Genomic DNA, 116,653 nt, shown 5'->3' on the forward strand with positions numbered 1-116,653 from the left:
TCAGTTACCTCCTCTGTAAAAAGGGGCTAATAACAGAACATGCCTCAGAGGATCATATTCAAGAATGAATAATATGTGGAAAGTGGAACAGCATCTGGAACACTGGAAGTATTCCATGAGTGGCACCCAGCGCCCTTCTCACCGCAGACGAGGAAACCAAGGCACGAGTGGAGGGAGTAGGGTATGAGGTAATTGTTGTTTTTGCTTTGCATCCCTTGCTGTGGTTAATTATTCTTTCTACCCCTTCCAAGGGATTCTGGTGGGGCTAAAACTCACAGGGTCCAATACCCCTGGAGCATGCAGCCTATAACAAAACCCTGTCTTCCTGGATAGAGTGATGCTCTAAGATGTGCAAACAGTAATCCAGGCCCATCAGGAACCCTTTCTGGGATTGATCTAAATTGAATATACTGAGGCAAGGAAGGGGAGGTCTTTTTCCTCTAGGCTTTCCAAACTGGCTAATGTAAGCCTAGAGTGATCTGTGACATGCCCTTACTGCCTCCCTCATAGGAAAGATTTTTGACAATGGGACAGAATGGGATTGAGAGAAGCAAATGGAGAAAGGGAGAATCCTAAGGCTAGCCTTTGAACCCCCGGATCTATCCATACCTGAAGCCGAACCTTTCCTTTCCTTGATGACTTACGAACCAGTCAATTCCCCTTGGGACATAAGACAGTTTGACCTATGTTTCTACTTGAAGGAGTCTTAGAGGGCAGAGAGGTGAAGTGAGTTGGCAGTAAAATATTGGAGCTGGGAATCCAAAACCAGGTCTCACTGCTACCCAAGCTCAAACTTGATTGCCACTTCCTACCTGTGGGACCAGGGCAGATGCCTGCGATTCAGGATGGAGGGACCGAGCCAATGGGAAACGCTATGGGCTTGTACCACACAGGGGAACAACAGGGGCCTGAGCTCCCAAAAGCCTGACATGAGACTGAGCTTTGAGGGAAACCACTCAGCTCAACCCATGTAGGGACGATGACTCACCTCAGGCTTCTAACCCCTTGAAGAGATTCAAGAGACAGGACAACAGGTCAATGGCATATTTATTTACAATCGGACCAAAAAAAGGCATACAGGCATCTTTTAATTAAAAATAATAATGATGATGATTAAAAAAGTCAGAAAAATTGATGATGTTTGAACCTTTTATGAGGAGTCCATTTCCTAATTCCCCCCACCCCCAAAAAAGAGAATCTCTTAGGGAAAAAATCCGAGATTTGAATGAACAAAAGCCTCCATTATCATTCTCTACTGCTTGGGTTCCCTTTTCTCCAACCTGATTCTTGGTGGACACCGTTTGGCGCTACGGAGTCACTGTGAGCAAGGTTGAGAAGTCCACTGGTTTGACTGGTGGAGCTGGTAGGGGCTGCTGGGAGAACCTGGAGTCGGGGTGCAGGGTGTCATGGGGGTGGGGTGTGTTCCGAGCTTAGCCAGCATCCTGAGCTTTGTCTTGTGGTGGGAGTCCCAAAGGGGCTGATGCAAGGGTGAGCGGCTGTTACTTAAACACTAACCCCAGGGTGGGTTTGGCCTCTTGCAACTTAAGAACAAATGTTTGGTTTGGGACATGCACAGGGTGCACAGGGGGTTGGGTGCTGACAGAGGAGCCAGGCTTGCAAAGCTAGCTCCCTCTTTCTAACTTGGCTCTTTGCCTATTCCTGGGAATCGGGGAAAGACTGACAGAACTGACCTTCCGTCTTCCTTCCCACAAGCAGGTGTCACCCAAGGAGGCAAGAATCAGACAGACAGGAGATGGAGGTGGAGGCGGAGGGGATGGGTCTGGCTGAAAGAGCTGAGCATGAGCACTGAGGCTGGGGGATGTCAGGGATAGAACGCCTCTCTCCCCAGCCACCTAAAGGAGGGCATCTGAGGTCTCCCGGCCTTATTCTGTGCTGGTAGGGGGAGTGGAGAGGGCCCGCCACCAGCACACTTCGCAAAGAGCAGCAACCCCCCGGGGAAAGAACTGGGGAGCAATCCTGAGGGGTGAGGACCCTTGTCCCAGACAGACACGTGGATGCTTGGCTTGACTCTGTAAATACTTGGCCCTGGATCCAGGGTTTCTTGGCACACACAGTTCACTGCAAGTCTCTTCTCTGGTCCAGCAAACTCCCGCTGCTCCGAGCAGGGGTGAGTCCTGCTGTCCTGGGGCACTTGGCCCCAAGTACTTCCCGGGGTTTTTCTTGTAGCAATAAGACTTGGTCACCCTGGAGGCCTGGCTGGAAGCCCTGCTTTGGGCAGCCCTGGGAGGAGGTTGGGGGGAGAGAAGAGTGAGGGAGAGGGCTGGTAGAGGCTGGTCGGCACTGAGGATGCACGTCCGGGCTAGAGCTGGGCTTTGTCGCGGCATCAGAGGTGAGGATGGGCCGTGAGAGGCTCGGAAACCTCACCGAAGCCCCAGAAGGCCAGGCGTTTCCTCTTCCAGTTAGTTGTGGGGTGGCCAACAGCCTGAGGAACTGAGGTGGAGACAGTGACCAAACCCAGTGTCTTGGTGATTTATCCATCCTGGATCCTTACGTTAAAAAAACTAAGGAAAAAACCCCCAACCAAAAATAAACCTGAATAAACAGGTCTGAGAGTTCCTGCTGGAGGGAACTTTCGTAGCACTGAAGAAAAAACAACCCACAAAAACCTCATCCCCCACAGAACTGGAATAAATTGATGAAGAAAAGTCCAAGATTTATCTACAGGCCCTCCCGCCCCCCACGCAGCCCCGGGATCCAGGAACACTGTGCCAGGAGTTACATTCCAAACGAGCAGGAGTTATTTTATTTGCGTGCCTGCAGTTCCCCACGCAGAGTGGCTTCCTGTCCGTGGACAGAGTGGGCCTGGCCATGGTCCACCCCCATCAGTCTATCTTCACAGCAGCGTAGATCTTGCGGACAAACATGTAGGCTGCATAGAAGCCAATGGTGCCCGTGAGAAGCCAGAAGGACAGGACCATGAGGGCCGTGTAGCCAAAGTACAGGAGAGAGGGGATGAACTCGACGATGTCCAGCTGGGGCGAGTGGAGAGAGAAGAGAGGGGTGGACACTTAGTGTCAGCCTGCCATGGCCAACCTGGACACCGCCCCCCACCCGACCTTCTCACTGATCTTGTGGTGAAGCGGAAGCCTGGTAGGGGAAGGGGCTTGCTCCGAGTCGGCAGGGAGGGGCAGGCGGAGCTCACAGCCATGGCGAGCCTTCATCGGCAGCAGGGCCCGGGTACCGCCTTGAGTGCTCATGACCACCATGGCAGGTTTTTAACCAGCCACAGATGGGGGACAGAGGGGTCCAACAGCACCCATGGTTCCACAGCTAGGAAGCAGAAGGAGGTAGAATGTAAGCCTTGGGCTGGAGGGCTGGGGGTGTCCAAGGCCCAATTCCACTATCCTAGGCCATTTCTTGTGCGGGGGGTCGGGGGGTGGGGGGGTGGGGGGTGGGGCGGGTGGGTAGGGGTAGGAATCTTCCTGGAGAAGGGCCTGAGAGCTCATTAGGAGAGAGAGAGGAGCCAGGGCCAGCATGCCTTAGGAATGGCCACAGCTGTGTCACTTCTTCACCCTCCACAGTCCCCAGAACAGCATGGCAACAATCCTGGATGGCTGGAGCAGCAGCCGGGAGGTGGTGGGAGACAGGATTAAAGAGCGGGGAGCCACCATAAGCCAGCCTACAATCCTCTCCTCCTAAGAATGCTTCTGTCACTTTTGTTAACATCTCACAGGGAATTCATCTTGGAGCACGCTGGACTCTCCTGCAGAGTTTAGGGGCCCGGCAGGGATGCCAGAGACCTGTTTGTGGTGGTGTTTGCTGGGGTGGGCAGAGCTAATCTGGAACCTTGGTATCAAGACCTACTCGGCACACCAGGGCCTGAGTGGGGCCTGTGCTGGGGCTCATGGGCAGACACATGGTCACAAAATGCCAGGAGCTCGGAAGAAATCAGTATATCCTCTAACTGGGGGGTGAAGGCCATGTTTTCAGGCTTAACCCTCCCCAGGTTCCTACTTTCTCGTGTCTGGAGATGGGGTGAGGGAGGTAGGGGACAGGACAGTGGTAGGTAAACCCAGTGGCAAAACCAGGAAAGGTACAAGGCAAATAGGCAAAGCTGGAAAGGCCCCTAGAATTCAGGCCGGCCAAGGCTGTCATTTTACAGACAGGATCTGGGGCTGGGGTGGAGGTTTTTAGAGCAGAGAAGAAAGACTGGGGCACAGGGAAGAAGACAAGGAGATCATGATATGACCCCGGGGCAGTCTAGGAGGCCCTGTAGCTAGGTTTCATTTGCCCAACACTGTCTCCCATCTTCCATCTTCCCAGTGTTTTGGGGTACCCACTCCTTTACTCTGTGGCCCTGCTGGGGCTGTCAGTTTTAACACAGAACCTAAGCAGGTCGATCAGAGGACGCCATCCCATGGGACCTGAGGAGCAGTGAGGGATGGCATGTAACCCAGGCCAATGAGCATCTCCCCTGGGACTGGTAACTTGACGGTAGAGGAAAGATGTTCTTTTAGCTCTAGGGCTGCCACTGGCATCTTTCCACTTTGAGGCAAGATCCTGCATGCAGATTAAAGCCAAGAATACACACAGAGCTGAGGAATGGATGTGGAGCACCATTTGAAATGCTGGATCTAACCATGCCTGAAGCTAGAACTCCAGCTTCTCAAACTTCCCAAGTTATACCAGTCAATACATTCTCTTTTTGCTTAAGCCAGTTGGAAATGAGTTTTGGTCACTTTCCGCTCAAAAGTTCTGATGAATACGGGCTATAGAGGAGGGAAATTAGATTTCTTCTGGATGATTCCAGGAATAAGAGGATGGCCTGAAGATGGAAGTTACAGGGTGATGGATTCCAGTGTGAATCAAGGAAGACTTTGATAATGACAGGAGGTGCTAACCAAAGAGACTGAGAATGCCAGGAGGGAATGTCTTCTGTCACTGGAGGTGCTAGAGCAGGGGTCAGCAAGCTTTTTCTTCAAAAGCCAGATAATACATAGTTTAGGTTTCGCAGGCCATGTGGCCTCTGTCACAACTACTCAACACTGCCACTATAGTGTGAAAGCAGCCATAGACAATACGTAAGTGAACGAGCATGGCTGTGTTCCAATAAAACTTTATTTACAGAAACAGGCTCACTGGCGCACGCACTAGTTTGCTGACCCCTGAACTACATGGTTACTTGCTGGGATCTCTGGAAAAGAGGGGCACAGTCGGCAAACCGGAAGCGGGGGTGGAGTACCATAGGATGATCCACACAGTTCTTTCCAACCTGACGATTTGGCCAAAGGGCGTTCTAAGCCTCCACCAACTGACCTGTGACTCTGGTTTGGGAGGACACCCTGGTTGCAAGCAGAGAGGACTCTGCCTGTTTTTGGATTTTGGAGACCTGAGAGGCACAGCGGGTGAGACCGTCTTCGGTGGTAGCCTTGGAAGGGAGGGGTCCACCACAGTGAGCCCAAACTCCTTTCAGTGGCCCATCCATCTGGCTCATGTGTCATGCACAGACCTACCAAAACCACTGTGGCAAGTGGGGATCTGCTTGTGTCCTTCCATGCCACTACTGGGTGAACCCGAGTTCCTAAATTTGGGCGCCAAAGCCTATTTCGGAATTTTCTGCTTTTATCCTCATTAACTCTTCTCATCTACCTTCTTTGTTCTTTCATGTTCTTGCTATTTCTTTCTTAGTTTGAGCTGAGTACCTCATTATCAGTGTCTCCAATTTCCTGTGAACAGTGCTGTAAGGTGAGAGATTTCCTTTAAGTTCTGCTTTGGCTGTATCTCACAGGTTTCGCATGCAATACTGTGCCACTTATCCTGAAGGCTTTTGTCTCCCAAACACACAGAACACAGATTCTCTCTGTCCTAAAAGGCAGCATGTTCTAGAACACAATGACTTTGGTTCTTCCCACTGTTGGTGGGAAAGACTCAGACACTTGGGTGTTCCCCCAGCACCCTCGTCTCCACCAACCTGCCCTGAAAGGGCTGGGGGCTCCCTCACACAGGGCAGTACCTTGTTAACAAAATAAAAGATGGCATAGACAAGGACGTAGAACGCAGATCCCCCGGAGACTAGGAAATTCCTCCACCACCAGCGGTAATCCTGAGGAGGAAACAGAGCAGAATTATTGTCTCTAGGCACAATCTCTCTTCCCCAAGTTTCATGGTTGCCTGAGGGGCTAAAGACCCTAGATAAGAACAGTGATATTTGGGGTCATGGGAATGTTTTCTGTCTTGACTGTGATCATGGTTACACAACCATATGCATTTCTAAAAATTCACTGAACTGTAGACTAAAACTGGTGAACTTTATTCTGCATACGTGATACCTCAATTAAAAAAAAAAATCAACAAGGACCACAGCAAAAGAGCAGTAGTAACAACAACTAACATTTCTTGAGCAAATGCTCGCTGCAGGCCAGACACCATTCTAAGTGTTATACATGAATCAGCTCATCTACTCCTTGTAGTAGCTGAGTCAGGCCCTCTTGCTATCCTGTCACATGATGAGGAACAGAAGACACAGAGAGGTTAACCAACTGTCCAACCAGGGCTTCTAATGCAGGAGCCAGGAATTCAGCTCAGGCTGTTTGTCCCAGAGCCCTTCCCAAGGGGCTCCACCAAGACCTAGTCTGCAGAGGGAGGGAAGGTCGTCCCATCTGCCTCAGCTACTGGAGAAACCACTACCGGAGTGGACTCTGTACTGACAAATCTAAGTGTCCTTCTGCAAGTCGCAGTAACTACTCCATGTGACTATGCTGTGAGGTAGGGATTCTTAAATCCAGTCTACAGCTAAATAAATGGGGGTTCAGCTAAGTGAAGTGATGTACTTGCCTAAGACCTCATAGCCAGAGGAGGGGGGCCCACATGGGAAACCCAGACAGCTTCATGACCCATCCAGTCCAGACCCAGCTTTCCTCACCCCCAACTCTTGGCCCCATTCCCCTCACCTCTGCACAGAGCTGGAAGTACACCATGACGATGCTGATTTGTGAACACGACACCACCAGGATGATGAAGACAAGGAACAGGAAGCCAAAAAGGTAATAGAACTGATTCTCCCAGATTGCCTGTGGACACATCACAGCTGGCCTTCAGCTAGCCTGCCTCCACCCAGCGACCCCTTCCCTTGGCACATGCTGCCTGTTCTCGAAAAGCCACCCCTCAGTTCCAACCGGCACACCACCTGCCATCAGGACAGGAATGGAGACACCATCATGATACCATTGGGGCCTGTAGGCCTCGCATGTGGGGTCTGACTGGCCCTTCCTCTCTGGAGCACAGGGGGAGCCAGGCTGTTCTCAGGGAGGAGCTGCGGCATGGCTGATCCTGCAATGGGTGGGCCCCAGCCTGAACTTGACAACTTGTGGAAAATAATGAATCCCACCCAAATCAAAATTACACAGCAGCCACCACCACTTACGGGCAGCCTACTGTGTGCCAGACAAGGTGCTACATGCTTTATGTGCATCTCCAGATATAAGCCTATGAAAGTGTGGCCATTCATGGATGAGGAAGCCAAGGCTCAGAGAGGCTGGCAATTGGCCCAGGGTCACACAAAAAGAGTAAGGTACCCCCTCTGGGGGGCAGCCAACCCATCCTCTGACCCTTTTCCTAGGCAGGGCTAGGTGGGCAAGGGGGTCTCAGCAGGGAGGGGCTGGACCATTCCAGAGCAGCAGATGCTGGGCCAGTATATCAGCAGGGAGGGGCTGGACCACTCCAGGGCAGCGGATGCTGGCCCAGTATAGATTTGGTGCAAGGCACTCTAGGTGCAGAGTGCCGAGCTGGCTCAGCCAGGTGCAGATGGCTCTAAAGAGCCCTTCTGCCAACTTCCATCTTGGCAAGCCTGGGCAGGAGTCACATCATTCCAACAGCTACTACTTAACAAGCTCTGCTTGAGTGCCAAGCCCTGTGCCTTTTATAGACATTGTCACATTCTAGCCTCACAACAATCCTGAGAATTAGGAATCACTCCCCCCGCTTTCCTGAGAGTTCAGAGTATAACAGGTAAAAAGATGTATAGGGACCTGGAAATCAAATCAGATGCCATGATGTTAGTCATGGTGGAGACTGGCTGCCATATTACTGACACAGCTTCTATTTACTGAGCACTTCCCACACACCAGACCCCATATACAATGGCCTATCTCATTTATCCTTCCAAGCCATCTGAGGGGCAGGAGTGGACACCCTGAGAGCATAAATGGGCCTGTCTGAAATCTCTCAGGTGGTAAGAGGCAGAGCACATAAGTGGAGGGACAGGGACGAGGCTAGTAGGGGTGAAGGTTGTGTGTGGAGGGGCGGGGGAGCACCCTACCAACCTCTTGGGGCTGACCTAGCCCCGGGGAGAAGCAGTACTCACACTGAAAATGAAGAAGAGCTCGATGAACATGGCGCCGAAGGGCAGGATCCCAGCCATGAGAATGCTACGGTAGAAGGGGAGGGTTAACACCGCTAGGAGAGCCGGGCCACTGGGCATCCAGGCTCCTCCCAGGTAGCATGAGGGATGGTGCTCACACAGGTGTGGTGGTTCTAATTCTCTGGCATACTTTTTGGACCATGACAGCCTCCTGAGAGAGGCAAGCTGGGCATCAATCTCCTCATTTTATAGATGGGGAAAGTGAGGTACAGAGAGGTGGCATAACTTGCCTAGATCTAAGTGATGGTCTTCCCCTGTCTCATCTGCACTTTTCCATCCCTCCCTTCCCTATCCTGGGGGTTCTTAGGCCAACACCAAGTCTGGTTACAACTTGGTCTCCTTAATGTGGCATCGAGTTAAGCTTTCACGAAGTCTACGAGAGCCTGTTGGAGCTGCAAAATACCAGGCACAACATCCCAGGGGAGGGTACCCTGTTCCACGTTCTAAGGAAATGGCTCAGGGCAGTGTCCGCCTTGCCCACTCTAGAATTCCCTGGGCTCACCCCTGCCAGAGACTCACCCAACAAATCGGTTCATGTACCACCGCTGTTCGGGGATCTGCCGGGGAATCTGGTTGGTGCGCACAGGGTTGTCATATGGCTGCTTGCGGAAGCCGAAGTAGTAGCCCAGGTAGACAAGGGGCAGGGAGATCCCGAACCACATGCACAGCAGGGCCACCATGGTGGGGAAGGGTACCTGCGGGCACAGCACCGTGAGGCCCCACAAGGCCCTAAAGCTCAGGCCAGGGGCTATGCAGGGAGGAGGGGGACCTAATGGGTCCCACGGAAGGAAGGCCACTACGACCGAGAAGATCCTGCAGACACATCCCCCACAAGGCTCCTGGCCAGAACCTCCTGGGGCTGATCCAGCCCTGAGGAAACATGGAGGGCAGCTTGAGGACCTTAAAGAAGGAGCCCCGGCATCCCAGAGGGGCTTGTCATCCAGGGAGGAGGCAGGAAGCAAGAACATAATGGGGTGGTGAAGAGGCCAGGATGAAGAATTACATGGTATGTTAACCGAAGACAAAAGGGAAAAAACAAAAGTGCACAAATTGTGTGTTCCCAATTTTGTTAAAATGAAACACCATAATACACTATGAAGCCAAAAAAGCAGGTTATAAAACTGTATGTATAGGACTCCATTTTAATAGAAACATCCCAGTATTTATATGTATATGTGCCTACAGAGGCCTATGCTGAAAAGTTGACAGTACTTCCTCAGATGGGATGTAGGGATTATAAGTGATTTTTCATTTTTTTCTTTATCCTGTTCTACACAGTATTATGTTGTTACAAGAGTCATGCAAACTGGAAGAAGTGAATTAATATATACAAAGTGTTGAGAACAGTACTTATTCCAATGTAAGCACAATATAAATGCCTGCTGTTACATTGCAATTTTAAAGTTATATCATTCTATTTTAAATATAGCTGAAAAGACTGCAAAAATATACTACAACTTCTCTGTACTTTCCAAAATTTCTACAATGAGTATTTATAATGAGCAGTTGGTAACTAACTGGGAGGAAAATGTTGAAAGAGAGAAGGAACACAGGTATAAAAGAGGAAGTGAGAGGATGAACATGACTCCGTCTTTCCTGAGGGCGGCTTCCCCAACCGCTGCAGAGAAGCCAGTCCACCGGCACCCCGGACTCCCAGCCTCACCCAAGGACCTCTGATCAATGGGCACCTGCAGGTGGAGGGGAGGCGGCTCTCGCCACTGAGGCCAGGATGGCAAATGCCTGCCCTCCCCCTCCACTGCAATCCTGCCACAGGATCAAAACCCACCCCCAGCTGAGTCTGCAATCCTACTCCATGAGTCCCGCACAAGTTACTACCAATGGCCGGGGCTGGCAGGGTCCCCGCTCTGAGGGCAGGACAATCCGCGGGAGCTGGTGTTGCGGGACAGGGACAGGCGGAGAGCCTTGTTTGGGATACTGACCTAATAAACCCACAGCAGGCAACGTTCCCTTGGCCGAGGCAACGGGAGATTCCCCAGCTGGCCCCTGGACTGTGGAAATCTCCCTTTAGAGAAGTGAGCTCTGGCCAGCTGTCTGCAAGAGCCCACAAGAAGGCCAGGGCTGGAGTATGGGCAGCCGGACGGGCAGGGCTGGGGAAACCCCAGCTCGTCCACAGCCCCTGAGACTGGGAACAGAATGCTGGGGACTCAGAAAAGGGAAGGGAACAGCAGGAAGTGACCTGTGGGAGTGGGACCGAGCATAGCCGGCCCTCCCTTACTTACTGCTCCTGATGAGTGCTTTCCCCAGATGAAGCAATTCAAAACGAAGCAGATGCCAAAAACCACACCAGGGTACAGCGTTGCCGTCTGGAAGCAAGGGAGACCAAGTTGGGGGTTGCAACTAGGGAGCTGCCACCCGTTCCAGTGGGGTCCCCAGACTAGAGGCCCTCAACCCTCCTTGTCCCTCAGGACTCAGCTCAAGGACCATTCCTTCCAGAAAACATTCCCTCAACTGCCCTTCCCCTGCCCTCATCCCAGTCTGTGAATATGTATTGTTACCTGGTCAATGTCTGCCTATCCCCGAGACTGGAAGCTCCTCAGGAGCTCCCCCTGCCCACTGAGCTGCTCCCAATCCTTAGAACACAGTAGCTGCTCAATACACATTTGCTGAACAGGAATGGCAGCTCCCTAGTTGCAATGAATGCAACTCCCTAGGAATTAATGAATAAAACTTTTATAAAACACCTATGTCTGGGCCTCACCCAAACAGCCTAGAGTGGTGGATAAGCTTTGAATCTTAGGGGCAGTGGGTGCTGGCCTCACAACACATCCTCTCACCTACTCCTCACTACATGCCTGCCTCGATGGATAATTAGCATTACCCTTTTTAAAGAAGAGGGCACTGAGGCCCAGCAATGTTAAATACACACCCTGACTCCACACAGCTAAGGGTGGATCAGAGGCTCAAACACAAGCAGTGTAACCTGAGTCCCAGCTCCTGACCCACTGCATTGTAGACCATCCATTCAGATCTCTTAGACTGGGGTCCAGGCAAACGGAACCAAAGCCCTGGGCCTACAGGAGCCTTCTTTACTGCTGTGGCCACCCAAGCACCCAGGAGGGCCACTGACCACATTGCCTGAGGGCCCCTGCAATCCGGCACTCAACCTCCAATGCCAATTTCATCTTAGGCCCATAGCCCCACTTCCCCGCCCTCCACAACAGGTCACTGCCCTTGTGCTGTTATGCAAGCAGAGTTATCTCAGGGTATCTGCCTCCTGAGTGCTAATGCTGTACCAAGGGCCTTCCATGCAGTTTCTCTATCCACACAACAACTCTGAGGGGTAGGTGTAACCATCCCCCACCGGAGATGGGGAAAGAGAAAGGACAGAACCAGGACTGGGAACTAGGAGATTCCAGAACCCCAGACCACCCTGCTGGCTGCTTCCGCCCACCTGAAACCTTCCTCAAGGCCCACTTCAAATGCCATTTCCTCCCTTGTTGCGTGTTCCTGCTTCATACCACTGTGCAGCAGGGCATTCATCTGCCCTCCTGGCCGAAATTTACAGAATGGGCACTGTGCTAGGTACTAGGGGTGAGAACAGGAAGGTTCCAGCGAGGCAGACAGACCCGTAAATGGAGAACTAGCTCCATGGCACTATTTGTAGGCATGAGGCTCTGCCCAGGTTCCTCTGGGGTGTCAAGGAGGACACAGAGGTCAGAATGGAGGAGGAGGCTTCTAGAGGGTGACACTGGAGCTAGACCTTATGGATGAGGTGGGAGGAGAGAGGGGGTGGTGTGGCCGGGCACAGGGGAAGACAGGCTGGAGAAGGGCAGATGAGTATCTGTACCGCTGTGGGCCGCAGCACATGCTCACCTGTGGGCAGAGGCAGAGCCCCAGGGAAGGGTCATCTCTTGCAGGGACACCAGGGGCGCCTAAGATAGTCAAGGGTCCGGGCGAGAGGCAAAGATATCCTAAACCTGGGCAAGAGTTCTAGAGCCAGAGCTGGAGCTGGGAGGGAATTCACAGACTGTCTGGCAGGAAAACTCTCAACACTTGTTGCCCGAGAGGAGGTGGGCAGGAGGGAGCAGGAGGCTGGGAAGCAACGCAACAGTCTGGCCTGGGGGTCCAGGTGAATGATGGTGCCTTCAGACGCAAGGCCCAGGTGCGGAGCAGAGAGGCTGGGTTTGGTGTGGGGCTGGCTGAGGGAGGTCCTGGGGGTGCTGTGGGAGGAAGAGCCGCACCAGGGGAGGTGGGGCTGGGTTCCATGCCTCCATAGGTCCTCAGTTCTTGGCACACCGTGGCCTGAGAAAAATACTCAATGCATCAAGAATTTAGGACCTTTCTTTGATCCTTCTAGAACAGTCCCCTTCACAGCTCTTCTACAGGGATGGCTTAATTTGTGCCAGGGGTGTCGCAGCTAGAGCTCCCCTGGGGCTTGAGAGAGAGAGAGAGAGAGAGAGAGAGAGAGAGAGAGAGAAAGAGAGAGAGAGAGAGGGAGAGAGAGAGAGAGAGAGAGAGAGAGAGAGAGAGAGAGAGAGGGAGGGAGGGAGGGAGGGAGGGAGGGAGGGAGGGAAGGGTTTCAGAAAGCTGGGACCACAAGCTTCTCTGAGTTTGGCACCAGGGGGTTCCTGGGTCCTGGAGGGCCTCACTTGTCTGGGAGAGGGGGCTTAGGGCTCCCTGAGAGGTAGGGTCAAGTCCCAGGCATCCTCCTGGGTTTCTATGGTCTTTTCTGTTGCCAAGAACTGTCCTCACCACCAGGAGGACAGAGAAGGGCAGGACCTGTTCTCCCCGAAGAGGAAATGGAGACAACAAAGTCCAGAAGATAGGCTGGAAGCACCATGGCCAGGCCTCTTTTACCCCTGGCGGGTACTTGTCTTTGCTCCATGGCACAGGATGTTCTCTCAGCAGCCCTGGTGGTCAGTTTCTGGCCTTAAACTTTAACACCTAGCCTTGGTGCCCAAATTCTGTTATTCTGAATTTTCTATTTCTTCTCTTGTTTGAGCCATCAGACAGTGTAAGCTAAAAATCACCTCAATTCAATCCTCTCTTTTTACAGATGCAGCAAAAGGCCCTTGGAGGTCTCAAGGTGCCTGTGGCAACAGCCCAGTGTTCCTGACCCTCAGGTGAGTACCCCCCCCCCCCGCCCCAACTCTATCACTCTGCTGCTCTGCCTCTGGTCCTAACCCCCACCACAGACTGCCTACACTGCTGAGGAGCCTAGGAAGCTTCTTGGCTCCACACCAACACTGGCAGGAGGTTAGGACACTTACACAGAAGGCTCCTTTCTTCCACCGATGGCCTTTTAGAGTGCGGTACAGACGGCCAGCAGAAAATCCACCAAACACCCTGCAGGGAAATGGGAGGGATCCACACCAATGGGATTTGCTGGCTGAAGGGCAGGCAGCCTATGCCAGCCCCAGAGCCTGCTCAGACACACCTACCCCATGAACATGAAGAGGAAGCAGGCCGTGGTCATGAGAGCTCCCCGGCTGGAGGGCGACAGCATCCCGAGCATGGCCACGACTGTGGAGGGAGTGGGGGAAGAGAGAGAGTCAGGGTGGCTGATGGCCATGGTCCCAGGCCCCAGCCCCCATCCCAGGATAGCACACAGGGCCCAGGGCAGATGAGGCTAAATGAGGCTCCCTTCTCCTTTGGCCTTCCTGACAGCATACTCCCTTCCTCTCTGCAGGGGAAGACCGGTCTCAGCTGCGATGCAGAGGGGCACAGTGGCACTGGGCCTTGGCTGGACACATCTTAACTGTGGCTTCCAGCCCACAGAGCACTTGCAACCAGCCAGGCACTGAGCTGACAGACAGCATTATGAACGCCAGCTCACTGAATCTGCCCTATCAGCCCTCCAAGGTAGAGGCTGGTTGTCCATTTCTCAAATGAGAAAACACGTTCGCAGAGGTTAAGTGACTTATCCAAAGTTACAAAGCTCAAAGGCATGAGGCTGAGATACAAATTTAGGCAGATCAGTTGCTGAGAGATTAGATCTTAAAAGTTCTCATCAAAGAAAAAAAATTATGTACCTACGTGGGGTGATGAACATTAACAAAATGTACTGTTGTGATCATTTCACAATCTATACACATATCAAGTTGTTGTGTTGTCTACCTTAAACTTACACTAGTGTCATATGTCAAAAAATAGTTAAAATGGAAAAAAAAAATTTAGGCAGACTGACTTAAGAACCGTCTATAATTACCATATATTAGGGTTTTTTGGGCTGTTCTCTGAGAAAAGACCTGATTTCGTTCCCAATGCCATTGCTGACTTGTGTTAGTCACTAAGGCCTGACTGTAGAGACAGGCCAATGTCACAGCACTAATGTGCGGCTTCACTGATGGAGTGGGCGTGGTAGGCTATCAATAGTGCTGGAAAACTCTGAGGGGCATCAAACCACCAGAGCCTGGTGCTGAGAGGACCCAGCCTTCCCTCTGGGATGGCTGACTCTGTCTGGCCCTGTGTTGCCGACATGCCCCCCTTCTCCAGGAGGGAAGCCACTCCTCTCTCAGACTCAGGCCTGTGCTCCTCTGATGACAGGACCCCACACCCAGCCCCACCAGGCCCACTCACAGATGACTATGAGGATCATACAGAAGAGCTGAATGCCTGAGCCCAGGAGGGAGCTGAGGATCATGGGGTACTGGGGGGGCCTGAAGACATCACCATGAACCAGCTTCCACCCAGACTCTTCCATGGTGTCTTCCTGCAGGAAAGGGTAAGAGAATGAGGCTGCTTCCTGGGCTTCAGAGGAGGCAGCTCCTGCAGGGACCATCCCCAAAGACCCATGCCACCTGACTAGGGCTGAGGGTCCCTCAGGTATCAACCAGCCTCCACTCTGACAGGGGTGTAAGCAAATGAAACAGCGCTTCCCAGAGAACTGTCACATGGAAAAGGAGGGCACAAATATGAGGCTGACAGCTACATAAAAGGCAAAACTCCTCTCCAAATTCCACATGCCTGGGGCATGAAAAAATAATTTAAACATCAACACAATGAAATGTTAACTCTGAGCGGTTTTGGGTTGTGAGATTTAGAAGCAATTTTTTTTTAGCTTTTTTTTAATGTTTATTTTTGAGAGAGAGAGAGTGTGAGCGGGTGGTGGGGGTTTCAGGGAGAGAGAGGGAGACACAGAATCCGAAGCAGGCTTTAGGCTCCGAGCTGTCAACACAGAGCCTGATGCGGGGCTTGAACCCATGAACCGTGAGATCATAACTGGAGCCGAAGTCGGATGCTTAACCGACTGAGACACCCAGGTGCCCCACCCCCCCACCGCCAGCTTTTTTTACCTGATTATAAAAGTAGTATGTGTGGGGCACCTGAATGGCTCAGTTGGTTAAGTATTCAACTCTTGATTTCGGCTCAGGTCATGATCTCACAGTTCATTGAGTTGAGCCCCACATCGGGCTCTGCGCTAATAATGTAGAGAGCCTGCTTGGGATTCTCATTCTCTCTCTCTCTCATTCTCTCTCTCATTTTTTCTCTCTCTCTCTCTCTCTCTCTCTCCCCCTCTCTCCCTCCCTCCCTCCTCAGCTCGCATATGCGCATGCTGCCTCTCACTCACAAAATACACTTAAAAAAATTATGTGTTCTTGTGTAATAAAAAAGTGAAAAAATATTTTTTTGGCATATGGCATGATATTCAAATGGACAGAAAGTAGAAAATTTTTTAAAAATCCAGAAAGACTACACAAAAGATATAAAACTCATAAGTAAACAGTCAAAAGTTTTTAAAAACCCAGAAAGACATAAAACAATGCCATTGTTTTGATACATTTCCTTTAGCCCTTTATATATGTATATGTGCATATGTATATATAATTTTTAAACAATGGAATTGGAATCATACTGTATTTACTGCGTACTTTGTTATTTTCAGTTGATGTTTGATCATGAGCATTTCATCATTTCCAATAAATATTCCGTGCATTACTATTTTAATGTCTGCACAATTTTTCATTGTATAATTGTACCATAACATAACCAATCCATTATTATGGAATATCAGGCTACATCCAGTTTATTCAAGTTATAAATATAGCTATAATAAATATTTCTAGCCCAAGCCTTTGTGTTTTTGTTTTCCTTAGGAAAATTCTAGAAGAATTACTGGGTCAAAGCAAGCAAATCATTTTATAGCTCATGGTATATAGACTGATTAGTTACTTTTCAGAAAACTACCAATTTATACTTGCTTGGGTGGTGTGCAAAGGTGTTTAGCTCAGGTCAACCATGCCAATGGTAAGTATTATACTAAAAAACACTTGAGCTGATTTGAAGGTCCAAACTTTTTTTTTTTAATGTTTATTTATTCTTTAAAGAGAGCAACCGAGCACAAGTAGGGGGAGGGGAAGACAGAGACAGGGAGACAAAGAATTTGAAACAGACTCCAGGCTCTGAGCTGTCAGCACAGAGCCCGATGAGAGGCTTAAACTCACAAACTGTGAGATAATGACCCAAGCCGAAGTTGGATGCTTAACCACCCGAGCCACCCAAGTGTCCCACTGTCTTCTCATTATTGTTGGACTCTGTGTTTGGGGGTGGGGGAGGGCGGTTATCCCTGAGGTAAAAATGGGTATTCGCAAGTTTACTAGCCATGTATAGTCTATACATTTTTTGTTCCTTCTCACATTAGAAATTCTGGGGCTTTTTAATTCTTTTAACTGTATCATCTTTTTTCAAGTTTGTTGCAAATACTGTCTCCCACTTTTCTGTTTTGTGTGTGTATGTATTCTGACATGCAGAACAGTTTTTAGATTTTTTGTTTTAAGTAGGCTCCACAGCAAATGCGAGGCTTGAATTCACGGCCCTGAGATTAAGAGTTGCATGCTCTACCAACTGAGCCAGGCAGGTGCCCCCAGTTTTTAGATTTTTAATGTCATATCCATTAAGTTTTCTTTCTGTGATTTCTCCCAATCCTTTTGTGCTTGGAAATCAGAAAGCCTATCCCCATCATTTTGGGATTAAACATTTATTTTCCCTTTGAAACTACTCTCTCTCTCTCTCTCTCTCTCTCTCTCTCTCTCACACACACACACACACACACACACACACACACACACACACACACACACACACACACACAGTCTGATAGGCCCAGAGCCCTACTGTTAGTCTGCCCTCCCTCTCCAAGTCCATCCCTCCCCAGCCAAGACACACACACACACACACACACACACACACACACACACACACACACACACACACACACAGTCTGATAGGCCCAGAGCCCTACTGTTAGTCTGCCCTCCCTCTCCAAGTCCATCCCTCCCCAGCCAAGACCTCGTACAATGTCATCCTCCTTGTTATAGTTGGCGATGTCCTTCCGGAGGGTCCGAATGATGATCATGCTCAGGATGCCTGAAACAAACGGGTGGGGAGAAGAGTTTTGAGTACTGCCAATACGGTCTCCTGGGCTGCATGCCCTCCTAGGCTTGGTGTTTTGCTGAGTGATGGCTGGGAACTTCCTCCAGTGGGAACTGGCTATGCAGCTGCCTCTCCTGAGCAGAGCTCTACCCCAGCTATCCAGACAAGGGCACAGGGAGGATCGCTCCCCTGGTAGGGGCAGAAAAGAGGGCAGGGGACAGGTGTGGGCAGCCAAAGCACAGTGCCTTTTTTTTTTTTTTTTTAGCACAGTGCTTTTTGTTCCAGGGAGAACAGCACCCAGCTGCTCTGTGGCTTGGTCTTACTGACTTCTGTAGCCTCACTTCCTCCCAGACTCACCTCTTACTCTGCCCTGCTTGCCTGCTCCTTTTGTCATCCGTTCACAGCCTCCTCTACTCTCACCTCCACGCCTCTACCGGGGCTACTCCTTGCTCCCTTTGCCTGCAATGCCCCACTCTGCCCCGACTCCCACCCCCGCTGCAAGACTCACTCTAGGCATCTTTGCCTTTCAACACACCAAATGGTTTGGAGGTCCCCTCACTTGTACCTCCACAGTAGCTCGTTTGCCTCTCTGGGCAGCACACGGCAGTGGTTAAGAGAACGTGTTGTATGACCTCAAGCTAACTTAACATTTTAGGCTTAGCTCATGGAATCTGAAGGAATGAGAGGTTTGTAAAGTGCTTATTAACACAGCAGCTGGCCCTCAGTAAGTGTGAAATACAGAGCAGCAGGCATTATCTTTACTTCTCATATGATACTGAAATGACCAGTTTTACTCTACCTCTGCCCACTACCCTCCCCCTGCTCGCCAGCCTCTCACCAAGCCTGTCCTACTGCAGGGCCGTGGCCTTGCTGGACCAGTCCTTCCCCGGGTCTCTGAATGGTGGCTCCTCATTCAGAGAGGGTTTCTCTAAAGCAGCCTTCCACAGCTGGGCGTCTGGTCACCCTGTATCTGCTCCACAGCACTTATCACCCTCAGGTCTCAACCATGTTTTTGCTTTTTTGTCTCTCCTACCACCAGAACAGATTCTGTGGGGGCAGAGACTGGGCTGGACCCGCTCAATGCCACATCCCCGGCCTGTGGCACAGTGCCTGCACAGCATGGGCAACAACAAAATCTTGTCCAATGAATCAAGGAAGGTGTGCATGAAGAGATGTATCTGTCTCTCCCTAGGGAGCTCTCCAAGGTAGAGACTGAATCTTCTTCACCTCTGCACACCTGATGCCTACCACAGAGCCCTGATGTCTGTTTTGACCTACACTTGGCCCCCTGGAACACCCTAGAAGTCCCCCTTAAAGTAATGTGATGCCTCAGACCTTCCTCCCTCACCCTCTTGTCCTCTCTACCTTCCATCCCACAGATCTCTCACCTGATAGGAAGAAGACCACCACGACGGAGTTAATGATAGAAAACCAGTGGATTTGCACATCACTCATGGTCAGGTAAGTGTCCCAGCGAGAGGCCCATTTGATGTCACTTTCCTGGAGGGTGGCAGGGGGAGGGGGAAGATAGGGTGGAAAAGAAGCACTTAAGAGTCAGGTCTCTTGTTAGACAATTCCTGCCCAGACCAGAACCCGCCTCCCCTGTCATGAGCTCCAGCCCCTTCTCACCTCCCAGTGTACAGAGTAGGTGAAGTACAGCTGATTCTCCTTGGTGGGGTCAATTTCCTGGGGCGAGGAGCTGGTGCCCTCAGGCAGGGTGCAAGAACTCTTCTCGTCTGCTTTGATGTCTGTGAGAGATAGAGACTCAGTCTGTTCCCGTGGGGGCCAGTGACACTACCCATGGGCTGTTCTTTGGGGGCGGGGGGGGGGCCCTCAGAGGCCTGCTGCTGGGACCCAGGGTCTGAGCAGAAGCAAGACAGTTGTAAAACTGTGCATCCCAGAGCCCTGACCTTCCTAAGGGCCGTTGGGGATGCAGAGAGGCATGTGCTGAGTGTGCAAGAGGGAGTCTGAGACCCTCATTTAATGTCTTCCTTCACTCAATTCAAACATTCACGTATTCACTCAGTCACCCTCACCAAACAGGAAAAATACCACCCATTCATGCTATCATGTTTTCTCATTCACTGTCTCCAAAGGCCCAACACTTCAGTAATGCAATCACTCAGATGCTTCGTTCTTCATTTACTCATCTGTTCATCCTGTTATCTGTCCACCAATTTAACACATAGTAAGAACCTACTACGTGCCCAGTACTGTGCTGGAAACAAAATGGGGAGAAAAGGAGACAGAGTCTCTAAACTCAAGGAAACAGTTGAGGGGAGAGATGATGTCAAAAAATCCCACGGCAAACGTAAAGCTGTGCTCACGACACTCAGCACAGGATCTATGTCTTACATGAGATTTCTGGGTATGACTGAAAATGAGGTTCCATAGCTTAAAAAGAAAAAAAAACAAAGAAAAAAAAAAGCCAGAAACCCACTACCACCTGGACCAAGGCCAGGCCTGCTAAATCCAAGTATGTCCCATGGTAAGCAAAGGCTGACAGGTGAGAAGCTGGACCAGGTCCTATCAGGCCTATAGGGCTAGAGTTGGGCTCTCAGATTCCTGCAAAACTGTTGACCTGGGCCAATTCTAGTCTACGCCAATCACTCACACAGAGGAAGAGAAGCACAGAAACCAGCTGCCCGACCGCTCTGCCTGCCCCTTTGTTCTTCAACTGAGGGTAAGCTGGCTGGTTCTTATGAGAGGCCTAGCCAAGTCCCAGTGGCTGTGTGTTCTTGGCCAGGTCACCAATCTCTCTGAGTCTCTGGTTCCTCATCTATGATCACCACATACCTCCAGGGGTTGCCGGGAGGTGGTAAACTGGGAAGGTGCCAGGCCAGGACACAACAGATGGCAGCTCTCCCCTTGCTCGTCACCTTTTCTGATGGGAATGCAGTGACCCTACCTTGGCCGGGCCCATATAACACAGTGGCCTATCAGCCGTCTCAGAAACGAGTGTGAGAAGACCCTGGGTGTGGAAGCCCAGGCCCATCCAGCCCTGCCCCTCTGGTCACACCTCCCCACTCACCCTCCAGCCTGATGCTCTGGGGAATCACCTCGAAGCGGACGACGCGGTATGTGTGCTCCTGGTCCTCTTCCAGGTCCTCCCGGTGGTAGTAAAGGATGAACGAGAGGTGATTGTGCAGGTAGATCTAAAACAGCGATGGAGAGAACAAAATACCAGCAGTCAAGAAATAGCCAGAGAATCACCCCAGGTAAGCAGGTCCCTCCCCTCGTCCAGCATGCCGAGCTATTTCAACCTGCCAGAAACACTGCTCTCACAGCACTCCCCACTCAGAAACCCTCTAGGGGTCCCTGGGGCTTAGGCCCACCATTCAAGGCCTTCTATCATCTTCTCAGACATCTAGCTCCCCCGCAGTCTCCCCTGACATCTCCCTGCCCCGTGCACAGTCCCCACTCCGCAGCTGTGTTCTCACATCTGCTGCAGCTAGGACACCACCCGACTCCACTCAGCTCTAGCCTACCTAGTTTTCAAGGCCCACCTCCTCCATGACAACCTGAACGCACAACAAGCTCTTCTGAACTCCGCTGGCATCAGTCGTCATGGCGCCAACACCATCAGTGAGCAGCAACTAGGACTTAAGATGCAGGGTCTACATGGTCAGTCCTCTTCCTAACTGGGATCAGAAGCCCTTTGAGGACAGGGATTATGCCTCAAAAGAAATGGTTTTGCCTTTTATTCCCCACGCGGTAGGAGTTCCGTTTAGAAAATTAGAAAGATAGGAGAATCACTATTACAACCATTGCCATTATCAGCATATTTCTCAGAGGCTGTGCTATGAAGCAGACACACAAATTATCTGATTTACACTGCATAACAACCCCAAAGGGCGGGTATGGCCATTACATACATTTTACCGACGAGGAATCGAGGGCACAGTGAGGAAATAGGTAGGCTCAAGGTCACTCAACAACTAGTAGGTGGTGGAAGTGAGATCCAAAACCCAGGAAGCCAGCATGCTCTAGACCACTACAAAGCTCTCTTCCCTACATACTGACGGAATTCTGTGTTTTTTCTTTTGTTTTAGTCTTATAAATGTGGAATCTAACTTTTTAGGGACTGTGCCTTCCACTTCCTGTGTAGCATCTGCCAGAGCCTTGCCCAAAGCACTCGGACTCTGACAGGCCATGCCTAGGGGCACTAAGAGAAAGCTGCCCTGGCCATCCTACCTTTGTGATAAACCTCTAGCTAAATATATCCTTCCCTGGGGCCCCAAGAGCTCGTGCCTTAAAGGGTGAAACTCCCACAGCCCTTCAGCCCGCCGAGACACCCTACCTTGTTGACATCCGTGAAGCCAAGCCGGTAGCCATGCTCAAACTGCACATCCTTTTCCTTCTTCTTGTCATCGCCTTCGCGGTTGGAGTAGAGCTCCAGCCGGGTGGCCACAGGCAGGTTATCGGCAATGCTGGAAACAGAAGGCCCGCTCAGTCCCTCTGGGCCGCCTCTCCCGTCAGTGCCCTCCCATCCACCAAGGCGAGGCTTGCAGGGAGCAAAGGACAACTTACAGGTGGACATAGTAGTCTTCCGTGATCCGCTCGGCCACAAGCCGGCTCTGTTCCACGGTCAGGGTCACTGGCTTGTTGGACTGGCTACACAGAACTTCACACTTCTTTTCGCTGTTCATTAGCACCTGGAAAGGGGTGTTGACAATCCGGTCCCCTCTCAGCACCTCTCCTGCCGTAAGAGAGACAGATGGATCTCAGAGTTTCAGCCCTGAGGTTGCTGAGGCCAGCAGAGCCACGGGGACACCGGGATGACTTGCAGGGCCTCTGGCAGTTCTGCACCTGGCAGTCAATGCTCTGCCCTGTCTGTAGATAGCTTGCCCATCCTACTCCCACCTGTACGCTCCACCCCCGTTCTGCTCTACCACCCCCAGACTCTCCAGGGCACATCAAATATGCCATGTCACTCCATGCCTCTGGGCCTCATGTCATTTCCTTTGCCCAGAGTGCTACTTCTTGCCTCATGTTCCTGGGAAATTCCTCCTCACTCTTCAAGCTGTTTCTATTTCACCCTCTGGGAAGTGCTTTCTGAGTTCTTCAGGGCTGAGCCCGTCACCCTCTTCCCTGATTTGCCTCTGTGTACAGGCAGTCTTGTACAGTGGCAAAGACAGGACTGGCCACTGAACCTTGGCTCTGCCACTCACTATCTTAGCAGTCTTGGTTAAATTACTTAATCTCAACAAACTTCAATTTCCTTACCTGTAAAATGGGGATTATAATAGTAACCATCTCACAGGGTTACAATGAAAAATAAAGTACCAAGCACAGAGCAGGCAGACAACAAATACTATTTTTATCATCAGCATCACCTTTGCACCTTTCCATGTCAATGATGCGACTTTGCACAATGTGTTAATATATTACATTTCTGCGACCTCTGAGTTCTTTTAAGGGCCGACAATGTGTCCTATTCATTTCTGTGTCTTCAGATCCTAGCTCAGGCAGGGAGAGGAAGTGGACTGAAATCCAGCACCTGAGATTTTTTAGCCAAAACATGTTTTTACTTAACGAACTGGCACACCCTTTGCATGCCTGTTGCTTCAGAGGGGCCTCCGGATGTCATGCTAGCAGGCACTGAGCAGTTAGGGACTGTCAACTAAAACCGATGGCACTTTCATTCTGAACTCTACTAACAGTTCTTCTGGGACACTGTGAAACTGGGGCAAGCTGAAGACCCACCGAAGCCAACAGGCAGGACTAGCTCCTGCACGAACAACTGGTCTAACACGTGCTTCCCAGCATGGACCTGCTTGGATATGGCACTCTCTGCCTAGTCAGTCAGTCATTCCTTCAGTTGTTTGTTCATTCATTTGTTCATTCATTCATTCGTTTGTTCATTTGTTCCTAACGTGAACCTAGTACTGGTTACGTGCTGGGCCCTGAAGATGCAATGTTGAACAGACATACTCATGGATCTTACAGTGTAGTGGGAAGACAGACTTTGGTTAAATCATCAGGATAACGAGACTACATTGTATAACAAGAGGAACTTGCTCTAGACATGAGGGAGCAGGTCTAGGAAAGTTTCTCTGAGGAAGTGATGTTTGAAGTGAGCTCTAAAAGAAGAGAGGCGTTAACTATGTAACGAGACAGAGGAAGAACATTCTAGACAGAAGGAACAGTACATGCAAAAGCTCCTGAGGGTGGGAGAAGTGTGGTGAGTCTGAGACACCTGTGTGGTTGCGGTGCAGAGGGCAGGTGGGAAAGTGACTTAAGGTGAGCTCAAGAGATGGGCCAGAGCTGGACCTGGGGGCCTGGGGGCTGTGCTGGAAGTCCGATCTTTATCCAGGGAGCAAGAAACGCCAGTGAAGGGTTGCTAACAGCTGAAGGAAGACAGTATCTGATTCTGATGACAGAAAGATCACTCTGGCTGTTTTGTCAAGGAAACACAGAAGAGGCAAGGGACTGGTTGGGGCGATGCCAGTCAGTCATGCACGTAAGCGATGACGGTGGCTGGTCAGGGCTATGCTGAGGCTGGAAGCACGTACACAGATTCAGGAGCTACCGAGCAGGCAAAACTAGGGGACCTGATGCTGACTGATAAAAGGGATGAGTGAGGAGTGGTGCACATCAGGTAGACTGAGGTTTCCACAGCCGAGTGCTAGGGGGAAAACAGGAAGAAGAGCAAATTTAGACCGAAGGCGTTTTTTCAGTTTGGAGACGTCAGGTGGGTATGTCAAGCAGGAGGTGAGATATCCAAATTTAGGGCTCAAAGGCCAGGTCAGGGCTGTGGATAGAAGCTGTGAGTTGCTGGCCTGTGAACTGTGCGGCAGGGCACGAGCTGCGCCACCTCAGGGAGTACGACACAGCCATGCAAAGTAGCAGCTGTGACGAGTGTGGACGAGGCCACTCAGGAGAGGGTCTCCCCTTCTCCCCCTTCTAGAAGCCTAGTAACAGCAGCTGAGTCCATTAAACCCAGGGAGCGACTGGCCAGTGGAGAACAAGGATGCCAGTAAGACACGTGCACGGTCCACTGTCGAAATGATTCAGGTCATCCTCTTCATTTCACAGACGGCCATGCTAGAACCAGACAGGGACAGTGACTAACTAGCCCATGATCATTCAAGGGGACTGTGGTAGTGCTAAGCTCTTGGGCCCCTTCCTTTACACCATGCCCTAATGCCCACTTCTTTTTAGTTTACAAGGAGCTCACTTGAGAAAAGGAAGGACATACACAGAGAGAAACCAATCTGCAGACCAAGCCAGCAGGTATCATTTCTTGATATTTAGAAATTAAATTTAAACCAAGAAAGAGGACATGCTGGTTTGGAATGGCTCATTTCTAATACAGAAGTATTCCTTTCAACCTTTTATAGCTGGAGCAGAGAGCCAGCCAGGCTGAATGAGCAACAAGCTATGAACGTGGACCCTCTAAGAGAGCCTGACATTGTACTCCAGTGCATCTGCCACAGACACTCCCTCGCACGCCATGATATGAACCTCCATCAGTGCGATCACCACGAGCACAGCCCTCAGACAGTCCAAATGAACCTTTCTGGGGAAGGCAGCCAAGACAACAGAAAGAATTGTCTTTAGAGTTAAAAAACAAAACCAAAAAAAACCTGGTCTAGTATCTCAGTTTCTCCACCTATTGGCAAGTCTTAAACCCCTGAAGCTGCTGTTCCCTCTACTATGAAATGGGGGTAACCATATTGGTGAATGACTGGGGCACATGACTTTACCTCCTTTTGTCTCACTTCTCTTACCTATGTTAAGGGGATAGTAAGGGTAGCTACCTTCATAGGGCTCTTGTGAGAATTAACTAAGTTAAAGCAGAGAAGGGCCTAGAACAATGCCCAGCTCCTAGAAGAGCCCTGTAAATACTAACGGTGGTGATGATGATAATGCTAAGTACAAGGCTTGCCATCCAACAGGTATATAATCAAGGAGGTTTCTGCTCCATTCAGGTAGGACACTTAACATTGACTGAATCCTCCTGTGGATTCTGACACTGGGTCAGAAGTGGGAGAGATAGGAATGGAAGGCATGATCCCTCCACTCTAAGAGCCCCTAGGCCATGAAGGGAGCCACTCCTTCAAGACAGAATGATACAATACAGCAGGATAACTTTTGTACACAGAGGTTTCTATTTCTTTCTTTTTAAAAAAAAATTTTTTTAATGTTTATCCATTATTTCACACACACACACACACACACACACACACACACACACACAGAGTGCAAGTGGGGAAGGGGCAGAGAGAGAGAGAGAGAGAGAGAGACACAGAATCTGAAGCAGGCTCCAGGCTCTAAGCTGTCAGCACAGAGCCCGACACGGGGCTTGAACCCACAGACCATGAGATCATGACCTGAGCTGAAGTTGGAAGCTCAGCTGACTGAGCCACCCAGGTGCCCCAAGAGGTTTCCATTTCTATGAGGCAGGAACATCCCCCAGCTTCATAGAAGATATGGCAGAGGCTCAGAGAGGTTAAGATCACCCAGTGTCACACCGAGGTGCTGAGCCACGGGCTGCCAACGAGTCCACACCAGCTCATGGGAAGGGAGGAGCTGCTCTCAAGGGTCCGGGTAGCAAGGGGCCTGGAAGACAAAGCAGGTCACGTTTCTCAGACAGAGACAGGTGTTTGGGCACGGCATGGTGTGGAAAGAGAAAAGAAGCATAAGTGACAGGCAGGAGGGGCAGCCCAGACAGTCAGTGGAAATCAGCCCTGAGGCAACAGTACGAGGCAAGACTGAGGGCTGGGAGGTGCTGCCTGGTTCTGGTTAAGCTGACTAAAACATCTGAGCCATGGGTAGCCCTGACAGAGAAGGCAGCCCTTTCAGAGGCCTGCTCAAGAAAGTTCTCTCCTTTCTCCCTCCTCAGCTAAAAGAGGAAAGTCTCCTAAGTTCCTTGAGGTCAGGGACAGCATCCTTCCAAAACCAAGATGGGCACAGCATAAGTACTAATAATTATGTCAGGAACAGAGGCTTCTGAATGAGTGTCTTTTGCTTTAAGTCTAAAATTCTACCAAATGAAGAATTATTTGAATTAGAATAAAATGGCTACTATTTATGGAACACATATGTCAGACACTGTGCTGGGTGCTTCACACATTATTTGAGGCAAGTCTTGCACAACCACTTAGCAAGAACTATGGTGATGTTTCTGCTTCCTTTAGGGCCAGAGGTAGTCACTCATTCTTTTAATTAAAAGCAGAGTAGGTTACAGAAGCCAACAGCGACAGAAGGGAGTATCTAGAAATCAAGGGAGAGCCAGTCTGAGCAGTAGCCTGCAACTCTGAAGTCCAAACACATGGACTCCAAGCCCAGCTTAGCCATTAACAACATAACCAGAGGCAAGTCACTTAACCTGTAAAATAGGCATAAAAACAGCAACTACCTCCCCGGGGATGTTACGAGGATTGAATGAGCTGATATGTACGCAAACCACATAGAATGGTGTCCAGCACACGGTAAAGTCAGGGTTCACGGCTATCACCATTACGCAAAGATCTGGCTTCCCATCTGCGACAGGCTGACAGTGAGAGAAAAAACTTACCGAGATTCTCTGCCTTGTAGGTTATTTTGCTGGGCTGGCAGAAGGGCAGCGAGTAGTATTCATAAGGTAGCTGGGTTCGAGAGCTGGTGAGCTTCACAGCCTGGTGGGAGAAGAGAGGCTGTTTGTTGTTCCTCAATCCAGAAACCAAGACAGCTGTTTCAATAGTTCTGCCTGTACCCACACATCGTTGGTATAGTCGGCAATATTATCAAATAAGCAAACTAAGTGCAGCAGATGCAACTGTAGTATACTACACACGATAAAGTCTACAATTCTGATTTCGTGTGTCATTAGTTTTAAACTACATCACAGATTTTGTTTAAACTCATAACCAAATTCAAATACACTGAGAGTCTGATGTCCTTTGACCCTATAATTTCACTTCCGGGCATCTTTCCTAAGGAATAACTCCAAACGAGGATAAACTTTAGGAACAAAGAGGTCCACTCCTTGCTCATGACCACAGCGTGGTTACAGTGCCTACAGTTCCTCGAGCCCATCAGGCTCTGCGCCCGCTGCTCCTCTTGGTCCGACCCCGTGCCTGTCTGGCTCCTTCTCACATTTAGGTCCCAGCTTACGGCCCCTCGTCTGGAAGTCTCTCCCCAACTATTTCATCTAAGGGAATTCCTTCATTTGCTGTACTCCAACATGTGTAGTTTCCCAGGTAACAGGTCTGATACAACATAGTTATTTTGTTTACCTGTTTTAAAAAATCAGTTTCCCCCACTAGAATTTAACATTTAAGCTTCATGAGGGCAAGGACCTACAGAGCCAGGCACACTTGTAATGTTCATTAAATGTTTGCTGCATGACAGAAGAGAGGAAAAATGGGAAAACAAGTATAAGCCCCCACACCGGTCAGTAAGCCATAATATACTCATCCAATTAAATATCATGCAACCATTAAAAATGAGGTTTAAGAAGACCATGAAGGAGAATGTTTAGGAACTGATACATGCACACAGACTATTGCTCTGAAAACAGTGACAGTCATAGACAACACCAAACCGTAGGTAAACAGAACAAAATGTCGCAAAAAAAAAAAAAAAAAAATTCTAGTCTACGGGTACATAAAATTATCTTTGCTATTTAGAAACTATCAACCATTCCTCATGCATCAGCTATAAAAGGACAAATAATTTTTAGAATCCAGGTCCACAATCCTTTTTTAAAATTCATGCTTTGATATGGAGGTTCCTTAAAAAATGAAAAAATAGAACTACCCAACGACCCAGCAATTGCACTACTAGATGTTTATCCAAAGGACACAGGTGTGCTGTTTCGAAGGGGCACATGCATCCTTATATTTACAGCAGCACTATCAATAATAGCCAAAGTATGGAAAGAGCCCAAATGTCCAGTGACAGATGAATTGATAAAGATGTGGTGTATATATGTGTATATATACATATACACAATGGAATATTTCTTTTAAAAATTTTTTTTTAATGTTTATTTACTTTTGAGAGAGAGACAGAGAGAGCACAAGTGGGGGAGGGGCAGAGACAGGAGGGAGGGAGAGGGAGGGAGACACAGAATCCAAAGCAAGCTTTAGGCTCTGAGCTGTTAGCACAGAGCCTGATGGGGCTTGAACCCACACACAAACTATGAGATTGTGACCTGAGCCAAAGTCAGACGTTTAACTGACTGTGCCACCCAGGTGCCCCTATATACAATGGAATATTATTCGGCAATCAAAAAGAATGAAATCTTGCCATTTGCAACAACATGGATGGAAGTAGAGTGTACGATGCTAAGCAAAATAAGTCAGTCAGGGAAAGAGAAATATAATTTCACTAACATGTGGAATTTAAGATATAAAACAGATGAACATAAGGAAGGGAAGCAAAAATAATATAGAAACAGAGAGGGAGACAAATCATAAGAGACTCTAAAATACAGGGAAAAAACTGAGGGTTGTTGGAGGGGTGTTGGGCTAAATGGGCAAGGGGCATTAAGGAGGACACTTGTTGGGATGAGCTTCGTGTGTTGCAAGTAAGTGATGAATCACTAAATCCTATTTCTGAAATCATTATTATACCATATGTTAACAAACTTGGATTTAAATTAAAAAAAAAAAACCTCATGCTTTGAAATTAGGAATTTATTTAAAAAAATTTTTAACGTTTATTTTTGACAGAGAGAGAGAGAGAGAGACAGAGCATGAGTGGGGAGGGGCAGACAGAGAAGGAGGCACAGAATCAGAAGCAGGCTCTCTCTGAGCTGTCAGCACAGAGCTCGATGCAGGGCTCAAACCCATGAACCACGAGATCATGACCTGAGCCGCTACCTGACTGAGCTACCCAGGAGCCACAAAAATTTTTATTTTAAAAGGGCAGGGTGGACAATGCCCTCCAGCTGAGTCTGGAGCAGTACCCCATATTTAATGACTATCTGTGTAAAGAAATGCAAAAATGTTCTTACTAAGTGGGATAAATAAAGTCAAACACTTCAGGCCAAGTCTTGTCTATAAGGAACTTACAAAAACTGGGTTTCAGAGCTTTTTAGATGTCGGACTAAGAGACAGAGGACATCTATTAAGCGTTTCATGAATTGCTTGAGACAAAATGGCCAAAAAGTTACTGTCTTTTAGAACAGCCTGCTATTTTGTGTTTCTTCCATTCTCTCTTTCTGGATAATCAAAAAAGAATCCACATTGCAAAGAAACTGAGCCCCACCTTTATGTTCCCTCCCACCCTCCCTCCCCCAACCCAAAGTGTGCCCTCTTCCATCCCCAGCCTGGCAGGACTGGAAGCCAGAGCCACCCTCTCCTCCCTGTGCCACAAGCTTTGCTCTGGAGGCAGCTTTTGACAAAAGCATTGAGAGGAAGGGCACTGTAGTAGTTAAGAGATGGAGCAGTTAAGAACTAATCCTACTTCTCTGTCTCCATATGACCTTGGGCAAGTTGGTTTACTTCCCTGGGCCTTGGTTTCCTGATCTATAAAATATACAGTAAATCTGTAAAATATACAGTATCTGCCTCAGAGCGTTCCTGGGCTGGGGGGGGGGGGTGCGGAGAGGGAGGAATTGTGAGTTAAATCAGGCATAATGCCTGGCATGTACATAACCCTCAATAAACGTTACTTTAATTACTGTTCCTGAAAGTAACAGTCTGACCTCCAAGGAATAGAGATGCTCACAATAATGCAACACACCTAATGTTGCATCTACTCATTAATTACTGCTTAGTTCTAAATGCAGATGCTTTTTAACATATTTATATGCTCTCAGACATACTTATACACCCTGCCAGGCTATGTATTAGGAGCTGGTAACACAGCAGTGATTGAGACAGATAAGATCCCAGCTCTTTTACAACTTGATTCATAGCAGTTTTCGTTTTTTTTAAAAAAACAAATGTATTATTTATATATTTATCCTCTTCACTGATTAACAACTCCTGGACAATCACAAACTGCTTGTATGTGATGCCCCAAATAAGCATGACACATAGCAATCTGTCATTTTGCTAATACCTAAAATGTGGTGTCAAACAAAGGGGCCCATACATGGTGGCACATCAGGTAGACGGCCCTTTGTGACCTTCTTGTCTTCTGTTTCTCCTTTTGGACACTGTGACGCTCAGGAAAGGATACAAACTTGATTTTCATGCAATCTTACTGAGTTGCTTCTGCACAGACCAGTGAAGATGTGGTTCACATCAACACGATAACGAGGCAGGAAATGTACGTTTATTTTAGGAGCAGGATTTATTTTTGGAACTAAGTTTTGTTAGCCCTTTTTACAAAATCACTAAGGATGTGAAGGACTACTCAAAACTTTCAACTACTCGTTACTTTGCCAAGGAAGGAACAGTGTAGTAGTCAAGTAACTGGGGATTTACAGAGGCGAGGGGATGCCAAGTGCCCTACACGGTCAACACTGTACAGGAAAAAAAAGACCCAGAAAAACACCAAAGTATTAAGAGTGGTTATATTTGGGTGATGACAGAGGAGAGACCCTTTGGCTGGGAGCCCGTGCACAAGATTACGCCCCTTCCCTGCCCTCCCTGGTGGCAGTCCATATCCAATGACTGGTTCACTGGGATACAAAGAACCAGTCCTCTTGCCTCAACTTGGAACAACTCTGAAGGGTCGGCCATTCCAGTTCCAGAGCTTCCCGCAGGCCTCAGTGAATCCCTCTGCCCAGTCCTGCTTCCCTCGCTCCCTCCCGAGCGCTGACCCTGAGAGCCTATCCAATAAATCTGTACCATATCTCTACCTTGGAGTTTGTACGGATCGAAAAAGATCCACCACCAACCCCTAGCCCTACTTGGGGCTCTGAGAATGCCACCACCAGTACACTGTTAAAGAGCCACTAATCAAAGTGCCAGCCTGCCCACTGCCCCTGACCAACCATATTTTAAGAGACTCGTTCCCCACCCTGGCTAGTTGACCGACCGACAGGTGGACATCTAGCTTGAAAAGCAAAGGTGTCTGGTGGGATGGCTTCTCTTTACACTTGAATTGTTCATGCACCAATTTGCCTTATCTATTTACCATTGATTCCACTATTTATTTGGATCTGATTCATTTTTTAAGGAAATACATTTATTTAAGAAGCTAATACTATTATCACTATTAAAAATGGAAAACCAAGAACAGCCATAAAATCATGAGTTGAAGTAGTAGCTATATTTCTTAATACACATTAAAAGAAAATAGCTATTAAAATAAATCGTATTTGTCAACTACTTGAAATCACCTCATATACCCCCACTCAGATAGGTAGTACACAGTTTAGAAAAACTGAACTGGGGAGTCCAGCTGTGGCAAAATCTGCAAGCAAAAACACAGAGCCATATACGATAGGCTGTGTATGTGTGGACAATGTGGGTTATGCAAGAGAAACTGGTGACTGAGAAGAGAAGGGGAACTGATGAAAGAGGGAGGTAGAGGTGCCACAGAGGAGGCAGCCGGTTGAGAGAGACAGACAGACAGATACACACACACACACACACACACACACACACACTCACACACTCACAACTAGGAACAGGGACACACGTGAGGATGAAAGTGAGAGAGAAACACAGGCCTGGCCAGAGCCAGAACCAAAGAGAAAGCCGGAAAGGGACACAGAGAGAACACACTCCCACAAGCAGACAGGGAAAGGGAGAGAGATGAAGAGGCAGAGTGCCCGGAACGGTGGACTCCGGATAGCACTCCCCTTCCAGCCAAGCAGCACGCAGCGGACTCGCTTTTTCCCAGGGCGACTGGCACGGGCTTTTGTTCTCTGCAAGCTTGGGCCTATCTCACCAGGGCCCTCCAGCCAGGCTGCCAGCACAGAGGCTCCAACAGCCCAGAAACGCACCTACCTTGATTTCTACAGGGTCGTTCTGGTGGAAGTTGATTGGTGCAACCCCAGGGACGTAGAAGGCGTGAGAATCACACGCGAGCGAGAGAAGCAACAGGGACCACGGCAACCAATCCTGCTTGGAAGAAGAGAGGCTGTAGTCAGAATGGGGGAAAGAAGCGAACATCTCCCTGGGGCAGGTCAAGTCATAGCACCTTCACGTCTGCTTTACCTGACCCAGTGTCATCCCTACTCTGTAAGTGCTGCCTTCCACATGCCCCCAAGAGTCCCACACGGCACCGATCTTGCACTTCTGCACTTCTGGAAACGAGTCACAAAATGAGTGAAGTAATTAACATGGGGACAAAAGGGAAGACTGCCATACAGGAGCCACACTTCCCCACTTCCGGATCAATGTTCTTTCCACCATGTCATGTTGTATCACTCTTCAGTATAGCTAGCAGGAAGCTAAGCTCCACAATGTTCCACAAATTCCCTTTTTTCTATGTAGCAATGGGCTTACTTTGTCAGGAAGGTCCCATATCACCAATACAGCTTCATACACGCCTTCTCCAAACTGTATGGGCCTCATCCCCTGCCACTCTCCTCCTCACTCAGTTCCAGCTATGTTGGCTTTCTTGTTGTCTCTTGATAGCAGGCCCTTCTCTACCCCTCAGGGCCATCCCCTTTACTGCTCAGAATGTCCTTCCCACAGATACATGCATGGCTAATCTCATTCCTTATTTCATTCAGGTCTCTCTCAGACGTCACGTCCTCAGAGAAGCCTTCACTGACAATCCTATCTAAAATAAGCACCCCCACGGTTCCCATTACCCATTCTCCACCCCCCTTGCTTCATGTCTCTTCATGGATAATTATGTACTTGATATGTACAATATGCATGTGTTTATTTGTGCAGTCTGTCCCCTTCCACTTGAATGTGATCTCCGTGTGTCCCCAGTGCCTGGCACAGAGCAGGCACTCAGTAAATGACCTACCTGCAGGATAGTCACCTGAGAAAAGACAAGAGTGACCAATTACCGGCCTCAAGAAATGCACTCCATCGAAACATCTCTTTCCCTTAACAACATGCTTCACCCCCTCAAAGAACTAGAAGAGTTTCCTGATTCTCTCTCTCCATTTGGTCTAGACAAGGGACTCTTGTCCAGACACCCGGATCACAGATTCACTAGTGTTCCTGCATCTGCCCTGTCTCTCTGCCCCCTGTACTGTCACAGCATTTCAGACCCTTGTTTCCTCTCACTGGACACAGCCTTCTGATCACCTTGCCTCCACAGCCCCTCCATCCTTCAAGTTACCAGCACATGCACGCACACACACACACACACACACACACACACACACACACACACTCAGATGGTTATATGGAGTCAGAATTGCTCAGGGGGCTTGCCAAAAATGTGGCCTCATCTGCATTCTTACCAGGAGCACAAGCTGAGAAAAAGTGGCTTTAATAGTTTAAGGTTCTGAGCTTGGTGCACTTTTTGTAGATGCATAGCTTGGTTAAAGCCTTAAAAAGAATATATTCAGAGTGTTCCCCCCCCCCTCCCAATTTGCTGTAAATGTTTGTAAGTATCTGCCAGCTTGTTCATTATGAAATTACGAAGGAACAGTGCGACCCCAATAAAAACAGTGAAAGATGACTATGACAGCTGTACTGTACTTAGTAATCAATGGGGTCAGGGGTTAACAGCAGGATATTTAAAAGAAATGACCAGACTAGAAGGTAGAAAATTATCAATGGGGTAGGATTCTGTATAGAAAAAACAATACTTTCCCCTTTCTGTCCCTTAAAAATTTTTTTAATTTTATTTTTTTAAGTTTATTTATTTTGAGAGAGAGTGTGTGTGTAAGAGAAGGAGGGACAGAGAGAGAGAGGGGGAGAGAGACAGAATCTCAAGCAGGCTCTGCACTGTTAGCACAGAGCCCGATATGGGGCTTGGACTCAAGAACCGTGAGATCATGACCTGAGCTGAAACCAAGAGCAGGATGCTTAACCAACTGAGCCACCTAGGCACCCCAGGAACTTTCAATTTTAAAGTAAATTTAGATTTATAAAAGAGTTGTAAAAATACTATGAGAGTTCCATGTACTGCCCAGTTTCCTCTAATGTTAACATTTTACATAACCACAAGCAGGCAAGGCTTTTAAAAATAACTAGCTTAAAAATGTTTTGAAAAAGTAGCACATACACAGTAAATAATTCACACAGTACAAATGGATATACCGTGAAAAAGAAATCTTCCTCCCACTTGGGCTCCCTATAGACAACTGCTATCACCAGTTCCTTGAAAATCTCTCTTAGAGACATTTTACGCACTCACAAAGGGAAGGGTGTAGTAGTATGAGTTTGTCTTGAGTACAACAACAACAAATAGGATTTATTCTCTCTTTTTGTGATGGAAAGCCTACGGACCCAGGCTGGCTACAGCATCTGATTTCCTCTCCATCAGACAATTTCCTCTAATTGACCTGTTGTGAGAAGATTATGGCCCTTCCTCTTTGGAGCCCTGTGCTAGGCCTCATTGGTCAGTCTGTAGGAATGTGAGTGCTTTGAGTCAAAGAAACAAATCAGGTCCTCTTTCCCCTAATTCCTCTTTCTACTTGAATTCCAGTTCACTAAATGCAAGGAGAACAAATCCTGCAGTTCTGGCACAAACCGCCCCACAAATGTTGTTTAAAAAACAAAAACAACAAAAACCACCTGTGAATTTTTGAAAAACGAGGCAGAAGACAGACCATCCTCACGCAAAGATACTATCAACATACCACACATCAATGGATCTTAGAGGAAGGATCAACCGATGAAAAATGGCAAAGGCTATTTATTTCCTTAATGTGCCATCGTCTTTGAATAATACAAGCTGGCAACCAAAAGCAATTCAGAAGTTCAGTTGAGAATTAAGGGCTGCATCAAAATGACACTGTCAGTTTTAGATATTAAAATGTCACTGTTTTGATATTCTCGTATGGCTGGAGGGATAATTAACTAGAACCCTTCTGGATCGGGGGGCAATCTGGCACTCCATCAAAAGCCTTCCCCCTCCCCCCCAAGCACATACTCTTTGACCCTGCAATTCTACTTTGAGACATGTTAAAAAAAATATGGCAGGGGCACCTGGGTGGCTCAGTTGGTTAAGTGTCCAACTCTTGATTTCGGCTCAGGTCATGATCTCATGGTTCGTGGGATAGAGCCCCATGTTGGGCTCTGTACTGACAGCTCAGAGCCAGGAGCCTGCTTTGGATTCTGTGCCTCCCTCTGTCTGCTCCTCCCCACTTGTTTTCTCTCTCTCTCTCACTCTCTCTTTCTCAAAATAAAAAGGAAAAATTATTTAACAAAAGAAAAATATGGCAAATATGCCAAAATGTACACAAAAGGATGTTCAATATGGTGTTATTTAAACTGTGAAATTTTCACTAAAATAGCCAATATTAGTGGAATAGGTTAAATTATAATGTATCCACTTACCTATTTATATACTCACTAAAAAGGAAATATTTCTTGAGTGGGAACATTTAAGCTTTAGATCTAAGTAGAACAAGCAGGGGATAGAACACTGCATAGCAGGATTCTCCCCTTTTTAAAAAAGTTACCTTTGAGAAAATGTGTAGCAGGCAAAACGGGCTCTGGGTGTAATGGACTTTCTTCCTTTTTTTATATCTCTATTTCTAACTTTTCTTAGGGGATTATAAAGCATTTATATCAATTAAGAAAAATAATAAATTACGCAGAAAGACAAAATCACCCTTCTGAACACCTAGGGTAGAGTAATTCTAGGTCGGTATGGAAGGACTTGCACCTGCTGGCCCAAGATACCTTTCCATCAGCACCTTCCACCTTTCGTTTCTAAGCCTTCAGGAAAATCCCAAGATTGTCTTGGCCCTTAGTGAGCAGACTTGGTCAGGTGAGGCTGCCTTTAAGCCTCTGCTCAAGCTGTTTTTCACACCTGCTCTCACCTTATTCAAGTCTACCTACACTTGAAGGTCCAGTTGAAATGTTCTCCAAGACCCTCAGATCTCCACAAATATGTCAAAATGTACATAAAAGGATACTCACCATGGCATTATTTAAAATCGTGAAATTCTGGAATATACACAATTTCCTTTTTAATTACCTAGTTATATACTACTTTAATAAGTATATAACTGGGTAAGTGGATACATTATAATTTAACCTATTCCACTAATACTGGCTATTTAAAATTTTTTTTTTTAACGTTTATTTATTTTTGAGACAGGGAGAGACAGAGCATGAATGGGGGAGGGTCAGAGAGAGAGGGAGACACAGAATCTGAAACAGGCTCCAGGCTCTGAGCTGTCAGCACAGAGCCCGACGCGGGGCTCGAACTCACCGACTGTGAGATCATGACCTGAGCCGAAGTCGGACGCTTAACCGACTGAGCCACCCAGGCGCCCCAATACTGGCTATTTTAGTGAACAACTTCACGATTTCAAATAATGCTGTGAACATCCTTTTATGTACATATTTTGTGGAATTATTCTTTCCCTTTCTTTTCAAGGTACCTTGTAAGTATCTCTATGATGTCACTAGAGGCAAGAGAATGGAAACTACCCAGTACCCAACTTTCACATCTATACATGTTCAAGGATTAGTGCTTATGTTATTTGGCCAATACTTAAATCTGCGCTTGTCTAAGGCACTACTATAGTACATTTCATGCTGAATTGTGGTCATTTAAGCTTCTGACATCTGTCCACCTGCACTAATTACTTGTCTAGCCATGTTATGGGAGTACTCAAACTAATAATAAGCGTCAACCAACCTCTGATCTATAAAAATATAAAACCATCCACTCACATAAGATTGAATGCTATGGGTTTTGTTTTGTTTTTTAGTAAGCTTTATGCCTAACATTGGTCTCGAACTCACAACCCTGAGAACAAGAGTCGCATGCTCCATGGACTGAGCCAGCCAGGCACCCTGGAATATTATGGTTCTTAATCTCTGCTGTATCCTTAAGAATCTGATTTTTTTTTTTTAATTCTTAAATTTAAGGAGTTCTTGATACCTCCTACCTTTCCGCCTGTCCAAGGATCTAGTTTGAGACTCCTGGAGAATATCTATTACCCCTATACCCTATCTGTACATCTAGGATAGTGGTTCTCAACCCTGATGCATATCAGAGTAAGCTGGGAGTAAATGGATTAAATTCCCAATCAAAAGGCACAGGTTGGCTGCATGGATAAAAAAAAAAAAATAAGATCCAGCAATATGCTGTCTACAAGAGACTCGCTTCAGATCTAAAGACTCACGAGGGCTGAAAATGAAGGGATAGAAAAACATATTCCACATAACAAAAAGAAAGCAGGGGTAGATATACTTCTATCAGACACTACAGACTTACAGTTTAAAATTGTGTCTAGAAACAGAGAAGGTCACTGTATGAGAAAAGGGTCTATTCAACCAGAAGATATAACAGTTATATCTAAGTTAGAAACATATACACATCCAATATCAGAGCACCTAAATGTATAAAGCAAATACTGACAGATCTGATGGAAGAAACTGACAGCAATACAGTAATAGTAGGGACTTCATGGCCAGAACATCCGGACAGAAAATCAATAAACAGCTGACTCAAAAAACACTACAGACCAAATGGACTTAACAGACACATATGGAACCTTCCACCCAACAGAAGAAAACACGTTCTTCTCAGCTGTACACAGAACACTCTCCAGGACAGTTCACATGTTAGGTTCACACAACAAGTCTTAACAAATTTAAGAAGACTGAAATCATTCCACATATCTTTTCTGATCATAATGGAATGAAACTAGAAATCATTAACAAAAAAATGGGAAATAAGCAAATATGTGAAAACTAAACAACACACTCTTGAACAACCATGGAGTCAAAGAGGAAATCCAGTGAGAATTTAAAAGTACCTCAGACAAAAGAAAATAAAAAGACAACCTACCAAAACTTATGGAATGCAACAAAACTAGTACTAGGAGGAAGTTTACAGGGGTAAACAACTACATTATACATTTATATATCTCAAAAAGCCTAACTTTACATTTCAAGGAACCAGAAAAAGAACAAATGAAGCCCAAAGTTAGCAGAAGAAAGGAAATAATAAAGATTAGAACAGAAATAAATAAAAACGAGGATTTTTAAAAATAGTAAAAAACAAAACAAAACAAAAATAACCCCACCCACAACAGAAATGTGTTGGCTTTTTGAAAAGCTAAAAATTGACAAATGAAACTAAACAAAATTTAGCAGCACCAATGAGAGAAAAAGAGGCAATGCTCAAATACAATCAGAAATGAAAGAGGAGACATTATAAAAGGTGACTCAGAAATAAAAAGGATCATAAGGGACTATTATAAACAATTATACACCAACAAATTGGGTAACTTAGGAGAAATAGAGAAATAGGTAAATTCCTAGAAACACATAACCTCCCAAAACTGAATCAAGAAAAAACAGAAAACTAAAACAGACCAATAAAAAAAGGGGGGGCGGGGGGTTCAATCAGTAATCAAAGAGCTCCCTTCACAGGTGAATTCTCCCAGACATTCAATAAATAATACATACTAATCCTTCTTAAACTCTTCAAAAATAAAAGAGGGCATAATTCTGAACTCATTTTATGAGGACACCATCACCCTGATACCGAAACCAGACAAAGATACCACAAGAAAACTACAGGCCGATAGCCTTGATTAACATAGATGCAAAAATTCTCAGTAAAATACTAGCAAGCTGAAGCTAATGGCACATTAAAAGGAGCATACACCAGGGGCACCCGGGTGCCTCAGTCGGCTAAATGTCCGATCTCAGTCTAAGTGTCTCTCGGCTCAGGTCATGATCTCACAGTTTGTGGGTTTGAGCCCCGCGTCGGGCTCTGTGCTGACAGCTCAGAGCCTGGAGCCTGCTTCGGATTCTGTGTCTCCCTCGCTCTCTGCCCCTCCCCCACTTCTGCACGCACGCTCGTGCTCTCTCTCTCTCAAAAATAAATAAACATTAAAAAAAAAAAAAAAAAAGGAGCATACACCAAAATCAAGTGGGATTTATCCCTGGGATGCAAAGATGGTTCAACTTAAGCAAATCAATGTGATACACCACATTAATAAAATGAAAGGAAAAAAACCCCACATGATCATCTCAATAGACACAACAAAAGAATACGACCAAATTCAACATCCATTCACAATTTAAATTCTCAACATAAAAGATATAAAAGGAACTTACCTCAACACAATAAAGGCCATATATGAAAAGCCCACAGTTAACATCATTATTTCTTGCTAATCAAAAATATATATATGTGTTCTGAATTTCCCCTCTCAGAAAGCCAGATACCCGACCTTTTTGCCTTACCTAATACGTGATTTGAAGCCAAGGCAGAGGATTACAACCTTCTGTAGTCATGAAGCCAATTAAACCTAAGAAGTTACTCCAGTTCTACCTTCTTGTGAAACAGAGATACTGCCCTGGACAACTAAGGGGCTCCCTGAGAGCTTAAGGCTGCAGACAAATGAAAAGCAAATCCTGAAAGGCTTCAATACGCTTCTGTTCCAAAGTCTCGAACCCATAGCACAAGTACATACACCAAAACCAAAACCAAACAAAAAGACACAACAACAACGACAATACTCACCCTGGTGGAAAACTCAACACGAAAAAGCAACAAGCCACAGAGCCACTGGGCACCTACCAAGTAAGTACAAGGCACTGTGACACACAGTCCTTCCCACTTTACAAATACTGACTGGTGCCATTCTCACAACGACAACTGCCTGGGGATTTCTGTCACCATCTCACAGACGACGACTGCCAGTTAACCCGAGACTCCGAGATTAAATAACTTGACCCAGCTGAGAAGGCAGAGGAACAGGGATGGTCTTTTCAGGCAGGTGAGCTGCATTAAGAGATGACGAGCATGTAAGGACGATACTGATCACAAGGGCAGCCAACACTGACTGAATGCTGGTTACGTTCTACGAAATACTAAAATACAGAGCTCTCCAAACTGGTACTGGAGAAGGCAAAAAAGACTTAAACAGACAAAATGAAATGGAAGTGTTAGAAGCAAATATAGATATACTTTTAAACAATCTTGACATGGAAAGTTTTCTAAGAATGAAACAAAATCCAGAAGCTAGAAAGAAAAAGGATATATATAGGAAAAAGGAAGAAAAATGTACAATTATATACATTATAGACAAAGAAAAAGACAATTTGGGTAAAAATATTTACCATACACCCAACAGAGGATGAATTCCTTCAGTATACCAAGCGCTCTTACAAACCACTGAAGGACAAATAACTGAAAAGAATATGCATGGGCAGTTAAAAAAAAAATTCAAAAGGCCAAACAAAAATTTAAAAATAATTTTAAAAATGCAAGTCAAAATAACAACATCTGACTTTTTTTTTTTAATTTTTTTTTTAATGTTTATTTATTTTTGAGACAGAGAGAGACAGAGCATGAATGGGGGAGGGTCAGAGAGAGGGAGACACAGAATCTGAAACGGGCTCCAGGCTCTGAGCTGTCAGCACAGAGCCCGACGCGGGGCATGAGCTCAAGAACCGTGAGATCATGACCTGAGCTGAAGTCGGCCGCTCAACCGACTGAGCCACCCAGGCACCCCACAACATCTGACTTTTTACCTATCAGAGTCACAAAGCTTTAAAAAATCTGAATACACTAGATATAGGTAAACTGGTGCAGTCTTTAGGGAAGGCAATTTAGTAATATATACTTAAATGGAAGGTAGAACTATTTTTGAAGGACTGCCCACATAAGTTATGAAGTGTAAAAAAATATAATGCACAGCAGTGTGTGTATAGCATAATCTCATTTATCTAAAAAAAAATTTTTTTAAGCATGCCAAAGACATCATAAGAAAACTACAAATCGTCCTCATGAACACAGATGGAAAAAATTCTTAACAAAACATTAGCAAATCATATCCAGCATATATAAAAAGGTCTACATGGGGCACCTGGGTGGCTCAGTTGGTTGAGTGTCCAACTCTTGATTTCAGCTCAGGTCATGATCCCAGGGTTGTGGGATCAAGCCCCATACTGGGCTCCACACTGAACGTGGAATCTGTTTAAGATTCTCTCCTTTCCTCTGCCCCTCTCCCCTGCTCCTGCATGCTCCCTCTCTCTCTCTAAAAAAAATAAATAAATAAATAAATTATACATCTTAACCAAGTGGGGTTTATCCTAGGAATACAGGAGGGTTGGCTTAATATCAGAAACTCCATGTAATACCCCATATAAATAAAGGACAAAAACCACACAATCTTCACAAAAAGCACTTGACAAAATCCAACACTCATGATAAAACCTCTCAACAAACTAGGAATAGAAAGGAACTTCCTATTCCTATTCTAAGAGCAGCTATGAAAAACCCACAGCCAACATCATTCTTAATGGTGAAAGACCGAATGATTCCTCCCAAAATGATTGATAAGGCAAGAATGTCCACTTTTGCCATTTCTATTCAACACTGTGCCATAAATGCAGACAGTGTGCACTGAAGCAAATAATTAAAGACACCCATACTGAAAAGTAAAGGAGCTTTCATTTGTAGATCACATATTATATATCTAGAAAATCCTAAGGAACCCACAAAACAACTATTAGAACTAATAAAGTGAGCAAGGTCAGAGACTACAAGGTAAACATAAAAATTAATTGTATTTCCACATACTAGCAATAACCCCAAAATTAAATTAAGAAAATAGTTCCATCTGTAATACCTTCAAAAAGAATAAAATATTTAGGAATACATTTTAAAAAAGACTTGTATACTGAAAATTACAAAACATTCTAAGTAATTGGAGAGATGTTCCATATTCATGGATTGGAAGACTCAATATTGTTAGGGTAGCAATTCTTCCCAAACTGATCTATATATTCAATGCAATCCCTATCAAATTCCCAGCAGCCTTTTTTTTTTTTTTTAATGTTTACTTATTTTTAAGAGACAGAGAGAGACAGAGTATGAGCGGGGGAGGGGCAGAGACAGAGAGAAAGACACAGAATCTGAAGAGGCTCCAGGCTCTGAGCTGGGAGCACAGAGCCCAACATGGGGCTTGAACTCACAAGCCATGAGATCATGACCTGAGCCGAAGTCGGACGCTTAACCGACTGAGCCACCCAGGCGCCCCCCAGCAGCCTTTTTTGTAGAAATTGAAAAGTCGATCCTAAAATTTATATGGAAACACAAAGGACTCAGAACATCCAAAACAACTTATAAAAAGAACAAATTCTAAGCTTATTATAAAGCTATAATAATCAAGACAGTGTGGTAAGGATATACATAAAGACCAAAGGAACAGAACTCAAAGTCCAGAAATAAAGCTATATGTTTAAATTGATTTTCAACAAGGTTGAGAAGGCAATTCAATAGGGAAAGGATAGTCTTTTCAACAAATGGTTCTTGGACAACTGGGTAGCTATCTGCAAAAGGAGCCTCACACCATACACAAAAATTAACTCAAAATGTATCTTAGACCTGAATACAAAAACTGAAACTTCTAGAAGAACAGTAAGGAGATAATCTTTGTGACCTTGAGTTAGGCAAAGCTGTCTTAGATACAACACCAAAAGCACAATCTATATTTAAAAATTTGATAAAATGGATTTCATAAAAATTTAAAACGTTTACACTTCAAAAGATATCATTAAGGAAATGAAAGATATGGGCCAAGAGGGTACTAAGCTAAGTGAAATAAATCAGACAATGACAAATACCGTAGGATTTAACTTGTATGTGGAATCTAAAAAACAAAACAAATGAACAAAACAGAACCAGACTCATAAACACAGAGAACAAATCAGTGGTTGCCACAGGATATGGGATGAGGGGGATGGGCAAAATAGGCAAAGAAGATTAAGAACTATAAACTTCCAGCTATAAAACAAATAAGTCATGGGGATGTAAAGCACAGCATAGGGAATACAGTCAATAGTACTGTAATAACTTTGTATGGTGACAAACGTAACTACACTTATAGTGGTGAGCATTTCATTATGTATATAAAATATCACCATTCTGTACAATTGAAATGAATACACTGTAGGTCAACTATACTTCAAATTTGAAAAATTTGAAAAAAAAAAAGAAAACGAAAGGTCACAGACAAGAAGAAAAATCTTTCTAAATCACATATCTGATAGAAGACTTGTATCTAGAATATATAAGGAATTCTTATAACTTAATGATAAGACAAACAACCCAATTTAAAAATAGGCACTAGGGGGCGCCTGGGTGGCTCAGTTGGTTATGATCTCGCGGTCCATGAGTTCGAGCCCGGGGTCGGGCTCTGTGCTGACAGCTCAGAGCCTGGAGCCAGCTTCGGATTCTGTGTCTCCCTCTCTCTGACCCTCTCCTGTTCATGCTCTGTCTCTCCCTGTCTCAAAAATAAAAATGTTAAAAAAAATTTTTTTAAATAAATAAATAAATAAATAAATAAATAAAAATAGGCAATAGATCTGTATATACATTTCACCAAAGATGTAGGAAAGGCTAATAAGTACATGAGAAGATGTTCAATATCATTTGTCTTTAGGGAAATGCAAACCAAAACCACAATGAGGTAGACCACACATCCCTAAGAATGGCTAACCTCAAAAACAGACAATAACAAGTGTGGACGAAGATGGGGAGAAACTGGAACTCTCATATACTGATGAGCGTGTAACATGGTACAGCCATGGGAAAGTTTGGCAGTGTCTTTAAAAAGCTAAACATAAACCTAGTATACTATTCAGCAGCTCCAATCCTAGGCATTTACCCAAGAGAAGAGGAAACAGTAGTCCATACAAAGACTAGTACATGGGGGCACCCGGGTGGCTCAGTCAGTTAAGCCTCCAACTCTTGATTTCGGCTCAAGTCACTATCTCATGATTTGTGAGATGGAGCCCTCTGCCACTGGCAGGGCAAAGCCTGCTTGGGATTCTCTCTCTCTGCTCCTCCCCCACTCGTGCTCTTTCTCTTTCAAAATGAGTAAATAAACATTAAAAAAAAAGAAAAAAAAAAGACTTGTACATGAATGTTCTAACAGCTTCAATCACAAAGTCCAAAGTTGACAATCCAAACACCATCAATTGGTGAATGGAGAAATAAAATGTAGTAGTCACTCAATGGAATACCATTCAGTAACAGAAATGAGGGAACTACCAATTCATGTTGCAACACCGATGAACTCCATAAACATTACGCTAGGTTAATGAAGCCAAATGCAAGTCTATATGGTATATGATTCCCTTATGCGAAATGCCCAAGAAAGGCAAATCTAGAGACAGAAAGATCAGTGGCGGGCTGGTGTTCGAGCAGGGGTGGTCTCCAAGTGTCATCCCCTTGGCTGGAAGGGAGCCTGCTGGGGTGACAGAAATGTTCCAAAACTTTGTGTCATTGTGATGACGATTGCACAAGTCTATACATTCGCTAAAACTTACTGAATTCTACACTTAACATCAGTCATTTTATGGTGTTAAATGACACCCTTATAAACCTGAAGAAAAAAATAACCAGCTCAAGGGAGGCACAGAGGGAACAAGTCTGGCAATAGAATGGCAGTTGTTGAAGCTGAGTGATGGGATATGGGGGCTCCTTACGCCGTGTCTTCTTCTTTTGTACATGTTGAACACTTGTTATAATAAAAAGTTTTCTTAGAGATTTTTATGTGTACAAAAATGTTCTAAAGGAACTTTTCTTTTTTCATCAAAGACTATGTACCCCTGACGAATGGACTAGGAGGGTAGCTGTGTGACTTTTTCATTGATAACTTATTTACCCTGTTTTCCAGGTCCATGGATCACCCATATTCAAAATAAATATTTACATTTTAAGAAGGGGAAGGAAATGGGTTGCCTCTGAAAACACCTGGGCAAATTCCTCTGAAGATGTACAGAAAACGGGGGCTAGAAGGCAAGGACGGTGCAGAGGGGATTCTGGCAACAGATGCAGGAGTAACCAGTGCTGGCTTCAGCAGCGCATGTACTAATTAGAACTGGAACGATAACGGCGATTAGCATGGCTCCTGCACAAAGATGTGTGAGTAACCAAACAAGATCAGTAATCCTTAATCTTGCGGAGAGTACTGCAGACCCCTCTGAAACTCTTCTAAGTCACTGGGATGAAAGGTACAGCATAGAGAAGCAGTCAATGATACTGGAACAGTGTGGTATGGTGACAGATGGCAAGCAGAGCATAACGACTAGAGTTAACAACCAATGTTGTGTGCCTGAAACGAATACAACACGTGCGTCAACTATATTTCAATTAAAAAAAGAAAAAGAAAGAAGGATCTAGAACCTGTTCCCAGAAAACACACTCCAAAACACAATCTGATATATGACTCCAGGCCTAGAAGTTCACCGGTCCCAGAGATAAGACCCTTGTACTTGTTACCATTCCGACTTTTTCTGACTCTTTGACTTCGTTGTTGCTGCAGCCCAGACAACCTGATAGAGGATGTTTGATCCACAGTTCATTTCTGTAAGGAAATTAGGAAGTAGCAAAATACCTGCTTTTTAGGAAATTCCTTTGTACCTTCCTGTAACTTTTAACTATCGTCATAGCAACTTCCGTGTGTGGTTCACTATGAAAAGCCAATTAAGTAGTTAGCAAATGTCTGTTCAGAGCCAAGAAAGGAGTGGGAGGGAGTCCTAACATGTGAACCAGCCCATTCAACATTATTTTGCTTTACTCGGTTTCCAAGTCACGAGGCAGCAAAGGTAGCGCGTCAAGAAACAAGGCGATAGCAATCTAGAAGCCCTTCATGGTGTAATCTAACACGCCATCACTGGCAAAGATATGGGTGACCTGGAAAGTTATAAAGCTCAAGAGACCCAAGAATCAAGGTCTTGCCCTCCCTACCTATTTTATTCTTGGGGGGTTGGGCAGGCAGAAAAATCTCTCCCAAGAGCCCAATGAAGAACTGGTAGGACTAAAAAGTACCCCTTTCCTCCTAAAATTTGCTCCACCCAGTTTGAAAGGTGTGAACAATTAACTTCTTCCAAGGAAAATAGTTTCTTCCCCCTACGAACTAAAAATTAGGGGGCGCCTGGGTGGCTCAGTTAGGCGGCCGACTTCAGCTCGGGTCATGATCTCGCGGTCCGTGAGTTCGAGCCCCGCGTCGGGCTCTGTGCTGACAGCTCACAGCCTGGAGCCTGTTTCAGATTCTGTGTCTCCCTCTCTCTGACCCTCCCCCGTTCATGCTCTGTCTCTCTCTGTCTCAAAAATAAATAAACGTTAAAAAAAAAAAATTTAAAAATTAGTTCATTCACTCATACTTCTCTGTAGCCATAAGTTAACATTCTCACTTCTGGAGCCCCCTGCCTTGCAGTCTTCTTTCCCATAAATAGCATCACCCCAGTGATCGAGTCTGGCCTGTCTGAACAGCTTTTCTGGTTCTTATTCCACACCTCTCCTGCTGCAAAAGCAGCACCTTCCTGAACTGTAAGCTAGACTCTTTCATTTCCTTCTCAAAGATACAGTCACCATTTTAAGATCATGTAGTAACTGCTCCCCAGATTAAGAAAAAAATAAAGAAAAAGAAAACGGCTTTGGGGCACAATTTGCCAACAATGAACTGAAATCAATTACCCAATCAGTTAAAGCTCCCTAAGAATTCAACCACACATGCAAGATGGCTAATGACAGCTTAGGACCACTTACCAAGCAGCCCCCATGGAGCTAAAGAACTAATAGAGGAAAAAGAAAAAGGGAGGAGGGAGAACCAAATTAGCCACAGGAGGCTCTGAAAATGTAGCCTTTATTTCAGAGCTCATAGATACAGAGTTGCTGTTGAGCAGATACATAAAAGACTCAAAGCTGTTCTTTGGGAGTTGGGAAAACCCACAGCCAGCTGTGCAAGAGTCCAAGTGAAAATAATAACTACCCTCACCAAGCAACAGACAACCAGGCCTAAACCTTCAGGCCATAAAGTGCAGAAATAAAACACAAGAAATGCACTCACCTTCCCTCTCCCCTTTGGGCATTTATAAAAGAACGCTCAGTTAGTTGAACCAACAGGCTTAAATGGTTCCCCTCTGGAAGACTTCAAACCTTGGAACTGAAAAATTACAGAGAGCTCTTTTTGTGCTAGGCACTCTCATCTCATATTCTATTTAATCATTACATCAATCCTTTGAGGACAGTATCATTCTCGTTTTAAAAATCAGGAAACTGGGGGCACCGGGGTGGCTCAGTCGGTTAAGCATCCGACTTTGGCTCAGGTCATGATCTCACAGTTCGTGGGTTTGAGCCCCACACCGGGCTCAGCGCTGACAGCTCAGAGCCTGGAGCCTGCTTTGGATTCTGTGTTTCCCTCTCTCTCTACCCCTACCCCTGCTCGTGCTCGCTCTCTCTCTCTCTCTCAAAAATAAACGTTAAAAAAAAATTTTTTTTTTAAATCAGGAAACTGATTCAGTATGGGATGATATCAAGTTCTGAAGATGGATGGTGATGAGTGTTGCACAACAATGTGAATGTAATTGATGCCACTGAACTGTGTACTTTAAAAAAATTACAATGATAGGATCTCCTGAGCCCCTCATCCCCTCACATCCCCTCATCGGGTTCTCTGCTGTCAGTGCAAAGCCTGCTTCAGATCCTCTGTCCCCTTCTTTCTCTGCCCCTCTCCTGCTCGTTCTCTCTCAAAAAATAAACATTAAAAAATTTTTTTTAAAGTTACAATGATAAATGTGTACATACATGTGTATATATATGTATTTTTTTTAAACACACACACAAAGATTTTAAAAATGGCAATTGAAGTTTAAAAAACAGCTTGCCCAAAGTTATGAAATCAATCACAGTGTCAGATTCTAGCCCAGGTCCTTAGACCAAGGCTTAGTTTCTTCACCTGTAAAATGGACTTTTGTAAGGATTATATGGAATAGTGGATGGGCATATGGTTTATCAACTGAAATATCATGTGAGTAGAAATTTTTCTCTTAAAGTCAGGTCACATAGGTGGTTACTACAAACCTTTGATAGCTTTTGAATCAGAATGTCAGAGTAGGACACACCTTATAAAGAGACCAACTTATTCAGGGGTTGCAAATTTAAACACTTAGTGGGACTATGCACGTGACCTAAACGGTGAGGCTGCTCAAGAGTAACACAGGAGGGCACCGAGGATTGGTGAGCTGGGCCCCATATGGGGAACGCCCTTGACAGGGAATCTGGGCCCAAATTCTCAAGAGAAAATGAAAACCTAGAAGCTTTTAAATGTGAAATCTCCCAATTATGAAATGTTTTGGCAACCAACTCAAAAAATTTTAAGCCTGTGCCAGTCAAAACAAAACAAAACAAATTAAAAAAAAAAACCCACCCCAAATCAAGTCCACATGAAGATGTGGCCCATGGACTGCGAAATTTATAGCATCTAACGTACCACGAGTAGAAAGTAAGGCCCGAAGATGTTAAGTGACTTGCCAGGGCACCCACACTCCCTTCTAAACCGGCTTAAGAATTCAGTTCCAACTTATGATTTGATTTTGTTTTTTAGTAGCACTAAGCATATCCTCTGAATACAAAACCTCAGGATTTCAAACCGTGGGAGGCCTGTCAGTTTAATGCTCAGGCATAGGTGAGAAATCATGTTAGGAAGGCAGAGAAGGAAGCAATGAGGAGGACGGAGATGGAACTGAGAAGTCCTGGGTGTCCCCAACAGTGCCCCATTTGGGAAACACTAGTGTCAGCAAATGGTTCAGGGATCAAAGCAGGTTGGGGGGTGGTAGGTGGCTATCATTCGTCCGTGGCCAGATGGCCCTGCTCATCCTGGGTCCTTCCCACCTTCCTGCCAGTGCCCAGAGATCAAAACTCAACCTTCTCCAGCATTCTGTGACCTGTTTCTTTAATGCCAAGATCAAAGGAGAACTTTTGTCCAAGTTGTAAAAAAGAAACCAAGAGGCAACTTAATGTTGTCTCAGTCTCCTCTGTACTTCCTGAGAGGATTAAGGTGCTCCTTTAAAGGGACTCCTCAGAGAAACACATCGGAACCAGGGCCTGGGGTCGGCACCTTAACTCCAAGGACACAGCGGCTCCTGTGGAATCCAATCCATACCAGGTAGGGCAACTGGAGAGATCAAAGAGGCAGCACACCCAGTAGACAGCAGCTGGGAAAGACTACAGACACTATGATCAAGGGGGGAAAAAAACACTTAAATTTGAGTATTCTGAAGTACAGAATTTTCAACCTGAAATTTTGAAACCATTAAGTCCAAACTTTAATCTCACGTATGACATTTGTGGAAACAAACCAAAAAAAACGCCAAAGTGACTTGCCTCAGGCCACAGAGTGGATCCGTGTCAGTGCTGGGACTAAGCCCAGACTGCTGACTCGGGCTCCAGGGCTCTGTTCTCAATGAGCAGATACCAAGCCACACGCGAGGCCCGGACAAAACAGCAACTTTCCCACACATGGGACTGTTGGCAGAGTCCAGGCCTCCTGCAGTCCAGCCCTCTACCATCCAGATTTAGCCATTAAAAACAGTTCGTGTGCTTCTGACTGGAACTGCTGGGATGGGGGTAGTTGGCTACACTGCCTCCATCTGTCCAAATGAAGCTTGTGGTCATTCGGCCCATTCCCCTGTTTCTGGACTGGATCAAACCCAAATAACTTCAAAACACTGTGAACTGACCTAGCAATTCCACTCCTAGGTGTACACCCAAAAAACTGAAAATATGTGTTTGCACAAAAACATATATATGCACATAAATGTTCACTGCCACGTTCTTCACAACAGCCAAAAGTCCCAGCGTCCATCAACAGATGAAAGGATAAACAAAATGTGGTCTATCCACACAGTGGAACATTATTCAGCCACAAAAAGGAATCAGATACTGATACATGCTACAACATGGATGATCTTTGAAAACATTATACTATGTTAAAAAAAAAAAAAGCGCCACATATTCTATGACTCCAGTTACAGGAATTGTCCAGAGTAGGCAAATCTTATACAGATAAAAAGCAGATTAGTGGTTGACAGGGACAGAGGAGTGGGAAGTGACTACAAAAGCATTTCTTTTTGGGGTGATGAAATGTTCTAGAAATCAATGGTAGTGAGGATTGCACAAGTTTGTGAATATATGGAAAACCACTAAACTGCCACTTCAAAAGGGTGAATTTAATGGTATATGAATTATATCCAATAAAGAAAGGAAAACGATAAAATCCAGATCGTATGAACCATGATACACGTGAGAGAAGTACAGTTTTATTCTCCAACTGGAGGTCTCCACACTCCTGAGGTGCCTACAAATGTACTCAGTGGACATTTTCCAAATGCTACCAAAATATTTCCCAAAACATATTTCATATGCTCAGTAATTCCAGCAAGAATGAGATATGGGCCTGCCTCTCACCCAAGACCCAGGTAGAACAACTCAGTATCTACTTTATAAAGTCCTCTAAATCCAGGGTACTAGGAAAGCAGGAAACTGACAGAACTTCCATTTACATCAGCCATCCACTGCTATGGTGGGAGAAGTCTTGCCCTGCAGCTTTAGGAAACACCCACTGTGCAAACACAGACCTGAGAGGTGGCAGCCCAACCCCTGAGGAAGAAGAGCCATTCACCAAGAAAAGGGAGGGAGGGAAAATTCCATAAAACGTCTCTAGCAACTTGCACCCATAACCCTAACTTTCAAAACAAAAGGACAAACCCAAAACCCAGCCTGTTCCCATGGTCAATGAATCCACTAGCTTGGTTCCTCTTTAGTTGTATGACTTACCACAGAAACCCATACACCCCCAGAGCACATCCACACACCTCCATCCCCACTGGTTGTGAAACATTAATTATACAAGGGTGTGGGGACTGTTCTGACTTCCGTGTAATAAACGCTTGACACAGACCAAACTCAAGTCTATCTGTGACCCCACTCTGCCCTGTTATGCACGTCCCTCTGTAATACACTTGCTTCCACTCATTTTCACTATTGCGTCAAACATGAAGTTTCTCATGTGCACCCTTTAAACTGGCCTCTGTGAGTCACTGTATACATTACAACTTCAGCTTAAAATCAGTTACTCTATACACCATGAAAGCACAGGACGATACTCCCAAGTGATGTGACAAACACCAAATCACTGACCGTGCTTTTCACCGAACTTAGAATAAAATCCCAACTCCTTTTCATGGTTTCCCTGCAGGCTGAAAACAAGCCGGCTCCCCAAATGGAATGTTCTGGAGGGGTGGGAAAGGGAAGCACCCTAATAGAACAGTCTATTTCAAAATGCAGCCCACAGACTACAAACTGTAGACTACAATCCACTGCAATGATAGGCGTGCTTCTAGAAACACAGCTGCTCTTGCCTCTCCAGTTTCATTTTGCATCATTCTCTCCCACCCCCACCCCTCACCATGCTTCAGCCCCTCCAGCCTTCTGTGTTCCTCAAATATACCAAGCTCTTTCCCACGCTGGTCCTTTATGCTTGCCATTTTCTTTGCCTGGAACATTCTTTGCATTATGCTGGTTCCCTCTTGTCAGTCAGGTCTCAACTCACATCACCTCTGAAAAGACTTCTCTGACCATTTACTCCAAAGTGGTTGCATCACCCCATCGCCCCTAAACACTATCACTTTACCTTGCTGTCTCCACAGCATTTATCACAATCTGACCTTATGTCATTCATCTACCTGTTCACTGGTTCACTGCCTGTCTCCTCTCCTCGGACTAGAAAAGCTCCGCAAGGGTGGGGGATCTTGACCCTCGAATTCACAACTACATCCCTAGTTCCTGCCACAGAGCAGGCACTCATATATTTATTAAGTCAATGTGTGCCAGAAATACGTATTGCTAACTTATTACCTCTTTAAAAACCTCTGAACAGGGCAGGAACTTCCCCAGTGCAATGTGATAAATGCCACTTTATTGAACTTTTCCCCTCGGGCAAAGGAGGGTGTGACTTTTTCTGTTACATTCTTACACCATTCTTGTTTTGAACATAGTCCAGAGAAAAATCAGTTTCAACACACCACTTGTGGTTTAAACTGAAGTCTGAAACCACAGAAATCAAGCAAGGCTATGAAATCTTTTACCTGACCTCTGAGGTTCTAAATAAGGAATCCCTCATTAAACAAAAAGGATGTTACCAATTGGTTAACAGGAGGGAAACTCATTGTCAGCCATTAACATACCATTGTTTGGAGAAAACCAACACCAAAGAATTTACACAAGAATCTTGTCTGTCTGTCTGTCTTTCTTTCTTTTTTTTCTTTTTTCTTTTTTTCTTTTTTTTTTTTTTTTTTTTTTTTGCTGAAGTTAAATGTCAGCTCCTTTTTTTCTGTCTTCCTTTGCATTTACTCTCAGGATGAAATTATCTGCTGAGGAAGCAACATACAGGAAGACCTAGAAAATCGCTCTGGATGAAGTGACTTCAATTCTGGTTCTGGTCTCTTGACAAGGAGAATGTGAGCTGAGCTTCTGGAAGGAAGGTCAGTCTTTCATAGATCTACTTCCCGGGTTCTGTACTAGGAGCCAATAATGTTCTGACCCACATTCCAGGCACAGCTCTTTTACCTGCACTCTTATCCACACACAGGCTTCATCCTAACAAGCTCCATTCTAATGAACCCTCCACCTAAAGAGCTGTGTGGCCCTGCAGGGGCACCCAAGAGGGAGGCAGCAGACAAGGCTGGTAAGGTGTTTTTCACAACGCAGTTCACAGATCACCTGCATCATAATCACTGGAGTGCTTCTAAAAGTGCAGATTCCTGGGCGTCACCTAGACCTACTGAATTACAACTTTGGGAGTGGGGCTCAGGAAACTACATTTTTAACATGCCTCCCCCACGCACACCCCGAGTCTTATGCACAGTGAAGTTTGAGAACCAATGGGATAAAAGCTCCCCAGAAGAGAGGCAGACAGGTGATTTAGAGACCAGACGAAGGTTTAGGGAAGGGTCTGGAGACAGAAGATGGGGAGGGGGGGCGGGGGGCAGTGTAAGGGCATGCTCCGGGGTAGCGACAGTCAAGACCTGTGCGCGGTGGGAACAGTTGAAGGTGGAGGTGAGGACAGGGCTCCGGAAAGGATCTGAGACGGGGTTTGGGCTGGGAGGCTGGTCAGAGGTGAGGTCGCATCCGCGAACCGGTCAGGACAGAGGGGAGGCGGAAGGCGGAGGGACCAAAGTCTGGACGTGAGGCGGAGGAGGAGCAAGAGTGGAAATAATAGGGGGCTCTTCAGAGGGGTCGGAGCTGGGAAGTGAAAATTAGAAAAAAAGGGGGTCACAGGAGGTGGAGACCAAAGCAGGAATAGGAACCCGGCCGAGACGGTAACCGAGACCTTCCCTCCTACCGAGTGCCTCCCCCAAAACTCTGGGCCCTGACAAGCCTGAGTGTGGGGCCAGGGTCGGGGAGAGGGAGTTTGGGAGAGACAAGCCCAGTCAGGGACGTCCCTCAGGACTGAGCTAGGGGTCCCGGAGGTGGCTCGGGCCAGGCATGGGGCGCTGGAAGGTCCTGGGAGCCCCCGGAGGACCCCGCTCCAGCTCTGGCTCCCGGAGTCTCCTTCACTCACCATCGCCGCCGCCATCTTGGATCCACGTGTCGCCGTAATGACGTCAGCGGAAGTGGTGTTTCCCTGGTTACGGAGTTTAACTCCGTGGGGTGCTGCCTGGCTTCAATCTCTCCCGTAGTCGTGTTCAGCAGAGGGGCGAGAAGACTTAACTCCTGATCGGCAGCCTGGTCTGGGCAGGGAGGTCGCTGATTAGGTGACGAAAGGATGGTGTAACTATGGGGGCCATATTAACTCCTGGCAGAGACTGCGCCTCCTCTTCTTCCCCACTGTATTGTGGGTAATGGGGGTGTGCGTAAACGCGCTTGTTCTCTGGACGCCATCTTTACTATTGGCAGGAAGACCCGTTGCCAGGGTTACCTGAGGCCCTGATTTAATGAGTGGGATGGGTACCAGGGCTCCAATAGCAGTCCAACTACGAGAATAATTTGTAATTAAGTATATGATTATTTGCTTGACTATTTTATATCCTCTCTAATAGATTGTGATTCCTATGAGGGTTGGATCCGCTTTTATTTAACCTTGTACTACCTTATTCTCATTGGCAAGATAGGTAGGGATTATAATAATAGGCTTATGATGAGGATCTAATGATATAATGTTATATGGTAGGTATTCAATAAACAATTGTCTTTTTACATTTATTTTATAATCCTTCAGGTAGATGGTAGGTGCCCAATACAATACACTACTTATTAAATGATGAAAAGCAGCATATTTCATGGAGGAAGACATCTTTGAATATGGACTTCACCATGGCTTGGTTAGCTAAGAGTGTGACTGGAGGTAAGTTACTCAACCTTGCTAAGCCTCAATTTCCAATATCTGGAAAGGGGACTCAAAAGAGTCATGGTGTTAACATTGGGAAAGATCTGCAAGTTCATTTATTCCATGTATTGCTGTAAAGTGGATACAGTACCAGTGTTACCAGAGACTTTTTCAAAAAGTTGTTTAAAAAAAAGAACCATGAGATCATGGACCTGAGCCAAAATCAAGAGTCCAATGCTCAACTGATCGAGCCACCCAAGTACCCCCTTAGAATGGGGCATCTTATCTACGCTCTCCTTTGCCACCTTGCAGGGGAGGAGTGCATGAAGTCTTCCCAAAGCATTGGTGGCAAAAAATTTATTTCCATGTGTTTTTTTTCTTTCGCTTTTTTATTTAACAGACTTTTTAAAGAATGTTTATTTTGAGAGAGAGAGAGAGCGAGAGAGAGAAAGGGAGGGAGGGGGAGAAGCAGAGAAAGAGGGAGAAAGAGAATCCCAAGCAGGCTCTGTGCTGTCAGCATAGAGCCCCAGTTCGGGGTTTGATCTCACAAACCATGAAAAATCGTGACCTGAGCTGAAATCAATAGTTGGACACTTAACCCACTGAGTCACCCAGGCACCCCAGCAGACTTTATTTTTTAACGTTTATTTACTTATTATTTATTTATTTATTTATTTATTTATTTAGAGAAAACATGAAAGGGAGAGGATCAGAGAGAGAGAGAGGGAAAGAGAGAATTCCCAAGCAGGCTCTGTGCTGTCACTGTGGAGCCTGACATGGGGCTCGAACCCATGAACTGTGAGATCATGATCTGAGCCGAAATCAAGAGTCGGACTCTTAACCGACTGAGCCACCCAGGTGCTCCCAGACTTTATTTTTTAGAGCAGTTGTAAGTTTACAGAAAAATGAGTAGAAAACACAAAATTCTCATATACTCCCTCACCTGGTCTCCAGTTTCCTCTATGATTAACATGTTGCCTTAGTATGCTACATGTTACAATTGATGAGCCTATTATTATTTTTATTTTCATTAACTTAATTCTGTAATTTGCATTATAATACACTCTTTGTGCTATGCATTGAGTTTTAACAGATAATGATATGTATCCACCATTAAAAGTATCATACAGAATGGTTTCACTACCCTAAAAATCCCCTATGTTCCTCTTTATTCATCCCTCCTTCTCTGCCAAACCCCCGGCAACCACTGATCTTTTTATTATCTCTGAAGTTTTGCATTTTCCAGAATGGCACAGTTGGACTGCATGGTGTGTAGCCTTTTCAGGTTGGCTTCTTTCACTTGGCTCTGTGCGTGTAGGGTTCTTCCGTGTCTTGATGGCTCGTTCCTTTGGATCACCGAACAATATTCCAATATATGGATATACCACAGTTTGTTCATCTCTTCACCTGTAGAAAGGCATCTTAGTCACTTCCAAATTTTGACAATTGTAAATAAAGCTACTGCAAACATTAGCGTGTAGCTTCCTACATGGACAAAAGTTTTCAACATGCTTGAGTAAATGTCAAGGGATGCAATTACTGGATTGTATGGCAAGAACATGTGTGGTTTTGTAAGAGGCGACCAAATTTTTTCCGAAGTGACTGCACCATCTTGCATCCCCACCAGCAATGAATGAGAGTTCTTGCTGCTCCAAGTTCTTGCCAGCCTTTGGTATTGTCAGTGGTTGGATTTGGGCCATTCTAAGTAACGTGTGGTGATATCTCATTGTTTCAATTTGTACTTCTCTGACATATGATGTTGAACACCTTCTCGTCTTCTCAGGTGAACATCTTCTCAGGTGGCTTGTTTGCCACCTGCATATCTGTTATTTCTTTTTTAATGTTCATTTATTTTATTTTTGAGAGAGAGCGAGAGCACAAGCCAGGGAGGGGCAGAGAGAGAGAGGGAGACCCAGAATCTAAAACAGGCTGCAGGCTCTGAGCTGTCAGCACGGAGCTGGATGCGGGACTCGAACTCACAAACTGTGAGATCATGACTTGAGCTGAAGTCGGACACTTAACAGACTGAGCATATCTTCTTTTGTGAGGTGTCTGTTCAGGTCTTTGACCGTTTCTTAATTGGGTTGTTTGTTTTCTTATTGTTGGCCTTTAAGGATGCTTTGTATATTTTGGATACCGGTCTTTTATCAGACATGTGTTTTGCAAATATTTTCTCCCAGATTGGAGCTTGTCTTTTCATTTTCTTTTTTTTTTTAATTTTTCTTTTAACGTTTTATTTATTTTTGAGACAGAGAGAGACAGAGCATGAACGGGGAGGGGCAGAGAGAGAGGGAGACACAGAATCGGAAGCAGGCTCCAGGCTCTGAGCCATCAGCCCAGAGCCCGACGCGGGGCTCGAACTCACGGACCACGAGATCATGACCTGAGCTGAAGTCGGATGCTTAACCGACTGAGCCACCCAGGCGCCCCGTCTTTTCATTTTCTTAACAGTGTCTTTCTCAGAGCAGAGTTTTTAAATTTAATGGAGTCCAGTGTATCAATATTTTCTTTCATGGGCTGTGCTTTGGTGTTGTATATGTCCCCATATTTTAATCTGTTTTTCCTGTGACCAGATGGATAAATCACAGTATAGGGCAGTTAAACTGAAGGAGCAGGAGGGTAGGAATTGACCCCTGGTCTTGTCCATGTAGCAATAGGCTCCCTCCTATGGATCTCTGAACAGCAATCCAATGCACCACAAATCATGAGTGCAAATTCCTACTGCAGGAGATGAGCTCCGCTTTTGAATACCCAAAAACATATCCCAAACAAGAAAGCAGGAGAGAAATTCAGTTACCGACTAGGTAAGTTGAAACACTGCTAGATAGGAACTTATACCCAGTTCCTCTGTGCTACTCAGGGGTACAGAAGCAATTCAGGATAGGGCTCCAGGGGACCCTGGCAGGTGCTGTGAAGTAAATCTTTCAGGGGATGCAATGATATAGAAAGGTGTCATTGGCTCCCCATCTCGCTGTCCACCTCTTCCCGTTGTTCCCCTTCCAACGAAAGCTAACGTCAGGCACTTTCAACTGAGACAACATGCAGGAAGGGCCCATTGATCCTTGTCCTCTCTACTTCCTTCCCACATCTCCCTCCCCTCTACTGAGAACTTCCCACACAGGGAACCAGATAGCTCTCAGCAACTACATCTCCAGACTCTGGTATTCCTACGATGGTGGATACTATCTTAACAACCACGATGGCTGCTTGGCCATGGGAAATGCCCCGGCTTCGGACAGCCCTGCAGCCCTAGGGGAGACCCAGACTAACCAGCTCAAGTATCACTGTGGCTTGGCAGGAAAGTCCGGGCTCCAGTCATGAAAAATCATTCCTATCATCTTGGCAAACTCAGCTCTTTGGAGACACAACCCATCCAGCATCCCAGTGCCAATGTGATTAGCAGAATAATGCCCCTCCTCCCTGCCCAAGATGTCCCTGTCTTAATCCCTGGATCCTGTGAAGATGTTGCCTTACATGGCAAAAGGGGCTTTGCTTTGCAGATGTGATTAAGGATCTTGAAAGGGAAAAGTTAGTCTGGATTCTCCAGGTGGGCCCAATGTACTAACAGGTATCCCTACATGTGAAAGAGGGAGGCAGGAGCCGGTCAGGGAAGGAGATGTGACGACAAGCAGTTTGGAGTGACGAGTGGAAGAAAAGCACGAGTCAGGGAATGTGTCAGCTTCTAGAAGTCAGAAAAGACGAGGAAATGAATTCTCCCCTAGAGGCTCCAAAAGGCACGTAGCCCTGCCAAACCCATTTCAGACTCTGACCTCTGGAGCTGTGAGATAATGAATTTGTGTTTTAAGCCACCAAGTTTGTGGTCATTTGTTGCAGAAGCCGTAGGAAACTAACATAGCCAGCGACTACTTGGGGGGCCAGTTAGAAAAGCTGGAGCATCGGACCCCATTTCTCTTCAGACTGCTGGTCTTTGGAAGGGTCCCTGCCCCTTTCTGTCTTGTCATCTAGCAAAAAGGCAAATAGATATTCAGGAACTGGCAGAACAAGACAAGCTGTCAGGAAAGCCTTTAGCATTTGTATCGTTTATTTAAATATTTATTTCATGATTTTTAAAAGTTTCCCGTCCAAACCACAGCTGTAACCGGAATCCAGCTGTCCCAGGCACTAGAAGAAATATCAACTTGGGGTCTCCTGAGGATGGCAGACTGGAGATTGCTAGAGTCAAAAAGAGATTGTCCAGTTCAGCCCACCCACCTGACAGGTGAGGCGCTGTGGCTGGGACGAGGGTGGGTGTCCGGGAGTGGGAAGGACAAGCAGGCACCAGGCAGATGGCGCTGGAACCACCTCTTGGGCGTCAGCTGGGTACTCGGCCCTGCCCGGGCTCCACCCATCATGGCTGTTGGTACTGGCTCTCCGTGGCTGTGTAGAAGTCATCCAGCACACTCTGGATATATTCAAAGGTGGGCCGCTCCTCAGGGCGGTTCTTCCAGCAGCGTGTCATCATGTTGTAGAGTCCCTCGGGGCAGTTCTCGGGTCGAGGCATCCGGTATCCATGCTCCAGTGCCCGGATCACCTCAGGGTTTGACATCCCTGAGAAGGGGCCATGGAGTGAAAAAGGGAGGGACTGGGACAGGGAATCCTGGGGTGGCAGACACTGTTGCGTCCGCAGGAGCCATCACTTCTTACCTCTCCTGGGAGCTGAGCCCCTCCCACTGGGAAAGCCAGGTACCCCTTCCCCAGCCTCCCCTGCAGGCAGGGCAGGGACGTGGCACCCAGTTTTGGCCAATGGGAGCTGAGGGGCATTCTCCCAGGAGACTGAAGGAAAGGCGTTCCTCCCTGATGAGAGAAGAGGCCTTGGAAGATACACCCCTCCGCTTTCCTTCAACACAGACACATGATCCTGCCAGGCTCCTCATCCTGGGGACTAAGAACTCGCCTACTGTTTCCACACTCTTAGTTATTTTGTTACTTCCAGCCTAATGCATCCTAATGGATTTAGGTCCCATAACCGATTGCCTGGTTTTTACTGGTGTACTCTCAAGAAAAAAACAGGCAGCCTGTCTCTATGTCACTCTGTGAGTGGGACCATTTCCTTGTTCAACTGATGTTTATGTGGGGTATCCTTAAATTTTTTTTTTAATGTTTTATTTATTTTTGACAGAGACAGGGCATGAGAGGGGGAGGGGCAGAGAGAGAGGGAGACACAGAATCCGAAGCAGATTCTAGGCTCTGAGCTGTCAGCACAGAGCCTGATGCGAGGCTCAAACTCATAGACCGCGAGATCATGACCTGAGCCAAAGTCGGACGCTCAACCGACTGAGCCACCCAGGCGCCCCAATGTGGGGTATCCCTAAGAACAATTTTCCACATGTCTATGATCCCCGATTTTATACTACCAGTCTGGAGCACCAAACTCATACATCCAAGTGCTTCTCTGAACATCTTTACTTGGATATTACAAGTCACGTCAAATTTAACAGGGCTAAACCAGAACTCTTGAAGTTCTATCTCTAGACCATCCACCAACATCTACCCAGCTGCTCCACAAAAACCAAGAGGGTCGACCTTGGTTCTCCTCCCTCTCTCTCTCTGTCTCACCTTCCACATCAGCAAGTCACATTTTTCCTTCTTCTGAAATGTAGTATCAACCCATCAACTTGAGTCTGTCTCTACCACCTCTCCCTGTCCCCACTGCTGTGGCTGTTACCTTCTCCCCAGCCCCCAACCCACTCTCCATGCTGAACCAAAGCATCACTTAAAGATGGAAATCAGATGATGCTACTTCCCTGCTCCAGACTCTCCAATGGCTCCCGTACACTTAGACTAACATCCACAATCCACACCCTTCGCCATGACCATGGGCCCTACCTGATCTGGTCCCTGCCAACCTCATTGTTCACCATCTGCTCTCATTCCTTGTCTCCAGCTACCAGGCTTCCTTGCTTTTCTTCAGGCACATCTCTGGGCCTAAGAGCTAGCAAAGCAATGCCTTCTCCCTGGAATCTTTTCTCTAGATCCTCACTGAGCTGTCTTTCAAGTCACTTATGACCTGCTCTGACAGGTGCTGGGGAGCCCCACGTCACCCTCTCTCACAGGTGCCCCATGTCACTCCCTCACACACGTCCTGCTTCATATTCTCCTCAGCAGTGATCTCCAGCTGAGATGGAGAGCCTAGGATGACACGCTAGCCTGGATGTGCTCCATGGCTAGGATGTGCTCCTTACGAGCAGAGACCTCATCTCTCACTGTATCCTCAGTGCCCAACACATAGTAGGTATTTGATCAATAGTGATGAATGAACCAAGTATCTACATCTTTTATTTCTAATCTTTTCAAAAATGTCTTTTTAATTTATTTTCGAGAGAGTGCAAACGGGGGAGGGGCAGAGAGAGAGGGCCAGAGGATCTGAAGCGGGCTCTGTGCTGACAGCAACAAGCCTGATGTGGAGTTTGAACTCACGAACCGTGAGATCATGACCTGAGCCGAAGTCAGAAGCTCAACCAACTGAGCCACCCAGGTGCCCCCTTTAAATTTTTTTTAAAGACATTTAATTTTTTTTTAATTTTAAAATTAAATTTTTTTTTTTTTAAGAATCCCAAGCAGACTGCGCTCTCAGCACAGAGCCCAGTGCGGGGCTCTAACTCACACACCGTGGACCATGACCTAAACCAAAATCAAGAGTTGGATGCTTAACTGACTGAGTCACCCAGCTGCCCCTATTTCTAATCTTCATAACCACTTCTGCAAGGTTGATGTCATTGCCTATATTTTTAAAAAGTGAGAACACTGGGGTAGAAGAAGCGAAGTGAATTTCTCAAAGTGTAATCGAGGATGGGGCAAGAACATAAACTCAGGGACCCTTTATATCTACCTTTCCCCTTCTCCCCAGTGTTCTGGCTACAGATCCATAAGGACACACCCTGACCAAAAAGGAACAGAAAATGAGATTATTTACTGAGTCTTGGGCAATCTACATGTTGGGTATACCTGTACCTACGTGGTCTGTTCAGCATAGGGTGCTGCCCATAGACATTGGGGATACAGTCATCCATTCAACAAATAGTTATTAAGTATCGACTGTGTGCCAAGCACAGAGGTGAGCAGTGCAGATATATTAATGAGGAATATAGACATGTTTTCTGGCTTCATAGAGCTCAGTGTCTGGTGGGGAAAATTAAAAAAAAATTTTAATATTTATTTTTGAGAGAGAGACAGAGCATGAGCGGGGGAGGGACAGAGGGAGGGATACACAGAATCTGAAACAGGCTCCAGGCTCTGAGCTGTCAGCACAGAGCCTGACACCGGTCTTGAACCCACGAACTGTGAGATCATGATGCTCAAAAATAAACATTAAAAAAAAAGTGGATGTGTATTTTTTTAAGTGTATTTATTTTGAGAGAGAGAGAGAGAGTGAGCATGAGCAGGAGAGGGGCAAAGAGAGAGAATCCCAAGCAGGCTCTGCACTGCAGGGCTCGAACTCAAGAACCGTGGATCATAACCTGAGCCAAAACCAAGAGTCGGTTGTTTAACCAACTGAGCCACTCAGGTGCCCCTGGGTGTGTATTTTGGAGTCAAATGGCCAGAATCTTGTGACTGCTTGGATGTAGCAAGGCGTGAGAGAAAAGGAAGGACCAAGGAAGCCCCCAGATTTTCAGCCTAAGAAATTGGGTGGATGGTGGTACATTGAACTGAGATGGGGCAGGTGAGGGGAGGTTGGGGGCAAGGATCAAGATCTCTGCCTGAATGGACACACTGACAAGTGAAGGGAGCCAGGCTGGGCCATGGAAGCAGTCGCAGCTGATGCCCCCTTCCCTACCTGGGTAAGGGATCCGGCCATAGGTGACGATCTCCATCAGCAGAATACCAAAGGACCAGACGTCTGATTTGATGGTAAAAGAGCCAAAGTTGATGGCCTCAGGAGCCGTCCACTTGATGGGGAACTTGGCCCCTGTGGGGTTGGACAGAGCAGAGTCAGCGAGAGTCTGGGAGCAGTCAGGGCTGGGTGTGTGCTGGGGAACGGGACAGGGGAACACCCTTCAGTCCCGCCTCCGCGGAAGCAAGGGGTATCTATCCTCAGGACAGATATCTAGAGTGGAGAGGAACAGGCACAGGGGTGTGGGGTGTGGCGGGGAGCTGACACTCTGGGACCCCTCGTTGATTCAGCTGATACTCCAGTGAACCACAGCCCCTGAAGAGTAGGGTCCTCAAGGCCTCGTATAAATGGAATCATACAATGTGCCATCCTGGTGTCTGGCTTCTTTCACTTAACATGATGTTTTGAAAGTGTATCCACGGTTAGCATGTATCAGTACTTCATTCCTTTTTTGTGGCTGAACAATATTCTGTTGTTGCTTCCACTTTCTGGCTGTTGTGAATAATGTTGCTATTCATACCCGAGTTTGCCTGTTTCTGAATTTTATATAAATGGAGCCATCCTGCAACGACTTTTGCATGTAGCACTGGTTTGGAATTTTCCATTGCTGCATAACATTATATTACATGAATGTACCACAACTTATATATCCATTCTACTACTTATGGACATTTGGATTTTTCCCAGTTTTCATCTATTACCCACACAGTTGCCCTCCCCTTAAATCCAACATGCACTTGGCTAGCGCAACCTAAAATTGATCAGAGCCACTGGGTGAGACTACAGGCCTGGAGACTCTATCCAGAAGGACTCCATCAAGCTTAATGACAAGAGCTGGTGCCAGGACAGACACATGTCTCAACTCTCAGCACTCACTCACAGCCCACCCAAGTGGCCCCACGGTCGCTGGGCGGCGCTCCCTACCTTCCCGGGCCGTGTATTCATTGTCCTCAATGAGACGCGCCAGGCCAAAGTCGGCAATCTTGCACACCAGGGACGCAGAGACCAGGATGTTGGCGGCTCGGAGATCTCGGTGAATGTAGTTCCTCTTCTCGATGAAGGCCATGCCTTCTGCAATCTCCACCCAAAACAGACAACTTCATCCTCACAAGTGGCCCAGCCCAAGGTGGGTCCCACCCCAAAACACAAGAGGAGCGTCCAAGTTTGAGAAAACGGGGAAGTGTGTGCACGCAGCTCCCCCTTTCTTATGGAAGGGTCCTGAGCTCAGGTTGGCATTTCTCTACCTTCATGTCCAGGCTGGGGGGAATCTCAGGGCCTGGTTCTCTTTGGGGGGTTTTCTCTAGGGTTCCCAAACTCCCAGAGACTACTTAGAGGAGAAAGCAATGGCATTATTTTCCCAGGAGCCTCCCCCGCTCACACACACACCAGGATACTGTGAGGTACTTTCATCCCCAGCCCTCTTTCTGGGGACAACCTAGGCTAATGTCATATTCTGCTGTATATCTCTTGTACCTTCTTCATTCTCAAGCTTGGGTGGGGAAAATTCATTTATTCGTTCAAGAAAAATCTACTGAGTGTCTCCCGGGTGCCAGACCTATTACTTGAGCAGGTGCTGAGGCAGGCAATGCCCCCGCAGGTGGCGGTAAGTGCCATAAAGCATAAAGCAGAGTAGCAGGACAGGAAGTGTAGAGGGCTGTTTTGGATTGGGTGGTCAGGGAAGGCTGCTTTGAGGAGGTGAAGTTTTGGCAAAGATCCAAGTGGTGGTACTAAGTGTGTGAAATAAGAGTATTCCTGGCAGCAAGAACATCATATGCAAAGGCCCAGAGGCAGGAATGAGTTTGGGTGTTCATGGAACAGGGGGCTGAGCAGAAGTTGCCACATGGAGTTGAAGTTGAAAGGGAGGCGGCTGATTGTGAAGAACCTTCTAGGTTTGAAGAGGGGTTGGACTGTATTCTGAGTGCAGTGGGAGGATGGTAGAAGGACTGGAGCAGGAGTATGACATGGCCTGATACATATTTTAATGCCATTATGGCTGCTGAATGAATAATAGATATATGGAAGATTCTTTTTTAAGTTAAAAAAATCTTTTTTAAGTAATCTCTACATGGGGCTCGAACTCATGACACCGAGATCGAGAGTTGCATGCGTTTCCAACTGAGCCAGCCAGGTGCCCCTGTATGGAGGGTTCTTATTCACAGTGAATGGGTCCCTGGAAGCCTCTGACAGAAAGATGTGGGATTTTTTTCCTCAGAGACATTTTCCACTTACAAGGGTTTGTGCGTTTAACTCTCATAAAGAGGTTTATAATGAGCTCCCAGACACCCAGAAAACAGTACTTACAGTTTACAAATTGGGCTTTGAGCTCCTTGGGCCAGGTCTCATTATAATACGTTTATATGTTTTATAGAGGGGGGACACTTTCCAGATCATACAACCAGGAAAATTTTGAATGCCGGATTCAAACCAGTCTGTGGATTTCCAATACCTATGCCCCACGTTGCCTCCAATTACTGCAGAACTGGAGGACTGTTTTGGAGGATTGCAGCTGGGTGCAATCTGGTGAGATTTTGGGGGTGGGATAGGGGAGCATGGCAAGACAGACCAAACCAAAACAAGCCTACTCAAGGTCAGAGGCAAGTGGGGGGCACACTTTTGGGAAGTGGCCAGCAGGGGGCACCCATGGCTACTGGAACTGAGGTGTGAGGCTTCAAGCTTTCCAGCCAAAACTTGAGACTGTGCTTTTGTTGGGAATCGCAGGCTAGGGGTGAGCTGAGACAAGGTCTTGCCGGGGCGGGGGAGGGGGACATTTATCAGGAGTCCTTAGACGACAGAAGAGTTAACAAGGGTTATTATGTTAATGGAAAACATTGTCGTTTATACATTTATCGGAAGATGATACTTGAGCTGAGATCGCATTTACTCTGTGCTCTGGGGGGAGGCACGATTGCTATCAGCCATATTTCCCAGGCAAGAAAGGTTAATCCTAGAGAAATAAGTAACTGGTCCAAGTGGAGACCAGGATTGGAACCCCAAAAGCCCAGCTCAGCATCTGTGCACTAATCCATTACCCTACCTGGATTTGTGGCCTTAGATTTGAAAGAACAGGCACTCATGCTACCAGTTACCATTTTTTTAGTGCCCACAGGCAGACGTGCACGTTATTGATTTTCACATATGCTCAGTGGGGCAGGTGGGATTAACCCAATTTGGGAGATAGTAGAGGTTGATGCCTCGGTGACTCCGGAGTTGGACCAGCTCAGCCTGAGCCCCACAGCTCTGTGATCTCAAGCAAGCTACTTCACTCCTCTGTGCCTTCCTTTTCTTCTCTGTAAAAGGAGGACGACAATAGAACCTGCTTCTGAGGGGTCATGTGAGGATTAATCCTCCATGCCTGCATCAAGGGTTTACAGCAGTGTCTGGCGCGTAAGTATCCACTTTAACAGTGGCTATTCATGCTCCCTGTTGAGGAAAGTGGCATTCAGAGAGGTTAAGCAACTTTCTCCAAGCTACACAGGCAGAACTGGGATCAATACCAAAACTCTGTGTGACTCCTCCGCCCATGTACCTACACAGCGTGGCTTCTCAAGGGTTTGTCACCTGAATGAGTAACGAAGAGGTTCCCTGGGCTCAGGGGTGGTCTAAGAACTAGGAGTTGCTGAGGGGGTGAGATTTCATAAGCACCAAGCAGGCTGCCTTGATGTTGAGCATTAAAACTTGGGTTTACTTCTGAGAGTTATCAGGGAACCCACAGAATTAGGGCTGGAAGGGTCTGTAGGGCTGTTCCAGCTCTGGGCTCTTCAAACCGAATCCTACTGATACCTCAAGGTCGTCTTGTGGGTGACGGGACAAAGCAAAGGGCACCCTCTTCAATCAGAGCCGGTCTGTTTTAAAATATTTGGCTCCTGGGACACCTGGGTGGCTCAGTCGGTTGAGCATCTGACTTTGCCTCAGGTCATGAGTTTGAGCCTCACGTCAGGCTCTGTGCTGACAGCTCAGAGCCTGGAGCCTGCTTCAGATTCTGTGTCTCCCTCTCTCTCTGCCCCACCCCCATTCATGCTCTGTCTCTCTCTCTCTCTCTCAAAAATAAAAACATTTTTAAAAAATTAGACAAAATATTCAGCTGCTATATAAGATTTCCTTTCATCAACAGAATTATGGCTTAAAAAAGGGCTTTTGAACTTGAAAAGTACAGATGTGGTCTAATTCCCTCATTTGACAAATGAAGACACTCAGGTTCATGGTAGATCTGAGGCCCAGACGGCCAGTTGGTGACAGGGCTGGGGCATCTTCTACTGCACAATCTGCCTCTCTAGGACTGGAGGTGAAGACCAGGTCCCCAGGTTGCCTCCTTCCTATCCCCAGACCCTCTGCCCTGGACATACAAGGGCCAGGAACCTCTTTCGCTCCCTTGGTTTCTGTTTTCCCATCTGTGAAACAGGGAGAGTGGCTTCTGCCCAGCCTGACTCTCCCCCAGCAAGATTACTTGCCAGTCTGATGGTTATAATTTAGTTACAGGCCAGACTATTGTTTGCCTAGGGACAGGGACCATTACAGTGAAAATAAACATCAGGCCTTGATTTCCATGTGCCTCTGGCATTCCAGGCTCCAAAACTTAAAGCCTTTTTTTGGGGTGCCTGGGTAGCTCAGTCGGTTAAGTGTCTGACTTCGGCTCAGGTCACAGTCTCGATGTTCGTGAGTTTAAGCCCTGCATCGAGCTCTGTGCTGACAGCTCAGAGCCTGAATCCTGCCTCAGATTCTGTGTCTCCCTCTCTCTCTGCCCCTCCCCAACTCATGCTCTGTCTGTCTGACTCTCTCGCTCTCAAAAATAAACAACATTAGAAAAAAATTTAAGGCCTCTTTTTTTTATACCTCTGGACATCCCCTCCCCCACCGTTGGGATTTTCATACTCAAATGAGTTCTGCCTTAAAGATCTCCAGAAGACACAGCCCTAGGCCCTAGGCACGTCTCACTTAACACCCTCCAGGCTGCAAACCACACCCCCTTTATCTTTGCCAGTCCCAGGTTCCAACTGACCAGGCCCAGCTCTTTTGTTTTTCCCCCATGGGCTTTGGCACAGGCTGTTTCTTCTATCTAGAATACCCTTCTCTCTCCATTTCAGCTGCCTAATTTCCACTCACCCTTAAGGATTCAGCCTAGAAGCCTCTTCCTCTGGGAAGACCTCTTGGGTTGCTCCTGGACCATGATAAATGCTCTAGCCATGTACTCCCACAGCATCCCTTTCCTCCCGGTTTCCCACAGAGAGGAGAGGATGACAGAGGACAGAAGTGAAAAGCACTCAGGCCGCAGATAAGAAGAGCTGCAAAGAGTAAAGGGAAGATGAGAAAGAAATTGGGATTTTAAGAGTGCTTCTGTGGTTTGTGTACATTATTTGTTTTGCTGGATACTTCTTTCTTTTGACGCTGAGCCAGGATCACTTGGGTAATGGCTCTTTCAGAGAGTCAGTTGTTTAATGTCTCTAAACTCTGGGAGGAGAGAAATACTCTCCATTTCATTCACTGCCATATCCCCCCAAATCAGCACAGTGATTTAGGCAAACTACTTAACCTCACTGGGCCTCAGTTTCCTCTCTATGCCTTAATTTCCTATTCTGTAAAATGGGATAACAATTACCTATCTGTGGCCAGACTGCTACACTGGTGGCCCCCAATGGACTGTGTGTCTTGGGACTCATGCCCTTGTGCAGTCCCCTCCCACACTGAGTCTGGACTGGGCTGTGGGCCATACTTTGGCCAATGAAACAGTGGCAAGCATGATAGGAGGAGAGGATTCATAAGGCCTTGCACATAGAGCTAGACCTGTTGGAATACTCCTTCTTGGAACCGAGCCACCATGCTGTAAAGAAGCTCTGACTGGCTATCAAGTGACGAAGGTCCACAGGAGAGAGACCCCGGAGGATGAGCCGCCATGTTGGCCATTCTAGCCCCAGGCAAGTTCTCAGCAGAAATGAGTGACCTCAGTTTCACCATGTGGAACAGAAGAACCACCCAGCCAACCCCAGTCAACCCACAGAATCACAAGAAATAATACATTACTGTTAATTCAAGCTACTAAGCTTTGGAGTAGTCTGTTCCATAAGAACAGGTCATAAAAATCCCACTCTCTAAGGTTCATGTGAGGACTGGATGAACCAGTACCTACAAGACACATAAAAAGTATACAGTTGGGGTGCCTGGGTGGCTCAGTCGGTCGAACGTCTGACTTCGGCTCAGGTCATGATCTCACGGTTGACGAGTTTGGGCCCCGTGTCAGGCTGTGTGCTAACAGCTCGGAGCCTGGAGCCTGCTTCAGATTCTGCGTCTCCTTCTCTCTCGGCCCCTCCCCGGCTCACACTTTGTCTCACTCTGTTTCTCAAAAATAAATAAATGTAAAAAAACCCTTTTTTTTAAGTATACAGTTGACCCTTGAACAACACAGGGTCAGGGGCACCAACCCCCACACAGTCAGAAATCCACATATAACTTCTGAGTCCCCCCAAAACCTAACTACTAATAGCCTACTATTGACAGGAAGCCTTACCGATAACATAAACAATTGGTTAATATGTGTTTTGTATGTTATGCGTATTATATCCTGTGTTCTTACAATAAAACAAGCCTGAGAAGAGAAGTGGTATTAAGGAAATCATAAGAAAGAGAACATACATTTACGGTACTGTACTCTATAAAAAAGAATCCCAGCCTGGGTGGCTCAGTCGGTTAAGCATCCGGCTCTTAGTTTCGGCTCAGGTCATGATCTCGGGGTTGGTGAGCTCGAGCCCCGTGTCAGGCTCTGGGCTGACAGCTCGGAGCCTGGAGGCTGCTTGCGGATTGTGTCTCCTTCTCTCTCTACCCCTCCCCCACTCGTGCTCTGTCTCTCTATATCAAAAATAAATAAATGTAAAGAAAAAGTTAAAAAAAAAAAAAAGAACCCACTTATAAGTGGACCTGCCACAGTTCACTCGCGTTGTTGGAGGCTCAGCTGGACTGTTGTTCTGAGCGCTCAGTACATGTTAGCTATGATTGCGTGCTATTATTACAGCACGTGTCCAATGAGAACGTGTTACATAAATCATTGAATTCCTGTCCCCTCCCCCCACTTCCCCATCAGACTCTCACCTGCGCTGAGAAGTCGATGAGCTTTGGCAATGGCTGCTTGCTGCCCTCTACGCTTTTCAGGAAGTCCAGCAGGCTTCCTGTGGGGGGGCGGGGGGGAAGCCACAGGACTGCGGTCACTGTTTTGGTGTATGGTTAAAGTTGTTCGTTGTGATGGGCTTCAATAAAAACACTTACTTGCCACTCCTTGTGTTTGAGACATACAATTTGAGTGTTTTTAAAGATGACTTTGTGATTCCTAGACCGGGGGGCAATCACTATTTCTTTTGACGGAGAGAGAGCTTTCTGAGCCTGGTGGACCGGGGCCATGGCTTTAGGGCGCCGGCATAACTGTGTATTTAGAAAATGAAAAGCGTTTTCAGGTTTCAAGGTTGCCCTAAATGAGGTTGCGTGACGTGCTGCTGTTTATCGAAAAATGGGCAGGGATTGAAAATGGTTGTGGAGTGGTGGCCTAAAAAAACTCCCTGAGAAACACGGGTCAGCCGGGTGCGGGCAGCTCGGAACGAGTGCTTGGCCAACTCTTTTCCAGAGCATGGTCCACACAGGAGGGATGGCTGGTGAGGCAGGGAGCTGCCCCCAGCCTCGAAGGCTTAAGCCTCTTCTAGCATTACCCAGCGGGGCTCTGGCCATGCTGCCCTCTCCTGTAGCTCCGTGAGCTCCCCGTCCTCTGGCATCCCCTTACCATGATTTTACCCCATGAACCAGGAGGGCTGGGCCACTCACTGCCAATGGAGGCCCAAGTACTCAAGTTCAAGAAGAGCTCCTGGCCAGACCAGGGGCATCTTGAGGGCAAGAGCCATGTCAGAGTCACCTCTGAGTCCGTAATCGACTAGTATGAGCCACGGCCTGCATCCCCAGCCCCCAGAGGGCAGCACCTTTGGCCATGAACTCTGTGATGATGTAGATGGGCTCCTTGGTGACCACTGCATACAGTTTCACCAGCTTATCATGCCGCAGAGTCTTCATCAGGTTGGCCTCTGCCAGGAAGGCATCCACGGACATGCTCCCTGGCTTCATCATCTTCACGGCCACCTTGGTGTGCTTGTTGTAGGTGGCTGGAGCAGGAGAGGGAACAGGAAAGGTGGTCAGAACCCACTGCTCTTTCCCCACAGCTCTGGGAGGCCCTGCTGCAGGCCTGCCTCCTCCAGAAAGCCTTCCCTGCTTATCTCAGTCCTCAGAAAGGGAAAGGCTTTGGCCTCAGAAAGATGCAGCTTGAAGGCTAGTTCACCACTTCCTGGCTGTGTGCCCTTGGGTAAGTCACTTGACCTCTCTGAGCTGTGGTTTCCTCATCTGCCAAGTGGAAAGGATCAGTACTGCCTTTGAAGGGCTGTTGTCAGGATTCAAGAATCACCTCAAAACAACGCTCAGTTATTACTTGCACACGCATGTGCACACACACACACATCACTTTTGCTTTCACACATAATCATACATACACACTATCTTTGCTTAAAATATTTTAATCTGAACACTGCTCTCAAAATAAACACCAGCCATATCACAGTCCACAAGGCCCTGCATAATTTGGCCTTGCCCGCTTTGCCCACCTCCTCATCCACCAAACTCCCCCTTCCTTTTTGTGCACCAATCAGCCTGCCTATCTATCAATCAGTCTCTCAAGCACCCAACCCCCCCCCCCCCGCCCACCACAGGGACCCAACCCACCACACCCCTGCTTCATCTTGTTGATCTTGTAAATCTCATAATTACTTGTGTTTCCATTTTTGCCTTGGCTGCCAGGAAGCTCGAATCCAGATCTGAGGTCTTCCTGTGGTGAGGGTCTAAGGCCTTACATAATATTTTTGGTTTTCTAACCTTATCACCCAGATCCATTTTACATTCTTCTCTATACTTTCTCTGCCACATTCTCTTATTCAATACCTGGCACACAACAGGGTCTTAGTAAATGTATTTGAAATACATGAAATTTAAACTTATTTTTTCTGGCTGAATTGCTTGCATCTCTGTAAGTCACCTTCGCTCCCATTTGGAACATGGTGGAGTGCACCGGGCACTGGCCAGGCCTCTACCCCACATCCTGCAGAGAAGACACTGCTGTTCTCAAGTTATTAGGGGCAGGACAGCCTGCCTTTTGGGTGTCCCATGATGCCTTCGCATGGCGCTGGGCACATGACGAGCGCTCAGGGCAGCTTGTTCATCAGTTGGCAACATTGAACTTACCTGAAAATCTCCAAACTACATTTCCCCACTTTTTGATCATCCTAGGAGGCCTCTGGTTATCTCCACCCCAGACTGGTGGACTGTTCCAGCTCCACACAAGGAAGCAGATTCCTCATCCAGGACTCCTCCTTCCCAGAAGGAAGACCTGGACCCCAACAAGCCTGGCCTCCAAGGCAAATCGGTGTTTGCATAGCAGGACAATGTGGTTGCTATCAAAGGAATTGCTCCTTTATGGTTATTATTCAAATCTCCCCTTACACCCGGTGGCATCCCCACTTTGCCTCAATCCGTTCCTGGAAGCAAAGACCTCCTTGTCTTTCTGCCCTCCCTCCACCCTCTGGCCCTGGATCCTTACCCATCCAGACTTCCCCAAACTGCCCGGCTCCAAGTTTCTTCTCTAGCTTGAGTAATTCCCGTGGGATCTCCCAGGCATCTTTCTCCCATGGCTTCTGGGGCTTGGAAGACACGCAGGGCACTATCAGCTTCTGGCAGAGTCCATCACTCCCCTCTGGAACAGAGCCCTTGGTTAGTGGAGGGCAGCCAGCTAGAGGGTTCCCCTTGGAGGCCTCCCTGCCTTGTCCTCTGCCTGTGGCTGCTACCATCGGGGACATTCCCAAGACGCCACCTTGACCCTCCTGCTCAACAAGCCTGAGACTTCAGGAGAATCAAAGCAACTATTTGTCAGGGCGCCTGGGTGGCTCTGTCGGTTAGGCGTCCGACTTCGGCTCAGGTCATCATCTCGTGGTTTATAAATTGGAGCCGCGGGTCGGGCTCTGTGCTGACAGCTCGGAGCCTGGAGCCTGCTTCGGATTCGGTGTCTTCCTATCTCTCTCTGCCCCTTCCCCACTCACGCTCTGTCTCTCTCTCTCTCTCTCTCTCTCTCTCTGTCTCTCTCTCTCAAAACTAAACATTAAAAAAAACCCTCACAGCAACTATTTGTCTGGGGAGGGTCAGGAAGAGCTCAGCAGGCCTTAGAGGCTACCGGGCACCCTTCACTAGGATTCTTGAGAGACGAGTCCACGCTGGTTGGGACGCAGCCCTGGGGAGGACTCACTCTTGTAGTGAGCCACCAGCTCCTGCAGGGTGTTGAAGGTGCTCCGTGGGGAGATGTAGAAGCCCCCGCTGTCCAGGGTCCGGATCTTGTAATGTTTCACCGTGTCCCCGTGCTGGGGGTCGTAGTCTCGCACTGACAGAGAGTAGCTTCCTGCATTGGCCAGAGAGAAATCCTTCAGGAGTGGGGTCTCAGCCTTGCCACCTCGTGTTAGCACTCTGACACCCCCTCCCGACACCCCTGTAAGGCCACTGCTGACACTGTGTGGGCACCTGGGCAGTGGAGTCGAGTTAAGAGTGGGCTGTGGAGTCAGGCCGTCTGGGTTCTTGTCCAGCCTCCTCCATGTCCAGCGGACAGACTCTGAACAAGTGCTATGTCACCGCTGTGTGCCTCGGCTTCCTCATCTGTGAGATGGGATTGGTCACCATCACTCCCCCTACTTTATCACATTGCCTGAGAATTAAAAGATGTAATGCTGGGGTGCCTGGGTGGCTCAGTCGGTTAAGCGTCCGACTTCAGCTCAGGTCATGATCTCACGGTTCGTGGGTTCAGGCCCCGTGTCGGGCGTTGTGCTGACAGCTCAGGGCCTGGAGCCTGCTTTGGAGTCTGTGTCTCCCTCTCTCTCTGCCCCTCCCCTGCTTGTTCTCTCTCTCTCATAATTAATTAATTAATCAATTAATTAAAATAAAAGAAGTAATGCAATATAGCACTCAAGATGTGAACACTCAGTAAATGTTGGCTCTCATTTATCTATCTATCTATCATCTATATCTATCTATCAAATATCACAAAAGCCAAAACACCACATCGGATTGGTAAATACGTTACTCAGAAACAAACAAAAAATTAGCAACAACAAAATGCAGTCTGATTATTGAAATGTAAACATGAAATATTGTGGTAGGTGAACAGCAGCCCCCCAAGATGTCCATGTCCTAATGGCTGGAACCTATGACTTTCTTAGCTTATGTAGTAAAGGGGCTTGGAGGATGTGGTTCCATTAGGATCTGGAGATGGGACATTATTTTGGATTGTCCAGGTGGGCCCGATGGAAGCACGAGGGTCCTTATAAGAGGAGGTGGGAAGGTTGAAGTCAATGGTATGACATGCGAAGATGGATACACAAAGTTGGAGAGAAGTGAGAAAGGGGCCATGAGCCAAGGAATGCCAGTGGCCTCTAGAAGCTGACGACGGCAAGGAATCAGATTATTTCCTGAGGTCTCTAGAAGGAACCAGCCCTGCGGACACCGGGACTTGAGGCCAGCAAGACTGATTTCAGACTTCTGAGCTCTAGAACTGTAAGATAATAAATTTATCTTGTTTTGAGCCACAGAGTTCGTGGTAATTTGTGACCGCAAGAATAGAACCTAATGTGCATGACATCGCATAGACCAGAAACACCCAAGTCTTTCAGTCCATGACCATACTTCTGCCATTTGCAAGCTGTGTGTCCTTGGGCACGCTATTAGCCTCTCTGTCTCTCAGTTTGCTCCACCACAATGGAGCTCCACTGCTCCACTGTGTCTCAGGATCTTGCAGGGGTTTAAATTGTTGCATGAATAACAAGTGACCATATATGCCAGCCACTGGCCTAAGAACTTCGTCCAAATAAACTATGAATAAATATGAATAATAGCCTCTACAACGAATTGTAATTATATGAATATAATGAATTACATAATTTATTATAATGAATGAATAACCCCACATGGTACAGGTTTTATAGCACCATCATTTTACAGGCAAGGAGACTGAGGTCCAGGCAGGTGCGCTAACTCACTTGCAGCCACGCAGCTGGTAAGCCGCAGAGCCAGGATTCAAACCCAGGCCGCTGGCTCCCCACCCCACTCATTGCCACTCTGCCCAGCCAAGGTGAGGCTGGCTTGGCTGATGCTAGATGGGGTGGGGCAGAATCCAAGAAACAGCAGGACGGGATTCAGGGCACTCGTGCTGCCACTTTTATTAAATTGGCTAAATGGGTCCCTACGGCCCTACCTCTGGAGAGCTGTGAGAGGGAACCAGGCTCACCCTTCTGGCCTGCAGTTCTGGGTTGTTTCTTTGGCTTCTCAGCCTCTATCTGCAGAATGGACCAGCTCAACCAATCCCCCAGCTACCCTGGGAGCAGTTGGAGAGGAGAAGCTGGGGGTTTGGTATACAGCTTTGCCTTTTTGTCCTATTTCTCTTGTCCCTGGGCTTGAAGGGGGCTTGTTGGGTGAGAGAAAATTAAGCCTAAATATTCACTGGTCTGAAACACTGATTATGAGTGGCGTTATCCTGCCATGTTCAGGCTTGGCCAATTCAGACATCCAGCCGTAGAGTTGAGGACCACACAGACGCCTTTGTTGGATGTCCCCAAAACTGCTTAGGGTACTGTGGGGTCACACTTTGTACAATTTACTTGACTAATCTGAACCAAGCAGCTTCGAGTCTAAACATATTAGTAAACACGCTTCCATGTATGAAATCTGACATCACGAGACTCCTTATTTCTATTCCTTCCTTTGGGAAAGTTAGCCTCAACTGATGCCAGTTTGAGTGATGTGATGTTTTTGGGTACTGTTCTAGCTTCCCGTGCAACGGCCCTGCAGAAAACCAACCTCACCGCCCAGGAACTTCAGGAAGCAGGTCGCCAACATCAAAACTTCCAAAAAACATCAAAAGAGACAGTTTAAGCAGTCTCAGAGGAGCCTGGCCTGGGGCTCTTCCTGCAGGCTGGTCTACCCCTTCCTTATGGAAGGAGGGGCAATCAGCTTTGTGGACAAGATATACTGCGATGGGTATTTTAAATAATACAAGCTGGTAAAGATCAAGCTTCACTAGAATATTTTTGTTAAGGGTCCACAAGCACTGGGGCTTACTTCTAGGGACCCAACCAGGAACTACAGAAGCTAAGAAGACCCAAACCAGGCTCGAGCAAAGGGCAGGAGAAAATTTGGCAGTCTGGTGGGCTGGGTGAGTTACTCAGCAGAATTGCATTTGCAGAGGGAGCGTGGCGGCCAGTCATGCCTGGGGTACCCCTGCAGGGCGGGCAGGGTGGAGAGGGCTGTGTTACCTTTGGTGGTCTCGCTGTCCCGGATCATGAAGGAGCCCAGCATGTTGCCCGGGGCCAGAAGTTGGCGCTCCGCATCCTTCCGGCTGATGCCCTTGAAGAACCACCTGGTGGAAAGGGGTGGGGGGCCTTGTGTGAACCTCAGAGTAGGCCAGTCCTGTCCCACCTCCACGGGGCGCCAGGAGACGGAGTGCCTGGCTTCCTGCAGCATTCATTTTCCTACAAGATTCTTTTGGGAAAAATCACCATTCCCAAATGGTGATTTGAAATCAAAACAGAGACATCTTTACTAGGAGTGAATCCAGTTTGTTGAGATAGAAACTTATGCAATTTGGGGAGATTTCTTTAAGAAAAATGATACCAAAAGAAAGAGCCCCCCTCCCCAAAAGACTATTAAAAAAAAACAAGAAAAGAAAAAGAAAACTGTTTTTAAAGAAAAAGAATACAGCATTACAAATACAAAATGCCCATGGGTCATTCCAATGCCACCCAGTGTTAGGGATATGGTGATGAATAGAAAGACGGGAATGGTAAGGTAACAGCAGTCTTAACCAACTGTGGTCAAAATCTGGCTTTTGCAAATTTCGCAAGGCCACATGACCATCCTCTCAGGGTCTCAGAGGTCCATGTGAGTGGAGGCCTGAGATTCGTAAACTTCACAGTGTATCCTCTCCTGTGGGTAAAGTTGAACACAAAGTCAGCAAGAGGGGCGCCTGGGTGGCTCAGTTGGTTAAACAGCCAAGGCTTGATTTCAGCTCAGGGCATGGTCGTGCAGTTCGTGAGTTCAAGCCCCACATCAGGCTCTGTGCTGATGGCGTGGAACCTGCTTGGTATTCTTTCTCTCCCTCTCTCTCTGTCCCTCCCCAGCTCATGTGTGCGCGCTCTCTCTCTCAAAAATAAATAAACATTAAAAAATAAATTCAGCATGAATTTTCAAGCTAAAATGTGAGATTTCAAATAATTTTATACTTGGACCCATATTCTTGGATCTTTTCATTTTTCCCCCGGGATGTTTGGGATATTGAGTGGGAAAGTCCAAGCAGCAGCTGTCAAATCCTACCGTCAGCAGGGTGAGGAGTGGTTTGTGTGCTCTTAAGGAAAGAGTCCCAGACCCAAGGTCAGCTGGCCTTAGACCTGCCACCAACCTGCTGTGTGACTTTGAGCAAGTCGCTTTCCCTCTCTGGGCCTCTGTTTCCTCTGCATCAACGGGGGGAGAAACACAGCTAACATTCATCAAGTTCTTGTCATCCACCTAACAACTGCATGGAACTGTGGCCCTTATCATCCCCATTTTATGGATGAGGAAACTGAGGGAACAGAGAGAGCAAGCTACTTGCCTGGCGTCACCCAGCTGGGAAGTGGTGGAGGCAGGATTCAAATCCAGGCAGGCTAACTCTTAATCACCATGAGACACTGCCCACCCGCTTTCTTTGCTTTCATTTTGTGGAGTGAGTCTTGCCATGGTAAAATTTTCAAGCAACGGAAGAGGGTACACGATAAGAGCTGTCTCCCTGGCAACCCCCTCCCCCTGCCCCCCCCCACCCCCACCGGGGAAGTTATCCCAAGGGATCTTGCATGAGGAAGAAATGACATACACACGGAGAGTCATTATAGCACAAGACTGGAAGCAGTTTTGATGACCACTGACAGGGGGCGGTAGGGCGTCTACACAATGGACACTGCAGCTGTGAAAGGATCTGAACAAAAGGTGCAGAACAGCAGGCGTGGTACCTTCCACTTGTGTAAAACAATGGGAGCTGTATGTATTTTTCTTACACGGTAGGAAGCATTTGGGAAGACTCATAAGAAAACTGCTTGCTTCTGGGGAGGGGAAGTGGCTGGTGGGGGAACAAGGGGGCAAGGGAGACTTTTTACTCTCTTCTATGTCCTTCCCCTCCATTTGCATTTTGAAACATTTACAGCATTGTTTATTTCAAGGAGGGAGAGGAAGTCAGATCCCCTCCCCCTCTGCTTTCCAATGCCGGGAAGGCCCTCCCCAAAGGCACCCTCTGTTAGCAGTTTCTTGATACAGGTTCAAGAACCTGTGAGTGCAGTCTGCAAGACTGCTGTGTCTATTTAGGTCAGTGGTTCTCAAGGTGAGAACCTGGACACAAGCAGCAGCCTCACCTGAGAACTTGCTGGAAATACCAGGTTCTGAATCAGAAACCAGCATTTCAACCAGCCCTCCGCGTGATGCTGATGCACTCAAGTTTGAGAACCACCATTTAGGTTATCGCCCTTGTTTGCAAATGATAACCCATCATACATGCTGTCTGCACCCTGCCTTTCCCACTTGGCAAGCGTGTTGACCTTGAGGAGTACCACCAGCCATGCCTCCTCCAAGGCTGCTGGGAGGTGTGGTGCAGGGATTCGGTGAGTGTTCAGATCTTGGAGTCCGGGAGCAGAGCATTGGATGTGCCAAGAGAAAGCCTAGAAGGAGGAAGAAGGAAGCAAGACCCAGCTGCAGCAGGCAGGAGGTGTGCTGGGGGGTGGTCCAGGACAGAAGAGTCCGTGGTAGGAGAGGGGCCTTCCTCACGGCCACAAGAAGGGAGACTTCACAAGGCAAAGAGGTTTCATATGCACTAACAAGAGCATGACTTTAAGATGGGGAAAAAGAGCCCAAACATTGTCATTTTTAACTGGTCAGCATTTCAAACCGTCAACACCATCTAGCCAGAGGGAGGAGGCAGAGGAGAGAAAACCGTAGGGACTGCCGTGTCTTAACTTTTTGAATGGCTCGTCCTGAACTGGACCCTTTCGTCACCCTGTAGCATGGCCATCTTTTTACTCGCCGGTCCCACCCACCACGCCGTGAACGTCTCCAGGGAAAAACCCTGTCTGAGTCACCTAGTGTCCCTGGAACGGGGCTGCTGGGTGCATGAATGACGTATAACCGTCTATATTTTCAGAGTCAAGACAGACGCAAAGAAGAGCCTGCAGCCAAGCACGCTGGGTCACAGGGAGCTCTTTGAGGGCAGGGCTGTGTCTTCCTGGTTCCTGCAGTCCCCAGTCCGGCACAGGGTTGGTGACGTGCAGGTGTGTATTTATCGAATGAGCCAAATGAAGGGTGACTGAACAAGCGTGGGCTGGCTCGTCTCTCAGAAGACCCTCTTTGGCACAGGCCATGTACTTCAACCAACATGTATCAAGTACCTACTGCATGCCAGCCTGTGCCCAGGATGCAGTCACAGACAGGCAAGGCCCCTGTGGGGAGGGGGAGGCAGGCAGTGAACGTGTGAGCAACCACAGGAACAGGATTGTTTTTGCTAGCGAGGAGTGTTCAGAAGGGAATAAAACAGGTCTCCGTGAGAGACAGAGGCCCGGAGGGATCCACGTTAGACAGGATGGTCAAGGAAGGCCTCTTTCGGACATGAAGGGTGAGAAGGAGCCAGGCAAGCCAAGATCCCTAGGAAGAGTGTCAGAGAGGGGAGATAGAGAGTGCAAAAGCCCTGAGGCAGGAACAAACCTGATAGAGCCCACACTGCCTTCTGTAGGGCAGGAAAAACGGAATACTTACTCCTCTGTCTCCAGGGAGTCAACTCGGGCGACGTAGTTGCTTGGAATGTAGCCTTCTTTCCCTGTGGCCAGGGACCGAGCCCTCCACCACTCCCCAGACCTGAGGGACACGAGGGAGCAAAGGAGTCAGGGAGCAGAGGGAATCCCCCCGGACCTCTTGGGCCCCCCAACCTTGCCTAGAATACACCCCCAACCCCAGGAAGCTGATAGGGTAAGGGGCAAGGCCGCTACTGTCCCAGTACCCAGCACGCACTCCATGATTAGGGTAGGGATCTTTACAACAGTCCCCACTGTGCGTCCGAGGGTCTGGAATCAAGCCCTATCCCTGCATTCCACAGCCCACAGCCCTAGGTCTCTGGCCTCACTCTTTTCCCCGGGACCTGCAGGGGTCCCTACTCAGGGTATGGGGCCCTGTGCCCATGGTGGACTCATTGTGGGCCGAGAACCAGAGTGGTCTGACCAAGGACAAGCACTCCCATTCTTGAGCCCCATCTCACAGTGACACAGTCACGCCCCTACCTTATGGTGAAGAGTATTGGGGATTGGAAGTAGCAAACTCCAAGATCTGGGGATTCCTGAATGCAAACGTACCTCAGCAGGTCTGGTCCATAGATAAACCTGTACCTTAATTACAGGAGCCCAAGGAAAGCCTCCTTGAGAAAGCCTTTCGCCCATTCACTGTCGCCTGGATGTGCACCCCTAGTAAGTACACAAGGCCCTCTTTGGTGGCTTTCATCCAGATTAAGAGCAAACCCTTTCTCCTCTATTATGATGAGGTTCTTATCAGCCATTTACTCCCTACTTTAAGATAGCCTGTTGGGGTGCCTTGGTGGCTCAGTCGGTTAAGCGTCCAGCTCGGGCTCAAGTCACGATCTTATGGTTCGTGAGTCTGAGTCCCTCGTCGATCTCTGCGCAGAGCCTGCTTTGGATTCTTTGTCTCCCTCTCTCTCCGCCCCTCCCCTGGCCGCCCACACTGTCTCTCAAAAATAAATAAATAAATAAATGTATTTTTAAAATTGTTATTAGTTTATTTACTTTGAGAGACACAGAGACAGTGCAAGTCGGGGAGGGAGAGAGGGAGAGGGAGGGAGGGAGAGGGAGAGGGAGAGGGAGGGAGAGAGAGAGAGAGAGAGAGAGAGAGAGAGAGAGAGAGAGAGAAAATCCCAAGCAGGCTCCTTGCTGTCAGTGCAGAGCCATTTTTTTTTTTAAAGATAGTCCATCAGGCTCTTTATTGAAGCACAGAGGAGAGCACATTGAGTGTTGGAGGTAGCTATGTCTTAGGAGTGGGAAACTCACTCTTCCAGGATCACCATTTTATCTCCCTTCTGGAAACTGAGGTCTTCATGGTGAATGGCCTTGTAATCATACAGGGCAATCACAGTGATGTCGTCAGGACCTGCAGGGAGAGAGACACGGGATGGTGAGGCTTTATCAGAGCACCGCCACAGTCCTGGGTGTTTCCCATCCCAACAACCAGCACCCAGCCCCGGAGCCACTGAGGGATCTGTCTCATGGTATAAGCATCTTGCCATGTGGGGCGGGATTCTGGAGTTTAAAGCTAATGGTGTTTTGTCTGTGTTAGACAGTGTAATAGAAACAAAATAGCCTGTACAAAGTACTTTGGGAGCAACTGAAAGGATTTGCAAGTGTGGTTTTGACGGTTTGGGATTTGGGCCTTAAGCTCTGACTGAGAACCTAACCTAATCCTTTACATAAGACTCCGCCACTCGTCTGCCCAATACTTACCCTCCGTCGACCCTGGTGGGTTGTCATTGTTGTTGTCAGGCCGCTGCGGGGAAGAGATGGGAGAAGGGGATGAATCCAATAGTGTGTGGGGAGCCACAGGAGGTCTGTGTCCAAAAGGATACCCGAGAGCATCTCATCTCAGCCCTGTGTGTCATGGGAGGAGGACCTGAGAGGGCTGGGAACCGATGTGAGGTCACACCACACATTAGAGGCACCACAAAGATCCAGGTGGCTTGGGTTGTGGCCTTGGCCTTGGGCATACTGGGGGACACTGGCCTGTTCCCCCCACCTTGACATATGGTGAGGGGTTGGTCCAGATCAGTGTTTTCTATGATACATTTGAAGAAACTGTAGGTCTTCCAGTATGTCCCATGCGTAAAGGCTCCATTATAATTATGAAAGAAACTGTTCCTCCAGAGGGAACTGGCATCCACTGTGGTGCTCTGAGCAGCCCTTAGCTGCGGCGGTGGAGGCGGGGGGGGGGGGGAAGGGGGCTGGGACTTCATTCCTGGAGCAAATAGACCTTAAAGATACATTGTTGAGTGAACAAAGCTAGTTCTTCAGAAGGATAAACATGATACATATATAAAGAACACATACACACACATCCTAAATATGTTCTGTGCACATGTTACTGTATGCGTGTGAGTGTAAATTCATAGAAAAAGGTTTGCAAGGGTCCACACCAAACTGACAACAGTTGATGCCTCTGGGGAGGGGGGGCCATTGATGAGAAGAAACTGTAGCTTTAACTGGGGCTGGATGATTTTTCTTTTCAAGGGGAATGTATTTGTGTGTTGCACACATAAGTGAACTTACAGAAACAGGTGTGGGAAACGATGACAAGTATGTCTTTTTGGGGGGAGATTCACAAAGCACATTAAGATTCATGAAAGCTCTGAGGACTTCCACAAGAAAGGACCCTGTGTCTTTAAAAAATTTTTTTTAATCTTCATTTATTTTTGAGAGAGAGACAGAGTGTAAGCAGGGGAGGAGCTGAGGGGAGGGAGACACAGAATCAAAAGCAGGCTCCAGGCCCCGAGCTGTCAGCACAGACCCTGACACGGGCCTGAACCCACAAACCATGAGACCGTGACCCGAGCCGAAGTCGGACACCCAACCGACTGAGCCACCCAGGTGCCCCAGAAAGGACCCTGTTTTACCCAGTATTTTATAAACTGATTTGGCCTAGGAACCCTCTGTCTGAAGAACACTTACTAACTCATCACTGAACTAATGCTCTGCAAGAGAACAACGAAAGGCTGATAATAGCATCCCTTAAACCTGATGCTCAGGAGACAACCAAAAACTAGTGGGAGAAAACCCTCGGCCTCCCACGGGTGCCAGGCTAGAGGGACTCAGAGAATCTGGAACCCTAGCCACAGAAAGGGCCCAGGGCCACACAGGTTAGGAAGGAACAGGTCTAGGAGTGACTTAGGGTTTAGGATGTCAGTTCAGGACATTACTGGTGAGAAGCTCATGCAGTCGCAGGCTGTATTAATAGAGGTCAAATGTCAGAGGGAGGGAGGCGACTGACTATTCCATCATCTGCCCATTGCCAGAATTAGTCCGATTCTAGACATCACGCTGGGGAAGGGCAAGCAGAATGGAGAGAGGCCAGGAAGCAGTCCACCCCTACCTCTAGAGACCGCAAGCAGAAGCTATGCTTCCCTAGATGATCTCAGATAAGGCCATGGACTCCAGGACTCCAGAGGAGACAGAACCCCAGCCCTGGGGTGAGAGCGACCCGGCCCTGTTGCTGCCCAGCTGTATGACCCCCGGGGAGGCATTTCACCTCTTCGATCCTCACTTACAGTGGCTTTCAAGTGGCATAAGTCCTGGCTCACAGCTTTCGGTGGGGACTAACGGTGTAGAAACACTTCACCCCAGTTGCCCGGAACACGGTAGGTGTTCCAAGAATGGTAACGGTTGTTACAACTGCTCCTGCTGCTATAACCACCATCCCTACCTGTGCCAGTGGCGTTACTGTTGGCACCACCCGTGTCCAGCATTGCCGCTCTCCTATTTTACCATCACAACCACGTGGCTAGTGGTGCTGCTGTTGTGGGAGGGTCCCCTCCCTAAGGAGAAGGACAAAACAAAACAAAGCAACTTCAAGGTGACCTGGCTGTGCGCCTCTGTGACCACACCCCTCATGACCCTGTGACCTGCGACCACTTAATCAGACTACACGTTTGTGCGCGTTAGCATCCGTGGGAGACAAAGACATCGAAAATGCACTAAAAAAAACGATGCCCCGTGACGTTCAGTGCTTGGTGCTTCGGGGACGAACCCCAACTGAGCGGGGCCGGCACGAATGAAGTTGCTTCCTGGAAAAAAAGCCGCGGCGAGAGATTCCCACTACACTGGCTGCCACGATCACCACTATTCCTGCCCTTACCGCCACGCCTCACGAGCGGTTGGAACTTGCGCTGCCTGGGTTTGGATCCCGCCTCTACCCTTTACTAACCACGTGGCCTCCGGCACGTTATGAAGCTCTGCGTCTCACCTGTAAAATGGGCACGATAAAAATCGTGACCTAGGGTGACCGTGAGGCTTCAGGGTGTTGACAACCGTATAGCCCTTGGGCTGGGGCTCGGTTCCTCGTAAGCTCTGTTTAAGCAGAAGGTAAGCAAGCAGATGCCTCTACGAGTGTGACCGCTTCTCTTATTTACTGCTTTTGCGCTGGCCCTTCTACTCCCACCCCTCTTGCTGTTACCACAATTGTTACCATGGTGTTTGCTACCACAATTGTACCATGATCACTGTCTCTAGTTTAACTGTTGGCTACTGGTCAGGTCACTCACAACTCTCAGCACCGCTCATGCTACCGCCCAGGCTCGGGGCCTCTCTCGTGCCCTCTAGGACCCGGTCCCTGGAGCCCAGGCTGAGAGGCCAGGGCCTGGGCAGTGGGACCGGGAGAGCCGTCATTGCCCTGGGTACTCGGAGCAGATGTAGCCCAGAGAGCTGGGGCTACATCTGCTGGTGAAGGGTAAGCTCCATGTCACCCCAACACACCCTGCTCACCCTCGGAAACACAGGAGGATGTGAGGGCGATTTGGGGCAGCACGGGGCAGCCCACAGGCTACTGAACTCCTCTTTCTTCCCCCACTCACCCGTTTGCCCGCAGATGTGGGATCCGGCACATATACGGGGCTGTGCAGGGCACTGGGCTCCGTTTTTGAGACCTTGCCTCTGTCCTGGAGGAACTTGGACTTCATGCATCCCATCCTGCGGCAGAGAGAAGGGAAGTGAGCCCAGCTTGCCCCGACTCCCACACAGGGGAGTCTTGGATGCTGAGTTCCAGGCCCCCTGCCTTCAGACTGGCTCCCTCTCCCCTACCCTGTCTCCACCCACCCACCCCCCCTTACCATCCCCACTCACCCCACCCTTGCCACACGAGCTTACTCTGCCCTTGCCACTTCTGGGTTTCCCCACGTCCGTGTCGGCCACATACCCACACAGGGCTGACTAGCTGTCACAGTCCTGCTACCGAGGACCCCTGCCACGGGGAACTTATCCAGAGAATGAATCATGATGATCATCAAAATTCAACATGCAGAGCCTTGGAGCAGTGTGGGTGGTAGGCACCACAGGTCTGGGATCAGAAAGCCTTGAGCTGACACGTGGCCCCTCCACCCCACTGACACCTCACTTGTCATTCGCCCTGCTCCCCAGTCTCAGTTCCTCATCAGCAAAGTGGGGATAATAATACTGTAGCCTACTCGCAGGGTGTTGGAAGGGTGAGAAAACATGTAGGCGGGGAAATACTCAGCCCAGCGTGGGGCTCAGAGAAAACAGTAAAGTGAAATCACACTATTATCATGTAATAAATTATCATTTTATATGAAATGACCAAGGTGAGGTCACATCGTATGGCTCAAACAATCTAGCTAAATGATCATAGTCAAGGCACCATATATCCCTTAGTATCATTTTACAATTGCCTTGCACTAGTTTCCTTCCTCCTCTCCTCCCTTTCTCTTTCTTTCTTCCTTCTTTTCTTTCTCTTGTGGGTTTATTTGGTCATTCCCTCCTACATTTACTCAGCAAAGATTTATTGAGTATTTTTCGAAGCCACGAATAAGACAAGCAAGGTCATGCCCTTAAAAGAGCTCACCCTGGAGATGAATGGGAGACACAGACAAAAAACAGGCAAACAAATACGTAACAAGATAAATTTCGTGAAACGTGTGAGGACAATTCAAAAGGATGTGACAGAAAACAACAGTGCAGGGCTTCTGTAGACAGGATGATCGGGGAAGGCTTCTCTGAGGAGGTGACGTCAGACCTGGGACCTGAACGGCACAAAGCAGCCAGTCGTGTAACACTCTAAGGAAACGGTGCTTCGGGCAGAGGGAAACGTCAAGTGCAAAGGCCCCGAGGCTGGAATGTGCTTGGAGAGAATAAGGCACTGAAAGGAGGCCAGTGTGGCTGGAGATCACAGGCATAGAAGAGGAGTGTGGTATGGCACAAGGTTGCCATATCTTTTACAGCCAATGAGCAATCTGGATTTAATTCCAAAGATTAGAAACCATGTAAAGTTTTAAGCAGGAGAATGATGGGATTCATTTGCACTTCAAATAATGGCTGCCAGGTGGCATATGGACCGTAGGAGGCAGGGCAGGGAACCCTGCCTGTCCACTGCAGGAGTCCGGGCATGAGATGATGGTGGCCTGACCTGGGGTGGTGACCATCGAGGACATCTGTAAGCAATGGACAGATTCAGGGGGACATTTGGGAGGTAAGGATGACAGACTTTGCTGATGGGTTCATGAAATTTAAAGATACTTAAAGAAAACCTGTTTACCTGATCAGAGTCAAAACTTAATCACAGAAAGTGGCAGAAATGTTTTACTTCTTCTCTCAAAATGCCCACATGTATTTGCTGAGAAGACACGCCATAGGCATCCACATAAGAGAGTAATTGTTTTCCTCATCTCTGCACAATTACTCATTTCTTCCAAAGCAATTAGAACTCACTTATACTTATCTGGCTAAATAAACACATGTTTGTGGTTTAAGGAAAAAAGTCCATATTCATAGGCTCAGTGGAGTTACTTTAAAAAAAAAAAAAAGATTTTTAATCACAAGGATGTTTTTGTCTGTCCTGGTGGGAACTGGCAACAATTTACCACTTCAAGACTTAAGCGGTTTCTGCTTCACTTGCCTGCCTGTTGTGAATAAAGTAAGGAACTGGTTCAGACTCCCGGAGTGCTGGATCATTAATTTGAAAAATTATCACAATTAATCACTGCTTTATAATGTACTTGTATGCATTTAAAACACCTCTCTTTGATTTGTGATACGTATGCATTACAGTTCTGGAAATAAGACGCATAGCGTGTGGTTCTGTATGGGATACAATTATATTACATTGCATATATTTTGATTACATAAGAAAGTTCTGGGAAGAACACTGCTGTGATGCAGAACAGCTCCTTCTGCTTCTCTGAGTACCTACTGAATTTCATTTATATCGTCAATTTACATATTCAAGATAGCCACAGGGGACGGAGGGATGGGTCTCTGAGGTCACGTTCGTGCATGATCCAAGGTCACCTCTGAGACCGGATGGTGGGGCTCTCCCTCACAGGGTGGTGGTGAGTACTGAATGAGTTGATAAATGTAAAGGTTCTTGGCACACAGTAAGCACTACAGAAAATGTTGACCATAACCAATTCCATTTACTAGCAAACGTGGACGTGCTCTGGGGGATAAAGCAAAACCACATGGCAATTCCTCTGACCCACAAGCTTAGAGATACAGCAACACTTAAGTTAACCTTTTAGGGGCGCCTGGGTGGCTCAGTCGGTTGAGCGTCCAACTTTGGCTCAGGCCATGATCTCACAGTTTGTGAGTTCAAGCCCCGCGTCAGGCTCTGTGCTGATGGCTCAGTCTGGAGCCTGCTTTGGATTCTGTGTCTCCCTCTCTCTCTGCCCCTCCCCCTCTCATGCCCTGTCTCTCTCAAAAGTAAATAAACATTAAAAAAAGAAAAAAAAAAAGAAGTTAAACTGGAGTTCCCATTAGTTCAACTTTTGCACAATAAAATATTATTTTTAAAAAGTGATATGCTGGCAAGAGTCAAATTTGCATAAAACGTGACAGTCCCCCTAAATCAGGAGAACTGTTCTACTCCCTGGTGTGGAATGGCCTCAGACATGTTCTTTTTGTGACCACCAGACCTAGAAATGTAATGTGAGCCATGTATGTAATTTAAAATGTTCTACAGCAAAAAAAAAAAATGTTCTACAGCCATATTTTTCCAAGTAAAAAGAAACAAGTGAATTAATTTTAAGATACATTTATTTTCTCCAATATGTAAAAAATGATTGATTTGTAACCCATATAAAAATGCTCAATGAGGGGCGCCTGGCCGGCTCAGTCCGTAGAGCATGCAACTCTTGATCTCAGGTTTGTGAGTTCGAACCCCACGTTGGGCCTAGGCTTAAAAATAAAAAGTTAAAAAAAAGTTAAAAATGATCAGTGAGATACTTTATACTTGTTTTTCCCTCTAAGTCTTCCAATCCCAGTGTGTATATTACATGCTCAGCACACCTCGTTAAGATTTGCCAATGTTTCAGGTGCTCAATAGCCAAGTGGCTGGGCTCAAAGCTAATGTATCAAACAGCGCAGACATAGAACATTTCCATTATCCCAGCACAGCACAGGCTGGCCCTACATAGATCTGAGTCCCTCAGTGCTTGGCTTAGCACCTCCCTACAGCTCTTGGTTTCTGCTCAAGTTATGGTCTCATGGTTTAGGAGTTCGAGCCACACATTGGGCTCCATGCTGACAGTGTGGTGCCGGCTTGGGAATTCTCTCTCTCTCTTTGCCCCTCCCCTGCTCATGCTCTCTCTCTCTCTCTCAAGACAGATGAATAAACTTAAAAACAAAAAGATATATAGGGGCACCTGGGTGGCTCAATTGGCTAAGCCTCCAACTTTGGCTCAGGTCATGATCTCACGGTTCATGGGTTCGAGCCCCACGTTGGGCTCTGTGCTGACAGCCTGGAGCCTGGAGCCTGGGGCCTGCAGCCTGCTTTGGAATGTGTGTCTCCCTCTCTCTCTGCCCCTCTCCAGCTCATGCTCTGTGTCTCTCTCCCTCCCTCCCTCTCTCTCTCTCTCCCAAAAATAAATGAACGTTTAAGAAACTAAAAACAAAAACAAAAACAAAAAAAGGAATTGTAACCGAATGCCTGGCTACTGTGTGTGATCACGGTGGGGACCAGCAGCAGCAGCAGCACAGAGGAGCTGTTAGAAATACAGACTTTCAAGCCCCATCGCCCAAATCAGAACGTGCACTCCAACAAGGCCCAGATGAATTGCGTGAGAAGCAGTGAACATCTCGGCATCCATCCCTCTTCTGATAACAGCACCTGGCTTTTCCTCGAGAAGCCAGCCTTCTCCCACTCAGTGCAAGGTGTTTCAGGAGGCTAACCCCACTCTTGCCTTCAGGGAGTGACAACTTGATACAGGTCTGGCCGATCAGAGAATTCTGTGTCCCCCTGGCAGCCAACGGTGGCCGATTCAGTTATAGGTATGTAAGTGACCCTGACTGAGGCGATCAAAGTTAGCCCTGGGATTTTGCTGGGAAAACTAGGAAAAAGGCACTCTGTTTCTATAAGGATTGCTGATGCAGATGTAGGTGCAGGTGTCGAGGCAGATATAGATGTAGACGTAGGAAACTAAAGTGAGGGACTGTCTTAGTGTGAGGCCGTCACAGAGGACAGCAGAGCCGAGCAATGAAGACAGAGTGATTCCTGAAGACATGTATGAACACCTGAAGCCAGCTGTGCCTGAAGCTTGCCAACCTCAGGATTTTTCCAGTTCGTGAGCAAATAAATTCTCAATTGCCTAAGACAGTTTGAACTGGATTTTTACCGTTGGTACCCCAACAGTCCTCACTGCTTCTTACATATCCCTGTGCCATGATCTGGACCGAATGAACCAGAGTCTCTGGGGATGAGGGCCCGGAATCTGCATTGCTAACAATTCTTCAGGAGATTCTTATCCACAATAAGATGTGAGATCCACCAGTATGGTAGAGTGAGGCCTGAACCTGGGGTGAGAATGCTCGGGTTTGGATCCCGGTTTTGCCCCTGACCCTATGTGACCTCAGGTAAGTCACTTCCCCTGAACTTCATTTCCTGCCCTGTGAAATAGGAGGCTCTTGCTTCTCAGGTTTGGCCTGACATCCTGTGTGACAGGGATGTGAAAGGCTTTTGAAAACCTCTGTACACATGATTCTTGTCTAATTGTGGTTCAAAACCAGGCTCTGAGAGCAGAAGTGGCCTGCCTGGCCCCAGACCAGTTGAGAACTGCTGACCCCTGACAAAGGCACGTCCTCAGGTCACTGCCCAAATCCTGGAAACTGAAACTCGCTCCTTCCCCATTCAGCTTCTGTTGGCCCTACGTGGGAGGGATATGAGAAAGGTCGGCTTGCTTGCCCTGGGACCTTCCCACGGTCACTCCATGTAGGCCATGGAGCCTTAGAGACTCCTCCTGCGTGCTCAGAGTGAAGCCCAAGGAGAGAGGCCAGTGCACTGCCTGGGCATCCTGTGGAGTGGGAGGGAGACTGTTTTCAAGGAGTTTTTAGGGTCAAGCAGAGGCCTGTCAGGGCTGGGGCCGAGGAGCCCTGGATTCTGGTTTCGCCTCTACCACAAGCTCACCGTGTGAGCTCAGGCAAGTCCCAAACTCTCTGGGCCTCAGTTTCTCCAAATATGAAGCGAGGTGTTGGATAAGTTGTCTGAAGGGGACAGCTATAGTTCTTTCCTACATAGTCTCTGCTCCCCCTTTTTCTGAGAACAGCTCCCCAATCTTCCTTTTGTCACCACCTCTCCCGCATTCTCATTTCGTGCATCGGGGTAGGGCTGACTTCAGCCTCTGGCTGAAGTCTGGCCAATCGGAATTGCAGTAACAGAAGCAGAGCTGGATGTGTGACCCAGTCCTGGACAAGGAGAGTCATCCATTGGCCTTTGACTGGAAGAGAGTTGCAAAGCAGAGCCCAGAAATGGAGGAATGCAGATTCCCAAGCCCTTGAATCCAGCCCTTCCTAAAGTGGAAGTGTTTGCGGACTTTCTAACAATATCCCTCTTCTGCTTGAGCCAGTTTAAGTTGGATTTCTGCCCCCCCCCCCTTAAACCTCAAAGGGTGCCGCCTCATGCAGAGGAAATTCTTACAAGGGATTGCATACTTCATACTTCAGTGTAAATGGCTTAGGGCATACTTCAGTGTAAATGGCTTAGGGCAAAGACTTCGTAGACAGCAGGTATTGATGGATGAGAAGAGGGTACTAGACCCATTAGGATGGGTGAGGATGTATGCAATATGGACCCCAAGCAGCTGATGGCACTGACACCATGCCTAGGAAGTGCCTGGCATGTATTAGGACCTCCATATGTATTTGTGGACTAAATATACTGTGTTCAACCTTCTACAGGCCTGACCATACTTGGTTGAAGTCAGCAGTACCAGAATTAAGAGCCCATTTTGCAGACAGGGAAATGGAGATCCATGGCACAGAGATTCCTCAGGGGGTCACTGGCAGGTAGAATGAGAACACAGCTCTCTTGCCTCTCATCCTCGGGAGGGGGGGTGGGGGGGAGTGGGCAGCCCCAGAGGCTGCAGTGGGGAACTGCAGGGTGAGAGCGAGGAACCCCAACAGGAAGTTCAGGAAGGCAGACCTCAAGGGGCCCAGGGCTCAAGACTGTTCACTAGAGGAACTTTCCCTTCTCGGAACAGCTCAGCCATGGAGGTGGGGAAAAAGTCCTCCCCCATCAGGGACAATTTCCTAAAGAGTTTGCAGGGGTGCAGAGCCCTGCAGAGCCCTCTCCTCTGGTTCCCTGACGATCTTCTCAATGAACCACCCAAAGTGACTGTTATCCCTAATAGACGTGCGGGGGTCACCCCAACTCCTCATCTCTCCCCTTTCCTGACCCCCAGCTTCTTTCTGATCAAAGAGCTCAAAACTTGGACTCTTCAAAAGGAAGGAGTCAGAGAGACCTCTGTTACACAGGCAGAACAGCAGCCCCGGAGAGGGCAAGTGTTGTGCCCACGTTTACACAACAGCGAGTGACAGAGCAACACGCTGAAGAGGAATTCAAGGCCTCTGGTCATCTGCCCGACTCGCCCAGAGGCCTGGCCCTGAGGCGCATTTGTCCCACCTGTTTGTTCTAAACATGTACTAGATTCCTAGCATGGTCATTGCTACCTCTGGATCACCTGTTAAAGTCTGGAATGCCAGGGCAATTGTGACCCTCCTTGGAATACTTTTATCTCTAAGGTAAGCAGGGGGCAGGCAAGTTTGGAAAATATGGGATGGGATTGGAAGTCACAAAGAGCTAACTCTGAATACCAATCCTGCCTCTTAGAGACAAGCAAACCTTTTCATTTATTCATTTATCTATCTATCTATTTATCTATCATCTATTTTTAAATGTTTATTTATTTATTTTTGAGAGAGAGAGAAAGAGAGAGAAAGAGAGAGAGAGAGAGAGAGAGAGAGAGAGAGAGAGAGAATGAGTGGGGGAGAGGCAGAGAGAGAGGGAGAGAGAGAATCCCAAGCAGGTTCTGCATTGTCAGCATGGAGCCCATCATGAGGATTGATCCCATGAGTTGTGAGATCATGACCTGAGCCAAAAATCAAGAGTCAAAGGCTTAGCCACTTGAGCCACCCAGGCACCCCAGTTTATTTCTTTTTTAAAGTTTATTTGTTTTTGGGGGGGGCAGAGAGAGGGAGAGAGAGAATCTCAAGCACGCTCTGCACTGTCAGTGCAGAGCCTCATGTGGGGCTTGAACCCATAAACTGTGAGATCATGGTTTAGGCCAAAATCAAGAGTTAGACACTTAACAGACTGAGCCACCCAGGCGCCCCAAGCAAGGCTTTTAAACTGTAAATCAGGTCATATCCCTCCTCTGCTCAACAACTCCTGGGCTCCCATCTCACTTGGAATAAAAGCCAAGTCCCCTCTATGGCTGCCAAGGCTCCATGATCTGGGCTCTCCCCAACCTTGAGGTCCTGTCATCCTCCCTTGATGTTTCCTTTCCAGCCACACTAGCCTCTTGCTGTCCCTCAATTCACCAACCACGCTTCCACCTTGGGGCCATCACACATGCTACTTTCCGGAATGTCCTTCCCCCGGAAAGCCTCTTTCATGCCACCCAAGTCTCTTTGCAGACCTCTCTGTCTCAGAGAGGCCTTCCCTCACCACCCTGGCTAAGAATGGGAACACCCGCCCCCAACTCCCATCACTTTCTAGCCCTTCCCAGCCGAATTCTTCATGGCTTTGACCACCAGCTGATGTGGCGGCCATGAAGATGAGCCTCCCAGATCTCTGACTGCAGACAGTGGCATTGACCAATGGCCCCAGCTGCTGTGCTTTGAAGTGCATCATCACTGTTGCCATGGGCTGTTCCCGGCCAATGATGAGTGTGGCAGGGATACTGAGGCAGGCCGTGCCAGGGGGGCCTATGACAGGGGGCTTTGGCTAAGGGGTCCAGGCAGCCTTGCCAAGCCTTCCTTGGAACTGCACTGTAGTCTAAGATATTTCTGCCTCTCCTTCCCTTCTTCTTGCTTTCCTTTCCTCCCTCCTTCCCTTTCTTCTTCATTTGGAGTCAAACATGCCTTGCTGTGTGCTGGCTGGCTTTCCCAGCCTTTTCTTGCAGGGCGCCTGGGTGGCTCAGTCGGTTGAGCATCCGACTTCAGCTCAGGTCATGATCTCCAAGTTCATGGGTTTGAGTCCCATGTCGGGCTCTGTGCTGACAGCTGAGAGCCTGGAGCCTGCTTCAGATTCGGTCTCCCTCTCTCTCTGTCCCTCCCCAACTCACACACTCTCTCTCTCTCTCCAAAATAAATAAACATTTAAAAATTTTTTCTTGCATATTTAATCTCTGAAGTGACAGTCTGCTTCTCACCTAATGCACTAATATATTACCTAGGGATTTGTTTATAATCTGTCTCCCATAGGATGTAAGACACATGAGAACAGTGATTCTTTTGTGCCTTGCTGTATCCCAGTATAAAATGAGAATGCAGTAGGTGCTCAATAAATTCTTGAACAAGTGAATTAAGTCTCCTTCAGCTTCCTGGGAGCCCCAGCTTTCCCCATCAAAACGAGTTACATATGCAGGTTTAAACTGGAAAGGGATATCCGTGTTTGTTCCTCTCTGCTTAGAGAAGAACAACATCCCTCCCTGACTGTGACTGACTGGAGTCTGCCCCCTTCACCCAGGACATGGTGGCCAGTTTCCCCCCAGGGGTGGGGAGAGCTTTTCACCCTAGCTTCTCATCATGCTCCAAGGTCAACTGCCCCCAAATCTTCCCCCCGACCCCAGAGGGAAACCTTGAAGCTGCCATAATGCCTGCTCTGACCATGTTACAGTTGCTTTTTTATAGTTGACAGAATCTCAGTTTCTTTTCTGTTTTGGAGGGTATTTTGTTTTTTAAATTACCTTTCATCACCTGGTAACAGTACCTCGTCCTTATACATAACATTGCAGATAAATCTAAGATGCCATTGGATTACTCCCTTTGCAGGCTCTCCGTGGCCACTCCTTTCCCCTCAGGTAGCCTCTGCCTCTGTGTTTACACCTATGCGTATTGACGCACGTGAACCTGTCCATGCACATCCCATCACCTTGCCTGTTACCGTTTCAGAACACTCCTGCTGGCAGCACCTGTGTTTCTTCGCCTGAGAGATTTCTCTGTGGCCATCGGTGTCTGCTCAGCCCGTGAGCTTGGCAAGTGGGAGTGTTAGAGAGACATCCCCCCACCCCCCGCCCCGGGAGCAGCCTTCAACCAGTGACTGATAGGAGCAGGTGCATAAATACCCCAGCTCCCTCACCTCTTGAACACGTTCACCAGCTCTCAGAGCTCGAGGGCTCCCTGCCCTCCAGGTGTCCACAGTAGTGACTGGTGCGATAACACACTTTTATTGGCTGCCTCCTCTTCTGTCTCACTTCCCCACTCTCCTACCAGGGCTTTCTGGGACCCTCTCCCAAAGAGACTAAATAATAAATGCATATGAGATTTTTTCTAAGGTCTGTTTCTAAGGAAACTCAAACTGAGACCTATGTCCATGGAAACTATGGAGTATCGTTTTTTTGCGTGTTGACCTCAAAGGATTTGTACTACGTGAACTGACCTCAAAAGGTTTGTACTACGTCAATTTGTGTACTGTGGAGTATTGTTTTTTTTGTGTGTTGACCTCAAAGGATTTGTGCTTCGTGAATTTGTGAGGTTGTATCCTCCTTATCCCCATTTCTCAGATGTGGAAACTGAGACTCAGAGAGTGAGTGGCTTGGCTGAATGCACCACAACTTATCTGAGGCACCGTCGGCACCCAAACTCAGGTCTCCCACGCCCGATCTCCAGTTCTTCATTTCTCTGGCAGAGATGAGGGAAAGTCTGCTATTCGCTTGGCTGCACCTACATCTCCCAGGCCAGAGGATTTCAGGGTGATGGTGAGAGCTTGGGCTGTCTTAGGGCAGTATTAGGAATGCAGGCCCTACTCGGTGCCATCCAGCGGGTGCAGTGACACGCAGAGGGTGCAGCCTGTGTGGCCACAGGCACCAGCCAGGAACAAGGGCACACTTTCCATTTAAGGAAACTGGACAAACGGAGCGGGGGCGGGGGTTGTTTAGAAAGGTGGAGGCTAAGAGACGTGGTAGCACTAATGTTCTGTGTAACTTTGGGAAAGCTACTTACCCTCTCCGGGCCTGACATTCCTTTTCGGTGAAAAGGAAGGCCTTGTCATGATAGGGAGGCAGGACTTGAAGACTAAAATGGCTACAGGGGCCCACAGGGACACCCACGGGAGGAAAGTGATCCAAGAAAGGGTGGTGCAGGCCGACAGCTCAGGGTTAGTCTACAGGGCGGCCCCCACACCGCTTCACCGATGCTGCCGTGAGTGAATAGCACGTGGGCATGGGAGACGGAATTTCTAGCCTCGCTATGGCCAACTCTGCCAGTTTTTCACAAGACAGAAACCCAGATTTGTGTGAGTTCTCTTGACTTTAAAACTTGGCGACTAATTAGGCGTGCTTGGGTGTCTCAGTCCATTAAGCAGCAGACTTCGGCTCAGGTCATGATCTCAAGGTTCATGAGTTCAAGCCCCGCCTCGGGCTCTGTGCTGACAGCTCGGAGCCTGGAGCCTGCTTCGGATTCTGTGTCTCCCTCTCTCTCTGCCCCTCCCCTACACTTCTCTCTCTTTCTAATAAATAAACATTTAAAAAAGTTGGCAGCTAATTATAAAGAATCACTATGTGGGGCCAACTAAAATACACCTATATGCTGAAATATCTCAGGCAAGAGAGGGGAGAGGTTGCTCAACATTCCTACAATGTTTCTGAGGCCCTACCATGTGCCAGGCACTTAGTATGTGTTAGCAGCAGAGTAGTTTAGGAGCCTTTACTTTCTAGAAGCATTTAAAGTGTGCAAGGCCTGGAAGATCCCTTGAATGCAGGTAATTTTCTCCTCACCCTCACGGGAAAGGGCCCCCAGCGAGCAGCCTGGTTGGGGTGAGATTAAGATTCCCACACCCCTAGGGTGGCTATAATAACCGTAATGTTTTAAAAAGGAAAATAGCAAGTGTTGGCAAGGATGTGGGGAAATTGGAACCCTTCTACATGGCTGACGGGAGTGGAAAGCAGTGGAAAACAATCTGGCAATTCCTCAAAATGTTAAACATGGAATTACCACAGGACACAGCCATTCCACTCCTAGGTATATACCCAAGAAATTGAAAACAGGAGCTCAAACAAATACACTAGGTGAATATTCATGACAGTCAAAAGGCTGAGACAACCCAAATTTCCATCTACAGATGAACGGATAAGCAAATCGCGGCATAATACATACAATGAAATATTATTCAGCTATAAAGAGAACCGAAATACGAATACATGCCTCAAGTTGGGTGAACCTTGAAAACATTATCTTAGGTGGAAGATGCCAGAATAAATTAATCCAAAAATACAAAAAGCAGGCTGGTGGTGGCCAAGGGCCGGGGGGTGGGGGGTGGGGCAGAAAGAAGAATGGGCATGACTGCTTTCATGGGTACAGGGCTTCCTTCTGGGGAGATGATGATACTTGGGGACTATACAGAGGTGGCAGTTACACAACACGGTGAATGGACTAAATGCCACTCAAATGTTAGTTTTCAGATGGTTAATTTTGTAATGCTACGTGAATTTCGACTCAAAATTCAAAAATTACAAACTACAGGGTGCCTGGGTGGCTCAGTGGGTTACGTGTCCAATTTCAGCTCAGGTCATGATTTTACGGTTGGTGGGCTTGAGCCCCGCATCAGGGCTTCCTGCTGTCAACATGGAGCCCTCGTCAGATCTTCTGTCTGTCTCTCTCTCTCTCTCTGCCCCTCACCCACTTGCTCACTCTCTCTTGAAAAGAAATGAACAGTTAAAAAAATGGCAGAGGCGCCTGGGTGGCTCTGTCGGTTAAGCATCCCACTTCAGCTCAGGTCATGATCTCATGGTCCGTGGGTTTGTGGGTTTGAGCCCCGTGTCGGGCTCTGTGCGGACCCCTTGCTTGGAGCCTGGAGACTGCTTCGGATTCTGTGTCTCCCTCTCTCCCCACCCCTCCCCCGCTCATGCTCTGTCTCTCTGTCTCTCAAAAATAAATAAACATTTTTTTAAAATGGCAAACTACCTAACAGTGCTCTCCTAGGACGGTTAAGCAAATTATAGTGCATCCAAACAGTAGAATGATATGCGGCCATCAAAAATCCAAGGATATTTTGGAAGGCCTGGCCGAAGGAGCATGTGGCTCTTGACCTCGGGGTCATCAGTTCAAGCCCCATGTTGGGTGTAGAGATGACTTAAACAAATAAATAAATAAGTAAACTGAGAAAAATAAAATGACAATTTAAAAAATCCAAGGCTGTCTTAATGACATAGGAAAATGTTTACAATGTAGTGCGAAGCAAATCACTAGGATGGAAATTGTATACGCAGCAGTTTACTGATTATGTTAAATAAAAAGGGCACAGAAAAGACTACGCAAAAACAATTTGTTATCCAAAAACTTTTTTTTTTAAATTTTTTTTTTCAACGTTTTTTATTTATTTTTGGGACAGAGAGAGACAGAGCATGAACGGGGGAGGGGCAGAGAGAGAGGGAGACACAGAATCGGAAACAGGCTCCAGGCTCCGAGCCATCAGCCCAGAGCCTGACACGGGGCTCGAACTCACCGACCGCGAGATCGTGACCTGGCTGAAGTCGGACGCTTAACCGACTGCGCCACCCAGGCGCCCCAAACTTTTTTTTTTTTTTTTAAAGGAGCCGTGATTCCATGGTTTGAGTTTCTACCAAGTGTCGGGCAGATGAAGAGCTTTGCCCTCCTGCTGGAGAACAGGAGACATGGAACAGCGAGCGGCCCTGGGAGGTCAGCAGACCCAGACTCTGCTGTTGTCCCTGACCCAGACTCCTCAGGTGACCCTTCCCGGCTTTAATCCACCTCATACACAAGAAGACTTGTGGCCCCTCTCTCCATATTCCCCAAGAAACACCTGCACCCCACACCTCCAAAGCCATCCATCCAGGATGGTCCCAGCAGAATGGTTTGTTGTAGTAAACACCTGTTCCACACCTGAATGTTTAGCAGCAGGGGAATGGGTACTAAGGTAGGGAGGTCAGTCACCTGCTGGGACACTCCACTTAGAAGGAATGAACTAGGCCTCCCTCTGTTTCTCATCCTGGCTAGACCCTGACACCTTAATGATGAGAAGGCAGGGACAAAGGGTATTGTAGAGGAATCACAGCTGGATAGCATTTTTGGAGACCTTCAATACACAGAAAACAATTCTATGTATAATTTGTGCATCCATCTCTATGCAATACATTCATGAAAGCACAGACCGGGAAGGATTATATTTCATGGCAATGGTTGCCTCTGGGAAGGGAGAAAACAGGACTGAGAGGGATACAAGGTGGAAAGGCTTCCGTTTTATCATTACTTTTAATAATTTTATTTTTTGAAAATCAGAAGCAAAAACATGACAAAATGCTAACATTTGTTAATTCTGGGTGGTGGGGTTCCTGGGATATTTGGTATAGGGTCTTCTTCACTTTTCTTTATTTTAACCTTCCCTCCTCTCCTCCTAAGGAAAACAAAACAAAAGGATAGTGAAGAGAAAGCCATGGGTAAAGGAAGCAATATCTATTGAGGCCTTTCTCTGTACTGGCCGAAGACTAACGTGGTGGCTTTCAAAGTGTGGTCCCTGGACCACCAGCAGCATTACTCCAGAATGTAAATTCTCAGACTCCCAGGCCAGACCTACTGAATCAGAAACCCTGGGATCGGGACCCAGAAATCTGTGTCTTAACAAAACCTTCCAGGTGGTTCCGGGGTACTGCTGAAGTTGGCGAGGCACTGGGCTAGACCATAATGTAGCTATGACAACAGTTAACGTGTATTAAGCATGCATACCTGTCAGGTGGTGTCCTAAGAGCTTAACTTACTCTAACCTTCAAAACAACCCTGTTGAGGGAGCCATTATCGTTATTATCCCTAGCCGACAGGTGTAAAAACGGAGGCACAGGAAGGCAAAGTCCCTTGCTCAAGGTCAACAGGCAGCTTGCTCCCGGAAACCCCCTTCCCCTTACACCACACTAAACATGACTTCACGTACTCCAGCTCCCTGTGGCCTTGGGAAAACAACAGCCCCACCTAACAGAGGAGGAAACTGGAGTTTGGAGAAAGAATTTGGAGAAAGAGAGCGACTTGCCCAAGGTGTCACAAGGAGGAAAGCGACCGGCAGCCACCCTGCGGTCTGTCCAGGAGGTTTTGAGGTTCGACCTAGACCTGCTGGGGATCAGGGCCCAGCGCGGGAGGAGGAGGGAGCACAGCCGGCCCAGCTGCAGCTCCGCCCGGGTGTGGTTCGCACGTCACGCCTACGGCCAGCTGGCCCCTTCCCCACGAAGGTCGCCAACCCGGCTGCCAACCTGCCGTGACTCGTCACCCACCCCCACCAGGAACCGTAAGGGCCTTCCCCTCCCGGTCTCCGCGAACCCCCATCCCTTCCTTCTCGTTTTTTCTTGTCTTTTGCAGAAGGGGAACCTGGACGGCCCAGAAAAGTGGAGGCTGGAACAAAGTCACTCGGTGGCCAGAGCTCCCCTCCCCTCGAGCTTTTCCAGGTTCGCAGGGCAATCCCGCCCCTCATCTGCCCCACTCCCCGCTCCGTGGGCCCCTCATCCCACGGCCCGTCCGCCGCTTCCCCGACGGCACCTTCCCGATGCGCACCCCAGCCCGCCCTGTGCAGCCCCAGCCCCCCACCCCCCTCCCTCCGCAACAGCCGAAGACCCTCAGGCCGCGCTCACCCTCAGGCTGCCCCGCTTCCCCCGTCCGCCGCACTCACCTGGGCTCCCGCTCCTCGTCCTGCGGGCAGCCCGGATCCTCGCAGCTCGAGCCCCCCCCCAGCTCAGCAGCCCCCGGCGTCCCGGGGCGCCCGTTCCCTAAGGGAGACGGGCCGACTTTCGAGCGGCAAGGATGACGCCCTGAGGGGCCTCGGCGGGCGCCGCGGGGCTTCTCCGGCTCCCCTGTCGCAGAACTGCCCGCGTCCTCTCCCGCTCGCCTCTGGGCCCCGGCGGTGCGCCCGGGCAGGGACCAGCAACGCCGTGGCACTCACAGGCCATCTGGGCTCCTTAGCCGCGCCCAGAGCGATGCTAGCCCCGCCCCCAAGTATCCTAGCCCCGCCCCTGAAGACTCCAAACCCACCGCAGGGACTCTAATCCCAGGCCCCACCTCCCAGCATCCTAATCCCGTCGCCCATCCCAGGTTTCTAAACCTGCCCCTAAGGATCCTAACCCGCTCCCTAAAGGATAATAAACCCGCCCGTAAGAACTTTAACCAGTCCCACAAAGATCCTAACCCCACCCCCTCCAACACCTCCCCCAATGCATTGTAATCCCCGCCTCCCCAAGCCTAACGCGGTTCCCAAGGGATTTAACCCCACCCCAGGAATCCTAACCTGTCTTCAAGAACCGCAACACCCTCTCTTCCTCCCAAAATCCCAATTCTGCCCCAAGGGATTTTGAATTTCACATTTGAATAATTTGTAATCTCGCCCTCCAGAGGTTTCTAATCCTGTCCCCAAAGATTCTAATCCAGCTAACTAAAGGATCTCAACCCTTCTCTTCAAACGATTCTGACCCAGCCCTCCAGATTTATAACCCTAACCCCAGGGGTTCTAATCCCGCTCCTGGGTAACCCCAATCTTGTTCACAAAGGATTTTAATCCACCCCACCCCAAGATTCCAATCCGACCCCCCAAAGATTTTAATCTCTCATCAAAGGATTCCAACTGGGTCCAGAAGAATCCTAACCCCTATCCCCCTCACTCTCACAGGATTCTAATCTCCTTCTTCCCGCCCCAAGCATTCTGATCGGTTTTCCCTACCATTCCGATCCACTCTCTCCAGCCCAGACCCCTCCCCCAGGCCGTGTCCCAAGCCTTCCTGGTACTTCTGTGGTCCGCGGTTTCCGCTCCGCAGGCCCTGCGCTATTCAAACCTCATGCAAATTTTCTCACCCGCAGGCACCGCCCTGGCTCATTCTTGGCCGGCTTCCGGCAGCTCAGAGGACTTCGAAAATTAGGGGGGCGGGATGCCGGGCTTGGAGGGCAGCTGGAGGCCCCACACGATTGTGCTCAGGACCCGGCAAGGGCAGAGCACACCTGTTCCTGGAAAAAGAGAGATATTGTCACACTAAATTCTGCCATGCATACTTCCGAGATGTGTAAGAATCCTGGTGCGTTTCTGTGTTCCCACCATTACCATCTCTTCATTCACTCACTCACTCATTCATTCACTCATTCATTCATTCAGCAATGCTGTGCTGGGCTACACAGGACTTCTCAAATTCAGTACTTCTGACATTTGGGCTGCATAATTCTTTTGGGGTGGGTTGGTGCTGCATGATTCTTTGCTGTGGGAAGCTGTCCTGGGAATGGTAGGATGATAAACAGAATTCCTGGGCTGCACTCACTAGATTAACCTTCTTCCCCAATTGTGACAACCAAAAATGTCTCCAAACATGACCAAATGTGTGTGTGGGGGTGGGGGGGTGGGGGGGGGATGGGGCGGTAGAACCATGAGTTAAAAGATAATGACCCTGCTCTTATGTGTTTGGTATATGTGCTTAAATACATATGTGTGAGTTTTAAAAGTACATTTAATTCTGTGTTTAATTTACTTGAATGAGACTCAGTTTTGTGCCCCTCCCCACAACATCACTGTTACTAATATTTAGTAGCCCACATTGTCTACATCCTCCAGTTTATTTACCCATTCCCCTACTCATGGACACCTACATTGTACCCAACTACCATGCCTCCTATGGACTTGTTGTAAGAATTTTGTAAAGACTTTCTTTGCCAAGAATGATGGATGCTTGCAGAAGGGCTGCTGCCAACATTCTTCCAACATTTCCCCACATCTTGACGGACTCTTGGTATCATCCATTAGTCTTAATTTGAGTTTCCCAGAAGCAGGCCTTAGACACAGATTCGAGTGAAAGTAGGTTATCTAGGAGATGCAGAAAACACTGGTAGGGAGTAGGTGGATGAGACAGGAGAGGGCAGAAAGCCAACTAAGAGAGCATTGTTGGGGTGCCTGGGTGGCTTAGTCGATTAAGCGTCTGACTCCTCTTTTTCTTAAATTTTTTAATGTTTATTTTTTTGGGGGGAGGGGCAGAAAGAGGGGCAGAGACAGAATATGAAGTGGGCTCTGCACTGACAGCAGTGAGCCCAATGCAGGGCTCAAACTCAGGAACCATGAGTTCATGGCCTGAGCTGAAGTCAGACGCTCAACTGACTAAGCCCCCCAGGCACCCTAAGCATCTGACTCTTGATTTCGGCTTGGGTCGTGATGTCATGGTTCATGAGATTGAGCCCCACATGGGGCTCTATGCTGACAGCGCAGCCTGCTTGAGATTCTCTCCCTCTCTCTCTGCCCCTCCCCTGCTCCTGCTCATGCTCTCTCTCAAGATAAAGTTGGGTTTGTTTGTTTGTTTGTTTGTTTGTTTTTCTTTTGAAAGAGAGCATTGTTAAGCAAGTTACAACTGTGGGCTCTTGGAGCTCACTCCTGCTGGAGCAGGAACTCTGGAGAGAGTGTACTATTTTCACTTCAGAGTTATCCTGCCTAGGTGATGAGGGAGCCTGGGCATTTCTATACCAACTCCTGGCAGACATTGGTTGAGGGATGCTCCCAAGAGGTATTAATCCTCCAGCACTTCTGGCCTGCCCCATGTGTGCTCCAGCCACCACAGGGAGCCTCCAGGAAGAAAGATACGTGTTCTGGGGACTTGAGAGTGTCATCATTAGCATCAGCTACACCTTCCACAAATTTGTTATTCTGATGGTAAAGGACCACAGATAGCTGAAACATTCTCCTCTTAATAGCCAATTCTGCCTCCCCGCCCCCCCCCTTTTTTTTTTTTTTTTTTGCTATTGAAGTACTTCTGCAATAAAAATCTTTGTATGTGTTTCCAAAGTTCCTATAAACTTTACTGTGGTATAGTTTTATAAATAAAATGCACCATTAAAACATTCAACTTGATGAGTTTGGGCAAAGGTATACATCTGTGTAACCACCACCCTAATCAAGATCGAGAACATTTTGGGGTGCCTGGGTGGCTCAGTTCATTGGGTATCCGACTCTTGATCTCAACTCAGGTCTTGATCTCGGGGTTGTGAGTTCAGCCCCGCTCTGGGCTTCACGCTGGATGTAAAGCCTACTTAAAAAAAAAAAAAAAAAAAAAAAAAAAAAAGATACAGAACATTTCTCTCACTCCAGAGAGTTCCCTTATGCCTATTGGAGTCCATGTCTCCCACCCATTGCCTTAGGGAACCACTGTTTGGCTCTTTGTCATTCTAGATTAGCTTTGTCTTTTCTAGAATTTTCTATAAACACAATCATACAGTATGATTCTTTTATGTCTGTCTTCTTTTTTATTTTTTTTTTTAACATTTATTAATTTTTGAGAGACAGAGAGAGACTGGGCGTGAACAGGGGAGGGGCAGGGAGAGAGGGAGACACAGAATCTAAAATAGGCTCCAGACTGAGCTGTCAGCACAGAGCCCAACATGGCGTCGAACCCATGAACTGTGAGATCATAACCTGAGCCAAAGTCGGACAGTTAACTGACTGAGCCACCCAGGCATCCCTTGTCTGTCTTCTTTTACTTACGGATTGCTTTTGAGATTTCCCATGTTGTTACATGTTGCAGCATTTTGTTTCTTTCCACTGCTGAGTAGTATTCCATAGTATAAATGCATCACTATTTGTTTATCCATTTACTTGTGATGGGCATTTGGGCTGTTTTCAGATTCTGGTTACATGAATAAAGCTGCACGAACATTCAGGTACAAGACTTTGTCTGCACATGTTTTCATTTCTCTTGAGTAAATACTTAGGACTGGAATTGCTGGGTCATATAGTACGTGTAAGTTTTAACCTGATGATACACTGCTAAATCAGTTTTCAAAGCGTGCATATCATTTTGCATTCAAACCAGCAACGTATGATTTCCAGTTTTTCCACATCCTTGCCAATTTGGTATTGTCACTCTTTTTTAATTAAAAAAAGTATTTCTTATCTAACTCATATTAGCATTAAAAAAACATTTGCACAATCACAAATTTTATCTGGAAACACATCCTTACCAGTACTCGGGATGGCAAACATTTTGCCTATTCATTCATTGCCACAGGGTGATCTTGAATGAATCAAATCACCCCTCTGAGCCTCAGTTTCCTCACCTGTTGAGTGGAAATAACAATAGTATTTGTCTCAGCGAGTCATTGTGAAAATCAATTAACATCTTACACGCAGGGGTGATAAGAATTCCAAGAAAAATAAATCAGGGAAAGAGGGCGGGATGTGACTTGAGACAGAGTGGTCGGAAAGACCTCATGAGGAGAGAACATGCAGAGACTCACTGGGTTGGGAGAGCGAGTCATGTGACAATCTAGGGGAAGTGTGTTCCAAGCAGAAGGAACAATAATGGCAAAGGTCCAGAGGTGCATCCACACTTAGTGTGTTTAAGAAATAAAGGAGGCCCACGTAGCTGGATCAGAGTGGGTATAGGGAAGAGAGTGATGGAGATGACGTTGGAAAGGTAACGAAGCCAGATTGTGAGGCCGTGAAGTCTCAGTGTTGATATGAAACTTTAATTGACACAAGATGAGAGGCACTGGAGGGTTTTGAGCAGAGGAGTAAGCCACACTGGCTTGTATTTTAATAGGATCTCTCTGTCTGCTGAGTGAAGAATGGATTGGAGGGGCACGAGGAAAGCAGGGAACCCAGTGAGCAGGCTGAGGCAGTCATCCAAGGATAATATGACAGTGAGCTTGGGACAAGCTGGTGGCAACTGACAATCATAAAAACTCAGAGAGAGAAAAGATCAGAATACCTGAGACTTCATGGGTATGTACAAGGAAAGTTATTACAGTGCCACTTCTACTGGAAATAACCTCGAAAAGGACTAGTCAATAACGTAGAAAAGGAATAGTCCTAGGGAAGGACTGGAAAGAACCTAGATATCCATCATTTGGGGACTGGGAAAATAAATGATAAGACAATAATGGAGTACCAAGCTATTGTCGAAAAGAATAGGGATGTATAAAAGCTAATTGTATTTCGTGGCGCCTGGGTGTCTGAGTCAGTTAAGCGTCTGATCTCAGGTTAGGATCTTGTGGTTCATGAGTTTGAGCCCTGTGTCGGGCTCCCTGCTGTCCACGTGAAGCCTGCTTCAGATCTTCTGTTTCCCTCTCTCTCTGCCTCTCTCTCTCTCTCTCTCAAAAATAAATTAATTAAAAAACTAATTCTGTTTCTATAGAGTAGCAATGATCAATCTGAAAATAAGATTAAGAAAACAATTTCATTTACAATATCACCAAAAAGAATAAAATGCTTGGGAATAATTTTAACAAAAGTAGTGCAAGGTACTTCAAAACCTAAAAAAAAAATACCCTCGAAAGAAACTGAAGAAGACCTCAACAAAGGCATCTCATGGGGTGGGAAAGATATCTCATGGAAAAGACATTCTTTCATAGTTTGGAAGATTTCATATTGTTAAGGTGAGGATAGTCTTCAAATTGATCAACATAATTCTCATCTATTAAAAAAATAGACACGCTCATCCTAGAATTTGTATGGAAATGCAAGGAATCCAGAACAGCCAACCAATCTTGAAAAAATAAACCAAAGTTGGAGGACTCACAATTTCTAATTTCAAAACTTACTCCAAAGTTGCGATAATCAAGACAGTGTGGTAGAAATACCTATCAGTGGAACAGAACCGAGAGTCCAGAAGTAAACCCTTACATTATGGCCAACTGATTTTCTTTTTTTTCTTTTTTTTTTTTTTAATTTTTTAAAAAATTTTTGAGACAGAGAGAGACAGAGCATGAACAGGGGAGGGGCAGAGAGAGAGGGAGACACAGAATCCGAAACAGGCTTCAGGCTCTGAGCTGTCAGCACAGATCCCGACACGGGGCTCGAACTCACGGACCGTGAGATCATGACCTGAGCCGAAGACACTTAACCGACCAAGCCACCCAGGTGCCCCGGCCAACTGATTTTCAACACAGGTGCCAAAACAATTCAATGGGGAAAAGACGAGTCTTTTCAATAAATTGTGCTGGAACAGCTAGATATCCCCGTGCAAAATAATGAAGTTGGATCCCTATCTCACACCATCCACAAAAATAAGTCAAAATGGATCATAGACCTAAAGATATAAGCTAAAACTATAAAATTCTTAGCAGTAAACCTTCATGACCTTGAGGTAAGCAAAGCCTTCTTCATGTGACACAAATAACAACAACAAAAATAAACTGGACTTCATCAAAACTAAAAATGTGTGTTGCAAATGAGATAATAAGAAAATGAAAAGACACCCCACAGAATGGGAGCAAATACTTGCACATCACAGATCCGGTAAAGGACTGGTATTCCAAACACACAAGTAACACAACTCAACAATAAAAAGACAACATAATTGAAAAGTGGGCAAAAGATTTGAAGAGACATTTCTCCAAAGAAGTTATACAAATAGCTAATAAGCACATGAAAAGATGTCTCTTATCATTAGTCGTTAGGGTAATACAAATTAAAGCCACGATGAGATGTCACTTTACCTCCGTTAGAATGGCTATAATCAAGAAGACAATCACAAGTGTTGATGAGAGTAAGAAGAAATTATAACCCAAATATATTTTTGATGTGAATGTAAAACGGTACAGTGCCTTTGGGAAACAGTGTGGAGGTTCCTCAAAGGGTTAAACATAGAGTTACCGTACGACCCAGATATCTCATGCCTAGGTATATACCCAAGAGAACTGAAAAGATGTGTCTGCACAAAAACTTGTAAATGAAAATTTCATAGCAGCATTATCCATCATAGCAAAAAGCGGAAACAACTTCGATGTCCCTCAACAGATACATAAAACGGGGTATGTCCATACAGCGGAATATTAGTTGGCAATTGGCAATAAAGAGGTATGAAGTACTGATATATGCTGCAACACAAAAGAACTTTGGAAATCTTATGTTAAATGCAAGAAGCCAGTCACAAAAGACCACATATTGTATGATTCCATTTATATGAAATGTCCAGGAGAGTCAAATCTACAGAAACAGAAAGTAGACTAGTGGTTGCCTAGGGCTGGGGGTTAGAGTAAAATAAGGAGTGACTGCTAATGGGTATGTTTTTTTGAGGGGGAGTTGGCTAATGAAAATGTCCTCAAATTGATTGCAGTCATGGTTGCACAACTCAGAATATACCAAGAAACCACTGAGTTGTACATTTAAAATGGACGAATGTATGCTATGTGAGTCATAATTCAATAAAAACATTTATTTTTTTTAAAGAATGAAGAAACTCCTTAGGTACCACTAGGGGATAAGTGGATAAGTGGATTGGGCAGGGAGCAAAGTGCGCAACAGCTCTTGTATTTTACCATTTGTGTCGAACAAGAGAACAAACATACATGGGAGTTTACCAGCACATGTCGGGCTGAGTCAGGAAGGGCGCACCTAAACACAGCCCCCATGGTTTCTTCCAGGGAGGGAAATTGTGTAGCCGGGTGACAGAACAGGGAAGGAGACCTACAGGTCCTGCTGGACCCTCTGTACTCTTTAATTCTGGATCACTGGACTATAGTAACTACTCAAAAATTAAGTCAATTTAAAAAATCAGAGACTTCACGGACAAGATAAAATTGAGGCTGGGTAGGATTTCCAGAGGATGAAAAAAGTCAAGAAAAGTTTGGTATGTACTTGACAGTGGGGTCGAGGATGGAGGAAAGATGGAAGCAAAGGCTGGACTGACTGCCTTTAACTAGCCGTGACTTTGTTTTCTCATCTGCAAAGTGGAATGATAAAGAGTACTTACTTCACCAGGTCATTAAAACTTGCCTTAAAAGCTCTCATTATTATGCCCTCACTTATATCATCTCATTTAATCTCTTTGAGCTAGGAATGATTATAAGGGGGTGGCTCAGAGAGGTATAGACACCTGTCCAAGGTCACACAGCCAGCAAATGGGAGAGCTTGGGATTCCCAAGTCTGGGACCCTCAGGTGTACCTCCAAAGCCGGTGCTTGTAATCTGTACACAAGCTCAGTAAGTGTGCCCTGGAAACTGAGGAATAGAGAGACAAATTGGGACCAGAGGACACACCCCAGAGTTCAGTCCTGGAGGGAGGGCAGGAGCTAGGGAACAACATGGGCTTCACTTCACAGTGAGTCATTTGACTCTTCCAAAAATATATTTTCCTATTTCTAGGGGTCATTTGCATTTCATATTTCGAATTCTTCGGGACCACTGTTGATTGTTCCATAGTCAAAACAGGATGGGGGTGGGGAAGAGAGCCACAATCATTATTTCAGGACTCAGATATTTCCCCTTTAATTTGCAAAGTAGCCAATGCTCATTTCACAGCAATACCCTCCCAGGCAGGTCAGTGCTGCACTCATTTCCCAAGACAGGTAAATGAAAATCTGAGAAGACTAGCCCTTAAGAAACTCAACAACAGCCCCCAGCAGGTCCTTGGCACCCCTTCTTAAGAGTTCCTCCACTCTCCATCTTCTCCTCTCACCCTGCCTTATTTTTCTCCAGAGAACTTGTCACCACCAGGCACTGTAATACTTATTTATAATAAGTTAATCTGTTTATCGTCTGTCTCTTCTGCTTATTTGCAAGTTCCATGCGGGTACTATTCGTGTGCCCATTTTACAGATGAAGAAACTGAAGCTCGAGGTTTGCAAACAGCCAGTGAACGATAGCACTGAGATCCAAACCCTTCGTACTTTGATAAATTTTATTAATGTTTATTAAGGACTTATTATGTACGTCTCTGCCAGGGGCTGGAAGCACAAAAAGATAGACAAGATAGTCTTGGCCTTCAAGCAACATCCAGTCCAATTAGGGAGAGAAAAACTTAAACCAATAACTTAGATGCAGAGCGGAAAATGCTGTGGGAGAGAGTGAGGCCCATGATATTGTTAAGACCAAAAGTTGGAGGGACACTGGTCCAGCCTGGGCTGCATCAAGGAGGACTTCTTGAAGGAGGTGATAGGTTGACCTTTCAAGGTTGCTAACAGAAGATCATGGCAATGGGTATTTCAGACAGAAGAGACAGCCTGGCGAAGGCTGGAGGGAGGAACAGCCTGGCCTGAATGATGAACTGTAAACACTTCTGAGTCGTTGGTGCCTGAAGCCCTCGGGCGTAGACCGGTGGAAAATTAGGCTGGAAATGGCAGCAGACGCTGATAAGGAGCTGGGGCTTTCTCCTGTGGTGACCGCGGACACCATGAGTGCCTTGGATCCCTACAGCAGGTACCATCGTAACGTCAGCTGACCTGTGCCCAGGGGTGTGGCGCGGGAATGGGGGTGCTGAGGGGAGCCCCTGAAGTTGTTTTTCTGCCCCCAGCTGCGTGGCCTCCTCCAGCTGACGGGTTCCCCCCCCTCCCCAGGGGGATTGGGGGACAGCTCGGTTTCACAACCCCCTGCCTTCCCCCAGGGTCCCCGGAGGGCAAGAAAAGAGGAAGCGCTTATCTGACTTCCTCCTGGGCCCCTGCGCGGGTGCGCAAACCCAGGCAGGTCCCCTAGGCCTGCTGCCCCCCAGCATTCTCCGACATAAAAGGCCTGCCCAGGGACGCCTGGGTGGCTCAGTCGGTTGGGTTGGGTGGCCGACTACGGCTCAGGTCATGATCTCGCGGTTTGTGAGTTCGAGCCCCGCATCGGGCTCTGTGCTGACAGCTCAGAGCCTGTAGGCTGCCTCGGATTCTGTGTCTCCCCCTCTCTCTGTCCCTTTCCTGCTTGCTCTCTGTCTCTCTGTCTCTCTCAAAGATAATAAACAATTAAAAAAAAAAAAAAAAAAAAGACCTGCTCTGCCCCCTCAGCCTTGGCCGGGCTCCCGGAGGGTGCGGCCAGGCCCCAGAAACCAAGAGAATGGGTTCGTGTCCCAGCAATTCGGATTTACCGTCTGCTCTTGAGCAATACCTCGTGCCCGAGCTTCTCATCTTGAACACGGCACGTCCTCTACTTAGCAATTTAAAACTGGGGCAATTGCATGAATTGACGTGGAGAGATCCCCAAAACACACGGGCAGGATAGGATGAAAACACACTCCTCAAAAAAAAAAAAAAAAAAAAAAAAAAAAAAAGAAAGAAAGAACACGGTTTTGTATTTACCCATATATGTATGGAGATGCTAAGAGAAAGGTCTGGAAACTACACAGGGGCAACAACAGACGTTGTCGCTGAAGAAGAAAGGAAAGTTGGAATCAGCGGGAAAGAGATGATGACTTTTTCTCAGTTGTTTTTTTTTTTTTTTCCATTTTTAAACCAGACTGTATTTGTTTTTATTTTGTGTAATTGAAACACTAATAATGAGAGGACTGACATATATGGTTATTGAAGGTCTTTTCCCCAAACATTTTGTTAATGAAAATTGCCAGGCATGTAGCAAAATTGAAAGACTTTTACAACAAAACCCCTACAGGACTTACCACTTTACATTCTGCCATTAATATTCTACTGGCTTCTTCACATGTCTGTCCATCTAGCCATCTGTCCACTCCCCCCCCCTTTTTTTTAAATTTTTTAAAATGTTTATTTATTTTTGAGAGAGACAGAGACAGAGACAGAATGTGAGTGGGTTAGGGGCAGAGAGAGAGGAGGGAGCCACAGAATCCGAAGCAGGCTCCAGGCTCTGAGCTGTCAGCACAGAGCCCGATGTGGGGCCCGAACCCACAAGCCGTGAGATCATGACCTGAGCTGAAGTCGGACCCTCAACTGACTGAGCCACTCAGGTGCCCCATGTCCACTCCCCTTTTTAAAATGTATTTCAAAGTAAATTACTTCAGGTCACATTTTCATTTTTTTAATTAAAAAAATTTTTTTTTATTTTTAAATTTACATCCAAGTTAGCATACAAGGCAACAATGATTTCAGGAGTAGATTCCTTAGTGCCCCTTACCCGTTTAGCCCATCCCCCCTCCCACAACCCCTCCAGCAGCCCTCTGTTCTCTGTATTTAAGGGTCTCTTATGTTTTGTCCCCCTCCCTGTTTTTATATTCTTTTTGCTTCCCTTCCCTTATGTTCATCTGTTTTGTATCTTAAATTCCTCATATGAGTGAAGTCATATGATTTGTCTTTCTCTGACTACTTTCACTTTTTGGCTCACATTTTATTAACTGGAATTCAATGTTTGTTTACAGTATTTTTCGTGTAAAGTTTACATACAACAAAGTGCATAAGATTAAGTGTTCATTTGCTGAGTTTTTATAAATGCACGTACACCAATGTAACTTCAACCTGATAAGATACACATTTCTATCACTCTAGAAAGTTCCCTTTTGTCCTAGAGGGTATTTTAATTGCTAACATTTTGTGTCAGCGTTCAGCACAGGGCCAGGTATATAGTAAGTGCTCAATAAATGTTAGCAGAAGGACCCCTGGCTGGCTCAGTGGGTGGAGCGTGCAACTCTTGACCTCGGGGATGTGAGTTCAAGCCCCACGTTGGGTGTAGAGATTACTTAAAGATAAAATCTTTAAAAAAGTAAATGTTAGCTGAAGGAATGAGCGTGCACATGGCCTGCTCCCCTGAAGTCATGCCGTTTTCCTTTTGCAATCCCCCTGCCCTGGGGCTGAAACTCAGTAAAGGCTTAATAAAGATTTATTGATTGCATTGGGTGTATATTGCTGCGTACATTTAGCAGCTTAAAACATTAGAAACAGTAATTATCACACACAATTTGGGGGGGGGGGCGGTCAGGAATTTGGAGGCAGCTTAGCTCAGTGGTTTGGCTTGGGGTTTTTCACCAGCCTGCCATCCAGGTCAGGCCTGGAATCATCCAAAGGATTGACTGGGGCTGAGGATCCATTTCCAAGATGCCTCACTCACACGACTCGTGGCAGAAGGTGGCAGTTCCTCACCAAGTGAACCTCTCCATAAGGCTTGCCTGAGTACTCATGACACTGTGGCTGGCTTCCCCCAGAGCGAGGGCTCCCGGAGAGCAGGGTGAAGCATCACATTAGTTCTCTGGGTCATCCCTGTTCAATGTGGGAATGGTCTGCACGAGAGCAGGGATGCTAGGAGGCTAGACTAACCGGGGTCTCCTTGGAGAAGGTAGTCATTGTGAATGTGTATTCAAATTTTCTGAGCACTTGCTTTGTGCTGGGTGCTACGCTGGGCTCCAGGGAGTGCAGGAATGAGTCAGAACCAGCTATCCCTCTTCCCCTCACAAGATGTGTGTGTGTGTGTGTGTGTGTGTGTGTTGGGGTGGTGGATGGAGATCAGATAGACGTGGAAACAGATGGTGTTACAGAGTATGATAAATATCACAATAGTGTTTTTTTTTTAAAGCTTTTCTATAATTCACATTCATGGTACAACATTTAAGACACATCATGAAACAAAGTTTCCTTCTCTCCTTGTTATATAGCTACACACTCTTCCAGCTCAGAGGCAGCAGCTAGAACTGTTTTGTATATTCTTCCAGAACTATTCCATGCATATACACAAAGACATTTCCCACCCTCTTTACGCAAAAAGACAGCACTATTCAAAGTGCATTGCTCTACACCCTGCCTTTCCCCCCCCTCACTTACTTTATCTTAGAGATAATTTCCTATCAGTTCATAGACAGCTTCTTCATTTTTATGAATGGCTGTATGGCATTCTATTGTCTGCGTGAGCCACAGTTTATTTAACCAGTCTCCTATCCCTGAACATTTCTTTCTTTCCTTTTTTAAGTTTATTTATTTATTTTTGAGAGAGAGAGAGCAGAGGAGGGGCAGAGAGAGAGGGAGAGAGAGAATTCCAAGCAGGCACTACACTGTCAGTGCAGAGCCCCACGTGGGGCTCACGTTTGCCTCACAAACCATGAGATCATGACCTGAGCTGAAACCAAGAGTCGGACGCTTCACTGACTGAGCCACCCAGGCGCCCCTGTTTATTTCTAATCTCAATGATTTTCCTTGCGCATCCACTTGTAGGAGAAATTCTTGGCAGTGGAATTGTTGCATCAAGGGGTCTGTGCACTTAAAATATTGTTAAATAGGGCTTATACCAATGTACCCTTCCACCTGCCATACGTGACTGTTTCCTTGCACCTGCAACCACATGTACGTTACCAAACTCTCCGAGCTTAGCCAACCCAGCACTTGAAAAATGTTTTCTCAATGTAGTATTAATTTGTGTTTCTCTTATTATGGGTGAGTTTGACACTTACCACATATCAGAGTTGTTTGTATTTTCATTACAAATTTTTTTAATGCTTATTTATTTTTGAGATAGAGGGAGAGAGAAAGAGAGTGAGCACGAGCGGGGGAGGAGCAGATTGAGAGAGAGAGAGGAAGACACAGAATCCAAAGCAGGCTCCAGGCTCTGAGCTGTCGGCACACAGCCCAACGTGGGGCTCGAACTCACTAACTGTGAGATCATGACCTGAGCCGAAGTTGGATGTTTAACCAACTGAGCCACCCAGTAACCCCTGTATTTTATTTTCTGTGAACTGTACAAGTTGCTACTGGGCTATGGGTGTTTATTATCTATTTGACTATCCTCTGCACATCAGAGGCCCTATCCCTTTGTCTACGTGATAAGCTTCAAAACCCAGGTTTTGAAGTTTTGGGGTTTTTTTTGGAACAAGTTGCTTTGAGTCAGATAAATGAGAAGTTTCTGCAGGTTGTGTCATTTTCTGTGCATCACTGCAGAGCTTGCCCAGGGTCCAAGGGAGCAGCTGTGTCATGTAGGGCTCGAAAAAGGTGATGCTGGGACCTGGGGGTGGGGAATAGGAGGTGAGTGGGCAAGGAGGCAGTTGTTAGCTCTTGCACTGGATGGAAAGGGCTGTCACAGGAGACAGGGAACTCACCATCACAGGAAGTGGGCAGGACAGGCTGGCCTGGCTCTAAGACCCTTTGCCCTTCATCTGAAATGCCTGACATAGACAAGTCAGAAATGGAGGGCACACCAATAGGACTGCCAATTTCTGATCGTTTAAGCCTAAACAGGTGGATACTGCACCTGCGGGCTCCAAGTAACATTATTTAATAGGAATATAAACTTTCTAGAGTGTAAGCCCCACGAGGCCAGGGTTCAAGTGCGAAATAAGTAGTCGTGGAATGAGTAAACGAACAAATGAACGGATGAATGAATCCAATCAAAGGATGTGAAAGGCAGCTGTTTCTGAACAGGGAGGGAGCCCTCTCAACCCTGCCCCTCCCTGAACTATCTCCCTATCTGAGTCAGGTCTCTGCCTTTCTCCTCAGGTCCTGCCCAGCTCCCAGGCCCAGACTCTCCTTGGACCTCCAGTCAACCCTCCTCTCCAAGCAGCTAGACTCACTTCAGTAAAATGCAAGCCCTTTAGGTCACTCTCCATTGCCTGCATTTCAAAAGCCTTCTCAATCTGCCCACTCCTTTGCTTTCCTCTCCTTTAAGTCCTGGTCCCCACCCCCGACACCCCATGTTCCTCCAGCAATAAAAATGGTCGTATTTATTGAGCACTTGCAGTATGTACGTTTACGTGGATTATCCTGAAGTCTTCAGCAATCTACAAGATCTCTGAGGGTGATGCTATTATTAGCCTCATTTTGTAGGTGAGGGACCCAAAGACCCAGAGACATGTAAGAGCTTATCCAAGGTCCCCCAACTAGCAAATGATAGAATTGGGATTCAAAAGTCACTTGGTCTGACCCCCGGGGCCACCAGTGCCTAACCACGGCAGTAGAGCTAACTGGTTACCAGTCCTTGGAGTGTGCCATGTTCCTTCGTGCTCCCTGCCCTTTGCTCATGATGGCCCTGCTGGGGAGGGTGGGGTGGGGCTCTCCTGTCTACCTTATTCCACTTGCCAAAAATCTTGCTCCTCCTTCAAAGTCTTGCTCGTAAGTCACCCCCTCTGCAAAGCCTGTCCTGTCTTCCCTAGGAAGAGACAGTTTCTCACTCTTTGATTTGAAAGTTGAGAACTTTATGCTGTAGTGATTTGGGGACTCCCATCAAGCTGAGAGCCCCCCCAGTGGGCAGGGATTGTTCTATATCTCCCTCTTGTCTAGCACAATGCCTGCTACAGAGTGTATGCTCTCTAAACATCTGGTGATCAAATGACAGCGGCCAGAGGACTCTTTCCCAGCACACAGTCAAGGAGCGCTGCTAGGAGTCTTCTGTTGGAAGCTGGGAGGGAGAGAAGTTAAGTTGCAGGGCCCTAAATAAAAGGAGCCACACTGTAAGGGGCAGCTGGAGATGATTTCACTAACTTTACCACTTGTCCATGGGTCAAAACTGTGCCCAGGAGACCGAGCTGGTACAGAAATTCCATCCTTACCCCATCCCTAGAGGTCTTTGGGAAGCAGCTATCTCATGCCCAGGGGTATTTCCCCTCTTGCAGTGCCAAGAATGAAACCATATTGGGAAGTGATCCTGGCAGGGTCTCTGAATGCTACAGGAGGAAGTGTGGCCAGAGTCCGTAGGCTCAGAGCCTAGACTGCCCCAGTCAGGGCCCTTTGGACCTCAGAAACCAAGGCATTACATGGCTTTGGTAAGAGGGTAGTTCCGGGGTGGGTGGGGACTTCCTTGGGGTGTGAGGGAAATTGCTCCATCCCTGGAGCTGTGAGGCAAGAATGTTCCAGTGACTCTGGGCAGCCCTGTCACTGTGCTTCTCCCTCTACGTCTGCCTCACTCAGGAACTTATTAAAGTTCCCTATAGTCTCAGGACAAATGCCTCAGCCTGTGGTCACTACATCCCAAAAGCTGCCGGACAGGATAGCAGAGCGGCTAGGAGCATGCGCGCTGGGGTTGGCCAGATATGGGTCCGAATCCCAGCTTACTGTGTGACCTTGGGTCATTCACTTCACCTCCTTACGTTCCAGTTCCCTCATTCATAAAATGAAGGTAAATAAATTTGAAAACATCAAAATTATGGATTTGTTCAGTGGAACAAATTTGTTCAAAGGAAGTCACCATAGGCCAGTGGTTCGCAAAGTGTGCTCCCTGGACCATCAGCATCACCTGAGTACTTGTTAGAAATGCAGAATCTCAGGTCCCACCCTTACTCTACGGAGTCAGAGACTCTGGGGTGGGGCTCAGTGATCTGTGTTTTAGCAAGCCGAACAGGAGATTCTGGTGCACGGTAGAGTTTGAAAGCCACTGCCACAGACAACCCAGCGGATGAGCAGTGGATTAGGTGAAGATACTGGGAACATCAATATCCAGCAAGAGATTAATATCTAAAATTTACAGGCTACTCCTGCAAATCGACAAGAAAAAGACAGGAAACCCAATTCATAATGGGTACCAGACAGGAACAGGCAATTCACTGAAGGGGAAGCCCAAATGTCTGGCAAGCACAGAAGATTCTGAGTCTCATATCATCAGAGAAATTCAAACACTGAGATGACCTTACACCCAAACTATAGGCAAAATTGAAAATATGGGGAGACAAGCATCTTTCACACGCTACTAGTAGAATTTAGTGACATGTAAAAAATATGTGCCCTGTGATTTAGGATTCCATCTTGGGTATAGAGTCCAAAGAAGTTTTCACACAGGCTTATAGGGTCATGTACACAGATGTTTATCACAGTGTTGTTTGTGGTGAGAGGGAATTGGAAGCCACCTGGGCATCCATCACAGGGGGACAGGGGTGAATAAATTACACCATGGATGCTCAGCTTGGAATGCTTTGCAGCAATATGATACAATAGGCTAGATTTTCCCACAGAAACATGGGTGGAACTTAGAAATAATCATATGATGGAGTGAAAAAAGAAAGCGTCAGATTGAGATCTTTACACAATACCATTCATGTGGTGTAAATACACACACGATGCATTGTGTATTTTACG

At 47.2% G+C, this 116,653-nt stretch overlaps 2 protein-coding genes and 1 long non-coding RNA gene across 9 annotated transcripts; 1 reads left to right on the top strand and 2 right to left on the bottom strand.

The window, feature by feature from the left end:
* Positions 1-1,029: 1,029 nt before the first annotated feature.
* On the bottom strand, positions 1,030-54,192 carry TM9SF4 (transmembrane 9 superfamily member 4). Of its 2 annotated transcripts, XM_042980665.1 has the most exons (19): positions 54,078-54,192; positions 32,554-32,667; positions 27,237-27,336; positions 22,244-22,412; positions 22,014-22,143; positions 20,745-20,868; positions 19,343-19,461; positions 19,102-19,213; positions 17,637-17,707; positions 14,921-15,053; positions 13,783-13,864; positions 13,612-13,687; positions 10,621-10,704; positions 8,900-9,075; positions 8,324-8,387; positions 6,912-7,031; positions 5,975-6,064; positions 3,164-3,291; positions 1,030-2,993 (listed from the first exon to the last, which is right to left on the bottom strand). In XM_042980665.1, exons 1-19 carry the CDS (start codon positions 54,090-54,092, stop codon positions 2,855-2,857), a joined length of 2,046 nt encoding a protein of 681 aa, XP_042836599.1. In that variant the 5' UTR covers positions 54,093-54,192; the 3' UTR covers positions 1,030-2,854. The 2 variants fall into 2 exon arrangements, with proteins under 2 accessions (XP_042836599.1, XP_042836598.1); XM_042980664.1 differs by lacking the exons at positions 3,164-3,291; positions 54,078-54,192 and adding an exon at positions 52,702-52,724.
* LOC122237229 lies at positions 53,256-75,789 on the top strand. Of its 5 annotated transcripts, none has more exons than XR_006215526.1 (4): positions 53,256-53,432; positions 54,735-54,860; positions 58,936-59,061; positions 75,545-75,789. It is a non-coding gene; the product is annotated as an uncharacterized LOC122237229 (long non-coding RNA). The 5 variants fall into 5 exon arrangements; XR_006215529.1 differs by lacking the exon at positions 53,256-53,432 and adding an exon at positions 53,482-53,572; XR_006215527.1 differs by lacking the exon at positions 53,256-53,432 and adding an exon at positions 54,183-54,270.
* HCK (HCK proto-oncogene, Src family tyrosine kinase) lies at positions 55,719-99,952 on the bottom strand. 2 transcript variants are annotated; one of them, XM_042980667.1, is made up of 13 exons: positions 99,664-99,952; positions 84,407-84,521; positions 81,291-81,333; positions 80,841-80,940; positions 79,546-79,644; positions 76,032-76,135; positions 72,983-73,132; positions 72,284-72,436; positions 70,623-70,802; positions 69,751-69,827; positions 63,598-63,751; positions 62,617-62,748; positions 55,719-56,249 (listed from the first exon to the last, which is right to left on the bottom strand). In XM_042980667.1, the coding sequence occupies exons 2-13, from the start codon at positions 84,518-84,520 to the stop codon at positions 56,062-56,064; spliced, it is 1,494 nt and encodes a 497-aa protein (XP_042836601.1). In that variant the 5' UTR covers position 84,521; positions 99,664-99,952; the 3' UTR covers positions 55,719-56,061. The 2 variants fall into 2 exon arrangements, with proteins under 2 accessions (XP_042836601.1, XP_042836600.1); XM_042980666.1 differs by lacking the exon at positions 55,719-56,249 and adding an exon at positions 59,055-59,390 and having other exon boundaries at positions 99,664-99,948.
* Positions 99,953-116,653: the final 16,701 nt, after the last annotated feature.

This window comes from Panthera tigris, chromosome A3, assembly GCF_018350195.1.
Source record: "Panthera tigris isolate Pti1 chromosome A3, P.tigris_Pti1_mat1.1, whole genome shotgun sequence".
NCBI lineage: Eukaryota > Metazoa > Chordata > Mammalia > Carnivora > Felidae > Panthera > Panthera tigris.

Coding starts and splice junctions, on each gene's coding strand:
- TM9SF4 (XM_042980665.1), bottom strand. Junction 22,413..27,236: donor CTACAAGGCAGAGAATCTCG/GTAAGTTTTTTC, acceptor CTCTTACGGCAG/GAGAGGTGCTGAGAGGGGAC. Junction 7,032..8,323: donor AGCTCTTCTTCATTTTCAGT/GTGAGTACTGCT, acceptor ATGTGTCCACAG/GCAATCTGGGAGAATCAGTT.
- HCK (XM_042980666.1), bottom strand. CDS start 84,520: ATGGGATGCATGAAGTCCAAGTTCCTCCAGGACAGAGGCAAGGTCTCA. Junction 80,941..81,290: donor CCCACCAGGGTCGACGGAGG/GTAAGTATTGGG, acceptor CTCTCCCTGCAG/GTCCTGACGACATCACTGTG. Junction 62,749..63,597: donor TGAATACACGGCCCGGGAAG/GTAGGGAGCGCC, acceptor CCAACCCCACAG/GGGCCAAGTTCCCCATCAAG.